The sequence below is a fragment of the Cavia porcellus genome, unplaced genomic scaffold, assembly GCF_034190915.1.
Source record: "Cavia porcellus strain 051 isolate PalLab524CR breed Dunkin Hartley unplaced genomic scaffold, mCavPor4.1 scaffold_7, whole genome shotgun sequence".
Lineage (NCBI taxonomy): Eukaryota > Metazoa > Chordata > Mammalia > Rodentia > Caviidae > Cavia > Cavia porcellus.
This window is the reverse complement of record NW_026947490.1, coordinates 92,496,711-92,626,127: the sequence shown is the minus strand read 5'-3', so window position 1 is coordinate 92,626,127 and position 129,417 is coordinate 92,496,711. Positions and strand designations below refer to the sequence as shown.

The 129,417-nt window shown below is 36.7% G+C and overlaps 1 long non-coding RNA gene across 4 annotated transcripts; it reads left to right on the top strand.

Annotated features, from left to right (window-relative positions):
* Window positions 1-12,644: 12,644 nt before the first annotated feature.
* LOC101787129 (uncharacterized) lies at window positions 12,645-113,363 on the top strand. 4 transcript variants are annotated; one of them, XR_010048958.1, is made up of 7 exons: window positions 12,645-12,756; window positions 12,848-12,988; window positions 72,733-72,979; window positions 97,087-97,287; window positions 99,152-99,291; window positions 101,273-101,341; window positions 113,065-113,363. It is a non-coding gene; the product is annotated as an uncharacterized LOC101787129 (long non-coding RNA). The 4 variants fall into 4 exon arrangements; XR_010048957.1 differs by lacking the exon at window positions 101,273-101,341 and having other exon boundaries at window positions 12,888-12,988; XR_002790241.2 differs by lacking the exon at window positions 101,273-101,341.
* The last annotated feature ends 16,054 nt before the right edge of the window (window positions 113,364-129,417 follow it).

Genomic DNA, 129,417 nt, shown 5'->3' with positions numbered 1-129,417 from the left:
TGAGATGCTGTCCAGGTGGCCATGTCCATCCCTGAGTGTCCAGTTGCAGGCTGTCTATTGCAGTGGGAGCACCCACCCGGCCAGGCTGTTTGTCTTCTGGGTAATCTGGCTGCTCTCTGGCTTTGACCAGCGGGAAGCTCTGGAGAGAGACATGAGGGTGGACAGGAAGAAAAACCCCAGGCTCTCTCTTCCTCCCGTGTTGTGCCTTCAGGACTGTCTCCAGGGGCTGCTGCATCTCTCACGGGACTCCAGCTGCTCTGAGTTGGTCTCAGATGCTGTCTCTGGAGCCTGGCGTTTCCGTGAGTAGAGAGTGTCCTTCTAGGACTGAGGGAGTTAGCCTGAGAAACTTTTCAGAACTTTTACTTCTCTACTTTAGAATAATTTTTCTGATTTTTTTTTTCCTTTTGTATTTCTCTTACGCCTCACTGTTCTGTTCCCTAAATGGACTCGGACTGCCCTCTTTTACTTATCTTTGCTGAAATACTTCATACTGGCCAGCTGCGTCTCCTCCTGACTCCTGCCCTATGTGTGTCCTCCCCGCTGAGACTCCGTGATGTGACCTGCCTTCACTCTCCCTGGTATCTGACCACAGATATTTGCAATACCGTGCATTTTGGAAATAATTTTAGTGACTTTGCCGTCATGCTCGAGCAGAAACAAACAGCAAAGGAAGGTTAGGGAGCCTTGGGTGTGTCTGGCTCTGTCTTTGAACGGATACATGACAAGCACAGATGGGTGGATGGATGAAGATATATTTCAGGAAAAGAAAAATTGTATAAATATTTTAATACTAAATTTATTGAAACATCATGAGATTAATACAAGTTACCTTTAGCCTCCACAATTACATGAGCTGGTGGTGGCCACCGGCTTCCAGACATTTATTAGTATGGCAAACTGCTGGTTGGGTAGTCTTGGTCATTGAGATTGCTGCATGTACGTTATTGATTTATTCTTTTGGGAGGGAGAGAATAATAATAAATGTTATATTTATTGACGGATAATGCCAAGTACAGTTCTAAGTATTTGACGTGAATTCAAATCTATGAAATAAATGCTGTTAAAATTTCTATTTGAAAAAAAATTCTGTGCACGGCGGCACAGAAGGGTTACATTTTTGCCTGCATTGTTCACGTATAGTTAGGAGCGAACTCAGGTGGTCTGACCCAGGTTTCCTACTCTTCACTATTAGGCTAAACACGGAGGGCATAATGAGCTACAGCACAGAATGAAAAAAATCACACTAGAAGATTATAAGAAATTGTATAATTTTTTTTGAGACAGAGTCTTTCTTGTTATGTAGTCCAGGCTGACCTTGAACTCTCTATGTAACCAAAGGTGATCTTGAACTCATGATGATTCTCCTGCCTCAGCCTCCTAAGTGCTGGGTCTTTGATTTATTCTTCAAAGGGCTGGTAGTATGGTGGGTTTTCTAAGGGCTGGCAGTGTAGTGGGTCAACTTTCTCCCCTAGAATTCCCCATATGAGGATAACACCATCTGTTGAAAAAAAAAATTTTACCAATTTTCTTGTCTTGAAGTATATGTACATTTTTGACACGTATATAAAATACACACCCTCCTCTCTCACTGAATTGTTAAGAAGGCCAAAAATTAGGTTAGCAGTATAATCATGCTAATAGCTTCTGGATTTAAAAATATTAAATTGTTGCAAATGATTCTGTGAGGTGGTTGCAATTGTAGGAGAAACGGGCTTGCAAAGGCGGGGTGACTTGTGCAAGCTCTATACAGAATGAGGGAGACAGCTAGAGTTCCGACCCGTTGGCCTGCCTCTGCATGTGAAAGGGTTATTAATCGAAATCCTTTAGGGAAATTTATGTACAAATTCTGGAGCACGGTGTTAGGCATTATCCTTTTTGGGATTAAAGCTGTCACATACCAGAGAGACTAACCAACAGATTAATTGTTCTATCTACCCAGCTGACACACTGAACTATCTGAGCTATTTCCTGAGTGAAAGCATTTTATTTTTTAACATCTATGTACATATCATTGTCTTTGGTGATACAGCCTTTCTTCTTGGATCTTTTGTTATAGACTCTGGTGGCAGCAGGAGTCCATTTGATCTTTTGGGGCTGTGCACAGATCCATAAGGCTGTGAACAAAGAGTGAAATACACACCAAACAGTGTTAGGTGATAGTTCCTGAATATCAAGGTAATTTAGCTGTTGGCTGTTTGCTTTAAGAGTTCAATGAAATGTACTAGCTTAAGTTTTCCTTTGTAATACTACAGAAAGACCCCTTTCAAAGAAATGCTAAAACAGTCATTCAAATATTTTCTCCACATTTTTCCTGCATTTGGAGTGTTCTGAAAATGTGTTATGCTGCGTTTTGCCACATTTTGACTGTCATTCTGGGGCTCCATGCTATGTTTATCACGGCTCATTCAGATTATAGTTCCAGGCTAAAGTGCACCCCAGTGATACAGTGTGTAGACATTTGAAAGAAGGAATGTGGTTCTTCACTGGAATTCTGACATTGTTGAAAATATCACGATTTCATATATCTATTTTTTGAACATGCAGAGATATGAATAAAGATGATCTTTTAATGCAGAATTATGAAGGATGCTCAGTTTATCACGGGCTGTGCACTGCCTAGAAACACCTGCCTTTTCTATGGCAATAAAGAGCAGCTTAGCTGTCAGTGTAGGCTTGATGGGAGGCTGTGCGTACTTCTTCATTTGACAGGGAGGGGAAATAATTGAAACTTCCAGGGATCCCTAGGAAAGCATTACACTGATATCACTGCGGCATTCAATAGCTTACTCAGCCATCAGTGACAAACTTAAAAGTCTCTGGAACACGTTTATTTTGCATTGTTATAATTAGATGGGAAGGTGTTAATGTTATTACCATTTTCCAGCCTTTTGTTTCACTAGGAATTTCATCAAAGACTTGACATAGAAAGTTTGATGTGGAATGAAACAGATTTCAACGTGGACATGGGATACAGCCCATCTTCTAATTCTGCTCTGTCACCCTTTTTGTTTATTGCTTTGTGTCGATTATTTTGTGCGTTATGCTCATAGGTAACCAAAGTATTCCCAGAGGCTGCAACATCCACTGGCCAGTCCTAGCTAACACGTGTGCGGTGATTTCTGAAGCAGTATCTTTCTGCCTGTTTCACTGAAAATGGAGAGATGGAAAACAAAAACAAAAACAAAAACAAAAAAACACTGGAAACCCAGAGGGGCAGAAATAAATTAGCAAGAAATCATGAGACATTTCCAGGGTGCTTGTTCAAGTAGTAACAAAAAAGCCCCACCAGGAAAAGACAGCTGTCAGCCAGCAAACCATTTGAGTAAGAATTGAAGTGTGATCACACCAACTCTGGTGCAGCTATTAAATACCGTCACCATTGTGTGACAGCCACCACAGACAATAAATAAACCAAATGAGGGCTTCCTCAGCAATCAGTAGATGGAAGTTTGTTTATTTTGGAGAAATACTTTATGCAAGGATATAGTCAGAGAATTTTAATTGGTGAGAGTGAAGAACACTGGCTGATTAATATACCAGATTTCCCAAAATATTTGTTTTGACAGGAATCCATCATATTACACCCTAAGTCATGAGTGACCTCGGCTCTTGCAATAGAATGTCGTGAAACTCACAAGTGATATTTTTACAGCACCCTACTTATAATGCATCTAATTATTGATATAAAAATGCTTCCTAAATGATTTTCCTATGTGTATAGCCTTGGTCTTTCTGATGTCTGATATTCTATTTCCAGAGTTTTAGAACTTTTCATATTTTGTCACCCCCTTGTCTTAACCTTTAATATCTCCTCACAGCTTACAGAATAAAAAAATATTTCCTCAGCCTGTCATTCACAGACTTCTGCAATTTGAACTCAACTTGTCTTTCCAGTTTTATCTCTAGCTCTCTCTTATATTTTAAATTCTTGCCATAAAGTTTTATTTGCCACTGCCCTGAGCAGAGTCTGACCTCTTTATCTCTAGGATGTTATCAAATCACTTCTTCTGTGCCTCCTGCTCTATCTACTTTAAAAAAGTCTACCTATATTTCTTAGTCACCAGCGAACATGATCATATCGTGGCACCACGTATGCTTATTACTAACTGCTAAAATATTAGGAAAATTACCTCTTTTGGTAAATATATACATTTTTAGGCTTATATTTAGTAATATAACCAGAAAGCTTCAAATTACAGCAATTTAGAGTGTCAAATTTGGCCCCATTGAGCTCAGAAGGTATAATAAAGATATCATACTGATTTTAGCAAATTGTATAGTTTTTATCTATTAACACCTTCCCAGTGTGAAATCACCTCCTCGTGAGGACTATTAACTCTCCTCTATTAGTAATTCACACTGCAGTATTTCTGTTGATAGCAGTATAAGTAATACTAATAAGCATAATAACTTGGAGATAGCTGCATGGAGTAGCAACAAAACAAAGAGCTGGAAGCATGCAAATCTATTACCAAATAACACTTTATTTCTATACAACAAGCCTGGGTTAATGATAGAATCCGCCTTTTCTCTCATTCCCAAGGAGACTGAACATGCAAACAAGGAATCTTGGACAAAGTGTTAGCACTGAGTTCCAAAATCTTACAACTTAGTGTCATTTTTTAATGTAACTTTTAATCTATAAGTCACTATCAAAATTTCTATTACTGGTCATGCATTTATTTGTGTCACATCCTTACCCATTAAAAGTAGAATGTAGTCCTTGGAATTGGAAGCAGAAAGCAGACTTTATATTTTATCTCAGGTTCTTCTTTTTTAAAGTTTCCTTGGAATAGTTTTATCTTAGACTTTACAATATTGTTTTAAGTATGAAATAAGATTTTTTTTTACAGGAATTGGAATACATTAATACCATTTAGGATATACTCACGATATTATACCAAGAAGTATTTTAACAAAATATATATAGCTATAGTAAAAAAATATAGCTGTTCCTATTTACGCATAAACTAATGAACACAAAAAAGTAAAAACAGCCAACTTTAAAGTCGCATTTTAAGACCGAGGGTCCTACCCTGTGTGCCTGACTTCTAGCAGACTCTGGGGGCTGTACTTAGCAGTCAATGCTCTCAGAGGGTTGGGAATGTTCCCCAACACCTGCCATTCCCATGTGGAGATGAGAGGCCAGGGAAACTGAGACTCTGAAATTTGTAACTGAAATACTCACTGTGACGGTTAGTGTCTGGGTGTCCCCCAAAGCCTCTTGTAATCATGGAGATGGCTGAATGTAGCGTGTGTGATTGGCTCACTGTCTAGCACTGGGATTGGTGGTGTGAGTGCTGTGCCCAGGGGTGAGCCCACATATGATATAGGGGTAGGAAGGAGGCATGGTTTGCCCACCCTCCCTTTGCCATTTTTGCTTTTGTTGCTTTGGCCATCATGAACTGTTGCCCCTAAGCTATGCCACTCTGCCTTGGGGCCAGCTGAGTATGGAGTGAAACCTCCCCAAACTGTAAGGTAAATAAAGCTTTCCTTCCTTCATTTTGGGTATCAAGTGTTTTGTCTCAGCAACAAGAGAAAAGTAACAAAGTCACCCACCTTATATCACTTTTCTGACAGAACTTGAATTAGAGGTAAACAAATTTATTTAAACCAAAGTAAGATTTTTAAGTGAGCCATGCAAGTGTATTATATAATATTATTTTTCTGAACTGTCAAGCAGAAATGCAAGGTGTGGAGACAGTGATACAAGAAGATAGCTAACTCTCTCAGCATGTTAATGAGCATCTGCTCATTAAGGAACATAGTTGAGGGAGGAGAGGAAAGGGTAGAGAGGGCTAAAAAAAAGAACAGGTAAGGCTTGAAATGAGTGAAGCTAGATGAATGGCGGGGTATGTAGGATATTTATTCCATGTACAGACAATCTCTTTGATTCTTAGTGTTAAAGAGGAAAGATGGTCCGCATGTCATGATATAGACCCTATGATTCAGGTTCAGTTTGTGGCCAGTCTTTTACTTATGACTAGTCTGCTTTTGATAGAATACCGAGTGAATTAATGTTGTCAAGATTGTTATACATCCAACCTTGTTTCAGTGGTGGCAATTTTAAACAAAAGAGGTCATTCTGATCTGGGGATCTGCCTTAAAATATCCATGCTATAATTCTGCACATAAGGTAATGACTGGTTCATACTTACCTGGAAGGAGAGGATCTATAACCACAAGACAGTGACTAGTTCATAGAAATAGTTAATAACGTGACTTGCTTTGCAATGATTTTTACATTTTAGAAATGTAAGATACTTGAAAGATCAGAATGAAACTAATGGCTAATATAACATGCCTTCAGTTTAGCCTGTAAGACACTGACTACATAAATAGCTGTTCGCAGTGGTCTCTGGGTTTAAAAGATAAAGCTATGGATGCGTTTTTTAGGGAATGGTATAAACAAATTTGCAAATAACTTCAAGCAGTAGATTGCATGGCAAGAATGATAGAGAAGAAGAATGTTTTAAGAGTTTAGAATTAGTTTCAAAAATCACATCTATTCGGGATCAATCAGAAAAGATTTCATGAATGTGGTGCCATTTGAACTGCAGCATGAAAGATGGTTTGGATGTGAAAACTGAAGATAAAAATGAAAAAAACAAGCAAAAATGACAAAAATTGGAAAAAAGGAAATATTCTAGACAGAACCAAACTGCATGAATAAGGATGTGGACAGGGAAATCTGTGGATATAGGCATGCTTTACTCCGTGACAGAGACGTTGGATCATCGAGGATGGGGACCCCAGCAGTGGACAACAGGCTCCTCTGCAAAGTGTCACTCCACACAGAGACAAAATGGTGGTGCAGCTGGACCCGGGATGACCAGTGGTCCAAAAGGAACAGGAGACCCCGAGGCAGCCAGAATCTCAGTGATTACTGATGACCTTTACACTGATGAAAGCGTAGGGATGATCAGGTGACTGAGAGGGCAGTGGTAGTCTGATGCTCACAGGATCTTTGTGTTGCTGAGGCGGTGGGGACAGAAGGCAGGTCAGTGTGTTTGTGCCTTCTCCAAGGTGGAAACTTTTTGTTGGTTTTACTGCTCAGTTCTCTAGGAGCCAGGATGCCTTGAACTGAAACAATTTTCCCTGGGCCCTCATAGCACCGCAGTACCCTTGAGGCCTCCATTGTCGTGGAAATACACGTTTCTGAACATCTTAGCCAGCTCTCATGGCGAGATACGAGGCCTCGGGCAGGCCCTAATCACAATTTAATCATGAAATGATTCTTCTCCTAATTTTATACAGTGGCTCTTGACGATGTAAGAAAATGTAGGAAAGAATATTTGTTTGCAGGGTTTGGGAAGTATATTGGAAGTCGATGAAAGATTAAGTAAGCAGCCTCGGGACCCCCAGCATCCCCTGTTCCCAGCATCCCCTCGAGGAGGGCACAGTGAGACCAGCAGCCTTGGGACCTGGCCGACACACCGTCTGCCACCCCGTTCCCAGCTGTGTGAGAGGAGATAGACAAGAGCTAGTGCATGTGGAACACAGGAGCCCTGCAAGGGTAAGAGCCCAGCTGTGCATGGCACTGGGGGGAGCCTGGTTTGTCTCGGTCTGAGGGCACCATCGGAACCAGGAGAGCCATGCAGACAAAGAGGATAAGGAGACCTGGGCAGGGGGGCTGTCCAGGGCCATCCAGAAAGCTGCCAGCTTAGACTGGTCCCAGCCCCCACGTCCACTGGCAAAATCAGCCCTGCACCCAGCACTGATCCTACTGTAGACTTGGTGGCGGTATCCAGCGTGGTTCTGAGCTCTACTAGAACACTACCACAGAACTGTGGACATCAGAGGAATTTTATTATTTTTCTTTGTTTATCTATTGCTTTGTTGAAATTTATGTATGACCTTAAATTTTGAATGTGTCTATTTGTCTTTATTTTGACCTTAAGGAATGAAAAATTATACCTCATGAAGGGAGGAGTTGCAGAATGTGTCAGAGAAAACCTGATCGTGCTGGGATTCTAACCTCAGCTAAGCCAGTAAGCAAGCAGACAAAACAATAAATGTTAATAGTAAGTGACAGAGAGGTGATACTATTGTTATAAGCAGCTGAGCTAAACAGAAATATTAAAGGCAGTCAGACAGGGCTGGGTCCTCAAAGGAGCCAGGACAGAAGAACAGATACTTTGCAGCTGTGGGGGAGACAGACACTTCTGCTGTGGGCCAGAACTCAAGACAAAAGGCAAAACAAATGTAACCACAGCCTAAGTATAAACACCAGAGATTGATATTCTAAATAGGTATGGTCACCTTTAGGAAGCCAGGAGCCACCATCCCAAACCCCTCTTTAAGCATGCCACTTTGCCACGTGACTCACTTCCCCATTTGTCCCCTGATTTGGTCAATTTTACCTGAGCAGTTAATCTTACTGGTTGACCATAGCTCTATCCCACTTCATACCCATCGTGGACCTGTCTCACCTCCTGAATTTGCTCTATAAAAGTCCCTGGAAAAGACAGTCTTTGACAATTCACTTGGGATTCCTTTTTCTCTCTCTCCAAGAGAGAAGCTTGCTTTCTCCCAATAAATATATTCTGCTCTTAACCTTTGTTGTCCCTAAAATTCATTCTTCAATTTTAGAGGATGCAGACTCATACCAGACATCTAATAGGTTGGGCGTTTCATTTCCCTATCACTTTTTATAAAGAGTAACTGTTGATACCAGATAACAGATGGTACATCTCCATGAAACGTCTTTAAGAAACTCCAAGTAGCTTATTTTGATGTAGTCTTCTTGGGGGGAGATTTTTGTCATGCTCCATAGGAAGATTACTTTCACATCAATGAAACAGAATATAGCAGTACTCTTTAGGTTAAATATAAAGGTAAAGGTGAAGCAAGCATTTAGCTTGTAATTTTAGTAAGTAAACCCTTTCCAAAAAGAGGCGGAATGCTAGGAACTCTACCTCTCACAGATGGTCTGCATAGGCTGTCATTTCAGAATATCAAGAGTCCTTCAGTTTATCAACAAAAACAATCCTTGACTGATGAAAAGGAATCTTTATCAAAATCAGGATACCACACAGATGTTTTGGCTTAATGCAAAAATAACATCTTAAACTTCTTGTAAATTAAGATGGTATAAAATCAAACATAAGAGGCCGTGTAAATAATGGAAGAGGAGCATTCTGAGAGCTAAGTGCTCTGGAGGCAGAGGAAGATCCCTTGACTTTTCTTTTATGGTTTATGGCAAGAGTGTCCTCCAAATGCCTCACGTGCTCACAAGGGTGCCTTGTGGAAGATGATTGACTAGTGGGAGTGCTGTACCCCGGGAGAATCTTGGACTGGTGAGCTGAATGGGTGGTTGGAAGGTGCTCACGGTCAGAAGAGGCAGGTTACACGGGATGGTACATCATCTCTGGCTCTTCCCTTCTCCTGCTGCTTCCTGAGGGTAATGAAGTGAACACCTTTTCTCCCCCACCAGACTTTTCCGCTATGCCCTCCTTGGTGCTGGCTGACTATGGACTGAAGATGCGAAACAAAACCCAGTGAACCTTTGTTTTGTAATGGCTAATACGTCGCAGCAACCTGGGAAGTTTAGAAGTCTAATGAAGTGATTCAGCTGCGGGCCAGCGTCCTCACTTTGTAAACACCCTCAATCCGTGTGGGAGGAAGGGGTGGAGGCGGTGTGAACGGTGCGTGCTGCGCCCGCCCGGAGGCTGCTGTGTGACAGGATCTGAGGTGGCCCTCCTCCGGGTTGCTCTTGCTGCTTTTGCTGCTTCTGCCACCTTGAAGTCTTGCCCGAGCGCCATGCCACCCTGCTTTGGGGAAATCTCTACAAACTGCGGGCTAGATAAACCTTCCCCTTCCTAATTTTGGGTGTTAGATATTTTGTTACAGCAATGGGAGAAAAGTAACCGAGACACCTTTCCTCCCTTACGTTGTGGGCATTGGGTAGGTATTGTGTCCCAGGAGCCAGAGTGTGACTAAGTTATTGCCCAACAGAGGTGAATAAAAAGAACATTTCTTAGTCACAGTTGGGAATTAGAAGTTAATATTTTCTCTTTATTCTTTCCCAAGTCACGCAACTTAGCAACAGAAATATAGTTTTTATCTTCTATTAAAGGAGATAACTGATGCTCTGGACTATAAACTTGGAGGAAGTGTCACATGAAATCAGCAGTGGGGGAAGGAGAGGGGTCGCAGGTGACTGGCTCATCGCCTGGAGTCCGAAGTCTACAGTTGAGGAATCCAGACAATATTTCCTCTGGTTTACAGTTAAGGAATCCAGATGATTATTTCCTAGATACACCACCTAGAAAAACTCAGTCAGAAAAATGTAATTACTTTAAAGCCATGTGGGGTGTTGCAGCCTGTAATCTCAGTCCTTTGGGAGGCTGAGACAGAAGGATCACAAATTCAGCCCTAACCTGGGCAACTTAGAAATGCAGCAAGATGCTGTCAGGGTGTACTCCACCTCAATGGCTGGAAATCCTGTTCTGTGCAAAGACCCTGGGTTCAGTTTCCAGTAACACACACACACACACACACACACACACACACACACACAAATAATAACCAAAGAATAATTTGCATTATGTCTAACCAATGATGCTCTAAAACAAAGGAGTAAATAGGACAAAACAGCAAGAATATAAAAACACTGCTATTGTAAAATAAGCAATAATTTTTGATATATATGAAAAATTGTTTTAAAAGGCAACAAAGTATTTATTGATATAAAGTACAAATACAAAATTAAGTACTCAGACAAGACAGTGTATAACAATAGAAGATGCACTATGGAACGTTTGAAAAATGAAATAAAAATAAATTATAGAAATAAAGCCAAAATTAGAAGTAGAATAAAAGCCACTTCTACATAGTAGAAAACATTGAAAAGAGTAACTGTTGGAAAAAAATTTGGATTTTGGGCACAGGAAATGAATATAGTGCCTAACAGTGTTTCTAAAAAGCCAACTGAAATTGATTGAATAAATAGATTTAAATATAAAGACCATTAACATTTAAAAATGAGTTTTAAAAAAGTTAAAATTACTTGAAAATCCTCTTGAAATTACATAAAATATCAAGAAAGTGTGGGTTTCAGATCAATTGTTTTGCACATACAAAAAACAAATTTTCCTAAGGGAATGTATTAGCCTGACCTTCCCGGCTTGCAAGGTTCAGCTTTTAAATACAGTGCAGCAGTGTCTACAGTCGCTGACAGGAAACGGTGGAGCCTCAGGAGGGCTGAGAGCAAAGGCTGCTTCGCAGGTAGAAGTTACCAGCCAAGTTTCTACCTGGCAGAAGCTGACCGTGTTGTTCCAGGGAATCTTCATGTCCAGCTGGCCCAGGAGTGCGCTCCCTTCTCCTGCCTCCGTCCTCCTGTGGCTAAGGGTCCTTGCAGATCCCTTGTGTTGATTTGCGGCCAGTTCCCGATTCATTGTGCTTCCCACCCTAGAATCCTGTATCTCCAAAATGGATCCCCAAGAATGTTTTCGCTGGCCTTCTAAGACCTGACTTGCCATCTTTCTGAGTCGCTGCATTTCGCTTTATTTCAGTGGAGACACAGGCTCTTCTGAGGGCTTCACTCCACAGTCATTTTATTTCCCATCTTCATTAACTAACTTCAGATTCCGTCATGTTTGTCCCTGCAACAAGAACTTTTAGCCTTTTTCATCAACCTCCACTATTACGTGGTACCTAAGGATCACGTTATACAAGTATGGCATCACAAAATAAGGTTAAGGTTTGAATACAAAATGTAAAAAAAATTATTACAGTAAAAAAAAACACATTGCCTTTAAGTCCTCTTAAAATATTCCTCCTTACTTTGAAGATAATTATCTCATCATTTTTGCCACTTTCTAAAAAACAAATTCTGAAAGTTCTCTTCCTATTTTTGTGTGGCTGCCTTAATATCCTGAATCAATTCAAAATGTTTATGTTCGAGTGTGTGGGGTGGAAAACCATATTACTGAGCTTTTGTTGGATCATTGAACAGAACTGTCTCCAATTTCACTGTATGAATGTCCACTTTATATGCTTTAATTTTGTAATTTGGACAACTGTTTCTGGGAAGATAATATGTAACCTATTAACTGGTGATTTCTTACTGTATATTTTTTTTCTTGAAATACTGTATTATTTGTACCCTTTTACTGCTTTGTTTTTTTATGTCCTTATTTTCCTCTTTAAATAAAAAAAAACAAAAAAAAACAAAGTGTTTACTGAAATATCTGTTAAGTAGGGACTATACAGTGTGTCCTTATGTGCTTTATGCATTAGATCTGACATCGTGCAACTTCTGCATATTCCCCAAAGTTAAAATGACCATAAAAAGTAAAGTTTTGAATTGATTTATGATATTAAGGCAGCCGTGACAATGCAGCTAAAGGAACAAAAGAGGACTTTAGCACTGCTTCAAAAAGTGGCAGGGAAGGAGGAGTGTGTGTGGGGGAGGAGTTTTGAATAAGATTCTTGGCAATACATCTTTTATTATCATAAATAAAAATTTACTGCATTTTTTTTTATCATACCTCCATATGTTCATGTTCAAAAGTTAACTTGTTCTGGTTTTGCCATGAATCAGAGAGCAACATTTATAAAATTTGGGTAACCAATCACAGTGATTCTGAGGTTTTATCTATGTCTTCATTGGTATATTGTTTTATAAAGAAAGATACAAGTGTTTGCATCATCACAGCTAGATCAGAACCTAAATAATAGAGATGGTTTCTCACAGATTTACTCTGCAGCATTAATCACTGCAGACAGGTCTCAGCTTCACTAAGGAAAAATGTATGTGAGTTTGTGAATACATAGTTTTAATATTTGAAATTGTCTATCAGGATGTTTTAAAAGAAGTTGGATTCATAAATTTATCTTTCAGGGAGAGCACAGCACTGAGGTCTCTGCTTTATTTTGATTAGAGTATGACAAGATGACATAGGACGTGAACTACAGACTAAATGAAGAAGAAGAGACAGAACCTGAAGTCAGGAAGACAGATGGGAGTACAGAGGTACTTCGAGTAAGTAATGCATGTGGATTAAATATTTAAAAAGACATATAAAAAGACATGGAAGAGCAAGCTCTGGATGATACTTGAGTAATTATAAATGGGAAAATAATCTTTAGCATGCTGGTATTCAGGTGAAGTTCAGCTTTGGGTATAGTAAAGAGAAGGTAAAAGAATGGCTTAATAGAAAAAATAGCAGAATTTTGACTATATGCAAAAATTAGGGTAATAATGATACATTGATACAGATGAAAAGATGCCAGGTAGCAGGAAATGTTGTAAGTACTGTCATAAATGTCTGTGAAACACTTTTTAAGAGCCATTCCTAATATATGTAGTATAAAATAAAAGTACTTATGAAACTACGTATGAGAGAAAGAAGGAGATATTTATAAGGTTTGGTTCATAGGAGAATATTAACAGCTCCAGGAAGAATGCAGGGTTAGAATGCTGGCCTCATGCCCACATTCAAGACAGGGGATTCTTCTAAAGAGCAAATGCTGACAGGGCCTTGTGGATCCTACATCCCCTTCTGAGTGACCGTCAGAGCCTGGGCTTAACCCCGGTTTGGGATTTGTGATAAATGTTTTCAGGATTGAGGAGTCACAAGTGAGACTCGGACTTCAGACAGCCTTATTTTAAGCATGATTCTGAAATCAAGGTCTAAGTCAGACATTTCTATATTGTTATTGTGATATAGTGTCTTTTCTGGTAGCTGGAGTCCTACAATATTCCTTTTGAAGTTCTAACTCAGAAATAAACCCAGCCCTTCCTTTTTTCTAGCAGCTGACCACTGCCTTCACCTTGTTATTGTAGGAGTTTTTCGTAACCACTGGGTTTTGTAGTTGAGCCTCAGATACAGAAACCTAAAGTCCAGTGTAAATGTTAGAGCTAGTGAAAGATGGCAAACATAGTGGAAAATCCAAAAGCACTTTCTACACTACGCCTGCTGTGTCAGTGTCACAGGACCTGTGCAAGTATTCTGGGGACTTTGGACTGACCTGGTGTTCCCTGGGCACAGTTTCTTATTACGTCGGTTAACAAGAACAGAAGTGAGTATGGCTAATTATAGTCCATCATGAATCAGTCTGGGTTCCTCTGGGAGCAATACCAGAAACTTGAGCTTGGATCCACATAATTCATATTGGAGCAGGAATGAAAGTGTGAGGCAGTATGACAGAAAATGCATTCATTACTGATGTCACTATCACTTCTAATTTCATAAGATGCTCTGCAAAACAACAACAGCAAAAATGCCTGGCTTTCCAGAAATGTGTGGGTGAAAAACGGGCATGTGAAGATTTTTCTGCAGCTTTTATTCCCAAGGATGAGATGGTCTCACTCCACACATTATCATCTCTACCTTCTCAGGCAATCTTGCATCCTTTGGAGTGATTTTCCCCTTATAATTTTGTTGATGAAGCACTTTTGGGGCCACCCTCTGAGTTATAATGGAGTCTATTCAATAGATCAGTGGTCATATTTAAAGAAGTTTTGATGGTATATTTTAATAGTTTTTATATTTATCCTGTCTGTTTTTATGTATTTTCAGGGCAATTTATGAGGAAGAAGGGAGGTATAATGTGACCCTTTAGGTGCTCACATCCTTGAAGATCTTCCTTCAAACCTCCAAGGCAAAAATAGCTAGCCAGATCCACAATTTTTATTACTATTCCACTTTCTGATATTGTTAAAAATGTTAGAACTACCATCCTAATGAATGTTTTTACCTCCACCGAGATCAGTCTCAGTTACTCTGATGCTATCACTTGCTTGTGGCTATCACAAGTAGCATCTAGTTCCCATTTTTCTGGTTAGTGATCTAGGTTTAGAATCCCATCCCAAGGTTTTGCTCTTTCTGTATATTCCAGAAACCAACAGTCTTAGGTTGAGTTCTCTAAAAAGTCAAACCTCAAATAGGGCTGTTTGCAGGTTATTTCAGGAGACATCACTCAAGGAATCGGGGTGATTAAGTAGAGAAAATTAAGAAGGAACTACTAACAAGTCTGCATTGAGAATAAACTCAACTCTGTAGGTATCTGTGAACCATATTATGCCTATAAAACACTTGAGTTGATTTCTGCTAGGTTTTATTGAAGCTGGATTATGATGAGGAAGTGTTATGGTTTATGTTTGGATGCCCCCCAAGCTTCATGCAGTCATGGAGGTGGCTGAACCTAGCATTGGTAATTGGTTAATTGCCTAGTGCTGAGATTGGAGGTGTGAATGCTGCCCTTACTCTGGGTAGAGAGCAGGCATTCAAGAAAGGGGAGAGAAAGGACATGCTTTTTGCCCTTTTGGGTCTTGTTACTTACAGTCACCATGAATGGCTACCCTTTAGCCACACCATCCTGCCTTGGAGCCAGCTGAAACCTCCAAAACCTGTATGTTAAAAAAACCTTTCCTTCCCTCATTTTGAGCATCAGATATTTTGTCTCAACCATGAGAGAAAAGTAGTCAAGACAGAATTCGGTACCAGCAGAGTGAGGTTGTTATTGTGAGTTTACCATGTGGTTCAGGAGTCTTTGGAAATGGCTTTGGAAAGAGTTTGAAAAGCTTTGGAGCTGTTGCCTGAAGGAGTGGTCCTGGAATGCCTTAGGCTGCTCCACCTGTGAGATTCTGGTCAGAGCTCAGGAGACAGAAGGCTGATAGAAATCCTGACTGTAAAGACCGGAAAGTTAATGCTGGAAAGGACTGCACTGGTTGTTGGACTCCAGTTAATATATGTCATGGCTTGGTAGAAAGTTTGTCTGCATTTTGGTCATATCCAGAGACTTTGCCTGAGTCTAAGATTAAGGGCAGTGGACTGATTAATCTGGCAGAAGAAATTTTAAGACAGTTGAAAGCTGAGACAGTGGCCTGGCTATTGTAGACTTTTAGCTAGATACATGTTGTGAATCAAGAGAAAAGGGTGATTTAAAATGTTGAGTTTGATCAGAAAGCTGTGGACTGTAAAGATAGAGCTTAGAGTGCATCTGCTGAGAAAGAAGAGAAAAATAAAAAAGATGGCTTGCGAGCATCACAGGATGAGGCCATGGGTATCCACCTTCGTCAGCCTCAACACAGTAAAAGTGAAAGACTTTGCTTGGAGGAGAAAGCTGCAGAGTGAAATGCTCCAGAATGGTGCCAGTGGCCACACGAGGTTCCAACATGGTGACAGTCGCACCAGGTCCCAGAATGGTGGTAACATTGAGAAGCTATTCCTCATAATCAGGTTCAGAGTGCTCAATGATCCCAGCACCTAACCCCTACAGCCAAGAGAGGAAAGCCTGGCTACTGCTCCAGCGGGCAGCAGACCTTGGCATCATCCACATGGCACTGGTTTTAGGTGCATGAAGAATGCATGGGTTCTAAGGTTAAGGCAACTTCCACCCTCATTTCAGATGGTCTGGGGGGCCAAGCACTGTACCCCCGAGAGGACAGTATGTGAAGCTGTGAGGGTGAAGCCAAAGGTGCAATGAAAATCCCAGAAGTTTAAAGAAAAACTAGGAGGCTCCCTTTTTTCTTTCCCTGGAAGAAAACTTGTAAATCACTTCATGGCTCTCTTTTTCTGACACAATCATTTTCACTAATACAAACTTTACACATTTTTGTTTACTTTTAGAAGGATTGAGACTACCATAAAAATGTGTAAGAAAAGAGAAAATTGAGAAAAAACATAAATCTCATCATAAAATTAAAAAATGAAAATGTAGGCACACTAAATCAAACTGTTTTACTCACTAATCTTGTTTTACTCACTAATCTTGTTTTACTCACTAATGGCCATCAAAAAGAAAAGAAAAGAAAGAAGAGGAGGGTGGAACTGAAAAATAGCCATCAAAAAGGAACACAAAGTAAAATGATAAATAAAATAATCAGAAATCAAATCATAAAGCTATCAAACAGATTACTTGGGACATCATGAAAAGAAATAGGGATAGGACAGTGAGGAAAACAGCAAAAGCAAAGACAAAAAGTCTACAAAGGCTGGTTCTGCTAAATAAAGTTAGATCTATGTGATAGAGTATTAGCAATTCCATGGGTTCCTCCAAAGGGTGTGAAGAGGACATGGATGGGTGTGATCATCTATGGGAAAGGTGACTTCTCAGTGTTGTATTTGTTTCCTTTAAATCTAGAAAAATATCTCTCAGTTGTACATGGTTTTAACACATCTGAAATTAGTAACTTTTTGTTTACATTACAAATATCATGTGGATAACAGTTTCTTTATAATGAAATCCAAATGAATCATTAAGTAGTTGTATTTTTCTGAAAATATGGCTTCAAAACAGTGGAAAGCTGTATGTATCTACAACAAAAAGCATTGCTTATTTGCATCTCTAAGTAAATGAGTTTACACATTTGATTTAGAATTTGAGTCATCACACTAGGAAAGCAGGGTAGGGTGTCATAGTGGTGGCATCTTGATAGAGGCTATATCCTGAATTTCATTAAATTTTAAATGTGTGATCTAATTTTAATCTTGCTTGGAAAAATTAACTGGAGGCAAATTTAGAAGAAATAAACCACTAGCCATGTGGTTAAATTTTGTATAGCTTCTGTATAGTTATGAAAGTTTATGATGATATTTTTTATCCTAGTTGCATATTAGGCACTAAGTAGACAGAAGATTTCAAATATAACTTTCTCTAGCAGCAAATAGCATATTTTGATATTGTTAATTTTTTATTTAAAAAGTCAAAATAGAAAAAATGATAGAAACAATACAGAATTTCAAAAAAAGGAAATTAACACTAATTAAAACACTGCATATTGTTATGTTAGAAGTAGTTGCTCAGGTTACAAGATTTAAGCATGGAAATGATCAAACAATGAAAGCACAAACTGTTCTTTTGGATGAACTAACAGAGATTAGTAATATAATTATCTATCTTGTGTACATAGATACTTATATGTGTGTGTGTGTGTGTATATATATATATATATATATATATATATATATTATATATAATCTTTCCCTTCTTACTTCTTCCTAATATTGTTAATTTTTAAAATAACATATTGAAAGTCTTTTCCAGATATCTAAACGTACAAAGAGATTATTCCAGGGTTGATTTTTTAAAAAATCAATCAAAATTGATTTTGAAAAGTTATCTTCACAGAAAGTGCAATCATTAAGAAGTTAATTACAAAATAAATGCTGTAAATATGTAGTTTATCCTGAAGTAAATCTGAATACATGTGAAATTTAAATTGTCCGAAGAATAATAAAAATCTCTTCCCTATATCATCTTGTACGGCAGTAGTTTCATGTCTGGCCAGTTACATGTCATCAAAGGAAGTGAAGAGAATTACATGTTTGTGGCAGCAGATAAACTGGTGTCAACTTTTGAAAGAAAATAATTGAGGTCATTTTATCATGCATTATTGAGCAAATCCACAACTGAAATACTAGTCATGTCAAAAGAAGTTTATGAGGAAAAGCAATGTCGATTTGTCTATAATCTGAAAAGGAACGTGCCTGAAAATGTTGGAACCACTCATTGATTTACACCGCAATTCACAGTCTTTGAAAAGGTCAGACATTTGGTGCATTCAAAGCAACAATTAATTATGAGAAAGGTACATAATTTTTAAAATTTAGACAAAGATGTGTGGGTATTCTTAAAACTGAAGCTCAGAAATGAAGCAAGTTCTTAAAAGTTGTTCATGTACTTTATCCCAAAGCACAGGCACAGGAGGAAGCTTCTCATTTGGCTTCCTCTATCCGACTCTTGAGCCGCGGTGTGAGAGCATGATATACCCAAATCACAGAAACCATGGTATATCTAAGATGATATAAAAACTCTCACAACTGTCCTTGCTCCAAGAAAACAACAACAAACAGCTGCACACTCACAAAGGAAAATATGAACTTGTTTCTTTCATATTCTTGACTTTGCCAAAAAATTCAGCCCGTGTGGTTAACCTGTCCATCAGGCTTACCATATAGATTTCTATTTTGTCCAAGTGCTTCTGTGTGTGTATGGCCGTGCACACCACAGAGCCTGCCCTCCCTCCTGGAGCTCTTTCTGGGAACACTGCTGGGAAGGCAGCAGTGACAGACCTGAACTCCGTCAGTGTCTCTGGACCCCCACCTCGGCCTGACTTGCAATGAAGACATGCAGCAAGGGTCTTGGTCTTGTTGCTCTAAGACGTGCTGCCAGCTCTGAAACCTGCCTACCTCACAGAGTTGGTTAAAAAAAAAAAGCCAACTTGGGTAATTGCAGTATTATTATAATAAGTATATTCTTCTCAGAGAAGTTATTTTGAAGGGGCTAATATTCATTTAACAGGGTGATTTCTGATGTATTTGCTAAAAGAAAATCCTCCAAGTCCCTTTTTCAAAGGGACTCATAAAAATTAAATGAGTATACAAATCACCTCGGCTTAAATATGGTTCGAGGGAGGTGAATCTGTCCTATTTTACTCTCTATTTGCATTTCTGGCTTGCATAAAGCGTGTCCTGCACTGGCTGTTTACTTTTCATCTGCATTCCTTGGCCGGCTCCCCTCACCACTAAACAACAAGAGTAGCAGTCATATAATCGTTTTTTAAAAGACTGTTATTATGCTGTCTTTGCACTGCAGCCTCACTCTATATCTTTCCTGTGATTATTATTTCCTCTTCTATATAATTTAGAAATGCTTCAGATATGAATTTTTTCCGTAAATATGTTGTTCTTGACTCTCTGTCTGAACTCTGAGCAGTGCTCAGGGCGTGTCCCCAGGGTTTCTTCTGACCTTGCTCCCACATCTGCAGGCTGTGCTGGGTCGTCTTCCCAGATGTCTTCAGGAAATCCACGGCTCCCATCTCCGTCTCTACCAGCTCTGTCCATCTTTCCATGAGCTTGAATTCTTGGAAAACCTTGTTGCTCATCCTGTTTCCCCCGCTTCCCTCCAGAACTTCCTGACAAAAGCAAGATGCTGCAACTTGGCCCTGAAGTACATTCAGCTCACGTCAGTCCCTGCATGTGATGACCCAGAGTCTTCTCAGGGCACCTGCGTGAGCTTTCTCTGTAGATGCTGCTCTGTTTCTCTGCAAGCTCATCTCAAGCCGTTGTCCACTGAGTTATCGACATGATAGCAGCCACATTCTCTCTAGATTTGGGTAGGTTTGTTCTGGCTGGAAATGCTCTTCCCACTTAATATTTCATGGCTGGCTTTTTCTCATCCGTGAGATACCAGGAATCATCTCTTCACACAGCTCATTTCTGGCTATTTAATGTAAATTAGCCACCTCATTACTCCATCCTATCATCAGGCTTGATTTCCCTGTGATACGGTACTTCTTATTTCCTGATGTTTTTCTTCTCCCTGTCTCTCTCTCTGTCTCTGTGTCTCTGTCTCTGTCTCTGTCTCTGTCTCTCTCTCTCTCTCTCTCTCTCTCTCTCTCTATATATATATATATATATATATATATATATATATATTTCTTGCTTATTGCATATGAACACTAGATCCATGACAGCAGATAAAATGTTTACTCTGACTCCGCACTGACTAGTGAGATTTTGTCACGTGGTTGATATTCAGCCAATTGTGCAGGACGTATGAACGGATGCCACAGATGAGCCTATTGTAACCTCACAATAGTTCCATCTCTGATTTCTCTATTTGCTTTGCTGGCCCTGTTCCATCCTGTTCTGTATCACTGACCTCTCTAAACTTCAGTCCTATGATCTCTGTGACCTTTATGTTACACATTCTTTTGGAGTGGTTAAAAGCAATGGTGTAAATCAGATTGCTCAGATTTAAAATTGTCCATTCTGTGTGACTTCAGAAAAGTAAGTTAATATTTCTTAGTTTCTCTTTCTAGTCTGTGGAATAGGTTATAAATAGTATTTCTTTTCAATATTAAGTGTTTAGAATTGTACCTGGTATATGGTAAGGTGCCAGTACACAATACTTAGGTACTTTTTATTTTAAATATTCCTGTGATGATAATTCTCTATAAACTGTTTCTCCGATATATCCTATCGATTCTAGTATACTTTTATGGACAATACCACCATACTGGAAATTTAGCAGATCTTGCAAGAGAAGCTTGAATTAAAATTAATTAGCTGTAAAAACCCAGAAAAGTCATTTTATTATTTCTGGGATTAAGCTTTTTCTCTATAAAATTAACATGGTTGAATTAATCTCATAAAAGTTTAGAAAAACGTTAGCAAGAAAACCAATTTCCAAATTTATACTGAACTCTAACATTAATAACGTACCAAAGTGGAAATTCCCTAGTCGACTCTGTTCTTCTTTCCCCTGAACTCCCAGCAGCCCCCAAGCAAAGGCCTAGGAGCTGGGCTTTTCCTTTAGCTTGTGAATATTTCCTGTGGATATTGCTTTAGTTCAGTCAACCCTCTGGAATTGTGGTTTCTGCATATTTGGAGACAACCAATAAGAAAATATGCCTAGAAAAATTTTGTGTCTGTATTGAACATGTACAGAATGTTCATTATTTCTTGAACAACATATGACGCCAGTTTACATAGCTTTACATTGTCTCAGGTATTATAAGAAACAGAGAAATGACTTAAAGTAATGAACATGGCAGTGTATACATAGATTACATGGAAATACTGTGATAGTGTATGTGAGCGACTTGAAAATCTACAGATTTTGTTTCCTCAGGATTCTGAACAAAGTCCATATGATTCCTGAAGGTAATTTAATTTTTAATTTAAATTCATTTGTTCATAAACTGCCACCTTGACTGCTATAGCTCACAGTAGTAGGCTCCATAGCTGGTATAAACCTCTAGTACTTACACACAAGAAATTAATTTTTGATTAAGACATTACTCAGTTCTTTTTGGTAAACATTGCTTTGTTCTGATTGTTAAATATTGAATAATAATGGAAGTCCCTAGGAGTACAATTTTCAGTGACTGCCCTTATAATGGAGAAATATTAAATAGTACATAATTTTTTAAAATATATGTTTCATTATATTTATTTCACACAAATTTATTTTATTTTATTAAAAACTTGTGAATACTATAATATCCATGACCTACAAAAATTGAGGAAATATATTTCTAAGTATATTGTCGACACATGAAACAGATATATCTGAGCGATTCTGCAAGGTGTCTCTGTTCAGGGCTTTCCCAAATTCTCCTGTTAAGAATTCATGCTAAGCAGCTTGTCCCTGGAATGTAGCAATGTCCTTGACTTAGTAAGTTTTTATATATTTGGGATAGACACCTACTGAAAATTCTGTGTTTCAAATAAACCTAAAGCAGGTCTTCTGTAGTATTAAATCCTTTTATTGTTCACACAAGAAGTCACTTTGTTATCTAATTTATTAGATTGAGTTTGTGTGTGCAGAGTTTCCTTCAATCAGGCGTACATGGATATTAGGTATTGCTTATCTCTTCCTTTGCTTCTGACCTTAATTCTTTCCCTATGATTGGTAGAAACCGTGACTAATGTGTTCCCATCACTATGCTATTATTTTTCATGCAGTTCAGAATTCTAATTAAAATTTTCTTTGAAAATTTTTACCCTCTAGTTCTACATAGTTTTTAAAGTTTCTTTCATGTGAATTGGCTACAGTTGAAGGTAAACATGTCAGCTTGATTTGATGCTTAAAGTTTGTCTTTACTTCTTTTGCTTGTAAATCTTTGCGTTCTGTACAAGCCCCTTTCCCCCATCACTAACAGTATGATTACTTTTACAGAACACTGTGTTGTATGGGGGGGGGCGTGTCCTGGAATGTCTCGCCTACAAATTCCTTATACTCTAGTCTACCGACTTTCCATCCGACACAGTAGTCCTGCAACACCACTGCACTCATGACGGATTTTCCCTGGTCAGTCAGTGACCCCGCGGTCACTTGAATTCTGCCATAGGTGTAACTGATTCCATCAAAGTGAGTCACATTTCTTATCCGCTGCTTTCTACCACGAGGACTCACTTTTGTTCCTAGTCTGCTAATTTCCCAGCGTACATTTACTCTGTGAACTCCTGTATGTTTTACATCACTTCATCTGTTGTCCTTTTTTGCTCCTGGAATATGGGCCCAATGCAGACTGATTTTGCTAATTTACTTCTCTGTCTCTAGTTTATAGTAAACACATAGCAGGGATTAACATTTGATAAAAAACAAAAATGGATGAATAAATATATCTATTAGGCATTATTTCCCTTTGTAAATAAATATTCCTTTCCCTTTAGTTTCTCTAGATAATGCTTTCTCAGAGAGATTATTCATTAGTTAAGATGAAGCTTGCAGCTACAGTGATAAATGCACTCATCTCAGTAACTTGCCATAAAATTTATTAAGATGCAACATCTGTAAAGGGTCCAAGATGAATGTGCACAACCACCTGAGAGCTGCCGTCCAAACAGTAACTTGGCAACCTTGGCTCCTCCCTTGGTTCCGCTCTGCTCTGCTGAGCACAGGCTTGTAGAACTTCGCAGGTCCAGGACTATTTACAACTAAGCTGTCACTCTCAGACCCAGAGCGTCACAACTATTTGTGAGCTCTGAGAACTAAGTAGAAAATTTACCAAAACTACCCTGAGCTCTTGCAGTGGAGTTCAGTTCCATAGCGATGTCTGCAAGGCGAGCCACAGGGCAGGCTCACTAGTGCACTAAATCTGCTCATGAAACCATCTTCACTAATGCTTTACTGGATCCCTTCTTTCCCTCCCTCTCTCCTCCCTTCCTTCTCTAATCCTCCTAATTTTTTTTTTTAATTCTAGCATGTCATGATCTCAGAATCCAAACTGCAAAATTTCTTTTTTCCCCCATGTCTGACACGCAGACCCACTTTTAGTTTTTGTGATATCACTCGATATGTGGCTAAATAGGACCAAACACTTAATTATGAATTTTGGAAGGCAAGACCGTGCCACATGAAATTAAATTCCAGAATACTTTTCTAGTATGTCCCACCCAGTAACAGATAAAACGAGGTTTGGGAATAGAGGCTGGAGTTTTAAGCTGTCACCTAACACCAAGCCAAAACAATTGATAATTCCTACTTATTTAAAAAGGGTAAGTGGGTAAGCTAGATGCTTCCACATAAGAGGAAGCATTTTTAAATGACAGCTTTTCAAGGACTGTTAAACTATGTGGGCATAAAATGTTATGAGAATATCAATTCAAACAAGTAGTAAAAAATATAATGTATTTTAGGCAGGTTAGTGAAAAAGAAAAGAAATTAAATAAAAAGTCATTAACCAAGCATTAGATAAACATAGCCAGGAAAATAAAAATACCGGTAAGGGACATAAATAGCCCCACTGAAAACCAGGCTTTCCTGCACAGATCTGTAATTTGTACTTTAATTTTACATGAAAAGAATAAAATTAATTTTGTGTTCTCACTGATATTCCCAGTGGTATCAAAGTCCAAAGTGCCTGAGTATAGATGTAGGCAATCCTTTTTAAAGCTCTTTAAACATCTTCGTAGGTTCACACATAATGCACCTTCCTTATCTGACATCATGGTAATCAATGTGATGTATTTCTTCTGATTTGCCTCTGAAACACTTGGTTCAGCAACACTTATGGATGGTAAGGGTCAGAAAGGAATAACATAAAGTCTCACCTATAGCAGCTTAACACATGAGAGGTACACATGGCGGGGGCAGAAATCAGAAAAGAAGCTACAATACTTAGGTTTGCAAGCTTGGTTAGAACAGTAGATTTAAACCAGGCGTTGTGGTGTGCCTGCCTGTAATTGCAGCAGTTGGGAGGCTGAGGCAGGAGGATCGCTGTGAATTTGAGGCCAGTGTGGGCTACATAGTGAGTTCAAGGCTAGCTTGAACTACATAGTAATGTCCTGTCTCAAAATAACAACAAAAGTATATACAGTAGACTTAAACAGGGCTTCTCAATAGTAGAACGATTGACATTTTGGGCTGGAGGGTTCTTCATAGTGAGAAGCCAACCTGTGAATTGTAGGATGATTAGGAGCATTCCTAGTCTCTGTTTACTAGGTGACAATCGTAGCTCTTTGTCCCTTAACTATGATCAAAAAATGTCTCCAGACATGGCTGAATGTCCCTTGGGGTGGGGACAAAATCATCCCGAACTGAGATAATATCACCTAGAAGATTTCTCTTCGGGCTGTTTCTCACTTTCTTCTTACTGATTTAACTTACTCACTATAAGAAACTTTTCCCCTTTAACTTATAAATTTCCAAATTTTCTCACATTAAATATGTGAGAATACACAGCATAGGAGCAGGGACCATATCTGCTTTGCACGTGAGTGTATTGTATAACTGCTATATTCACCGTGCCCACAGCTTCTGAGCGGGTCACAGTAAGAGTTTAATAGTGAGTGAAGGGGGAAGTTGCAGAAATGGCTTGATATTGTTTGCTTCCCTGTGCAACGTGAGTTTGCATTTCTCCGTTAAAGAGGTGGTCTGTGTCTGGTCAAGCTTCATAATTTTCTTTGATTAGAAGGGTAACAGCAAGTGAAACGTAAGAACAGAATTGAGAGTTTCCTTGATATCAGGACTTTCTTTTTGCTTCTTGGGCTCATGGGCACACCTAATAGAGGAGAAAGTGCTCATGACCCTCAGATGTTCCAGTTGAGCGTGTCACAGATTAACAGGATGACTTTTGATGCCCGAGTCTGGATGCACACTGCTGAGCCTAGAAGTGCAGTTGAGCTGAATCCTGCTCAGTTTTCCAATCTGCTAGATCAATGGTTGTTTCTTTAAACCACTAATTTTGGGGGTTGTTTCTTAAAATTAATTGATGAATGTCTTTATTGATTGGACCTTGGACTTTATTCTTGCAGGTAGTTAAGAGTGGTTTACTGTAGGGAGCCGTTGAAGCTGGAGATTGGTTACATGTCTGGGGTGAAAGCTAGGCCAGCCATGAAAACACAAAGAACCCAAAACAAGCCACATAAACAACCTGTTCCAGCTCCAAGAAGGAAAGGGGCTTTTTGGGGCTCATGGGCTCACCTAATAGAGACCAGGCATACCAAGTTGCTAGGCAGTATGTTTCAAATTGACATCTTCCTCTTGAACGTGTAAATAAATGTGCTGCTGTGGTTTCGTTCGGTTCTTCCTCCCATCAGGAGGGGAAGGGCTCCCTCCTCTCATCCTCCAGCCATCCTTCACCCCAAGAACCTCAAGGGCTGCGTGGGTTGTGGCAACTTATTAGTTTGCTGTGTCTTCCACAACAAAGTACAACAAACCGGGTGGCTTAAGAGCGCGGTGTTCTACTCTTACAAATGCAGTGCTTATTAGGAGATTAGAACCCACTTTAATGGCCTCATTGTAATTACATGCATGATGATCTTTTTTCTACAAAGCCACATTCTGAGGTGCTAAAGGTTAGTGATTCAAAATATGGATTTTGGGGGTGCACAGTATAATCCACAATAAATGGGAATTTGGGAGAAATCTAGTAAAATATGATGTCGAAGTGATACTTGCTGTCACATTTTCATTCTTCCTAAGGAATTAAATTTTATTGATTATGCAGCAAATAGGGGGTCATCAAAAGTCTTTGAATGATAGACGTGTTCTCTATTATCTTAAAATGTTTATGGAAAAAAGTAGGATACTGTGACAACTGCAGTGATACATAGTTTAATAAATGGAACAGAATTTCTCTATCATGAGGCCCTGAACTTTGCCATGGTGAAAAGTGATGGGAGGTCTTTCCCACTGCTATACATACGCTGTGCTGTTGGGGAGCACCTGACAGTTTTGCTTATTCTAGGCATCACTTTTTAAGAGAGTGATACACAAAGTGCTTTACACAAGTGAGCAGGAGCAGGAGGGAAAGGGTCTTGATAACATGTCATACAGTTTAAGCTAGGCAAGGGAGAATTCAGTGAGACTGATAACTGGTTTCAGCGCTTTGAGAGACTGTCACTAGGAAAAAGCGATTGAACTTGGTCCTGTGTGGCTCAACAGAACTAGGACCCATGAGTTAAAGCTTCAGCAGACAGCTTACAGCTGTAACGTGTGATGGGACTTTATAGTCAGAACAATCCCGAAAGGGAATAGCCACGGATGTTCCTTCTGCCCCTAAGGTTTCCAGTTTTGTTCTAGCCAATAAGAAGAGGAGTCATTTGTGCCAAGCTCTTTGCAGAATCTGTGATGCTAGATGACATTTATGTAAGCACATCAAAAATTTCTGTTGCTTGATGAAAGACAGAAAGACACAGACAGACCCAGATCGCAGACCCTCTGAATGATAAATCCTTACTCTGTCAAATCATCAAATAACATCAACATCTGTTTTGTGAATTAACTACAACAAAAGGAAACACCCCCGTCCACATGACACTTAAATGCAAACTGTTTTATGTTTAAAGAGCAGCTTTGATCCCTTTTCTGATGTACACCTATCATTTGTCCCATGAAATCAGCCCCTTTTCATGTTACTTTATTTTCTAGTTATGTCAGGGTTATAGTTTATAACTTTAATTCATATTCATATAATGAGCCAAGATATAAAGGGTTTTTTTTAACCTCTAATTACTCTTTCCCTATTTCTTATCTTCTCCACTAGATTTTAAATTGTGTCAGAGTGAAGACCAGGGACCTCATGCTTTTTATTAAAAGGCTTATGAAAAAGTTCTCAAATTAATTTCCTGGTCTAATAAACTGAATAAATAAGGTACAGTTTGAACATGCTGTACCTTTACTCCCAAATTATTTCATGAACAGCAGCAAACAAAGCTTAGGTGCAAAATTTATTTATTAATAATGTAGTAATGCCATCAAAAATAGTCATGAATGATCTACTCTATCTAGTAAAATATGTGATACCGTGGAGGATGGAAATGACCTAAGATCCAATTACCCTCTCTAAGAGCTCAGAATCTGGTTTGGCAAAAAATTCTAAGACACTGTCAACATTAAATTCTTAACTGCTTGTACTATGAAGACAGATGAATGCATTGGTTTTGGGGGGTCTTGTAAAAATTAAGTCAGTTAAACAGGTGAAAAATCACAATGCATAGTGCAGAGGAAATAGAAAATTTTGAGAATGTGGAGACAGTTGGATTGTTTTGTGTATTGAATTGTGTCATCTGCAAAGGACACATTTAGAAAATCACCATTGGAACTGTGAATGTGACCTTATTTAGAAATAGTGTGCAGTGTCTTAGTTATGTTTCTCATTGGGCAGACAAAATACCAGACACCCAAAGTTAAAGGGGGACAGGTTTGTGTGTCTTACAGTGTGTGGAGGTTTCAGTATATAGTTGCTGGCTCCATGGCAGAGTGGCTTGGCAGACGGGTATCTTAGAGAGAAAACAGTTCATCGTGGGCAGAAGATGGCTAAAGCAACAGGCAGGGGTGGGGACAAGCGGCTTTCTGTCCCTTATATTGTGCATGGGATACCTGTCCTAGGATGTGTATAGCACTCACATCCTTAACCCCAGCACTAGAACATGAATCAGCCACAAACTCTAGATTTAGCTTCCTCTGAAAAACCCACCATCCACAACCACATTAGATTTTGGGGGGATATCTAGACATAAACCATAACACGAGGTTTAATTAAAATAAAGTCCTCCAAGATTAAGGAAATCACTGTCTCTAATCTAAGGCTACCTAATTCAGTGTCTGGTCTCCAGACCAAAAAATGGGAAGTTTAGACCCTCAAGTAGGCTGCCCGTACTCTTATTTCAGACTTGTGTCCTCCAGAACTGTGTAACAACACATTTCTGTTGTTTGGGACTGGAGGATATAGGGGCAGAGAGACCTGTGTGAATGCTTGGTTACAGTAAGAATACTGAAATCGCCAAGTGTATCTAACAGTTTTCTAGAGTGCTGACTCCATGTGAGACATCATTATAAATACTTTACATATATTATCACATTTAATTCTCAGAACAACTCTTAGAGGTAGATACTCTACCCAGTTTTGGTGTGATCTTATGAATTTGAAGACAATGTTGCTTCCATTTTTCAGATGAAGGAAAGAGGCAAGATGATTACTGACTTAAAGATGCAAAGCTAGTAACTGACAGAATCAGGATTAGGATCTAAAAAACACGATCTCTTGATTTTGCATTTGAAGTGGGTTGAAAGGCAGGAATAAGGTAATGCATTGGGTATAGACCCAGAGAGGTAAACTGTTTATTTGCCCTTCATTGTAGTCTTCTGTTATTTAAAGAATATTTTGATTAAAGTACGTAAAAGACCTTTTTTGGATGGTATAACAATTTTTTCTTTAACTGTCTATAAATCAGTACTAGTTTCTCTCTTCTCATTATATTTCCTTTTCAAAATATCTAATAATAAGTTGGCTCTTGTGCACCATATTAGATCACCTAGTCAACATAATTTTTCTGATTTCTTTACTCTTTTTGTCCAAAGAGTATGTTAATTGCTTCAGGAGTCAGTCTTTCCCCAGCATGGTTATAATTAATTGAGAAGAGAAGGCCTGGATAACCAAAGCAAAATCGCTTTCTGTCGTAGTAATTCACCCTTAAGGATTTTTTCAGAGTGATTCTAATTAGAAGAAAATGAGCCAGCACATTGGATAGACTCGAACCTGACAGCCAAAAGTTTCTTATAATGACTTTTTACTTCAAGTTTATAAAAAGTTTAGAGATTATTTATTTATATGTGCCTATTAGAATTATATATGACAATAGTTTTGTCTGACCTTATTATTTAAAAAAGAAAATTAACATGAATGCTAAAGTTAATTTAAACATGATGGAACATGAGGTAATTTCCTAAAATTCAATGAAAATATAGCACACATGTATATGAATAAAATATACTTATGGGCATAGTTTCCCTAAAACTAGTGGTGAAAATTTATATTAAAAGTGCTAGAGAAGAGATCTGCATAATGAATAAGGAGACAATGAATTTGTCAAAGAGCAGAATTTCATTTCTTTAATGCATTAGTCTTTTTTAAGAATTACCTATATGCTAATATTAGGATTAATTGCTAAATAGGATTAATCCTAACTAATATTAGGATTAAAATAACATAAATGTAAGCTTTTCTGATATGTTTACCTCATGACTGAGTGCAGTATTTAGGAGCAAATACGCAATGACAGTTTCTAACAGATAATTTTAATGGCTTGTAGAATGCCAGAATTGAGGGAATTATATTAATAAGTGTCTGATACAAAAGTTATCTTGTTTGTTAACCAACTGACTGTCCTTTGAGATGACAGAAAATCCCGTAGAAGCTCAGTCAAAGCTAAGCTTTCTGTATTGACTGACACAGGGGAGTTTTAAGCCTGGCTGTTGACCCATCTTGTCACTTTGCCAAGAGGAGTGACTTTCAGATGCAGCGTTGATGAATTTAACATATATTACCATAAGATCAATTTTTCTGGAATTGATAATAAAAATGATGATAACATTTTTATGAGCTTCAAATAAGAGGCTCTGAGTTATATATGGCAATTTATGGATTTATTGAAGAAAATCACTTACTGCTCATTCATATTTTTTAAACAGCCATACTGTGCATTACCAGCTCATGATTTAGCTGTGGCTTCCAGTTAACTGTAACGGCAGCAAGGATGGAGACTTCAAACCAGCGGGTACATTCTTAATTTTGAAATATGAAACGAATACCCCTGAAGTAAGAGCAAACAGCTTTCTCCTCAATCATAATACATAATTAACGGAATGGCGGGATCATATACACGCGGTTAGATGTGAGGACAGGAAGGTGTACATGTGGAGTATGTTGGAAACCACTGAGAAGAACAAGGAAGTCTGGAATTCATTTCTAACCCTGCCATCAGCTAATTAAAACTGTTCCTTATCATTAGCTTATTAATAATTTTTTATTCAAAGTGGTTTAATTTGGTTGGATTTTCAGCTTCCGACTTTATGAAGTTAGGAAAAAATAGAGGATTAAACTTTATAACTTTCCAAGCATCTTTTGGTGCCAAGATTCTTAGCAACTAGTTCATGCTTCAGTATACAAGATATTTTACATTTTAGTGTGTTTGCATCCAATAGTTTAAAATTCTCTCTCTCTCTCTCTCTCTCTCTATATATATATATATATATATATATATATATATATATATATATATTTTTTTTTTTTTTTAAATCACCTCCTTGCTTCTGATCCCAGAGTGTTGTCTTAAGGCTAGCCATGATTCTAAGATGTAAGATGTCAGCCACACAGCTTAGTAAATAGGGTCTTTACACATGATACTCCAGGAAGAAAAGACTGATGAATTGTAGTCAGAGAATTACTGTGAAAATCACATTTTCCATTGTGTGAAACTTGTCCATTTCCTATAGAAGAGTTTATGGTCTTATTTACTGTAACAGATAGTAAAAAACAGCTCACAACCTCAGCTAGAACCACCAGCATTTTGAGTTTTTTCTTTAATTTCTCTTCTGTTTCACAGAATTCTTCTCCACAGCAGCGAAGTGGTCCCTGTGTTTGTCGGGCTCACTCTTAGCCACATCTTTCTTTCTATGGTTAAGAAAGTGCTTTTGATTCTATCCCACTCTTTCTTCAGTAAGAAAAATTTCCTTTTGTATTATAGTATAATTCCTTCTACATGGACATTTTGTGGACTTATGACTAAGAACTCTCTGGGTACACAGACACAAAATATTGCTATGCTTCTTAGCTCTATGGTGATCACAAACTCAGGAGAAGCATTTCTAATTATTCTAAAGGGTAGCTTCTGAAAAACAGCAGTCCTATAAACAGAGTTTTCCTCTCTCACTTCTAATTACCAGAGAAATCGACAAGATGCATTCCGTCCCATTCATGGCTTCCTTAATGTGGCAATCCTTTGAGAACGGCCTAGGCATGAGCCTCACAGCTAGCACTGCGAGGTCATTAGTACCCTTGGTATCCAAATTAGAACTCATTTATTTTCTCACAAAGGGAATTCATTTTACACTAGTCACAGCTGGTTGGTGTGTTTCTTTTTAAAATTTGAGCTTTAAAACTTAGCATCACATCTATTTCATATGTTATATTTTTCCATTTCTCTTGAGAAAAAATTTAGGAATGTTTTTAGTAATATCTTGGTAATTATTATTTAGTAATATTTTAGAAATACTTAGTAATTCTTTTAGTCTTTTCAAAAAACTTGATTCTACAAGTTAAGAATAAAATGCAAGTTGATGCCCTGATGGAAGAAGGTGATGAAATTTGTTCCCCAAGAGCATTAGTAGCAGTTTGTTTTCTTTTTTTGTAATAAGTCACTGGCCATTAGTTTCCAGCTGGCTTTCCTGCCCACCCTTATTTAAATTCCTTTATGATAGTTTCCCTTCTTTAAACTCCAGGTACACTAAAGTAGAAAGAAATATGCTCCTGTCATCTCAAAGAGGATTTGAGCTGCTGTTTCCCTAGAACATGATATTTAAAACTCTTCCTTATTGTTAGGTCTGCCTCTTTGATTCATCCTCTTTCTCACCTTCAAAGTTCCCGTGTCTTCTGGGCGTCTGCCTCTGGGTCAGCACAGGGCTGGTACTAGAACGTACATCATCATTGTCTTCCCAGTCCGTGTGTCTGGATTGGACCTCTGCTTCCCTCATGTCTTGCTCTTTGTTAAGCATTTCCAGACCAAATTAAATTTCATGACAGAAGCCTTCTGGTATTTAAAGGAAAAAAAAATCTACCCAGGGTATACAGTTTTGAGCAACATTTCAACTTGACGGCAATCTGTGCATGATTTATGTAGCATGTTATTTCACTGTGAAGAAAATAAAATCTCTTTACCGTCATTAAATAGTTACTCCCACTCTCTCTTCACAGAGAAACAGCAGAACCCTGTGCTGAGAGGATTCACTGAAGTCCCCCTTGCTCTGTCCTTCGGCAGGAATTCTTGTCCTTTGGGAGGGATTCCTCTCTTCTGCGGTCCTATCTGGCAGCATCTTCCAGCGTGTCTTGTTATGCTGACCTCTGAAATGCAGGCACCTCCCTCACCTCATTCTGTACTAGTCGTGCGTGCAGGAAGGAGGAATGAAAGGGCTCCCAGACAGCACTCTGTGCTGCGGGTTGGAATGGTTGCTGTACGAGTGACCGTGAAACAGGCCTTGCCTATAATGAAGTGTGTTCCTGTGATTGCACATTTCTCAAGCAAGCAGATGGAAGGTTTGTGTGCAAGGCTGCTGTCTTAGGTAAAATGCAAAGAAAATAAAGGTACCTCAGGGGTGTGACTGTGGTTCCATGCTAGGAAAAGCAGTGTTTCCCCACCCTGACCGCCGTAATTACACCTGGCTCTTGTTCCCCTGCCTCCTCTTGATTGTTTGACATAGTCACACTCTCCTCTTTCTGATACTCTGGGAAAGCTCCAATTTACTCCTCCAAAATTCACCAAAGAAGTTCTGAAACGGTTTTCTTTTTGTGAAGTCTTTTCGTGAACACAGAGCTTTAGTGGGCTCCCTGACTTCTCTCCAGTTTTACAAGCATCACCTTGGCGAGGCCTTTCCTGAGAGTTTACCGCAAGTGGGTTTGCCCTTGCCACGCACCCCCACCAGGTGACTCCCTCTTAATGTTAGTAAGCCGTTCTGAAATATCCTGTGCTCTGTCCGAAAATGTTCTCATAATTAGAAAAAAAAGACCTTAACCCATTATTCACAACTAACTTGTCAACATATAACTAAGAAGTATCAAAACACTTATCTATAAGTAGAAATCTGTTAGATAGGAGTGTACAGCACATGCAAAGATATTTTGTGTGTGTGCTTCAAACAGATGATGTGGTTGTATCATGTAAATGGTTTCCATGTATGCAGGAATGTAACAGAGGCACCACAGCACACTGCCTAATGGACACCATGGTTTTGAGAAGGTTGACACAGGATTCTGATTTTTACAATTCTTTTCACAGTGTAAATTTTGAGACTTTGTGCATAATGTTTAATGAAATATTTGTATTTCAGTTTGGGGAATATATTTTTAAATACTCTTCCTCCGTAAGTATCGATCCTTAAAATATTTTATGGAGGATATTTCCCAAAGAGCTTGAGTATTAAAAGCCATGATAACAGAGAAATACTCTTCAGGGCACTTAGGAGTCTTGTTCACTCCTCCTAAAACGGTAGTTGGCCGCAGTTACAGGCACAATACATGGCTGAGTGACATGAGAACATTTAGTGTTTAGTAGGTTCTGGTCTCCAGACTAAAGGACTACAGTGCAGATCCTAACTGGGGATCCCTCAGGTCCATTTCCCAAAAGGTTGGTGGGCAAGACTGTACCAAGCAGGAAGTGGGCTGTAAAGACTTGAATCAGGTAACCACAGCTTTGTTGATGTGATTCATGGAAAGTCATGATTTTCTTGAATGTGATCCATGAAAAGTGACAGTTTTGTGGAATGCAGTTTCCTACTGTATATAAAATTTTTTATACACAGTGTAAAATTCAGAGGAGCTGAATCTGGGGTTGCACACCTGTACTCTCAGCACTTGGGAGGCTGAGGCAGGAGGATTCTCATAGCCTGTGCTATGTAGTAAGTTCAAAGCTGACCTGAACTGCATAGCAAGACCCTATCTCCAACCAATCAAATCAGACCAGACCAGAACAGAAGGAAGTCTTTAAAATCTTTAGATCCATTCAATTTAAACATGTTACTAACTGTAAACAGAAACCCAAATATTCCTTTAGATAGGGTTTTTGAGTAGTTTAAATGAGAATTACATTTAAATCGCATAGCACAGGATACTGCACCCGTAAGAGTCCCATAATTGGTGGCTGTGGTTTAAGCCATGCATAATAATTTATCTGTTCGAATATTTTCCAGTCTAATTTTAGCAACTAGGGTGTAGTTAAGAGTTAGATTTATAAGTAGTTTTGTAGAACATTTTTGCCAATTGTTTACAAGTTGGATAGATATAAGTATATATATTATTACAATGGAGTAATTAAGTTACTAAGATATGAACCCTCAGACTTCTGAAGCTCCTGTTGGACCATTAGCAGAATGTTAATGGTTTTGGGTTATTTGTTTGAGGTGTCTCCCGCCCTGTATTATTAGTGTGAATAACCAACCAAGAAACTTACAGAATTTTCAATCAAAGAAATTCCTTGATCTTGGACATTTTCTTGATTTCAACCCCTATTCCTTTTATTTTATTTTAAAGGGTGATTTTAAAAACCTCTACTCCCTACTTTTCAAATGTAGAGGATGATTGTCTTGTGTGGAGGGAAGAATTAGTCTAGGTAGGGCTGATGGTGCGTGTGCTTTAATCTTTTCATACTTTATTACGGGAAGAGGCGTAACAGTGACAAGGAACAAGTACACAAGAACAAGAATGAGGAGAATTTTGAGCTTCTTGTAAAACATTATCTGGGAAGTGGCCCAAGGTTTGTGGATTAAGGCAAAGGCTTGAAATTATAAATACCAGTGGCCATATATACTTTATTATCAGAAGAGAGTCTTTTTAGGGTACAAATCACTAAGAGAAACCTTTAAAAGCTTTCTTTATGGAAAAACACAGGAAAATTTTCAAAGGTTTAGTTCTTAAGGCCTTTTTTATCTCCCAGTGTTGTGATCACTAATCAGCTCGTCAACTGATTTTAGAATGTGATGATTTCCTTTGAATTAAAGGTTCTTTTCAGGAGAGTAGGAACAAGAGGCCAACAGGTGATCATATGGAAGGGGACTTTGTCTTTTGCTTGTTGGGACATATGTGTGTTTCTGTGATAACAAAGTCATTCTGTGATGTAACGATTATTGGAGATCATTCTGAAAGGGAGGAGAAACAAAAAACAACTTAATCACAGAAAAACTTGGGGATTGGCAAGGGTATCCTGAAAAGAAGACAGTTACTGATTTTATACATATTGATTAAATATCCATACTGATATTTTAAAAATTACAATACAACATTTTGAAAGGAAAGTCAAAGAATCATGCAAAAGTGGTGTGTACATTATATTTGTTATACTTTTTAAATTATAACAAAATGTGAGGAAGAAATACATGAGTATTAGAAAGGGCCTCATACTTTGAGAGCTTGGCAAATCACTTAGCTGAAGTGTCATGCTTCTTGGTCTACAAATGGATGTGAAAGCCAGAAAAGTCCTTTACAGAGGAGACTACAAATCATTGTGTATGTCATGCAGGAGAGGTTGGCAAACTGTAGGCTGTAGGCCCACTTGGACTGTCACATATTTTTGTATGTCCTGTGAGATGACAATGATTATGTTTCTAAATGACAGGAGGAAAAAATTACCAAAAGGATAATATTCAGGACATCTATAAGTCTTATAAATTCAAACTTCAGTGAAACATATTTTCTTGGAGCCCAGCCCCGTGCTTTTGCTTAGGCATGATCTGTGGATTCTTTCCCAGCACAGCGGCAGTGTTGAGTAGGTGACTAGTAATAGTTGGTTTTATCTATAAACCCCAAAAACGCTTACTGTCTGGGTCTTCATGGATAAACTGTCAGAATTCACAGACATACACAACCTTTGAAATTTGGTTTCAGTGGTGAGCTTTGATGTGTTGAAACTTACACATGAGAATTCCTCAAGCACTGGGTTAGCATTATTCTTAGAAGAATTTAAATGTGACTCAATAAGAATTCAGTCTTTGGAGCTTTGCATTGTTTAGCATAAGGACAGCATAAGGACTGGCACTTACCTTGCTGTTGTGATAAGCTCTCTACCTTTTTACTGCAGTGTAAGTTCTTGGGATTTTGGTTTTATTACAGTGAACTTAAAACCACATCATGTAACCCTCCCATTATTCCATTTGGTACTCTTATCCATCCTATTTCCCCTTTATCTTCCTTTTAGTGATTGGAAGCAGGCCAGCTGCTGTTGGACTATGCTAATGCTGCCTGCTTTCTTACTTTAATTTTGGATGATTGCCTGAGTTTGATTTCCTTTGTTATTTACTTCTTGATTCTGTTCTTTTATCTTCGCTAGGAATTTTCTCCTATGATTTCCCTCATTCCTGTGTATCTGCTTCTTTAACATGGTCATTCATTCTTTGTTTCTGATGACTTTGTGCCATTAGAAGAAACATTCCTTGCTGTGAGCCTTTTGGGAAAGGTGAACCTTATTGATCCTATCATCAAGGTCACAGGGGATGCTAGGAAGTCCGGTTCCCTTTGCCAGTCCTTAGATAAGCAGGTGAAGAGGTGCAGAAGAGCACACACACATAGCAAGAAATTGATAAAACTTCCCTCTTGATGCTGAGCCAATGAAAGTCTGAAACCAGAATTGGAGTATTTTGGATAAACCTCAGTTTGTTGTACTCACACCCATGGAGTTGACCACTGAAAATAAATCGGAGGATATTAGGCTGTTTTATCCAAGTAAGGACATGGCTAATTTTAATTGTTTTATAGCAGAAGAATATATTTGTTGTAAATCTTACCTCTGGGTCATTTCTAGGGCTTTATATGTATGGTTTCACTCTATGTTGTTGGAGGAGGAAGATTTACACACTCCCAAGTTCATACTCTGATTCTGCCTCTGTGAATTTATGTAATTTACTTTCTCCAATTGTCAACTTTCTCATCTGTAAAACTGGACAGTGCCTATTTTACTATGAACATTCGTGGAACAAATATAAACAGACTAACACAGATGGACAAAATAAAATGTTAATTGCTCAGTAAAAGTAGTATTTTATCTCATTTATGGAAATAACAGGTTTTCTGCACCTTGATTACAAAAATAGGACAAGCAATCTTCCTCTAGAAACACTGTAGAAAAATAATAGTGAAAAATTCATAGCAGAGCCTCTTCAAAGGGCTGGGGAAGCTACAATGAATGACAAAGGTGGAGAAGGGGAAGCCCAATGCTTGGCAACTCAAATAGCATTTCTGGTAGCTGAATTCATTTAGGAACCTTGAAAATAAGGGTATTTCCTTTAAGTAAAACAGTGCTAAAAGTCAAGGAAACGTAGCACCAGAAAATATTTATAAAAAGGTGGTTTCTAGCTGGGCACAGTGATGTGCATCTGTAATTTTGATAGAGGGGAATGAAACTCCCAATCTACTGTATGTCTGGTATGAGGTTGTATTCTCTAAAATCAAAGAATGAATTTTAGGAACAATGGAGGTTAAGAGTGGAATGTATTTATTGAGAAAAAGAAAGCTTCTGTCTGAGAGAGAAACAGACGTGGTCCTGAGTAAGGGCCAAAGATTCTGTATATTCTCAGGACTTGATAGAGTAAAATCATGAGGTGAAGCAGGTCAAACTTTGGGGAAGACTGGGAACTCGCAAGGCAGATGGGCATGAGGTGGGACAGAGCTATGGTCAACCAATAAGTTTAATTGTTTAGGTAAAATTGACCAAATCAGGACAAACGGGGAAGCGAGTCATGTCAGTGACTTTGCTAACTGCAAACCTGTCTTCAAGGTCAGAAAGTCTGTCTTTAGTTTCTTTCAATCAGTTTTGCCAGTCTTCAATGGAGTTTTTTATTCCCTGAATATCTCTTTGAATCTGCTTCATGTATTCTCATATTTTCCTATATTGTTCAGTCATGGTTTCCATCATTTTGCTATATTCTACTTCTTTTTTTAAAAATCTGTGTCTTCTTTAGATATGCTCAGCAGTTCTTTGATTTTGATAGTCATTTCTTCTTTTACTTAAAATATTAATTTTTATGTGATTTCTTTTACAACCTCATGAAGTTGTTTCTTTAATTCAGTTGCTATTACTTTAGAAATTTCAGGTGTGTGACTTACAGTTTCTTCTGTGTCTATATCTTTTGAATTTGTTCTCTGTGGGCTGGAGGTCAGAGATTGCATTTTGGTCCTTTGTCTTACCATTTTTCTGGGTTCCCCCAGATGAGTTGGTTGTGGGGTCCCAGGTACTTCCCACATTGGCTACCTGTCCATGCTGTAAGCGAATGGGCCAGGCACCTGAGTTTCTCTGAACCTAGGTTCCCAGGGAGACAACAGGGCAAAGGTCAGGCTTCTCCAGACCTGAATGGCTATACTGAAGCTTCCTCAATTGTTGTAGGAGTACAGGGGCCTGGCTGGCTGTTCTCCTAGCCCACTTCAAGGTTTAAATTAAACTGGGAGATTTACAAGCATATATCAGTCCCACCTCAATGTCTGTCTCAATTGCATGGCCTCTCTATTGCTCTTATTGGGACCCACTGTATTACTCTAAGATTGAAAATCATTATACTGAATGTCTGCAGCTTCAAGGAGCACCTACCTAGCCACAAATCCTAAGACTATAACATTGTGTATCGTGACAGTAAATTTTACATCCAGGATTCTTAAGTAGCTTGAGAAGACAGACTTGATTTACTTGGAATGATGATGTGTGTTCCTTAGTCAGCTGATTCTTTCAAATTTGGCAGGATTGAAACACTTTATGATATAAATTAAGTATGGATTAGTCATACTTCATGTTAAATATAGGAGTAGATTTTGCTCTCATGAGCCAATTTATATATTTAACATTTTATGTGTAATAATATTTTAAAAACATGATACACTAAAAGATGTGGCAATACACTTAATACTGTAATGTAAGACTAGTTTTGAACAGCTGATGTTGACTTTGAAGTTGCAGGAGCCTCTTAAAAGAACTCAGTTTGTAAATATCTTAATGATTATTATATTTGAGTTACAAAATGATTTTGAAGTATTTATAGCAAGAAATAAAATTGGATATATTAATAATTGTGTGTCTTAGTTACTTTTTACTTGTTGCTGAGACAAAATACCTGAAGCCCAAAGGTTGGAAAGGAAAGGTTTATTTCTTATAGCTTTTGGAGGTTTCAGTCCACACTCAGTTGGCTCCCAGGCAGGCAGGCATGGCTGGGCCGCAGTTCATGGCGGCTGCAAACAGCAAGCAGGAACCAGCAAAGAGCAAGACACACCTTCTTCCTGCCATTACATCACATCCTGGCTCCATCCCTATGTGGGTGGAGCACTTACAGCATCAATCCAAGCACTAGACAATGAAGCATCACAAATGCAAATGCAAACTCATGAGGCCTGGGGGCCACAGACATAAACCATGACATTGTGATTTAAATATTTTAAGTCCATATATTAAATTAAATTTACGAGTCAAACATCATCAAAATGAAATTTAGGGGATGGACATTTAGCTCAGTGGCATAAGCACCTGTCTTGCAAGCAGGCAGTCATGAGTTTGATCCCTGGTACTGATAAAAAAATGAAATTTAAATAGCACGAATCCCTTGGCAAATTAATGTCTACTAAGAATCAGGCAATGTTGTAAGATTTGGGTATATAGAGAAGGATCACACAAACCATTGTTTTAAAGGAGCTTAACTTGTAGTGAGTAGAGCTAAAACAAGAAGCAATAGTCACATCAGTGAACATGGGATAGTTAGGCATAGCTAAGTGCAGAAGGCCAGGTGAGAATGGAGAATGAAAGAGGAAGATATGTGGGGAAAGCAGGTCTTTCATTTACACACGTGGTCAGGGAAGGCTTTGATGGCAAAGGGACACTTAGTCTGGTACCTTAAGGACATGAAAGAATGAAACATGGGTGTATCTGGGGAAGAACATTCCAGAAATGGGCTAGCATGTGCAAAGGAGTATTTTCAAGAAGGAAGTAGACAGCAAGAGGTCTGGAGAAGAGCAGGGGGAAATGGGGAGTATTACAATAGCAAGGAACTTTGGAGGTACGTCACCCAGGGGAGAAGTTCTGTGACCTCAAACAATGTGGCAGTCCCACAGACGTGTTCAGATGGGGATACAGTTCTAAATGAAAATGAAAGACTTATGAAGAGGTTAAATGTGAGACGTGAAGGAAGGGGGGAGCTAGCGAGCATCCAAGGTTTTCTGCTCCTGTGTGCAGTGGAATAGGACCCTATAAGATGGTCTGCCCATAGAAAACAACGTAGAACTTGGAGATAATACAGAACAGAACTGTCTGAAGTCACTGGAGAGTTAACAGAGTAGGCAGACTTTAGTGAAGAGTGTTTCTTCTTTCAATAAGAGAAAGGGATGGCTATGCCATTAGCACAGATTTGAAGGTTATGGTCTGGGCTCTTGTATCCTCCAAATGATGGAGCAAACATTGATATTGACACAGTTTTCTACAGACAGTGACAGCAGGAGCACAGGTGGAAAATCCGTCTTTCAGGCTGAGGAACCACAATAGTTAGTGTACAAAACTTTTAATGTTGAAGACTCTGTAAAACCCAGGAAGTAAAACACTGAGACAGTATATTCAAACTCTGTCTACCTATATCTCTGACTTTCCCCTGAATGATGTATGTGTAGGGAAGACTTGAGGTGAAGTAATATACATGTTTTTTTTTTGTTTTTTTTTTTTTTTTTGTACCAGGAATTGAACATTTTCCAATCAGGCACTTGTGTTGCTGAGCTATATTTGTGGCCTGATATAGAAGGGTTATTTGGTTTGTTTGGTTTTTGTTTTGTTTGCTTAAGCAGAAACAAAAGGTCCATCTAGACCAGGTGTATTTCACATGCCTCTAATCCCAGCACTCAAGAGGCTAAAGCAGGATGATGGCCCTGAGTTTGAGGCTGGACTTCATAGAGTTCAAGGCCAACCTGCATAAACACCAAAAACAACAAACAAACAATCAAAAAGTTTATCTAGAAAAATGGATTTTTAAAACAAAGAGCAAGAGTAACTGGAAAAAATAAGAGAATTTAGAATCTCCTCGCTTAACATTCACTATGTTGAAGATGTGATCTAAAATTACTCTAAAATACATCCAAAGTACCAAGAAAGTTAAACATATTCTCAATGAAAACAAAATTAGATCTTGAATCTGACTCAAGAGTAACTAGGAGTTGAAACTACTAAACAAGGATTATGAAAAGCATCTTTTATATAGGAAGTAGAATGGACATGTTTTAATGAAATTTTAATAGAAATAGACACCATGAGACAAGAAGCTGTTGAAAACTGTAGGCTTAAATAATGTTGATCATAAAAGAAAAGTATTAATTGGACAGAGTAAACAGAAAGGACTTCACAGCTGAATGAACATAGCAAAGAAAAGAGTAAATTAAGAAAGATAAATGGAAATTATCCAAGGGGAAAAATAGAATGAAAAAGAAAAAAGTGGAAAAAAAGCCTTAATAAGCCTTGAAGCAATATTAAACAGTCAAATATATGGGAAAAGAGAGACCTTGATGAAAAATTTGAGAAACAATACATATTTTCCCATAATTTATAAAAGACAAATTTTGTATATAGAAGATGTCATAAAAACAGCATGTAGAATGGACGTAAATAAGCCTGTTTTGAGGATTCTATAGTGGTTGAAAAGCAAAGATACAGGGCAAATCTTCGAAGATAAAACTGACGTATTACGTACAGAGAAACAGCAATCTAATTAACAACTGCTTGCTCATAAGAATCCACAGAACCCAGGAAATAATAAAACATCTTTGAAGTACCTGGGCTGGGGAGAAAATCAATCCAGAAGTCTATTTCACTGAAAATGTCCTTTAAGAATGAAGGTTAAATATAGACATTTTCATATAAAACACAGTAAAAAAACATCATTTGCAAACCAGTGTTACAAGAAATGCTGATGTATGTTGTTTATTTTTTAAAAATATGTCATACCTTGTTGTTAAAATTTTATTGTGGTCTGAATACCTAAATTAAGGTTTATTCTCAAAAGTTAAATGAACAATACAATTCTGTGGAGACTACAGATAATGTGTTTTATATTAGATCTCTGGAATAAAATGGAAAATTTTGTTTTGCCTATCTTCCCTATCTTAATAAACAGTATCAAATATTTATAGCAAATACTGTAACATTATAGTGAGGTGTATACAGCGTAGGTAAGTATTGACATCTTAGTTAATTTTCTCTTTGGTGAGTCAAAACACTTGACACGCATAAGTTTAAGGAGAAAAGGTTTATTTTAACCAACTGCTCATAGAGGTTGCATTTCAGTCATCTGGCTTCAAGGCAGAGGGGCACTGCAGACACAAATAGTTCTCAGCAGGCAGGCAGGAGGCAGCAGCAGCCTCCCGTTCCCTTTTGTCCCATCCAGGCTACAAACATTTTGGGGGTTACCACACACACCACACATGGGGCATCTCATTATCCGCGCCAAGAACTATGTTATAGTAATCAGCTAAACACTTTAGTGCTATACACTTTAGTCCTAGTATCACTTTTCCTAGATCCAGCCAGCTCCAAAAAAGCCTCAACTATGAGTGCATGAGCCTTTGGGAGAACATCTACACATAAGCCATAACAATGAATCATATAAAACAACCACTATAACCAAAAGGATAAGGGAATATAAACCAACTTGTACAAAAGTCCTACATTTTATATGAAGTGGTAACACTAGCTTTGAAGATCCATGGATATACATTGTGATTGCCAACCAAGCAGTAAGCATGTAAAGAAATTTTAATAGAGAAAATGAGATAAAATGCAAAAATAATTTAAAACTGCCTCTACATACACATCAAAGGAGGAATACAGAACCTAACACAAAAAGAAGAATCAAGTTGAAAACAAAGATAAAATGGTAAAACATACACCTCAGCATATCAGTAATTATATTAAATGCGAATGGATTGACCACTTCAAATACAAGTTAATACTATTAGAATGAATTAAACAAGGACAAAAATAAAAATAAGACTCAAATTCATACTTTTATAAACTATAACTATATAGATAAATGAAAATAAATAGATGTTAGAGGATATGCCGTGCAAGCAGTAGACATTAGAAAGCTAGATTTATCAATGTCAGATAAAATATACTAGAAAATAAAATATAGTAGCAAAGATAATGAAGTTCCATGATAAAACTCTCAATTCTTTAGAAAGTCGTAAGAGTCTCAAATGTTTATAGGTTCAGTAAGAGATATTGAAAAGAAATGAAGTAAAATTTATCAGATTAAAAGGAGCAACAGGCAACCGGATGCTCACAGTTGTAGAATTTGACAATTTTTCTCTAAAACTGATAGAACAATGAGACAAAACATAAATGGGTAACAATGAAACATTGAGGATACAGTCAGTTTGAATGATACCAATTACTTTAATTTCATTGAAATTCATAGGGCACTACAGCATCAAATGACAATGAAGTATACATGGTCTATTGCACTGTATTCTACATAGGTCTCTATAAATATAAAAATAAAATATTTTTAATATTTCAGCAAGCAACACAATTAAAAAGGAAATCAATCATAATATAAGCAACCCTTCCACAGTACATAGAAACTGAATCAAAGACCTCTATGAAGGAATCATAAATGGAATTATAGTCTGTTTTAAACAGAATCATAACAAATATACAACAAGTGAATTATGGGGGTGCAGTGATTCAAGCCTTCTCCCTGGTAGGCACAGGGGCTGAGGCTTTAATCTATGACCACTGCTTGCAGTGTCTAAGACCCAGTTACCCAGCTCTCCAGAGTTTCCCATAATTCTGCCAAATGAACTGGCAGGCAGCTTGCTTCACACAGCTAGCTTTAGATGGTTGTTGGTGGTGGTAATGGTGGTATTGGGAGAGGCTGAGCAAATTTGGGGACACCGAGGTGCAGCCACTCTCCTGAATGTATCCTGCAGAGAGCTTGCTGGCTTGGCTCAGCAGTCTTTACTGCTAGCTGGAGAGGCAGGACTTGGGGCTTGTTTCTGGAATGCTTACAACTTTTCACCTACTTTGCTCCTGTGGCAGTGTCTTGGGTCCTTTTTTCTTTACCCCAAACTCCACAAAAACGTACACTGCACTGAGTGCATTTTTAGCCCTACAGTGGTTCAGGCTGTGGACATGAAATCTTAGAAAGAATGAAAACTATGGAAAGTGAGTCTGAATCAAAATTTTAGTCCCTTATGGACAGGGGAAGAAGATTCCCTTCCTGTGACATGAGAAGAAGATACACATCATGTAGTACTTAGACCATAGAGAAAGTACCGAGAGACATAGAGAAAGAGACAGGGCTTTGTGAATGTTTAGGTGAGGTGGTTGTTTTCAGTGATACTCAAGGTCATTGGCTGAAAATGGAGAAGGCAAAGAATTTATGTTTTCTTTCTTTGTTTTTTTCTTTCTTTTCTTTTCTTTCTTGCAATGTTATGTTTGTAGAATCAGAAAAAATCCACTTTTGTAAAGATATGTAATAGATGAATGAAATAAGCACTTTTTTTAAGTGGAAGATAAACCCATTACCTACAACATCTATGAAAGAAAGAACATTGTTAGAGATTTACTGTTGAAAGTGAGCAAGATGAGTTTACTTTCAGAATTCAGTGCTTTCCAGTTGCAAAAGTGCCATTTGGATTCCTTAGAGGAAAATGTAAAGATACCTTGAGGTCAAGCCATTTAACTGAGACTCAAAGATTAAAACTATATGCCTGGTTCCGGGTGTCAGATTTAGTAAAACTGAATTAAGGTTGTTTTTCATGCTGTGATCAACAACGGGGCCTCCTTCCTTTCCTCAGTAATGTCTCCCAGCTCCATTTTTGCCTTTAGGATGTCAGGACTCAGTGGCAAGGTGCTTTTTTAGCTTTAGAAGAAATATTGTTTGGCTTAATAGTTGTAAAGAGACCATGTACTAGGTTCTTCTGAATGAGTCCCATAGTTGAACTAGTTTTATAAACAAAGGAATGCCCACAGAAAATAAACCATTATCATTGTATAAAGCATTTGAAGAACCTTAACAAGAAACATTTTATAGATCAAATATGCCTCCTTAAACTGGATGAGAAGTCTCATCTACTTCGTTCCGGTTAGAGAGCATCACGGCTGACGCTCAGCTGCCTCACCTGATGGCCAGTTCTCTTTCCCTTACTGCGGTAACTACCAGGCATCAGGGCAACCAGGCTGCTAGAAAAGTAACAAGAAGCTCACTCATTTTCTTTCTTTTTCTGCTGCTTCTTTGTATTTTATTGAATGCAGAATGTTTTATTGGATGCTTTGATGGTTTAGTAAATTCATTCTGGAGATACTTAAATTTGGAAGTTGCTCTGTTCTTGCTATCTTTAAAGATAGGTAGAACACTGATACATCCCCCAGACTCTTTCCAGTGCTAGTTGAAGGTGCTCCCTGGACACACGGCAAGCAAGCTGTCTTTCCTAGGTCTTCTAGGATTTCAGAGAGAAGGCAGAGAGCCAGCAGAACTGTTTAAAAGTGAAGTTGGCTGCTGTTTGTGGTAATGTGTTAGGGGACTGAGCAATATCCATTACAATGGCTTCTTGAAGGTGTGTAGGAGAGATGAATAAGAAAGTACTGATTAAGGTAGCTTCTAGTTTTACTTCACTGAACTGAGAAAATCTGGACATTTCAAGAGCAGCCATCTGCACGCTCTGGTTTCACAAAACACTATGGATAATTTATATATGATTCAATTTATTGTTAAATTTATAAATATTTTTATATTTACTGCCATGCTGATTAAAACTTTAGTTTCCACATGCATAGGGACACGATAAGGGTACAATCTTAAGTGTGTTCAGTAGTTTTCCAATAACAGAGTACATTTTTATTTTTTTCTAATACCCTTTTCCTTGCCTGCTTGCTTAAAAAGTTTGTTTGAATAAAGCTGCAGTGGTTTGTACTCTCCTGTTTTTTTTTTTTTCTTTCAGTTGCATAAGCATGGTACAGGCTGATAATATCATAGCATAAATGTTATTCAGAAGCATAAATGTTATTCTTAGCATAAATGGTATTCAGAATTTTGCTGTTACAGTTATTTTTAGACTTCTACTTTTTGAGCATTTAGGTAACATAGTCTATGGAATTTATATAATTTAAACTTTTGTCTCAAACTTTATGATGCTCAGGAATTATGTGTCTTATTTAAGACTTATGTTTATAGTAAATATAAATAGTTATTTTTCCTTAAGCACTGTAATTAGAGAAACATATTAGAGGTAATATATTAAAATACATTACATTTGCCTTCTAACATATAATTATTTTAAGACTATTTCAGAAAAGTCTTTATCTTATTCATATAAAGTATGCATTACCTTTTGTTCTACTTTGAAACAACACCTAGTGATTTCTACTTCAGAGCGCTAATAGTTCAAAATAAACAATCTAAGTGCAGAATTATGTCACATGCTATCATTAGGCGTGAAACTCCTTTGAAGAAAGCTGACTTCAAAAACCTTTACAAAATTTTAAAAAATGGTACAAATATTACTTTAAAAGGCTTTTTAACTTTTTAAGATTTGAAAGTGTTTTTAGTAATAAGTATTTTTTAAAATTACATTTGTAAAGCAAGCAGTCTTTAGAAGGCGTATTTATTCTTATTTTATAAAAAAGTTTCATAACAAAATAGAGAATGACAATAGGTAATATGTTGTATACTATTATTTTCAAAGTAACTATTCAGAGACAAAAAGATCCTCTGTTCCAAAGAAGAAATAAATAGATAATAGCACAATACTTCCTTTTAAATGAAATAAAAGAAACTAGTCATATAAATGCAATGAATTAGCATATATATTAAAATTTTTTTCATACAGAGAAATAAGTAACAGGGAACTGTGAGGAATAAAAACTTCAGCAATTATTATTGGACTGCTTTCATAATTTGGTTAAAGGACAAAATAATTCCAGGATTACTCTACTATATTAAGATCTCACTACAACTTTTTTATTCTGAATCATAATTCTTTTGTATATAAATTGTGAACTCTGTATCAATTAAATATTAGGGGAAATTTTGAGAAAAGACCTTAACTTCTAGGATAAAATGGTCTAGTATGTATTTTTCTAGAATCAGAAATTCAATTTTGGGCTGAACATGGTGGCACATGCCTATAATCCCAGGATTTGGCTGAAGAAGCTGAGGTAGGCAGAAATCTGTGAATTCAAGGCCAGCCTGCTCTGCATAGTGAGACTCTGTCTCAAAAAAGGAAAACTTCTCTTTTGGGAATACTGTTTTTATTTCATATTTAGTTTTTAGAATTATCTAGAGAATCAATGTCTTTTAAATCTGTAATAATCATTTCATATATGTTGTATTGTGAAGGTTTTTTTGAGTGAAAAAGAATGCAGAAGCTGTTTGTCTTAACTGTCCAGATTTTTCTCTGTGTCTCTTGGGGCACCATTTCTAGAATATAAGCACAGTGAATTATTTAGATAAATTAATGTTATCGGATGTTTTTTCCCAAAGATGCACATACTAAGCATATGCTCTACCCCTGAGCTACAGGGCAGCTCTTGGATGGTTCTTAAATAAGTTTACATCACTGTTTGCTCAGGGCATAAATATTCCTTAGGTGTTTTAGAAATACTTATGGTTTGGCTTCTTTAAATAACTTTCATCAGTGAATCCTATCTGAGCTTATTAGTAGACTCCCATGGGCATTTCACAGATTTTCTGGGGTGCCAGTATCATCTCAGCTTAGCTCTTTGAGTAGAAGGCAGAGTCTTTTTATTTTCCTTTTTCACATACCTTCAGAACAACTAACATGGAATAAACTATAATCATTCCATAGACAGTTACAGATATGGTGGATGGTTTTCTAAGGTGGATTCAATGGCAATTCAATTATATAGAGCATATTGCAAAACGGATAACATTTATGACTCTCTGATGGCTCGAAAAATGTGCTATGTAAGTGACATTGAGGTAAAGTGGATAATTTTTCAAAGTTAGTCAATAGCTTTCTTCCAGAATGTACTAGATTTGTTAACCTGTTAATAAAATGAAATCCAACAAGATTTTCAAATGACACAAAAGACGAGCAAAAGTTACAGTTTGGCAGTGACAGCTGGCAAACTTGCTTCAAATGCTTTTAAGGACAAAATTGATGACATCCACGATTGGCTACAATTCACGATACCCAATTCCAATGTGCTGTCAACCGTATATTTTTGCTCTTGATTAATACTCTAGCTCCATTCTTTTTCAGACATTTTGATGTGGAAAGGTTCTTTTATTTTAGGACCAGCACCCCTATGTTTTTATTCCAGACCTGTCATATAATATACAGTAAGAAATTAGTATCTTCTCATTGTATGTTAATATTTACATTAATCATATTTTTATGTCTAATGAAGCTGTTTTAGGATAAAAAACCCCAATGATTTTAGTAAAAGCATTTGAAAAGATACACGTACTGCAAGGCTAAATACTTGATGGGTATATCAAAATTATCAGTGACCTTTCAACTAAAACGACACAGTTGGATCATATGTCTGAAGTCAGATAAACTCAGCAGAAATATTGATGTTGATTCCAGAGAACAGACTAGCACTGTGCCTTGGAATGTAGTTTGAGCTTTATCTATCCCTCAAATTTCATATGTGTACAAAGCAGAGCTAAACAAATACAATGACTGTCTCACGTATGTCAGGGATAACACTGCTTTTTTAATTTCACAGATAGTTATCGTACACCTTAGGTATGTCTTATGGTGTCTTGGGGATATACTAGAATGTGGAAGAGACATTTCCCGGTTACCTTGTTTTTATGGGCTTTCCTTGTATAGAGAATGAAAAAAGAAGTACTACCACAGATAAACTAGGGAATAAACAGTCAATATCCATCATTTTTAAAGTATCAGGGGAGAGGAATGGGAAAGGTAAGAAATGGTGTGAGCAGGTAGGCCTTCCTGGGAAGTTATCTCAGTGGAGACCTGAAGAAGTGAAGTGGTTTCACACGGGTCAGAAGGAAGAGTATTTTAGCAGAAAAACTGTCCTGCGGAGAAATCCTGAGGGCCAGGAAGGTGCCAATATAGTTGGTTCAAGTGTACCCATAATAGGAGGATAGCAAGAAATTTTGATAAGAGCTCAACATAAGGTCTAAACCAGCATTATCCAATGGAAGGGTGATATTAATACACTTATGCATATAAAACCTGTGCTTAAGATTTTAAATTTATATTAAAAATTAAAACAGAGGAAATTCTTTTAAATAATGCAATTCTATTTTATCCATTCTATCAAAGTATTGTTTCAGTATCATACCATCAATATAAAATTGTTAATGAGATCATAATTTTTCATATTGCTGTAAAAATCTGAATTCTGGGAATATTTTGCCTTGCAGTGCATCTCTCTTTGAACTAGCCATATTTGAAATGCTTCATATATGCATGTAGCTAGTGGCTCGCATACTGGTAGCAGACTCTACATTTTAAATCCAAAATGTTAGCCAGTATCCACAATTAACTACAGACCATTTGTATTATGGCTGGGCCATGTACTGTATAAAATTTAGTTTGGGGAATGAGATAGAAACATAAGATGAATTAGGAATACAACAATTCCAACAGTTGAGAAAGACTTTATTTTTAATTGGAAGAAGACAGGGTTGAACTAATTTGATACTATATTTACATCTCATGGGGTTGGTATAAAATAAGAAAATGCAAAGCTTGCAACAGTTGAAAGCTTGCAACTCAATAAGAACTTTTTTTTGTTACCATAACGTCTAGAAGTGTGTATGAGCAACATATTTGAAGATGGCTCCAATAGGCTGTTTCACTTACACTAGCTACAGATGCCGAGCCAGCACTAAAACAGTAAATTTCTGATACCTTTTTAAGCTGTAGATCATCATTCACATTTTTAAGGCAGAAAAGCATAGATGATTGCTTTTAAAAATTGGAAGCATTGCTAGTGAAAGATCTTCGGGGCGTTCATCAAGTATACATAATGTTTAGACCCTGCAGTGATTATAGAGATTATTAAAAAGAAATAGAGTCTCATGGTGTTCCGGGTAACACTTGGTAGCTTCTCGGAATTGTTATAGCTCAATGCTTTGGAGATCTCTAATAGTCCTTAGAGCAAAATAGCAAGTTGTCAGTGGTGGTTTGGCAGCCCTTCAGCCTGTAATTGTCAGCATTTTCTCGAGCTCTTTAGGATTGCCTCCATTATATTTGGGACTCTTTCTAAATTACAGTTTGGTGCTCAGCCTGGCCGGTACACGTTTTTGAAACACTCAGGTTTCCTACCACAGAAAATTGGAGATGACACACATATCAGATAGATCTATCTGATTCAGCTTTGGGTTTCTATGGATAGACAGCAGTTTAAATGATCTGAAATTGGGTTGTCATCCAATTTTTTCAGGTTGAGTGCTTCTAAGTCCGTGCTCCTTCTCACCAAAGCTTCTAAGGAAAGATTAGAGCAGTTTGTTTCTCATGATTTCTGTGGGTCTTATATATCTCCCTATGGAACGTGTGGTCTTTCGAGAAAGGTATCTTTAGGTAGTGCGACTCCTATTTATCTTGACATAACTGAACTCAAAAAAAAATTTTCTCTGCCTATATATAACACTTCCTTTAAAGGAGATTAGTTTCAATGTATTTATGATTCCATTCTCTTGCTTCAAAATTTAGTTTTCTATTTGGACTTTTTATAGTTATGAATTGTAGCCATTGGTACATTTCCTTTAAAATTCATATTTATTATTCAATCAGAACAGGCCTTTGGCTTTGAGTGAACAGAAACTTTGGGAGAACATTTTGTTACATTACTGTTAACCTCTTTTTTAAAACATAGGGTCAAATAGTACTTATGTTCATTGACTTATTTAAAAGTGTATTGGATTACACATAAAATCTATGCTCTCATGTGTCTTGCTTGGAGCAGTTTTTCAGGGTAAAATTAATCAGCTTTGACATTTTTGCCCTGGGAAATGAGACATTTATTGGCACTAGGTATGAAGGTAGTCTTAAAGACGTTCAGGAATGAAAAGCAGTTTGTTTTCTGTTGTGTGCACATAAAACCTGGAGCTCCTTTGACATAGAGCTTTCATCAGACATTTTTAAACCCCAAATTTTTCTGTAGTTTAAACTTTAAAAGTATATTTGATGTATTTTTTTCTCATTATGCAACCGTTTTACTGGGAGCAAAATCAGAGCTTTTGAGCAACACATTCCTAGAAATTTCAATTTCTCTTTGTTCTGGGGACATTTTCTTTACAATTATCTTTGTTTCCCTTTTAATTACCTTCATATATTTTGTTCACTTATGTCAGACACATATAGTATAAGCCATATATAAAGAACATAAACCATGTCATTTATATATTATATATTGTACATTTCCCTGTATGTAGGTTATGTGTGTATTATTTGGTTATCACATGTATCTTTTTCTGCTCATAAACTATATAATGTTCTCTGTAAATCTATAAATTTTCAGAAAATGTTCAATTAATTGATATTTCTTAAGAATATAGCTAGTTGCACACTTTGAGTCTTCAGGTATAGCCTAAGAAAAAATGACAGGGAGGTGTAAGAACTTAGCATGTGTAGGATGTGTGTTTCGTGGCAGTGAGTGTGTATATTTTCTTAACCACAGGAAGACTGAGCTCTCTGCTAGGGAATCACTCAGGTAGCCACTGCTTTTCAGATTTTTCTTTTTTCTTTTTTGGACAGGAATAGGATTTCTCGTTGAAATTGTATACAGAAGATTTCAGTTGGTTACATTTGGTGTAGCTCACAGTATTACTAGAGTCTGAAAATTACTCAATTTTTTGTCAACTTCCTATTCAACAAAATTTGATTGGCAACTTTGTACCAGGCACTTGGGTAGAAATGAGAAACATGAATTTAAATTAGAGTTTCCATAACTAGCAAACAGTGTAGACGCAAATAAACCAACTACTATATTTGATACCATCTTTCTTATAATGGGCTCAAACTTGACACCATATTTCTACTATATTAAGAGAAGGTAGAAAGTATTAATCAAGAGTTGCTATGATTAACAACTCATTTGATACTTTAAAACAAAATTATGAGTGGTAGGCCTTGGAGACTGTGTTCAGTCCAATACAACTATTGTCTATCAAATCAGGAATGACATTGAAATGGGTTTGTAACCATTATAAGTAAATGAGTCTCCTTGGAATTATATTTTTAACTCAGATTTTATTTAAAAATCTCTCTTACAGTTAGCTATGCATGTTTAATTTACTGGCTTTACATCTGAATAGCTGTCACTACTTTAAAAATAAAGCTTATGTAATAAAGGAACAATGATTTGCTTTGTTTAAAATTATTAAAAGGTAATTTACGAAAGAATCATCCAAAATATTTTAAGCAACGTGCCAAATAAAATTTCAATAGTATTTTGAAAAAATGAAAAATGAGCAGTCTTTACCAGCAAAGGTAAATTATTTAAATCTCAAATAAAAACTCCAAATTAAAAATTATATAGACTGACAGTGCTTCCAAAGAACCAAATGAAACTTCCTATGAAAATTATTACTTTGAAAAGACAGGCATGCCGAAATCTTTATTTATTTATCTACCTAATTATAGCCCATTATATAAACCAACAGATGACTCAGCTAAAGTATGTTCCTACTGGGGAGATGTGTTTTATTCACCGATGTGTAAATGGACTTAATCCCATAGGAGGTTGGGAGCGGAAGTTGCCATGGCCCAGCATTGACAGTGTTTATTTTTTTCTATGTTTTGCAAAATAACCCAGATTTTTAAAAGGTTATGTATTGCTTTCCTACCTTATTTTTTGAGGTTCTTCCTTTATTTGTTACAGTTTATTTTACCCTGTGCTACATAGGCATTATTATATATTTTACTTTGCAATTTGAACATTATTTTTATGAGTTTATTTATAGATGACATTAATAATCACTGTTACATTTATATTAAGAAATTTATATTATAGTAACTAGAATTCATAGAACAAATGCAAATCACCCATGGTAATGTATTCTGTGGAGATGTTTTTTTGTTTACTAAATGTTCAGTCTTAGGTGTTTGTAGAAACACTATTACTTACACTAAGCTGCCTTTATGGTCCACAATAATGGGGTACACTCAGAAACATGTATTTAGACAGTTGTAAGCTAGGTTTAAACAATCATGTCGAACAGAGACTCATGAAATTTAATGAAATACATACAGTTACTGTCACAGGTTTTTTTCTTTTCTCTATGAACAGCTTTTAGTGTTCTTTGTTGTACCTTAGCATCTTGTGGTTCTCTACTGTGTGTTTCAAAGTACTTACTGGTTTAACCATCAGAGGCACAGGCTGTGTTCTGGGGGGCCAGCAGACTATCTTTTTTCCATCACTCATCTCAGGCACTCATGGATGGATCCCATTTTGAGCCATACGATGCCAACTCCACCCAAGGTGTTTACAGAGCAGCAGGTAGGTAAAGGGTGACCCAAAGGTGAAGTGATATCTGGGTGGTCGTTCCCCTGGATAATTACTGACAAGACTGCTTACTGCTTCAAAAGGTGCCTTTCAACTGTTTCTTTACTGTCACTGGCTCATGGAATCATCTTTTAGTATCAAAATTCGTGCTTGTAATTCAACCTGCTCTATCGATTAAACAAAGGCAATAAGTATATCGTCATAACTTCAGACTTCTGGAACCATTTTAATCTGACAGGCCATTACGTGTCTTTTAAATAATTGCAAATAAATGAGTTCCTTTGATTTTAAACTTTATGTTTTGCTTTTTGAGATGGAAATGGTTTTTTATTTTTCCTGCTGATAGGGATAGAACATTCCTGAATTCTGTTGTTTTATGATATATATACTGAGCTTTGCATTTCCTATGCTGTTAGGAAATTTCAGACTCTAACTGATAACTTCAAGCATCACTGTAAGGATTTGGTCTGACTTACAGGCAAAATCTTGTACTGCAAGTTCTCTCTTACTGAAATGTTCACATTGTAAACTCAGCTGAAGTAAAAGCAATACAAAATACAAGAATTTTATGTTATCTGGTAGTATAAGATTCTTGTAGTCCAGTGGATATAAATATGTGTTATTAGGGTCCTCTTTTTCTTTACTCTTGGTGGGTCCTTTTCAGAGTTAATCTGGGGTTAGGGTGGTTTTATTTCGCTATGAGGATATGTGGTTTGTGGAAACATGCTATTTGGGAAGGTGGAGGACAGAGTAATATTAGTGATTATAAAGTCACTAACATTGCCTAAAGTAAGCTAAGAAAATCTGAGGAGAATATTTCCCTCCAAGTGACAGCGTATGTTCTTTGGGCTACCAATTATGTCATTAGTCATGTATACCTTGCAACCATTTACTTATCAAATGCAATTCGTTTCTGATGTAAACTGGTAAAGAGTAAGATGTATAACTATTATGTGCTTGTTAATCTTGTTGTCAACTTGGATGGATTAAGAAGCTTCTAGAGCAGTGTTGAATGAGGGTGCTGCCATGAACCATGGGGTAACCATTGATGGTTAATGGGCTCTTCACAGGTAGAACCTGCTGAGAGGAGGTGCATCGTGTGAGCATAACCTTGGGGACTATATCTGGTTCCTGGCTTCTTCATGTCAGGCTCTTCCCTGGCATCTTCTTCTCTGAGGCTATGACTTGAGTGACTTTCTTTTGCCATACAGTTTGGCCACAGTGTTTCTGTTTGGAAGCCAGCTGCCATTGGCTGAAATCTCTGAAACGTGACCCAAAACAAACCTATCCTCCTTTTAAATTGCAGGTCAGGAATTTTGTCTAATCAACAAGAAATCTGAGCAATGTACTCTATTCATAAGACAGTATTGCGAATTATGTTGCTTTGAATATGATTCCTTTCAAATGTGAGAAAGTTAGACTATTTTGTTTCATCCTTAAGGGTCAAGCAACTAAGTAGTAATGATAGTAGTTAGATCTTTTCTAAAAATCTCTGTCTGGAAGATACCTGGTAGATAAATATTCATGAATCAGAAAGACAAGTAGTTGAATGCTCTCTAATTCATGTTTATCAGTTACAATAATTACTATATTTTACATATCCATTTTGGGATAATGTATGCATGCATAAAATAAACACATTTCCAGTTCAGTGAATTTTTGTCAGAAGAATGATTTTGAGACTATAAATCAAGCTTTTGTCTATTATTAACTCAACTACTTCATTAAATGATATGGGCTACAGCATTGAAGGTACATTTTGTAAAAAAACACCCACATCACCTCTGTGTACCTCTGGCCCCGGCTGAGGATTTTTAAAATTACCAACAATGGCTTTTCAGTTGTTCAGTGAGAACTAGGAAAATAGCATTGCTTTATACTTACAAGCGTCTGTTCAAAAAACATAAGCTAAGATTTGCAAAATTTGCATTTAAAAGAATTGAAGTGATTAAAGTTTTGATTTTTTTGTGGTACTGTGAACATTATTACATTTTTGATAAGGTTAGGTAAACTTTGCAAGGGTAAGCTTTTTATTTTCCTTACGATTTTTGTCTTGGTTGCTTTTCACTCATTGCTTGGACAAAATATTCAGCATCCAAAATGGAGGAAGGAAAGGCTTATTTAGCTCACTGTTTGTGAAGGTTTCAGTCCACAATCAGCTGGCTCCAAGGCAGGGTGGCATGGTGCTGGGGAAACACTTTAAGGCAGCAGGCATCAAAAGCAGCCCGAACACAAGGGAGAATGACCTCTTCTCCTACCTTATATTGTAAGCAGATTGTCCCCTCCCCAGGGCCAGTTTAGCACTCACACCAACTCTGTGCCCTCTTCATGCACAAGCTGAGGATGTTTACAAAGTAAGGATCCTGGCTCCATGCTGAATCTCTTAGTTAAATTTCTAAACTTCCCAATTTGACACAAATGGATCAGTCATAACAATTTTCAAACTGAAGTCACATCTCTGACTCGAACTTCACATGTAGAGAAAACATGCTCTTTGAAACAATTATTGATGTTTTTTTTCTTGGGAATGATTGATGAAATTACCTCCCGCCCAGACTGGTCTCATATGGTAAAATAAAACACCTACAATTTTACTAATAATTTATTAGTGAAAAATGCATTGCATAAAACATTCTATTAAGAAGCAGATGTATTCTTTCTTACCTAAAGTGATATTTTGCTATGTTTATGATGATTATTCTTAAGACCCAAGCACATGTATTCACAACTTCCAAATCATACAGTATTTCATCAGAGTTTTTCAGCATTTCTCTGGAATTTAACTGTTATGTATATGTGGTGTATATAAGTGGCTATTATTTTTCCTCAGCATTCTTTAGGGTTATAAATGAGTAACAACCTTACACCAGATCTCTCATACACATAGTAGAGAACTTTCTTTTTCTTTTTCTTTTTTTTAAAAAAATAATCTAAAGGATATCCTTAGACATGCTCTTAAATCACAAGTTGGTGAGTTACCATGAATAACTATGGCCTTTCAGCTAACTTTCTGAGTGGTCTGGTTCACTGGTATATGACCTATTCTATTCCCAGTCTCACTTACCTGCTCCAAGTCTCGTGGATGAATTGGTGCTGGCAGGAGATAGCCTAACACGATAGCCCTGGCTGTGAACAGATATCACTGAAACCAAGGAGGTGTAGAGGTGAATGAATGGCGTCCTCACAGTATTAAACTGATCATGAAAGGGGGCAGGGAGGCATGGACCTGAAATGCACAGACCATTTCATTTGTCTTCATAAAGATTAAAAAATAGTTGACAGACAATGACGACATATCTGGCAGAAAACTGCTTTCCAAGTGTGAGCTTTACAAAACCTCTCATCCAGCCTGGCAGAGTTCAGTGAATCAAGGAGGGTAGTTCATTGACAGGAAATGTCAAACTATAAAAACTGACCTGAAAAATCCTTTAGGATGCTTGAGAATAGTGGTGTGGCAGAAGCCAGTGATGACAAGACATTAGAATTGAAGTTAAAGAAATTTACTTTACGTTATTGTGTTAAGGACACATCATAAGATGTGCCCAGTTAACACATTTGTTAAGTATACATCACAAATTAGAAACATTGCACAATATTGGTGGAAATGTAACAATAGCATGGGTGCCATGGAAAACAGTTTAAAAGTTCTTCAAAAGTTAAAGATACAACAATAATGTGACCCATAAATGCCTTTTTTGACCATTAATCCCACTCATGAATTGAAATCAGAATCTTGAAGAGGTGTCTGCACTCCTATGCCCTGTAGTGCTACTCACAATAGCCAAGATGGGAAAGTTAGAACATTTCTAAGGGTTACTGTGATCAGGGTCATGCCACAGATTTATAGGTGGCTCTGAAATAACTGCAGTGTGGCATCAGCTGAATAGTGTGCTGGGAGGAAAGGAGCTGAGTGGGGAGAAGAGGAGTGTGCACAAGAAAAGAGAAGTGATGAGGACTGGATGCCAGGTCAAGGGTGACACCAGAATTTGTGCATTGAGTTTTGATGGAATTATAGCGAAGTCCTACTTAGTCCTAGAGTGAAGTAGATATCCAGGGTCATCCTGGGAGGGCAGGAGCTGGGTAAAGTGAATGGGAACAGGAAGAAATGTTGAAGGCATCAAATATATTGAGGTGTCCTGGGAAGAATGAGGCTGAGAGTTGTGAAAACGTGTCTGTCTCTTGTGAAGCCACATTGGTGGGAATGAGGTAGAGAAATTCGCCTGAGTGAGTTCACTAGGATACTGGGAAAGCAATCAATAGCTAAGTGTCATTGGTGGGAAGTGGCTCTTGTGCCTTCTAGTGCTTCTGGAACACTTGACAGTTTATTGCCTGGAGCGTTGGGGTTGCCTTTCAAGACATCACCCAGTGATAATTTTGCTCATTAAGTGTGGGTAGGCTGAAGAGTTCCCTCATATTCATGGCAAATAATTGAGACAAGTATAGCTTATATTGAAAGACTATAATTTACACAGGCAAAGCTATACCTTATAGATAAACAGGAAAGAATATTCCACTAAAGTTTTCTAAAGTTGAAAGCTTTAGGGTGGACTCTACTGTCTAATTTGTGCTACAGTTGAGACAAAAATATGAAATTAAAACATTTAATTAGATAGGTACTATACTGTGATAATGTATGGTTAAAGATAATCTTTCCCTTATCTTTATTTAGTTCTTTCAGTACTCTCCCAAGTTTTCTTATGGCCAGGTGTTGTGGTTTGCTTAAATGTCCCCCCAAAGCCTCATGCTGTCATGGAGGCTGCTAAATCTAGCATTTGTGATTAGTTTGTTTTCTAGCACTGGGATTGGTTGTTTGAATGCTGCGCCTGCCCAGGAGTACGAACCACAGAAAATATAGGGGTGGAAAAGAGGCACGCTTTGTCCCCACTATCTATATGTTTTTTGGCCTCCTTTTCTCGTGTCGTATATGGCCACCATGAATATTTGCCCCTTAGCCACCCTGACTTGGAGCTGGCTGAATACAGACTGAAACCTCCAAAAACTGTAAGCTAAATAAACCTTTCCTTCCTTCATTTGGTCAGATATTTTGTCTCAACAAAGAGAAAAAAAGTCATGAAGACACTAGGTAAATACCCTTAAAACTGCAAGGATCTAAGAGAATTTATAATGAGGAAACAGAAAAAAAAACCCACAAATCTCTGCTGATTATTAAACAACTTAGAAATGTGGTTAAATAGCATAGCTAAACAAAATAAAACTCTTTAAGTTCGAGTTGTCCCTATGGCATATATAATTTTTCCGTGGGTAAAATACTGGGAGACGAATAATTCTTCCTCAAATCCCTACACACCAGTGAAAGGAACTGTCTTACGTATCACAGAAAAGAAGACAATTTACTGCTGAAGTGTTTGTTCCAAAGAACAAAGAGGAGCACTGTAAAGAACTAGGATGTCAGCACCTGGAAGGCACCTTTGTCTCTAACATGATTAGACAGAGCTTTTCCTTGTCTCTGTGGGTGACGGTTCATTCTTTCTGGATGTCCCAGAGTTAAGTTCGAGGTTCGATATTTACTTCTGAAGGTGGCTTTCAATCTCCCAGCACCAGTGCATTGTTTGCTTTTCCTAAGAAAAGACACAGACTCGTTAATTGTTATCTAGAACAGTGAACTCATTCTTGCTGTGTGTAATTTACAGCCAGCAGAACTGCTTGGTCCCTGGCAGAGTTGTCTAGGAAGCATCCCCTCTCTGGGGGATCTGGTAAAATCAGTCAACCCACACAGAACAGATCCTTCCTATTAAAGTGGATCAACAGACCTCAGCATGCCAGAGGACAGCTGAAAGAAAGTGGAATTCTAAATGGGCCATTTGAATTGATCAGCTGGTTTGAGTACATCCTTAAGGGTTTGCCTTTTGTTTATTTTGAAAATCTAGTTGTAGTTTGTTTGCTCCCAGCTATTTTTCTTAGCTTCGTGTTCTTAACCTGCAGCAAATATATTTTTTTTGCTGATTGCTTTCTTTTAAAACTCTTAACTTCTTACAAATTTAACTTGTCAGGAACCTCATCTTAATGTCTCTGTGATACTCTGTGTGACATTAATTTTTGTGTTCAATATTCTTATTAAGTAAAACATTAAAACAGTAAAAGTTAAGTTTGGAGATATGTTTGCTAATGATATGTTCCATGTGTTATATAAATATATTAGTATTTAAAATGTATCCAATGTATATGAGTCAGAGTACAGAAAAGAAATATGTGCATATGTACATAGGTGAATATTACATCCACAATTTGGGAGAAAGTTTTACAAAGTAAAAGTAATTTGGTGAATGAAAGAAGGGAAGAGAATAATTTTATGATAAAACCCTGCATTGATCACTCCTAAATTCAAAATGAGAAAAAGGTGGGTTAATTTCTATGCATTGTCAGTGATACTGGAAAGGTAACTGGAGTGTACATATTGGATACTGTCCTTCACCAATTTGAGGTTTTGAAAGACATATCAGACTCAACAAACAAATTTTCATTTACAGGCAAGCAGTGCAGCATGTAAAAGTGCACAGACAATACTGGGGTGTCTGAGTGACATGCAGGCGTAAGCTTTGCTGAACCTTCTTTGGCACAGGGCATATTCTGTAAATTCACGTAAGTTCCACCAGGGCTCTATAAGAAAACAAGGCAGAAATTGCTAGCTGGCAATTTATGACTTACCCTGGTCATAGAGTCAAGCTGGACTAACTAGTGACACCAGGCAAAGGTCATCAGTAAACAACTGGCCCTGAGGTCACCAGGGCCTAGGACTAGGACTAGGACTGCCCATCATTGATGCTACTGTACTCTTCACAGCTGAAGAGCTGAAGGTCAAAGCTGACAACCAGAGTGTCCAGATACAGGGACGGGCTTTTCTGTGTCACATTATAAATTAACTGTTTTTTCCTTGTTTTATTTCTCCTACTGGAGGAGAAGACATTTGAATATATAGTTAATATACTTAGGACTAATTATCTCCCAGGGAGAAAGGATGAATGTTTACAAAACTCTGCAGCTAGAAACTGAGCCAGGTAAGAGCTCGAATGTGCTGTATTTAACTTAGATATTTTCTCCAGAATTCTTGACTCTAATTTTTTTCAGTATATGAAACATGTTTTGCTTTTGATCACAAAACTTTTTCGTTGTTAGACGTGTCCATGTTGTAGAAATCAAAAAGAAACCTTCAGACACTATACTTAAAAGATAAAATTTACAAGACAAGCCTACATTATTTTTAAAAAATAATTACAGCATTTACTTTACATTGGAATATATTAATATAAATGTAATATATTAGTAAAATTTATTATTTAGTAAATTTTATTAATGCAATGATTTTATTGTTAATGTAACTCAAATGAAAATTTGAAAGGTAGTCATATATATTTGGAAAGTTGCAAACATAGCAAATGAATGTGAAATAAATAAGTTGCATTTCCATCCATTTCCCCCAACCCACCACTTCAGAAATCATTAAGATCAGAGCAAAGAATGCCTGTAGGTTCTCTTGTTAAGGAGAAAACTAACATGATAGCGGTTTATATAAATGCTGGAGGGTTGGTTTGTTACTGGTCCAGGATATTTGTATTTTATAATAGAGATGAATAGTTGGGGGAACACTCAGCCAGGGATGAACTGACTGTAGAATTGTTGGCAAAGTGACAGGGGTGTTGTGAGGTAGAATCATCTCTGGACTTGTTTCCTGGTTCTCCTAACACGAGCCCAGCAAGGTCATCGTGGTTAGTACTCTGCTTTGCGGTTCTCCTAACACTTAAGCAATTACCTTACCTAATCAATGGTAGGAACTTGAATAACCTGAACTAAAGCGATGGCTTCCTGAGGCTATTCAGCTTGGCCGAGATCAACATCTCATTTTTATCTCCAAATAATTTGTGGACTATTGAATAAAAGATGTGAAAGATAAGCTGTATTTTCTCAACAAATAATGATCAAAGTGTATCTTTGATTTTATTTTATAAAACTGTATCTTTAAATGTGTGAAAATAATAAAGTAGTACGCATTTTTTGAAAATATTACTTTTGAGATAATAAAGTGGTAAAATTATATTTGTTGTACCTATTGTAATAAATTGACTATTTATTTTTGAATAAGACATATATTTAAATACAGAGTTGTTCAAGCATTTCAGCTTTCTCTAGAACTTGAGAAGAAACCAACTCAGCAATTTCATATGATGAGAAACAATACTTCACACAAGCCTGTGATATATTTGAAAAATAGTTGTTTTTTTTTTTTTTTTTTAGTAAGGAGAGGTTTGTCATTGAAGCACAACCTTGAAAAGAAGAAGGGGGAGCAAATACAGCACCCGGAATAGTTATCATCAACATGCATATTTGAGATAATGACATGAGCGTTTTTACTTCTGATTATGTCGCTTTCCCCACCTCCTACTCAGCATTTTCTGGACAAGCAAATAAACGATCAATTTAGAATCACATTACATTCAGAATGAACAAGATTGTGAAATCACGCTTGGACCAGGAGTCCAGTTTAGAGTTTCCAAATTTCTACGAGAAGCCTACCGAAAATATAATAAACACTTCCACAAATGCTTCATTTTCCTAGATTGATCTGGAAAGCAAATTGATATCTCAGAGGAAAGGCACATGGTGAAGACAGGAGGCCAAATTATTGCCTGAAATCCGTGGTGAACACACCTGACAATTGCAAGAGGGCTGAGAGTATTTTCACAACTCTGGTGAGACGGAATCTTCAGCCAAGTGATAATTTTGTGATGAAGGAGAATTGGGGTACTGACAATGAGTCAGCTCGTTATGTGCTAGGGACCTAGCACTTGTATACTTGTGTCTTGGGGCAAAGAAATATATACTTTATCACTTACACCTGTGTAAGGAAAAGGCTGCCATTTCAGGGAATTAGATCATGCACACTCTGGTTCTGTTAATTTATTCAGGCTACTCTAATGATGTTATCAGCTCTAATGTTATTTACTGCCACCGCTCACGAACTCTTTTCTAATTGTATTACCTGGAAGAAATCACAGTTCAGATTATGTTGTGTAATGATCCCAGATCTTTGTAGCATTTTTCAAGTGAGATTTTGTTTGGACTTCTTTTGCCAAAGTCGTATGAATTAAAGCTACAGAATCAGGAATTTACACTATGTCAGACATGAGAGATTCTGAAGAAGTAAATAACATAGGTCTGTTTTAAACTCTGAGTTTTATTTTGTTACCAAAATTTAAACATTGGAAAATATTACTTACAAATATACTTTTCCGATTTCTCTTGAAAATTCAAACAGCTGGGCACTACCATGATTCCATTCCTTGATGGGCAAAACTGATGTTGCTGGACAGCAGTCCTCTCATAGACAGGACAGTAGTATTCTACTTCGCTTTGGATCCTCAGAGAATCTCCTCCCCTTATTGTTCATTTCTGGCCAGGTGCTAACACGGGTGATCTGAAGCCACTCGGTCATCTGTTTCTTGTCATGAAGTTGGTTCATTTTGACTGTATACTCTCAATGTCCAAGTTTCTCCTTATTGTTGCAATATCTCTCTAATGAAAGAGTCTTTGCATCACAATATTTCAGCTCCATTTCAACGTGGACATTTTTTTTCTGAGCCACTGTGCAAAGTGAGAAGAATGTGTTACAAATTTTTTACTATTCATTTGTGCATGGTGAATGTACAGGGTCCCAAGTACTAGCCCTGGGTGTTATGGTTTGCCTTGAGGATTCACAGGACTTGTACATAATTGTACTGTAGTGTTAAGATTTATTACAGAAAATGAATCCAGACAAATCTGTAAGGGGGAGAGGGCAAAGTCTGGAGGAACCCAAATGCAAGCATCCAAGAATTCTGGCCTCCAGGAGTCAAACATGGCATTCTTACCTCCTCCAGCACCAGATTATGAGAGCATAGGTTAAGTGGTGTCATAGAAGTTCATTAGAAACTCAAGTCCTGGGCTTGCTTTACGGTTACATAATCATGCAGATACCCTCTGCTCAGCATGTACCAAAATTCCAAACTCCCAGAAAGAAATGAGGCAGTTTTCAATCAATTCGTGGCTTGAATAAATGGTTCAAACACATAAAAACACCCCTTTAATCAAGTATTTTTGTACCAGGTGAACACCTCTGAAATACATTACCAGATAACAGTTAAGGGCTAACCCTGTAAACAAGTCCTGGTAACAACAAGGCCTGTGTGTTCTTTTCTGCAGTAATTTTTTGTTTTCTTACAAGCATATACGTTCCGCCAAGTTTGTTTCTGAATGTTAGAAACTGTCTGTGAGGAATCTAGACTGTTTGCTAGACAGCAGGTGTATTTGAAGTGAGCCCTGCTAAGGAGAAACATCTTAGAACGAGCTGTTTCTTTGTTCATTACATATTTGGCATAAGTTCCGTGGGAAAAAGATTTTCATTTTCATAGAGATAAAAATCTCGATTAAAAGGTCCTCCAAAGATCTGGGATAATTACACAATGTAACCTTAACAGTAATTTTCTTTCAAGTAATACAATTAGAAAAGAGTTTGTGAGTGACAGCAGCAATAGTGAATTGAAAAATCTCTTAATGTATAAAATATGCAATACTTTGGAAGGTGATAATGGCATTTAAAAAAAAAAAAAAAAACTAGAGCAGTGTAGGTGTCTGCATTGTTTGCACTGATCTGTAGACGTTAAAGTCCAGCTAGGAATCTGAAGGTCTACCAAAATATTCCCATGTCCATCCATTGTGCCTGTGAATATTCTAGCTTACATTAGAGAAAAGATTTTATAGTTGTGATTCACATTAGACACCTTGAAACGGTTGAGTTAGAGAAATTATTACGTGTTATCTAGGTGGACCCAGTCTAATTATGAATCCTTCCAAATGGAAGAAGAGGTATCCAAAAGAGCGCAGATGGATACAGGAGAATTTGCACCAGCATTGGGGACTTTGAAGATGGAGAAGCAGCCACAGGTAGCAGGTGTTAGGAGCTGGGAGTGGCTCGTTGGACAGCCAGGGAGGAAATGGAGCTGTCAGTGCAGGATCTAAAGCTGAGTGGATTTTCCTCTCAATCGGAATGAACAAGGAAGTGACACCTCCCTTAGGAGACTCAGCCAGGAAGACCGGCTTGCCAGCATCCTGATCTTAGGCCACTGAGTGTGTCAGAATCACCCCTGCCCTTACGATTATAAATTTGTGTTGTAAATTGGTACTTGGCAATTTGTTATGGTAGCAAAAGAGAACAAATATGGAGTCCTTTGATATGTCTATTTGAAAACATCTTTCATTATTTATTTTGAGCTTACTCTTTTAAAGTTGTGATTTTAAGAGGTAGTTTTATGAAGACTATATTTAGTGTTTTGTGCTCTAAGAAATCTTCACGTTAATAACAATATTCTATGTATTCTATTATGTGCATTGTTTTAGTTGTTATATTTGATTACCATTTTATTTGGGATTGAATTTCTCTTATAAAATAAAGGTCAGGGTTTTTCTTTTCTCCCTGATGGGTATCTAACGGGAATTTTGCTGGAGAGGTACTTGGGCTGGTAGAGAGCATGGGATCTCTCATAGGTGAGAACTTTAATTGCGAGTTTTCTTTTCAGGTGCTCGTGTATTGTCCTCTTTGTGATGAACTAAATCACAATATGTTTAGTTCTGTTTTTGGACTTTCTCGTCAGTTCTAATGTTTCATTTGTTTATGCTAATCCAAGTATTTCACTTAAAATGCACTGAATATTTTTCTGGTAACTTTAGTCACCCAGGTTTTTTCTTCTTTCTGACATTGTCCTAGGCTTTTTGCCATTTATAGTTTTTTGAAGTTTTATAATTAGTGTATGAATTTCCACAGACAAATTACATGCCTTTTGAATTAACTGAATTAAATCTGAAGACGAGTTTGCAGGCAATTGGTGCCTTTAACAATACTGAGTGATTAAATCCATCAACATTATATACACCTGCACTTATTTAGGTCGCCTTTAATTTCCCTCAAACTTTTGTTGTTTTAATTTTGATCTTCATCAGTTTTTCCCTATTTATGACTTGTTTTCTGGCTATATGTTGAAGATATAAACAGTGACAGAACTGCATTTCTGTGACAGATTAGTTGTGGGCTGTGAGAGGGAGAGAGTAACTGGTGGGGATGCTCAATCTCGTGGCCAGTGAGTTTGATGGTGGACATTGCTATATCTTGAGATAAGGTGCTCTGGGAAGGCAGGTTTGGGGAGGACAAGCGGAAGCTCGGTTCCTAAGTCTGAGATGTCAGCTAGACTTTTAGAAGGGCAGGTAGAGTGAAAGGCTATCTGTACAGGAGACACAAATATGGGAATGACTCTCGCAGAAACTGACAGCAGGAGAATGCATGAATTCTGTAATGGGGTACAGAAGAAGAAGATCACAATCTAGACCTTGTGAAACTCAAAAACTAAAAGGGCTGTGGTTATGGAACAGAAAAAACAAGAAGACAGATGTTTCTGAATCCAATTGAAGTATGTCAGCCAGGTGTGGTGGTAGACACCTCTAATCCCAGCCATTTGGGAGACCGAGGCAGGAGAATCACAAGTTCAAGCTCAACGTGGGGCGTTTAGAGACTGCACAACAAGTTGCTTGAAATTATATATATAAAAAAATTACAAATGGACTGAGGATGTAGAACAATGCAAAGGCCTAGGGTAGCCCCCAGTAGCCCCCAAACAACACCAAAAACAAAACCAAAAGTAAAGCCAAGTATCTGAAGAAGGAAAAGAGAGCAAGCCAAAGGTGGATAGGACTCTGAATGAAACAAGGACTGAGCACCAACTACTGTAGCTAGAAACAGATCGTTCACTAGTCAGCTTATCAGGAACAGACTGGGTGGGGACCTGGGAGAAGAGCCAGGTGGAAGAAAAAAAGGAATTAAAATGTCAAATATAGGCAATTGTAGAGGTGTTTTGCATTCTAATGAAACCAAACAATGAGGGATGGTAGTTAAGAAAGATATTTCTAGGATGGAAGACGTGTCAGTATGTTTGTGCAAGTGTATGATCAGTACAAGAAAAATGATGTAGGAAAGAAAAGAAAATGAAGTAGTTTGTGTTGAGAAGATGGCAGGGAAGGGTGGTCTCTTCTCCTAAATCCATTTATAGTAAACAGTGAAGTCCCTTCTGCCTGAAACACAGATTTGCTTTCAGAATACCATTATGACATGATTAACAGCACTGCCTAGTAGAGACACTATACTGTTTAGTTTTCATTGGAAATTAAAAATCCCTCTTTTGGTCAGTAACAGCAACATTTCGAGTATAGAATAAAGATAAATAAAACAAATACCTGAGCAGTCAGTGAATACCTCTAGGCTCCATGATGGTAGAGACTTGTAATGTCATTACTCAGGTTATTTTCTATAAAGAAACAGATTTACTAGAAAAACATACTAATGGCAGGAAAAGTGATAGAAGTCAACCAAGGAACCAGACAAAACAAATGTTGGAAAATTGAGTTCTAAATTGAATTTTTCTAAAATTGAGATTTAACATGCATTTAAATTGTAGCACATAAAATTTGTCGTATTAGTTTGGGGTTGTATTGTATAAAGGCAAACAGCTCCACACATCTCAAGAATGTCCCTAAATGCAGTACTTTTTCACAGCTCAATAATTCTTCACAATTTGATCAAATTCATTCTATCAATATATGGTGATAGACAACATTTTTCAATACAAATTGGTAATAAAGCTCACGGTATGTTGATTTCTATTATCTTTTGTTTTGAATTCCTGTATCACTGTCATTGTTTGGTTTGGTTTTATTTTATTAGATTTTATTATGTCTGATGGTAGGAGCAGGTGTTTTGAAGATAATAAAAGGTGTTGTGATAGTCATTATTGATTTCCTATTATCCTTGTTTTGAAGTCCTGTATCACTATGACTGTTTTGTTTTGATGGGCTTTATTTTGTTTGGTTTTGTTCTCTTTAAAAAGAAAAAGAAATTTTAAAAAGCCCACAGTATATTTGTGCCTGAAGGGGTTAAGAGTAGTGGTCTTGGCCAGGGATATAGCTCAGTGACATAAGTGCCTGCCTGGCTAGTGTGAAGTCCTGAGTTTGATTCCTGGTACAAAAACAAACAAAAACCAAACAAAGAGTGGTCTGGAAATATGCTTAATTCTTTAGTTGACAAACTTTATTTCCTGACATTCCTTATAAATGAATCATTAATGCTTGCATACAGATAAATATATTAAAAGCTGGCCTTCTCTAACATAAGCAGACAAGCATATTCCAGCATGTGTGTCTTAAAAAATATTGAAAGACAAGCATATTGATCATAGAATAGCAGAATGCTAAAATGGAACACTGGAGTTGATCTAAGCAGCATTTGTATCTGCTCAGATTATTAAAACTCACAATATATGACAATATATATTTATCCTTATACTTCTTAATATCCATCTGTTTTTCTTATTTAAATATTTTACCTATATATTGTGTTTACCAAGTATAAAATAATATTACCAGGACGTCAATTACTTATAGTTAATAAGAAGTTGAGTTTTGAAGTAAAATAATCTTCTGTACTTTTAATATTACAGTCACTGAAAAGAGCTATCCAATAAGCTACCCTCTTATCCTTTTATCCTTTAGAGATAAATGAAATCAAGTTTAGTTGGAACTCCAGAGGATAAAGAGTAAAACAAAATTGTCCTAACATAGCTGAATATCAGCAAACTCACTGAAAGAGAGATTCTGATAGGTCATTTCAGTAGAGAGAAGTGGTTGTACAAATACGTAAAGTTCTTGGTGTGAGCAGATAATGCTGCAGGACTATTTACAGCAGTATTTATAAAGAGGAAAGTTTTAACAGGTTACAATTCTGCTATAAAATTAATGTGGAAATATATATAAATAGAAGTGATACACGTGGATGTAAGCTGGTGTGTGTATGTTCGTGACAATTATAAGAAATATGTAAGGAATAATGTATGCAATGCCTTAGTTTTGGAAGCTCACACATTTTAATACAGTGATAGTGATTATTTTTGGATGCTGACATTTTTAAATTTTACTTTTTGAAACTCCTGTTGTCTGAAACTTTGCAGTATTTAATTTTTAATTTAATTCTCTATTAATTGATAAACTAATACGTTTCACGATAAAAGCTTCTATTCTACTTACTAGGCTGAGGCTGCAAATAGGCTTCTTGCAAGTGATGCCTGGAGACACTTACAGCCCTGACAGCATTTTGAGGGAGTGTATCCAGAGACAGCTCTATTTTGTTGTCTGTTTTCCTTCACAACTTCTGAAGTGAGCAGCAGCCCTGGAGATTAAATTGCTCCAACCTCCATGTTCAAACAGGCTGTCCCTGGGCTCTGCCTCAGCAGCCGGCAGCCTTCACCTTGTACCTTGGTACCCTGCACGGCACCCTAGATTTACAATGCAGGAGCCTTGTTGGTGAGATGGGTTTTGCCTTTGACACTTAGCAGGCAGTTGCTTCACAGTGTCAGCATCTCAAATCTCTGGTTTGAATGATGGCCAAACTCAAAGAACACTGTGCTGTATTTAGCTTGATCCTGAGTATAAGATGTTAAGTCCTTCCCACCCTTTGCCTGAAAAGTCATAGCTAGTGGTTCTCAATTTAGCATTTTCCCTTTTCCTTTGTCAATCATTTTTAAGAATTGAGCATACAATCCACTGAAACTGACTTTTCATCAATCAGGACTTTTGCAATATAACGTGTATTGGTCCCTTTAACCATCCCTTTGGGAATATATATATATATATATATATATACATTCCAATAAATGTGCCATTGTTTAGCGTTCTACAGAAATGACTTGCTAACTACACCAGAAACATTTATTATTTTATAATAAAATAAAAAAGGAGACTTCTTCCCTTCTCTGTATCCTTTATTTCTTGACTCCTCTGTTTTGCTTACATCCCCCCCCTGACACCTCCTTTCATTTAGTTACCTTTAAAATTGGCTCTTGTATTTATACATTCATTCAATAAATAGTTATTAAGTGCCATTCATGGTGGTTCAACTGAATTCTGTGCTCTTGTTTGCTCTTTATTTTTTGAGAAAGGCAACAGAATGAATTGACAGTGATAGTATCCAAGAAATTCCTAGAAGTGGGATTTTGTAGGACCTTTGAAGAAATTCTGTAGCCAGGCATTCCTGGAAGCCACAGTAACTTTTCTTCGGGTGTACTTGGAAATCAGTAATATTTGCTGTATGGAAATGGGCGACTTGAAATGCCCTTGTGAGGTATAGGTTTGTTTGGAGAAATGTTGAAAATTAATACAAGTAAAAATCTAGAGACATCTAGAAAATATCCCAAATCATTCATTATACTTCTGTCATATGTATAAGTCCTTCACATACAAGTTTTGGCATAATCTCCCCCTCGGTCAGTAGCAGCCAACCCCTGCCCATATTTGATACTTTAACCAGCACCGTGTTGGTCTGTGTTTTCATTTTTATATATTTGCCGGCGAATATATATAGTAATGCCTGGAGACATTTTTAGATTTATATAGTATGTATAGTGTGGGGTGTGTATATATTCACTGCAATCCAGCGAATAGAGGCCAAGAATCTTGCACTGCAGAAGACAGTTTCTCCAAAGCACAGCCATCCAGCACCAAATGCTAACAGGTCACACCTAGGCACTAGCTGTGACATGTGCCTTCTTTTCTTTTTTTTTTTTTTTTTTTTTTTTTTTTTTAGTTCCAAAGTTCTAATTAATTGTCTTAAAAATTCAGCTCAGAGGACACTTTCTCTTTAAAATATGATCCCAAATTGATTCCTTTGCCCATTAATATTCTCAAAGAATGTTTCCCATCGCTTCTTTTTCTTTTCCTCTTACACATTAAGTTACAACTTTGTATTTCTGACTCCTGCATTAGGCTGTAAGCCGGTCAAGGAGAAGGCAACTTTGTCTTGTTAACCTTTGTAAATCCAGTTCTTACTGCATGCAAGGTGCTTCATGCATGTTTATAGAAAGAATGAAAAAATAGATGATTAATATTTAAACACAAGTGAACTGCTATCAAAGGTCCCCTTTACTTCAGTAAATGGTAGTTCATAGTATTCTTCGAATAGGAATCTGAAACAACTTCATAATGGATTTCCAAAGAGAAAAACTGAATGTGGTTCAATAGAGTTCCAAGAGAACTGTGTTATCTTTTACTGTGCTACATCACTGTTTTAGTAATATAAAGTACATTACAACAGATCAAACACATCTTCTAGAGCAACCATTTTACCTTAATGTACAATAGTAAATAAATATTTAAGTAAAGGTCAGAATGCCAACCCTTGAGACTGACACCACTGGTGATGCTAAGCCAGGCCTCTTACAAGGGCTAAGCAAGCACATGTCCATTGCGGTGCTTTCAGTAATGGACAGCACTTCTAAACAAACGGCCTTCTAATACAGCTACTGAGGTCACGCTGAAAATACTCATATATTAGGCTTTCCAAGGGAAATAGGATCAATGAAAGATAAATGGGTAGACAGAGATAGATATGAGTCATAGATCAGTGGATGGGTAGATGCAGATAAGCAGATAAAGAGGCAGATGACTGATATATAGGTTTACTATAAAGAATGGTTTTCACAATCTTGCAGGCTGAGGAGCTCTAAGGTCTGAGGTGCACAGCTAGAGGTCAGGAATAGTCATACTGTAATCCTAGTACAAAAGCCCGAGACCCAGGGAAGCCAACAACCCTAGTCCCAGTCAAAGAGGCAGAGACGATGGAGCTCAGACAGGCGGGAAGAAGAAGTGAATCCCTCTTTTGCCTGTGTGTTATTTAGACCTTCAGTGGGGTGAATGATGTCCACCAATGGGGGAAAGTCGGTCATCTTTACTGAGTCCTCTGATTCCAATGCCAGTCTCATCAGGAGACGCCCTCACCAACACCCAGACAGCATCTTCATTCTCCGGCCTGACGCAGCCCATTTGATGTGTAAAGTTAACTGCCGCAGCCTTGATGGATTGTGTTTTAACCATCAGTCAATGTGAGGCTGGAGTGACAGTTTCCTAGAGAGGCTCACAGACAGGGTGCTTCACAGGAGGGCCACGTACACCTCCCTCCCCGTGGAATGGAACATGGCAGGAATTCTTTTCTTGACACATGAAAGTGCTTGAAGCACAATGTGACCCTTCATTTTGTACCTTTTGGGTATGTTTGAAATTTCTAACCACGAGGAAAAATATTTTATCTTTGCTTTCAAAAGGAAACTTGAAGAAAGCATCTGGGACCAGGTAGCGGTAATTATAACAGAGGATAAAAACAAACATGGAATTCAGGGAAGGATTTCTAAGTTAGCACTAAGATAAAAACAGAAGCAGAGGTAACTTTAATTTTGCTAAGCAAGCCTTGGGAAAGTTTTTGCATTTATAGATTAACAAAATTGTACGGCTGTGTTGTTAAAAGTATTATTATATTTTGTTTTTTGTTTGTTTGTTTGTTTTGTTTTCTTGAGGCAGTGTCTCACTAGGTAGCCCAGGCTTGTGGTGATTTTCCTGCCTCAGCCTCCCAAGTGCTGAGATTACAAGTGTGTGTCACCACATTTGGCTAATACATATTTTATCTGAGATGAAGATATAAATGCTTTTCCAAATTTAAACTTATTATTATGTCTCTCATAATTAAGACAGATGTGCATTAAGTCAAAAGAAAAAATGTTTAAAATAAATGAAAACTTACACATAAAATATAAAAATAAAGTGAATTGAGTTATGAAGAATACACATGAAATACATGTAAAAATATACATGATACTTCTGGATTTCTAAAACCAAATATGAAGAGAGTGATTGGATTTGTTACATGTCTCTCAGGACTTCCTAAAGTTTTTATTATATATCTCAGATACCTGCGTCCCCATGAACTAGTGAACTCGTCACTGAGATACCTTGAGATGCTTCACGTCACGACTTCCCTACAGGAACAGCATCACTCATGGTGAACTGCTCAGCATGGCTACTGCTGCTGTTGAGTTCTGTTCCTTGTCTGTGATTTCTTCATTCACCGTGACTCAGACAACCTCTGCAGCAATTGTACTTTATTCCATGGCATTTGGAATTGACTGGAAGGAGCAATATCCTCTTTTCTGAAGGTAAAACTTAAAATAGATATTTAATATGGACGGTGTATCTTTTAGCTAGCAGATAAGAAGGAACCACAAGTCAGGTAGGTGTCCTGACAAGAACTCATATAAGACAGATTTGGATCCATTTCTGTGGCCTGATTGCATCCCTGTTATTGGATTCCAGGACACAATTCTGTTTTCTAAAAGAATTGGAAACAGATGGAGAGTTCTATTACTTAAAATCAAATGGGTTTAAACTATGCAGATTTCCCTAAGCTTGCTTTCTTATTATGTCCTTTGACCACATTTTTCTTGGATTTGTGGACGTGGACTGGGATTGTAGTCACTGGCAAATCCCTGGAGAGCAGGTGAGTGTCAGGCAGTGCTAATGAGTAAACATTAACAATCAGCTGGGTGGGGGACGGGCACAGAGAGTGTTTATAACACTTGAGTTCTTGATGGAGGACTTAAACTTGAATAGAATGCAACCTTGGATATGTTCTAAATACATATAACCCATTGGAATATTATTTTATCTTATTTTAAGTCAGAACTGTGTTTTACTATTCCTACCAAGAGTTTCAGGATCTCAACATGAAAAGATTCTCTCAGGCGAAGTTCAAACAGTCTATCAGCTTTGGTGAAACCCTGGCTTGACTTTCTCCTCTGTCCATTTTCTTATAGCTATTTGTGGAAATGTGTCTTCTGGGTTATGATCTTCCTGAAAGCCGGGCCACATGTTATTTTTCTTTTCATCTTCCATACGTGTTTGTAGGATGTCACACAAAAGAGATGCTTAGTAAGGAACCCTGATGTTTCCCTTTCAAGAAGAGGGACTTTCCAAAAGGACTTGAATTGGCCATAGTTCTCTCAGAGAAGGAGCGTAGAGACTTGATCCTTCCTGTGTGACACTCATCAAGTCTTCCTTGGCTGAAATAGCTTACATTCAGTCACCTTAAACCCACTGCTAAGTGCTCAACACTAAGACACTTTGCTGGGAGTGGAGCAGGGGAAATCCCTTTCTGGCTCCCACTGCCAGGGACACTGTACCCCATCTCTGTGTCAGAGACGTTGTAGCAAAGGCAGGAAGTGGGAGCACAAGTGACCCCTGGCTTTGAGCGGAGCCTTTCTGCACTCCTTGGCTTCTTCACTGTGCGAGCTCATCTGCAAACCTGAGGCACATGTGTGCCCCTTCCCTTATCCACAAAGCTGTTGTTAGATGAAGTTGCTTCTCAGTGAGACACAGCCTGGAAAAGCGCTTATTTTTATGAGTGAATAAAGTGTATAAAATTAAGACAGAAAATTGCCTTCTGAAATCTGTACTCTTCTGTAGGAACCTAGATTGAGAGCCTACAACATTTGCTAGGTTTTTCAAAATTAGCTCAGGCTTTTAAACTGCCAGGCTTTAGGCAGAGTGCCCAGGTAGTCTTCAAATAGGAAAATAAAATACAAAAGTAGTGCATTCTCTTTACCTGCTCAGACCACGTGAAAATTATTTAATAATGACAATATTTCCCACAGCAGAATGTTCCAGAAGGCTTCTGGTATCACTAGCCTTCCCATGTACAACTCTGACTTTAATCTGAAATATGAATGACATATATTTAGACAGGTTTTTCCCGCTATGAGGCAAAACTCATTATGATGCAATCACTTTAAATGAGAGTACATATGGGTTATTAAGTATCAAACTGTGTGTTTATTGCTCATTACTATATTTAGAGGCTTAAATAGCTTTACTGCTCTGAGTGGTAGTTATAAGCTTTCAAATGTTTAAAATCTACACTACTAAACTGTTCATTTATCCAGGTTCATGATTTTGTTTAGACAGTAAAAATGTTTTTCATGTGCAACTTTCCATCAATAAAAAGAAATTCAGAAACAGAAGAAAGAGAAGACATATTCTAAATTAGAATATCATCAGGGAGAGAGGAGCTGTAAAGTTAAAATATTGAAGTTGTTATTTGGACCATCGAGGCTAAAGGTGTTTTTGAGGGACATTGTGAGTTCGGAATTTCCACACAGGGTTGTCTTTGTGGTTGTGTAGTTTGTGCCAGAAAACTGGACCTAGCAAGACAAACTTTCTAAGACTGCTTGTATTTCAGATTTTAGTATCCTATACCAAAGAAGAACATATATGCCAGCCAAAATTGCTTAATAATTGATTCAATTTTTTTGGTTCACAACAATTATTATTGCTTAATAATGGATTCAGTTTTTTGTTCAGTTTTAAAGTAGATAAAATATGGGGGTAGTAGATTTCCAAAAATTAGTTAACATTGAACTTAATTAAAGCCTTTGGAAGATCCATCAAAATACAATATTATCTGAAGACCCCAGTAAAACTGCTGCTGAGAATCATTACTTATGTTTTCAAATATTATTAGGAAAGTGTTGTTTGACAAGTTTTTTCCCCCAGTAATAGAGTAGGATTGTTTACAAAGAGTCACTGAAAGACATGCAAAGTTGTAATAGTGAAAGTTCTAAGATGGAACCAATTAGTATTACTAATAAGCAATACCTTTCTCCTTTTGAAATGATACTCTGGAATATAGCTATTTATAAGTAATTTCTTAAGTAATTAGTCTTAAATAATGAAAGATTCCTGGAAAACAAAAATGTTGATGTGTAATTCTCCAATGAACAGATTGTCTTTAATTAAGTTTCTTCCAATTCCTTTTTATAAGGCTTACAAATGGCTTAGTTATCCATAATAATTCTGACATGTGTTCTAAAGAAAAGGCTCAGCCCGTCCTCCCTCAGTGACTCATAGCTTTGCAGTGAGTAAGCTGTGAAAATCTGGCCAGGTAGTTTTGAATATTGAATTTTAGTATAACAGGTCACATTAGGGAAAGTTTCTCAAGATAGAATTACAAAAGACAACCACTTACCTTCTAGAGCAATCCTCTCAACTACTGGTAAGAGAGGATTGTCACCGATTGGATGTGTCCCTTCTTTAGCAATGTGGAACTTGGCTGAGGGTTATTAAACTTTATTTTTACATGTAATGTGTTGCTACATTGAGAAGATACATAAAATGCATTTGTAACTGTTAGGACCAGTTATATCCTCCCTAAGCAATCCCAGCATCCAAGAAAAGGCTTAAACATATAAATTATACAGGAGGAATTATTTTTAACCTTTATCTGTCCCTCATCTCAAATGTATTTGGTAGTGATGACTTGTTTAATGATGGCCTCTTAATTAAGAGCTGCCTAGCTAATTATTTATATTTCATCATATCTCATTGAACATTAGACCAATATTTATTTAGAAACAAAATTTGACTTGCAGTCTAGTGCCTACAATAAAGAAACTTGATATTAAAGATCTAATACCCACCTTGTTTACATGCCCATGTGACGACTATTTACTGAGTTCTTTTGATATAGAATAAATTATTTTAGTAACATCAAGATAAAAATTTGGGCATCAAAAATCTGATAATATATTAAGAAACATTAAACATATGTGTAACTTGCTATATTATTGAAATAGGACAAAAACAGCCATAATTTGAATTATGGGGAGAGATGTTATATTCACAAATTGGTGGGGAGAACATTACTAATGAAATTTTAATTGTACACTAATTTTACAGTGTACAGAGTCAGTAATATTTATCAAGAGATCCAGAAATACGAGGTTGATCTAGAAATGTTTTAGGAAATGCCTGACATATATCTATACACACACATGAGAGACATGATACATTTGTGAAGACATTCATTGACATATTGTCTTGGTATTCAAAAAGTAATAGAGACAATTTCAGATGCCCATCGGTGAACTTTCATATAATATCAGTTGTTAAAAAGAATCAACCTTCACTGCTATGAGCCACTAGGGGATAATATCACTTTTCAGTTTTTCCTATGAAAAATACATTTAATCTTATACATTTAATCTTATGAAGAGTCAACAGGCAAATCCTAACCAAAGGACATTCTACAAAATACCTAGCCAGTAGTATTTAAAGCATCAATGTCAGAAAGAATGGGGGAAGAATCAGGAAGTGTCATGGATTGAAACTTACTTTGGAGACATAAGAATGAAAGTGTGAAGCACTGGATTGGACCTTGGAATACAAAAAGTGATGAAATTCAAGTAAAATCTACAGTTTGATTACTATGACACACATGATGCTTGCCATCATGTCTGGAACAAATATTTGAAATGTTAACAAATAATTTAGGATAGGAATTAAAGTATTAGCAGGATGGGAGGGAGTAATAATAAGGAGCAGTGAAAGAGTAGGTTTAGGGCTCATTCAACAGAAGACATATGGTTCCTGCTCAGAAGAATCTAGAGACCCTGAAATCAGAAACCATGAAACAATTGTATTAGTCAGGACACCACATATGGGCATGCATGTTGTGCACTGTGCAAACTCTATGACCATATGTGGCAGCCGTGAATATAGGAGAGTATAATGGTATTAGTTGACTATGTGAAAGGCCTGAAATTTTCATGGAGAAGGAATATTTAACCTGCCTTAAAGAGTAATATAAAGGACTGTAGTTTTTATGCCACAGAAAGAAGACAATGCATGAAGAAGTATGCTTATGTGACACACCTGGTAGTTAAAGCTATGGCTTCCTCCTGAATAACAACAGAAGTGGAGCTGGGGAAGTAGCTCAGTGGCACAGCCCCATCTGGCACGTGTGAGGTCCTTACAAAAAAAAAAAAAAAGAAAAGAAAAAAGAAAACTAAGGTGCTCTGGAGACTGTTTAAAGGTTTAGTGATATTTGACAATTTTTCTTACTCTATACTTAACACTGTTAACCCAGGTTCTCTGATGCCAGCTATACCCATGTAGACCATGCAGTCACGCTTTGGAGCCAAGGTTTAGCTCAACATCACAAGCACCTGCCTGGCAAGTACAAGGTTGTAAATTTGATCCCATGTACCAAAAAAAAAATGCATTTGATAGGATGAGGTTAATAGCACATTTAAGATAGAATAAAAAGCATTAAATTTGAGACCAAATAAATAAAAATCATGTATGATGAAAAACAAAAGTACTTTTGAAGAAACATAAATTCATTTACCTGTAGGTAATACTAAGTATTATAAGATATGTTTTATGGGTATTCCAGAGGAAAGAAGAAAGATAATTTAACAAAAAAATAAGCCAGGTTACTAGGGACAAAATTAAGTCACTGAATTTTATGAAAAATATGATCTCATAGCTATAAGAAGCTCCATCACCCTGAAGTAGGATTAATACTCTCAAAAATGTCATATTCAACCTTACAGATCAAAGTGGGAAAATCTTGAAAACAAAGTGAAAACATCTTATACTGGAAAGGAACGTATGTATGACGGCTGACCTCTCAGTAATAGCAGAGGCCAGAAAATAATGGAAGGCCAGCGCCAAAGTGCTGAATTTAAAAAAAAGATGACAAGAGCGGCAACTAACCTGTCAAGCTGTAAGTCTGCATCCAGATGGTGAATATTTCAAATACAAATTAAGCCGCTTTAGGTTAACAGATACCGAGGAAATGTGTGGTCAGCAAACTGCACTACAAGCATTGTTAAAGGGATACTTTGGCGTCAATAAAATGACAAGACATGGAAATTTGAATTTTAGAAAATAAAAAACAAAAGACACAGAACATACAGCTGTGTTTGTTAAAATGGGACACTGTATATTTTCTTTCAATTTTTTTTAATGAAGATGTATTGAATACATACTTTGTACATTTATGAGTACACATGTTATATATATTTAAATCTATACTTGCACAATTCTTGGCATTTTAAATAAAGTAGCATACCATTAACTCTAGGGGACTGTTCTAGATTCAGGACAGATACTATAACTCTAAAAGCAATATTAATAATTAATAATTTAAACAATAAAAGCAATATTAAAATAACTATGTAGTTTACAAAAGGAAAACAAGATGGTGATAGTGTAGAATACTAAAAAATAAAGCAGAATACTAATAAAGTAGAATGCTCATAAATGTTTGGTTCACCACAAGAAAGAAAATAGATAAAAAGAACATGAGACAAAAATGTATGAGGAAGAAAGTCAGGAAAATGGTGCCTCATTTAATATTTACAGAACATCACAGCTGATTGATGGAAGAGTGACAGGCCAACATTATTAGCAACAGATTTGAATAAATTCCTCAAAGAAAAATGACTAAGAAGCACATGAAGCAATGCTCTACATTTCTAAAATAAATGAAATTTAAATTATAAAGAGATAAATATAAATCAAGGAAACAACCCATTTACAATAGCTGCAAAAAATACAGTACCTAGTAATAAATTTCGCCAAATAGGTGAAAAAGTTCTGCAGTGCAAAGTACAAAACACTGATGAAAGAAATTAGAGCATAAAAATGTGGAAAGATACCATTTTTGTTTTCAAGAAACAATAACTGTACTTCGGGTTAAACTACTCATATAACTCTAAGAGATAAACAGAATCAGTGGAATCTCTATCAAAATATCATTGCCATTCTTCATAGAACTAGAAAAATAATCACAATATTTACACAGTACCAAGTAAGTCCCGAATGCTATTGTAAGCAAAAAAGAACAAAATAGGATGAATTATTCTACCTGATTTCAAAACCTAGCATAATGCTGTAGCTATTTGGTATTGGCATAAATTCAAACACGTACACCAGTGGAACAGAATAGAGAGCCCAGAAATAAACCTATACACCAACAATCAAAGACCTTCAACAGAAGAGTCAAGAGCACCTGTAAGAGAAAGGATGGCCCTTTCAGTAAACAGTGCTAGACAAATAATATATCCATGCAGAAGAATTAAACTAGACCTCTGTGTCTCATTGACTGAAAAGGTCAACTAAAAATACATTTAATCAAAATCGATAAAAAAGCTGAATATAAGACTTAAAACTATGAAACTAATATAATAAAGCAGAGGAAATGCCTCAGGATATCAGAGTGCACAAGGCTATTTTGGACAAGAACACAAAAGCACAGGAAACCAAAGGAAACACAGACAAATGGGATTCTATCAAACTAAAACATTTTCCTACATCAAAGAAGAGCACAGACATAATTTGCAGAGTAGAAGAAAATATTTGCAAGCTATAAATCTGAAAAAGTGTTGATATGCAGAATATAAAAGGAACCCTAAAAACTCAGCAGCAAGAAAAAAGGTAACACAGCTAACAGAGAGCAATAGACATAAAAGTCAGTTCTGGAAAAATACAAATGGCCAACAAAATGCAAAAGCATGCAAAAACTCAACATCAGCAAAGAGTGGATGCAAGTCAAAACCACAGTGCGCTGTTGTTTCTCTCCAGGAATGACAGATATTATAGAAAAGACTGAAAATAAAAATATTGATGAGACGTGGAGAAAAAAATAAACCTTGCACATTATTACTGTGAATTAAAATTAGTACAACCACCATGGAAGACAGTATGGAGATTGCTCAAAAATCACCTCAACCACTATGTAGTCCCACTTCCAAAAGAACTAAAATCGGGATATTGAAAATTCCCAGGTCATTGCTGCATTATTCACAATCACCATGAAATAAAAACTAACTGTTCATCAGTTGCTGAGTGATGGGAGAAAATGTGGCACATATGCATACACAGTGGAATGTTCTTCACCCTTCAAAGAATGAAATCCTATCCTTTGTGGTAATGTGGACAGAAATATAGATGGTTCTGTTGCATAAAATAAGACAAGACACAAGAAGTACCATGTGAAGTCACTCCTATGTGGAGTCTGAGAAAATTGATTTCCAAGATGTTGAGAGTGGACAGAGGGGACTGGGCTGAGCAGCTAAGGGGAAGAAAGCAGGAGAGACACGTGTGTATCAGCAGGGACTAAGTGGGACAGTCCGGGGCAGGAAGCCCTGTGTGCTCCTGCCCACTAGGGTGACTATAAGTAAGGTCAGTGTACTGTGAATTCCAGAGGCTAGAATAAAGGATTTAAAAATTTCACCATTGCAAACGATAAATGTTTGAGAAGAAAGTTATTATTAAACTGATTTAGACATTACACCATGCGTACATATGTCAAGACATATGTGGCCCCCTCCTCTGATGTGAATAAATGCTATGCTTCTATGATCAATTAAAATAAATTTAATACAGTCAAAAGGAGACAGTCACTTTACTAATAACGTGGAAGTAGATTTTAAAGAGGCTGGCATTATTAGGCACTGGCGAGGATGTGGAGAATTTGGAATTCTTACACATTGCCAGTGGGAATGCAAAATGCTTAATAATCGGACTGTAGATTTAATTTAGTGGCACTGCACCTGCCTGACAAGTGTGAGGTCCTGAGTTCTAATCCAAATACTGCCCCACTAAAAGCTAACAATCATTCTGGAAAACGCTATGGCAATTTCTCACAAAATGAAACTTACATTTACCTTATTATCTAGTAATATCATTCTCAGCAGTTTAGGAAATCTAAGCATTCTTGTGGTTCCAAAGTTCAAAGTAATATAAATGTTCATTAACTGGTACATGGATAAGTCATAGCATACTTAGGGTTAGGGTTAAAAATAACCCTAACTGTGAAGGCAACTGAGATAGAGACTTTTTTAAACTCTTGGAACTATGGGTATTTCAGTTATAATAGTACTGCCTGTAATTACTGTACTAGAGTTTGTACAATTGCATGCTTTAATGGGTGAATTTTATTGAATGTAAACTTTATGTATATTTGAGACTAGTGTTTCAAGTAGAGGGAAGATATATAGCCTACATTTCTGAATATATGCATCATAATTTGAGCATTACCTTCTTAAATGTCTCAGATTTGATGTTCTTGGAATAACAAAACCCAGTGACTTCCTGTTAAGCACAGAGCGTTTCTCTCTTGAGACTTTTAAAAGTCTGATAGATGCTGCCAACCTCTGTTTCTTCCCCACTAGTCTGAGGCACAGCCAGGTTGATTTGCTTCTAATTTTAGCTTGGACTCGTGATAGCTTTTGTTAGAAATAAACAGCAAGTAACAGGCACATAGTTATCTTAAAATTTCTGAGGAAGTTGTATAGTTTTATAGAAACTTAGAAGAAACATTATAGTACATATTATTTTGTCTTCATTGGCAACAAATTCATCAACTTTGGGACATCATGTATATATATATGATATATGATACATATATAATTTATGTCGTTATCTTCTAAACTAGTTTTCCTTCACTAAAAGACACACTGCTATTAATTTCCCCCAGCTTATTCCATCATTCTTGACAATGTGTCTTTAATATAGTTTTTAAAAAAATAAATATTTGCTTTATTTTAATGAACTCTAAAAACATAAATGTAAGAGGAAAAAAAGACGTTGTTGTCTGGCATACAGTATTCACTGGTTGTATGTTTGCTACACACAAACGACAGTACATAGTTGGTATGTGGACTGACCAGTTTGGGCGGTACTATGAGCACGGTGTTTTCCATGGAGACTCTGTCTCTATGTCTCTTCAGGAAAACCCTCTGTGATCAAAAGCTGCTTTCAGGTTAGAGATTCCTCTTAATTATTTTGCTTGGAGCAGCCTTGTAACCTCGTTGATTCAGATACCTCCAGCCTGAAAATGTACTTTATTTAGTTGGAACAATCTGGATTAGCACAGAGCTTACTGCCAGTACTTAGAAATTTAGAGATTTTGAAATCCGAATTTCCATCCATTTCTGCAGTCTTTTGCTTGTGCTGGGTAGCAGGCACCCTATTTCTGTGTGGACCCATTACTCACACATCCAATTATTCCTAATATCTTTCTGACCCTAAGTTCCTTTACTATTTGGTGCTTGTCATTACGCTTGAGCTGCTGTGTTACTTTAGTAGAGTTAAAGGAGATATAAGATATCTTGTATGATGTTGAAAAAGATCATGGTTCAGTAGATTCCAGCAGGTGTGAGTGCCCACAGAAACACATTTCCCACATTCGCGGTAATTTTTGCTGTGTGGTGCTTGTGCTATCCAAATGTCTACCCCCTGGATGAAACATGATGATTCTTTTCAAGGTTGCTCTTCAACCTCTGATTATACTTTTCTGATCAGTATCCAGAAGGAAGAAACTTCCTGCACAAATCTTTTTTATTTTAAATTTCCAATTATGTGAAATAACGTACTTGTTTTAACTTTAGAGACTAATAAAAACAATACAGAATTTCAAAACAAGATGATAAGAAATTGTCATATTGTATATTGCATATTATTGCCTTCAAAATAGTTGCTCAGATTACGAAATACAGGCATGCAAAATTGATCAAACAGTATAATCACTTTCTTTAAATGAACTAATAGCATGTGTAGTACAATTATGTTAGCTATCTTGTGTATATGTATATATTTTCCCTTCCTTCTTTTCTCCTTTCTCCTGTCCCAATTGTTCTTTCTTTTTAAACAGTTTCTCATTCAATTTTGCACTACATTGACTGAAACTTAACATAAGCATTTGGTACAGGAAACAAAACTACAAATTGTAAGAAAGAAACGAAGATTCAAGAAAAATGAAGTCATTTAAGGATGCAGGTGCTTCTGCCTGCCATCCTACTCAAGAATGCATGACCCTAACCCTGACCTGCACCCCATATTGTAAGACACCACTCAGTGTTCTTTCCAACTTTGCTGGAACTGTGATAGCCATAAATTTCTTTTCTTTTCTTTTCTTTTTTTTTTGTCTTTTTCCTTTTTAAGGGTACCGGGGATCGAACTCACGACTGCCCGCTTTCAAGGCAGGAGCTTATGCTGCTGAGCTAAACCTCCAGCCCCAGCCATAGATTTCTATAGGCTCCTCCTAGCAGCCACGCCAAGACGTGTTCATCTTATGTGGCCTGCTCATAGCCTTTCTTATGAACAAAGCCAGCATTGTCCTCAAGTGTCTTGAGTTTAGTTTGGTTGATTTCTATTTATAAAAATCAAACAGTAGGATACAAGACTGCCATGAATTACTTTTTCTTGAAGGGTGACTTTAACAAAATTTAGGTTCAAATCCTGTTTAGCTATATTTTAACTTTGAAGTGCTCAGTAACGCCTCCTGTTTCTCTCATGGAGACATTCTCAGCCAGGTTCTGTTTTACCCTTTCACTTCTGTCCTAGGTTTTTTCTTTTTGCTCTCTGGTCATGTAGCAGTTTATGACTCATACACTTTTACTTCTCTTTAAACTGCCTTGAAAGCATCTTGAAACAAAGAGAAAATAAAAAGTCTTCCAGCTTTTACTTTTTAATTTAAGAATTTAGAAATATGAAAGTTTAAAGAAAAAGTCAAAATTTTAGAAGCCTATATTTTCACTCGGTGTATCTTAATCTCTTGTTACTTGGCCTTTGAATGTATAAATAAAACATTTGCTTTGGATAATGGTATTTAGAGTCAAAAATTATAAATTATCTCTGGTCATAAATATCAAGTCCATAATCAGTAATATAGCCGTATTCCTTAATTACTCTGCCTTTCCCATATGCCAAGGAATGCATGAAAGCATGCAGGAAACAAAAGCAGCAAGCTGTAGTCTCTGACTGAAATTCTAGTGAGATGCCTGTAGGAGTTTCCTCTTGCGATAAATGACATATTACTGCAGAGTAAGATCTGAGGTAGGGACAGAAGATGTAACTGTCAAAGAAGATGGAAAGCCAAATATGTGATGAGCAGAAGGCAAAAACCACTTTTAAGCTAGCTTAAAATTTAACTCTTAGTTGGGATATTACTATAAAAAAGCATTTGTATGGTAATTTGTTGTATTTTCAAATGGAAGTATTTTTATTCTAGAGAACATAGAAAACTGGGCAAAATTTTAAAGCAGTAAGTATTGAGATTAAAATTTGGAAATACACATTTGCATTTGAAATCCTTTTCTATGCTTGAGCACGATGACGTTTTCCATCAATTTGAAGCACATGATTGTTCAAGCTGGAAGGATTCTCGAAATCATCTAATCCAAGGATTTATTTATAGATGAGCGAGTTAAAATAAAATGGTGAAAAGTATAAAGATGAATCCAGGGCATTTGTTTGATGAGTCGATTGCTTCACGTTACTGCAGCTATTAGAGGATAAGACCAGCTTCCAGCACTTTGCAAAGAAAAACCAAAACTCAAACAATGCAAAACAACTCCTGACAAAAGATGATCATACTCTGAATAAAAAGAGAAAATAATATAAGCTGCATTCATTTAGTTGAAAATTATTTTATCCACGATTGAGATTGAAGTTAGACACAAGCTCAGTTGTTAAAATTGGCAGCAACTTCTCAAAGAGTACTTCTCTATTCGTGGTAAGTCACTAATCATAATGATTTCTGAAGGGCAATTTTAATTGTGCTGGATGGTGTGGTTATTACATCAAGCATCTGAATTTTATTAACCCAGATTTATGTGATAAATGTAAAAAATTTTCAGATATAGATGATGAATCATTCTATTTGCATATTAAGGATTTTGAATCTTAGGAATACTTAGGTTCATCTACTATAATAAATTTAAAAGTTCTTTGTAGATTAGGTAGTGTCAGAAAAATGATCATCACCACAATTGTAATAACTTCTTTATTAATGAAACTTCACATTAAAGAATTTGTGTTAGCATGGTATTCAGCTTTGCTTCTGGTTTATTAAAACTATGTGGGTCAAGCTTCAAATAACTAATTCATTAATAGCATTAACTAACCTTGAATGAATGAAGTATGCATGCTGACAGTAAGATAAAGATGAAATAAGGATTATAGTACATTTTCTATATATCTCAGAAATGCAAAATTTCAAAAATTCTTACAGTAGGATAGTGTGAGACACTTTTCTGAAAAAGAAACACTGTATAAACTAGTACATCATATTCTCTACCAGCCACGTTGAGACATGAATATTTCAAAAAGAAGCGTATAATGAAGTATTCTGAGTTTTTCAGCTCTAAGAATTAATTCAAATTAAAGATCGAAGAGTTTATGTACTTAAGAGTTAGACAAAATTTTGTTACTTGGAATTTTACAAGGTGGTAGTTTTTGTGGTATTTGAGTAAAAAAAAAAAGAATGGCTTTAACAAAATTTAGGTTCAAATCCTGGTTAGCTCTGTTTTAACTTTGTAATAATGGATCCATCACTTGAAAGTTCTGAGTTTCAGTTTCAAGTCTTTTATCTTAATGACGTTTGCAGAAATGTATATAAAGTGTCTAGCTAGTGGTAAGAACGGATCCATAAATATCTCCTTGTTTCATAAGCCTTGGCTGTGAGTGGAAATGCTTGGTATTCTTCAAATACTTAGGACAACACTCTTGTAGAAAACTAAAAGTTAAGTAACGTTGGACATTTTCACAAACAGTGTTAGAGAAAAATGAGGTTAGCAACGTTGAAGAGAAAGAAGCAAAGGGCTGCTGTGAAACCATGAGGTAAATTATCAAGGTTAGATGCCCAAAGAGAACAATTGGGGATGATAAGTGCTGGGGTAAGACTGTCTCTTGTTTACTGTTTAAATTAGGAGGGAATATTCAAGTCACAGTGGAGAGCCAGGAGTCACTTTAAAGTAGTCAAGCTGGTGTTCCAACCTCAAGTGCTCACAGTTGTGAATTTATGCCAGTCAGCCCAAATTTATGAGCCTCTAATGAGGCTCTAATACTGTCTACACTCTACCAGAGATTATATTTTAATGGCAAAAGGATCAGGAAGTCATTTACCCATGAACAAATTATTTCATTAATTTATGACTATTTTGTGAGGAGCACACAATGTATTGAAGGCTCCTTTCCCCCGAGACATGGGCAGTATTTATGGATCTATTGAGAGCATTCTCTTTGAAATATTTTGAATTTCTAGTATATCTTGGGGGCCTGCTTGTATGAAGTAATGCAAGTATTAAGATGTAAATATATGAATAAAACTAACAAAAGAATGAAATACAATCTGATGATTTATATTTATGTATGAGGAACAGGACAGTAATGAACAGCATGGACTAGAATTAGACAACAGTTTGATTTTAGCCAGTATCCTTCCATTTTTGTTACATTATTGTTATTTTATCTAGTTATATTATCTAGTTATTTTATTGTTTCATGCCTGCATTTTCTTTATGTAAAGCGAGGGTAGAATATAACCCATTTGACAAGGAGTGCAAGTAAACTCCTTAGCACAGATCCAAACACAAACCCAACGTAGACACTAGCTCTGACGGACGCTTATGACTGAATAAATACGAGGGATCAGGAGGTGGATGGAAAAATGGGGGGAGTGAAGGAGTGGAGAGAAGAGAAAAAAGATAGAGATGAAAGAAAGGAAGGAAGAAGGGAAGCATAGAAATGGTCAATTTATTAGAACAAAATAATTTGCTTCAATTTGGAATCTCTGAAGATAAGTCATGGACTGCATCAATACATGGCATGGACACTGAATCTGCTTTTTCTTAAGTGGATTTTCTGTTAAAGCACATCACATGAATATTGAAAGAGCTCAGACGTGCATTCCTGAAATTTACAGTGAATATAGAGGTTGGCCCCTGTTACATCCTGTCCATCAGCTTCTTTTTAGAGTGTGTTAAATCAAATTCCCTTGTAAAAGAATCCAAGTCATTTATAATAGCCGACTGAAATGTCAGCTATAGGCTGAAATTAAGATTTATTTCTGTACTAGTGCCAAAGCAGTTGAAATATGGTGTCTCAAAAGTGTGACGTGGGATGTTAATGCTCTCTATGGTGGGTCAGGAAGGATGAAGCAGAAGTGATGCAAAGATGCCTGCTCATCCGTGTTAAAATGGGACTTAGGAAACGTCTGTTTCATTTTGCTAGACACACACTCTGAGTTTACTTCAGTTTTCCTTTTTGTATTTCATTGACAAAATGTGGATTATAAATTTTTTTATTTACATTGTTTAAGGATTGTATTCTTAGGAAAATTTCCTTTTTGAAACAAGTCTAGGAAGCCAGAGAAATTTATATAATCGCAAAAATACTCCTGCTTTGAAATTTATCATAAACTTAAGCAATAGATAAGCAGTAAGTTGTGAAAATATTGGCAACTTACATCACATAAATATAAAAATGCTATTTTTACTAATATAAAAAGAAATTCTCTAAATCACTCAGAAAAATTTAAAGCACAAAAATGAAAAAAAGAAACAAAAAATAAGAAAACAAATGATTCGTTAGTAACAGCTTTACCAATTTAAACTATTACTATTTCTCATTTACGAAGATCAGCATTTTTTGGTAAACTACAGCATCTGTAGTTTAAAAAAAAGAGACATTTTTACAACAATAGTCATTTAACGTGTAATTTATAACAAGCAAAATTGTCACTAAGTGTCAAAATTTTAAAGATGCACTTCATCTTAACTGAGTAATTCTTAGTTCTTTTTTCCTCCCAGCACATAGATCTACTCACTTCCTCCCCCAAAATGAATATTCACAAAAGTATTCATGCAGTTTTTGTAACAGCAAAAGACTAAACATACTCATATGCTTGTAGAAAGTAAATAAATTAATTATTCATATACATAGGCTTTAAGAAATATGAAGTAACTGTAGGTCCCAATAATAAAAATGTTCAAGAAACACTGAACAAAAATTAATATTCAAAAAAATGTATGTAATTTAATTTATAATTTTGTAAAGTTAAAGCATAGATAATCTGTAAGAGGCGACCTTCTCACATTTAGTGATTTTGGTAGAACTCACAGGGTTCTGAAATTGTCCTGTCTATGACTACAATTTATTATAGTAGAAAATACATAACAGAAAGGGAAATCACAAGGACAAGATCTGGTAGAAGTCAGGCAAGTCATGGCAACGTGGATTTTTACAAGACAATAATCCCCGGATGTAGGAAAACATGGAAAGTGCTACATCCTAAGGAAGCTCATTCCTGAATCAGTGTCACGGTTTTCTATTGCAGGATGGTTATATGGTACTCCCAGCCTAGCATGTATCAGAATTACAGATTTCTAAAAAGAATTCATTCAGCCTATACAACACTGGTTGCCCAAATAGTGTAGGTATACTAAAGATGTTCTTATGAATGAGGGTATGGTGAGAATTTCCTCAAAATCTAAGTTGGTCACCAGCTGATGACCAATCATGCAAATATCACTCTAAGGATACAGTTTCAAGTTTCCTACGTTAGTTTTTTTTGCACAGTTTATATATAGAAAATTTCTGGAACAATAAAAAAATAAGTGATAGTAATGTTTTTTGGAAAAGTAATTGAGTGGCTGAAAGATAGATTTCATTAAAAATGTTCAACTTTATCCCTTCTTATTCTTTTTATTTATCAATAAGGCATACGTTATTTAATCCAGATCTCCAAACTTCCCCAAACCCCTGCCAAAGCCAGTTCCAAACATTTCTGAACAACCTGCTCAGGAATCAACTGCTAGTGCTGAAGTCTGTGTTTGCTGCTTTTCTATCACTGGAACGAACACCTGAAACTCACAATTTAAAGGAGGAGAGGTTTATTTGGCTTGCAGGTCCCCGTGGGGTCAGTCCGAAGCTGTCTGGTGCTCAAGGAGCATTGTGGAGGACAGACAGTTACTTATCCCATTGTAGTCAGGAAGCAGACAGAAATAGAAAGCAGCCAGGCACAAGAACACAACACAATGTAGATGAATCCAGGTGGCTTTGTGTTGTGTCATTGTAGCTTCCAAAAATTCCTGCCTCCATGTAACCTGTGTGAGAGTAACGTGTTCACAAAAGGTAACCTCTACATGACTTTTATGAAAGCAGCTATAAACAACGTGCTCTAATTTTCATGGCTTGTAGTCTGCACAGGATACCGGGCATGTGGGGACTCAGTGGCAGCCTCCTTTAAGAGAGTGTCACAGCTCCTTCCTCATCCTCTTCCCTCTCAGGTTCCATCCCTAGACAAGTACGTGTGTAGTTCTACAGTGTATGCAGCCTGATTTCTCTGAAGTTCACCCATGACATGGAGACACAAGGTTCCAATTCAGCCTCCAGCTTCCAGTGTGTCATTCAGATTCAACACTAGGTACAAGGCAGAAGTGCGCTAGATAGCTGTCAGTTTGTTAAAGTTTAGATCCAAAAAGTCCTTCCAAAATCTCACGTGTTCAGAGGAAAGGCTTTTTAAAGGTAGCTGGAACACGGGGGCATTGGGGCATTGTTCTTACCATTGGATTAATCCAGTGATGAGTTCACAGCTGACTGTGCTGTGGGAGGTGGCCCTGCAGGAGGGGTGCACTGGGAGTGAACCCTGAAACAATGGCTTCTCCACGTCTCTTCTTCTTTCCGTGCCTTCTGCCTGCCGTGCACTGCATAACTTTTCTGCCACGCCTTGTGTAACTCTTCTGCTACGACTTGGTGACACTTGCGATGCCTTGTGCTCAGGAGGTTTTACTTTTGGAGCTGGTCAGCTGTGACCCAAAAACTCTGAAACATGAGCTGAAATAAACCACTCGCCCTTTAAGCTAAGGTGTTGGGCATTTTTTCCCAGAGATAGGAAAGTGACTAACATTCACTTTAATTTTTTGCAATGGTAAGATTAAAGGAGTAAATCTTGGATCCCCCTTTTCTGAAACACTCATCATGGTTCTACATCTTTAATCCAACCTTGACAGGTGTAATAACCACCAAATGCTCACCACTTGGACTCAGTAATTGCCTATAATTTGCCATGTTTACTTTGCTGTTTAACTGGCTAAGTGTTATTGTTCTGTATGACACTTCATGTGTAAATATTTTAGCATTGAGTTTTTACCCATCATATTATATTGAAATTACAATACACAGAATAATTACAAATCCTGTACTCCATCTTGTCTCCAAAATATATTTAAATTTTGCTATATCCGTGTATCTTTTATAGCTTTCTACTACCAACCAATGTTCATGGATGGACTGCTTTATTCCTATTGAGTGTCTTTTAATCTAGAACATTCCTCTACATGTTTAATCCCAGAATGGTTCTGGCTTAATTTTTATTAATGCCAATTGTATTACACATTCCTAATTTATTATTTCTTCATGATGTCATTCAATTCCCTCATATTTCAATTTTTAATAGAAAAGTAGACCTAAGTTTTTTTCAGATTAAGCATTAGCCACAAGAATACATTAATACATTGAAGTGAAAACCAAGTTTTTATTTTATATAACATCAGAAGTAACCAAATATGTGATTCCCTGTTAGTGATGCTATGCTCAGCTACTTGTTGAAGGTAGTTTTTCAGTTAAATTGTTTTGAGGCTGATGATTTTACATCTTTTATTTATTGCTTTTTGCATTCATTGATAATCCTTTCTTGACTCAGTTATTTCATGGAGAATCACATATTGATTTTTTAATGTTATCATTCCTCTGTCTTAATTTTCATTCTGAGAAAAAGCTTTCTCTTATTGAAAGACACGTGAATGCTTGAAAATGTCTTTTATTGTTGATTAAAATTAGCCCAAGAGTGAGTAGCAGTGGATTGCTGTTATAGAATCATGAGTTTAATCTTCTCATATACAATAGACTAGGTGTGAAATTTGCAAAAAAAAAAAAACAAAACAGGAATAAATTTTCAGAATTTTTCTCAGCTAGTTGAGTATTCAAGCACTACAGAAAGATTTGTAAGACTTTTTGGATGGTCGACATATTATTGTGTACATTTCCAATGAGATTCTGATCTATAGTTTTCCTTTGATATTTTAAGTCTATTCATCATAATAGATCTGGAGAGATATACTACACAGGCACTGGCTCCTTCTTTTTTGATTATTTTCCAAGGATCTGAAGATTTCTTTTGAGATAGATGGAACACAGCGTATACAGAGTGGTGACAGAATATTTATATTGAACTATTCTTGAGTTCTGAGTAGGTTTCATCATAACAAGAGATATATCAGTGTTACTATCATAAATTCTCTAGTGGAAATCAGTCCAGTGCCAAGGAATATACCTAGTTTTTTTAATAGGAGAAAATAGGACAAAACAGAACAATCCAGGTCCTTTTTGACTCTTAAAAAGGTTGATGGAATTTTTCTTTCTTTGAGACAAGTCATCTTAAAATATTCTAATATTTACTTAAGTAATGTATAAATTGCACAGTAGATAAAAGTTATTATATATACTTTTTTGCAAAAAAAGCCAAGAATCAATAAATATTTCTATCTGTATGTATGAAGTTTTAGGATTATTTGGATATTTTGAAAAATAGCCCAAGTAGGAATTTATTGTCAATAAAAATTGAGTATCTTTGAAGGAGAATTCCATTTAGAAATAGAGTCATAATAACAATTAGAAGAACTCGGTGAATAGAATTATGAGGTAGATCTAAGCTCTTTTTACTGTCAGATTTCTTAACTTTGTTGTCCAGATTTTTCAAAAAAAGCTGAGATACTGCACTGATGCAAAAGGAAAATCATATCATAAAATGGAGAAAACAGATTTGGATGAAACAGAAGATAAGTTTGGGCGGGGATGTGGCTCAGTGGCATAAGCGCCTGCCTTCCAAGTAGGTGATTGTAAGTTTGATCCCTGATACCAATAAAAAAAAAAAAAAAAGATAAATTCGTTACAGTCAGTTTCTAGGAAAGAAAGTGGCTCTCTGTATTAGTTCACTCCTGCTATTATAAAAATCAGAGTAGGTAATTTTTAGTAGAGGTAATTTATTCCTAATTATTTCAGTGGCCAGTGTGTGAAAATCATCACAGATTTTCTGCCTGGTGAGAGCTGCTGTCCACCTCCAAATGGCATCTTGTTATGTCTTCAAATGACAGAAGAGAGAGCGGTATCCTTCTATTAAGGAAATGTTAGGACCAGGTAGCTCTCTGAAGACTCACGTAAGGGCTCTAATCTCCTTTTCCTGTCCCTAATGGTTGCATTAGTTTTCCACTGATGTGACAAAAACTTCACATAAATTCACTTAATGAAGAAAAACTTATTTCAGTTCCTAGTTTTAGAGGTTCCAGACTACTGTCAGCTAACTCCTTTGTTCTAGGCTGTTGCAAGGTATAAAACTCATGGAGAAAAAGGGTCCATTTGAGAAAATCTACCTGCCTCATGGCAACTAGGAAACAGACACAGGGAACAGGGAGCCTGAAAGAAATGAGCTGACAAGATACTCATTTCAAAATCTTGTTCCCTGTGACCCATGTTCTTCAGCTGGCCCTGGCTTTCCCAGACATTCAGCCTAAGAACTTAACAGTGGGTTAACCCGGGGGCTTCACAGCACAAGTCCCTCCCCCAGTGCCAGTCAACTGGCACCAAACGTGGAGCACAGTGATGTTTTGAGGTACATTGTGAATCCCACTCATAAAGGTAGAGCCCTCATCCCCACTCAGCCCTTAAAAACCACACCTTCTAAAATCATCACCTTGGGTTTTAGGTTCCAACATATAAAATTTGGAGGGCCACATATGCTGAAATCAGAGCATAATTTTGAGGTCAACATCAGAGGTCATCTATCTTCAATGTGACCTCCAATTGTGATACACCAAAGTCTGTAACAGACATCTTGTGTGAATGCAGTCTTTAAATTCCTTTGTAGCATTTTGGATAAAGAAGGCAAAAAAAAAAAAAAAAAGTAAAATTAAATTTCCATAAGACCTCTGTGAAAATTATAAAACCAATTACTCCATAGTGAAATATTAGCTACTTATGTTGTGGCAGGACAATGTCTGTGCTCAGCGTATGTGGAATACATTTTATTTTATTTTAAAAGTAGAGTTCAAAGACAGAATTCCACAGAGTAAATTCAATGCCATTGGAAAAATCAGGGGGGAATATCTAGATCAGAAAATTATACCCTAGTAGCAAAATCGGTAAGATAATTCAAAATAAATCTACTTGGATTTTTTTTTTTTTTTTGAGATTCAGTCTTGCTATGCAGTTCTGGCTGACCTTGGGCCCACTTTGTAGCCCAGGCTGGTCTCCAACTTGCAAACAATTCTGCCTCAGCCTCCAAGTGCTGAGATACAGGAGTGTGCCATCATGCCTGGCTTTATATACTTGGATTGTTAAACAACCAAGCAACAGTTCTAGAAACAAAAACAGGTCAGCAAAATTAATCTATGGATTAGACAACTGGCTATACACAGTCAAGAAAATCACCCAGAGTTAACACAGAGAAATATGGGGAAGGAAGATATAAAAATAAAATATGGAGAAAAATGTTAATTATGTGATGTCATGGTTTATGTCTGTGTCCCCCAGGCCTCATGCATTTACACTGTGCATTTGTGATGGTTCATTGTCTAGTACTTAGATTGATGGTGTCAGTGCTACACCCACAAAGGGGTGGAGCCAGGATGTGATGTAATGGCAGGAAGAAGGTGTGTCTTGCTCTTTGCTGGTTCCTGCTTGCTGTTTGCAGCCGCCATGAACTGAGGCCCTGCCACACCAGCCTGTCTTGGAGCTGAGTATGGACTGAAACCTCCAAAAACTGTAAGAAATAAACCTTTCCTTTTCCAACTTGGTGCATCAGGTATTTTGTCTCAGCAACGAGTTAAAAGCAACTAAGACATATGCCTATAGAAATTTGGAGAATAAAAAATCAGGAGATTGGGGAAGCCGAAATATTAAAAAATAAGAAGCCTTGCAATTTTCCAAAATAGAAGAAAAACAAACTGTTTCATGCAAACTGCTTACACAGACTACTTCATTATTTCTTTTCTCTCACATTTGTGATAAAGGAAACATATATTTCATCTTTGTCCTTGGTTTCTTGCTTCTGAAAACTTTGTAATTTCCTGGGTGATAGTGATGAAATCTTTTCTTATTTAAAATACATTTCTTTAAACCTTACTGAGGTTGTGTTAATGAGGTGACTGTCAGATGGGTGAGGAGCACCCTAACAAACCATGTGATTAGATGTTAGAACTGTCAGTCCCAACTTCTTGGGGATTAGGAATCCTGTTCAGTCACCAATGGCCAATGATTTAATCAATCATACTTTCATAATGGAGCCTCCATAAAACCTCTAAACAACCCAAATCCATCCACATGCACAGAGGGTGGCATACCCCAGAATCATGGGAACAAAATCTGCTGTGCCTAGGACTCTTCTAGACCTCACCTATGTCCACTGTATCTTTTATAAGATTTTTTATAAAGTAGTAATAGAAAGTACAATGTTTCTCTGAGTGCTGTGAGCCGTTGTAACAAATTGTCAAACCTGGGGCTTGGATTGTAAGAACTCCTGATCTTTTCCAAGTGTGAGTAATTTAAGACCCATTACTTGCGATTGGCACATGAAGTGTGGGCAGTTTTATGAGACTGAGACCTTCACTTGTGGAGGCAGTGCTAACTCTGGCTAGTGATAAAATCAAACCAAATTACAGGGTACTGTGGTGGTCAGCTTTCCTGTTCCTCAGGCTTGATACTTGACACCCACACTTAAAGGAATAAATGTTTTATTTGACTCAGGGTTACACGTGATTCAGTCCTTGGTCTCTGGCCCTGGATGGGTATGGTGGAGCAAAACTGGTCAGTTCATGTGGTCAGGAGGCAGAGCAGAAGGGCAGCACTTGAGAAGACTGGATCCAGGAGACACGTATTATCCAAGGTCAGGCTTCCATGACTTTATCAGACCAGACACCTAACAATCTGGTTTACTCCCCACTAGGTATCTCTTAATCCAATCAGGTCTGGATAGAGTCATAGACCCCTCATTCATGTCTGCAGAGAAGTGAAAAATTGCTGGAAAACATTCACGTTTGTTGGCAGAAAGAGATCCTAAGTATAAAAACTTTATTCCATTCCATATCTTTCAATGGCAGAGTACTGCTCATAAATATCTTAATTTGCTTATCAAGACAGATGATATCTACGTAAGTTCTTTAGCTTCATTTACTGTCATACCCAGCTTCACAAAATATCTAATATTTAGTCCCCAATCTTTTTGTGTCTTCTCCCCATTATCTGTGTCCACACTGACTAGAATTCCCTCCTCCATTCACCTATCTCTTATCTATTTCCATCTTTCTCATTATCTGCCAGCTCACGCTTTGGTTACTACTACTTGAATATTAGAGACTGTTTTTTGCACACTAGGTATCCCTGTGTTCCCCAAGGCAGAGTATGAATTCTACTCAGATTGCCTTCACCTTTGCTAATTTGTAGTTGGAGGGTGACATTTTCATCTTAAAATTTAAGAGTGAATGGGATGAAGGGAAGTGTCCAGATTTTGTGGCCTTCTGAGGTACTTAAATGAAATGTGGAGAATGCCATTGAATTGGAGGAGATAAGAGACTATAAGGTATTGATTAAATTATATACCTGGTACATTGATATCCCCTAGCACTGTAGCAGGGTGAAGATGACTTTGAATTAGTGTCTAAGTTCCTGGTAAAAGTAAAATAGCGATTAAGTAGAGCCTCTGAAGAAGGTCATATTGGCTTCATTTTTTTGGAAGCGACATGATAACCATTAGTAAATAGATGATTGATTTCTCCCTGTCATCAAGGCCTACATGTGGTATTTATGCAAAGTGGGAAGTCTGCTCTAAAGTCAACTATGAATGAGCAGCTTCAGTGGGGAAAGTTGTATAAGTCAGTGTAAGAAACTTCAGGGGGTATCTATGAAAAATGTGACAGGGACATGCATTGTTATTCATCAGGTGACAAGAACCAAACTGTAATTCTCTATTTCCTTCAAAAGCACTACATAAGTCCAAATACTGTCCAAGTTATTTGATTGACAAGGGTTTGATGATAGCCAATAGATACAGTGAAATCAGAAAACTTGTCAGTTCGGAAGGAAAACTGTCAACACGTTTCCCTCAGGTTGTGGGGCATGTGGGCTTCCTAATTCTTGGGTCTCATTCTTACTATTTGTGAAATCATATGTCAGGATACAGCATCAGAGCTTTGGCTGGTCCTCCCTTTGAGATGACAGAAGATGTATTCTTTACAAATGGTAGCTTGAAATTCTGAACATGTTTTATGCTGTATCTGAGCAGAGAGTGGGTGAGAGACAGATGCCTATATCAAGTGTTTTGGAAGGAAAGCATTCATTTTCTTCAGATGGAATTGGTTCCTGAGCCGTGGCAGTGAAGTCAGGCTTCAGAATTTGCTGAGTTGCAAGTAATTGTTGCTAAGACTTTCTAGCTCTTTGGGTGACAGATATCGACAGGTAGGAAGAGGCTTGTGAAGAGTCTCCTTCCTGATTTACAGCGATCCCACATGGTGCCTGTGCATTCCTGTGTGTGTTCCACAGAGGTGATGCATTTGCACTTCACAGTATGCTTCCCTTGTGTTCACAGTTGTGAGACTTCTTCCCAAAGATCAATACCTCCGACACAATGAGAGAAGACTGATGATTTGCTCGGAGTGGACTCTTCATCACCAGTTCCTCAGAAGCAAAACCCAACACAAATAAGCACCTCTAGAATTCTGTGGATGAGTGATACCTGTGGGGTCTCTTCCTCCAAATCTGTTTTAACTCAAGTCAGAGGAGAACTGAGGTAAGGATCAGTACAAAGAACAGCTGTACTATAAAACAATGCTTTTGCTCTTTCATGACCCAGATAACAGACTCTCTTTCCTAATATTTAGCAGAAAGTCTCATTAGTTTTCACTGAGTATTGTAATGAGACCCAGATAATGTCATGGGATGTATTAAATATATGGGAAAAACCCCAAACTGGATCTATAATTAGTTGCATTTTTCTGAGTCAGACCAAGATTTTAGAACAAGAAGAAGCCATAAGTGCCAGGTAAAAAGTAAAATTAATACCACATGTAGGAATTGGTTTCTAGAATAAGTTTTTAAAACTCCCAATAACGAATGATAAGTTTGTAACAAAATAAGACAAGGTGACATAAAATTCTCTGTCCTATAAATTGCTCAAAAAATACTAAGAAATTTTAAGAAAGTTATGAAAATTTTATTCCTATATTGAGATTGCAAAAAATAAGAAAAAAAGATGGTAAAAGCTAAGAGTTCAGTGTATTTGGACATGCAGATATATCAAGTCAGTGTGGTCTATTTGACCATTTGAGGAAACACATGTAGTTGCATGTCTGTAATTTTTTTTGACTAATACTGCAAGTTGCCTAAATTGTGTCTGACTTTTCAAGTATCCTTAAGTTTATGTAGGCTAAAAACTATGTGTAAATTATGAACTCTGATCACCTTCCTTTGTTTGCTAAAGCCTGTGTCATCAGTAAATACGGTTTCAGGGTCTGAGGTGTTCCTCCATCCTTTGGAGACACCTGCTGATGGCTGCAGCAGTGTGCGGCACACTTTGGGGTGAAGATGGGACACTTTACTCAGCCATAAACTCAGGCAGCGTTTGCCAGCTGAGCAGGTCACTCAGTGTGTCTTAGAGGGGGATTTCCCTATGAACTGCTTGTTGTGCTGAGTCTTCTTTGTTAGCATGCACTCCTCTCCTCATGATTTGTTCCCTATGACATGTTCAATCCTAACCTGGCAGCAGCAATTAGAGTCACTTTGTCCCAGTTAATTTACATAATTGTGAATTTTCTCAAGAAATTGATTGACATCTGATGCTCTGCCCTCAAAAGAGGTCCATTTTTCCATTGTGCTGATTTTCTTACCTATTCTGCACAGAGCCCTCATGAATATGAAACCATACCAAAGTCAGGGGGAGGCAGCGTTCAGTCATTGCAGGCGCTTTCTACTTGCCTCATATTTGCCCTAATGGAGAACGGTGCTATTATAGTGAAACACACTTCTCGGTGTCTTCTGTGTCTTCGTGTGGTGGTCCAGAAGTAGCTGAACTATTGTCTTTGATTTCATTTTATTAGCACTTGGTAGCAAGGCTGAGTCCTTGAGATGTAAACTCCTATTTTGTTCCCACTGCCCTCTCAGTCCTCCCATTTTCTGGCCATCTCAGTTTCTTCCCAGCCCTTTCTGGATCTTTCTTCCCTATTGATTTTAACCTCATTAATTGATGAAAATGGATTCATGTATTTAAATGCTTTTTACGGACTGAAGATAAGCTCTGGCAAAGTGATTTTTGCATAGTTGTAGTTGTGGTAAATATTGATGGATAAATAGAATTTCACTAAATGGAAAAGACTGTAAATGTTTCAAAAAAAGAGTAAGTGCTAGGACACCTTAACGGTTCTTAAGAATTTGGAATTGAGCTTGAGTCATCCTATAGTTTGCTAAGCTAGAGGACACTAGCTTGGCAATAATTAGGCTTCACCTATTGTCACCAGCCACTAGGGAGTGCGTGGAGCTTTCTTGTAAGGAATTTGAGATGCCTTTTATGTATTAAGAATGGAACGTAGGGCCAGCAATACTGAGCTACATCTAAAGGTATTTTTTTGTTTGCCTGTTTTGTTTTCGTTTTGAAACAGGGTCTTGCGAAGTTGCACAGTTGCTAAATTGCCTACACCGGGCTCAAATTCAATCCTCCTGTCTCCATCTTCCGAAGTGCTGGGATTACAGCTGTGCACCACAATACCTGGCTAAAACCACGGGGTTGTTAAGTAGTTGGGTAACTAACCCTATTCATACGTTCATTATTTATTCATCCATTCATATATAGGGTGCTTGTTTTTAAGTGCTACTCTCTGTTTATGGAATTTGATCATAAAAGAATAAGGAAAAGATATCTAAACATAATTAAATGGGTTACAATATTGAGTAGTAGTGGGTTCTAGAAACCAAAATAAAAGGAGTAAAGCACAAGAAATAGAGGTATTTCATTAGGAAGAAGAAAGGGAATTCTCTCTGGAGGAGAACGAGAGAGAAGACAGCAAGTTGTGACATGAGAGCAGGGTAGCCTGGGGCCACAAGGGCAGAGGTCCCGAGGTGAGAGCTGCTTGCCGTGTCCAACACTGAGTTAAAGGGAAGCACAGCGTTAGGGAGCAGGGTAAGAGCTAACTAGTGTGGAGCTCACGGTCCCTGGGAGAGACTGTGTCTTCTCACTGCACTGGGTAATGTCACAGGGCTTTGGACAAGGCTGTGGCCTGCTGAGGTTGATGGCTTTATAAGGTGACCCCAGATGCTGTGAACTCACTGCGGAAGAAGCAAGCCCGGAAGCTGGGGTCCTGATGAGAACAGGCCCAAGAGGAACCGCACAGGAACTCGGGTGTGGATAGGGGCTGGAGGCAGGATTGGGATCGGAGGGGAAAAGCTTTTCTCTAAAACTGCCAAGGAGATTACATTTGATAGTTGCATCCTGTGTGTAGGCAGCAGGAGTCAAGCACCCAGGAGAACAGTAAATTAGACTGCTTTATGGTTCGCTTTTCACCATCAGTGTTTTCACTCAGCGTTCATCCCTGTAACCTGGAAACCCCACCTGGGGATTCAGAGACCCTGATGCAGACTACTGGAGCATGCACGCTGCCCTCCTCGAAAAGAAAGAGGATGCAAGTCCTGTCTGTCTCAGCCGCTGCGTTGGTCAGACGTGTGCTCCGCATTTAGATGAAGCAAAGCCTCTCGTCCTGGGCTGTGCTATCCTGAGCTGTTTTCTGTGACAGCTCTCTCAAGTGTTCGTGGAAATAGCTGTGTTAAAAGACATAAAGAGCAGTGTACAGTGTACTGCAGGGAGCACAATTCTCTCCTCTGTCCTCCTTTTCTCCTTCCACTCTCCTTCCTTTAGCTTTCTTTTTTCCCTTCTCTCTCTCTCTCTTCCTTCCTTCCTTCCTTCCTTCCTTCCTTCCTTCCTTCCTTCCTTTCTTCCTGTGTTAGGAAGGGCCTCTTGCATGCTAAGCCATTGATCTGCTACTGAGATGCAAACACCTCTAGCCCAGGGATTTAAATACTTTCTTTTGTACCAACTTCTGTATTTTTTTTAACATTTAATTTTTCTTAGTACATGAGTGTGTAGATAGTGATTAGATTAATTGTGAGAGGTGGTACATGTACCTAATACTTCTTAACTCTTTTAACTCACCTCTGCTTCCCCTCTTCCCCTCCCTCTACCTCTTTCTTTTTGTAGGATACAGATCTTATCCTTTCAGCTTCGTGGAGGAAAATTTTAAAGAGATGATTTTGGTACACATTGAAACTACGTATCAGCTGAATTCCCATGTATTAATAAGAATGGGTGGCATCATATAGTTCAATGCAAAATAAATTTTAAAGAAAATAGCACATTTTTTACTACTAATAATGTCAGTTCAAAGTTTACACATGTAGCACCGAAGTGGATGATAGTTAGTACAGATACCCAGAAAAATGTCCAAAAACAGAAGAGAAGGTGAGTTAGAAAAGAGAGGTGACTCAGCAGGACCTTCAGGGAGCGTTGGTGAGTCAGAGTGACTATGCAGAGAGCTGAGGAACACGCCAGGGCGTAGCCAGGGGATGTGCACGGGACACAGTCCTTCAGCTCAGGTGGCGGGGTTGGAATCTTGTCAGCAGTGTTCTTAGCTGTGGGGCTTGGTATGGTATTTAAACGTATTCTGCTTGTAACCTGGACAGAAAAAGTGGGTAACAGCATTTATAAGATTATTTTCTTACTTAACCCACAGGAAGCCAGACTATGATGCCCAATATGGATTGACTATTATCTTCTTTTGAAGTCCTGGAAGGTCCTCAGTGTAGGTTTTATTGGTTCTGTACCTTTTTTGATCAATTCTATTATACCTGATGATATAGACAACTCGATTTAAAAATAGCAAGAGGCACAATGGTAACCACTTTTGATCACCTGGTATTCTATTTTTGCATCATGTACTATGCCCATCCTTCTGTTCTAACTGACTCTGTTTTGCTTAGTCACGTTTGGTTTTATTCTCTTCAAAAAAGTAATACGAACTGTGAGAGTAATAAAACCCTAAAAGTCTAATTGCTACTGTAAAAAAGAGAGGAAAGTAAGGTGGACTAAGGGATATAACCGCAGGTATGTTCGAGAGTGTAGGATGGAAAACCATATAACTGAGCTTTTGTTGGATCATTGAACGGAACTGTCTCCAATTTCACTGTATGAATGTCCACTTTATATGCTTTAATTTAGTGATATGGACAACTGTTTCTGGGAAGGTAATATGTAACCTATTAACTGGTGATTTTGTACTGTATATATTTTTTTCTTGAAATACTGTATTATTTGTACCCTTTTACTACATTGTTTTTTTATGTCCTTTCTTTTTTCTTCTCTCTTTAAATAAAAAAAAGATTATTTTCAGCATCAAATTAGATTTGTACCTACAGATCCTAATACATAGAATGGTATATAACTATATTTTACTTGTTCTTCTTTGGGATGGGTTTTGGAAATGATAGGAAATATAAAGATAAAGAGGGAAATAAAAACTATTCTGTTTTCTTAGTTCTTATGGTTAGTGTTTCATCACATATTTATGCCAGGAAAAAAGTTTTAACCATAATGAGGAAACAGTAAACCCTACAGGGCGGAGGGCTTGATTTTAAAAATATCTATCTTGGGGTACAATTCTTGTTGCATACTTCTGGAGTTCTCTTGTTTTTACTGTGGCATGTCATGTTACGGATAAACTACAACACATTTATCAGTTAGATGGGGAGACATTTGGCGTATTCTCATTGTTGTGATATTATAAATACCAATGCTGCAAAGCTTCACACTGCATTTGGGCAGAACGTGTCTGAGGCATTCATCAGGAGTTGTCACATAGCGGCTTTATCACCTCTCTCTCTCTGGCCTTCCCTTCTCTTCCAGTTTTCAAATCTAACGCCTGTGCCTTTTACTAGAAAAACTAAAACTGGAATCACAGGTCAGGGGTCTTCTAGAAAATGGAGTTTTTGGCTGATGCTTTTGTGATGCAGCAGAAATATGAAAAGATGGGGCAGATGGTGCTTAGTGGACAGTAGACAATAAAGCATGAACATTTCTTGGCTCATGGGTGTGTGGACATTGTGCTATGTCTGTGGAATTATCCTATTTCCCCATTGGGAAATTTGTGAAATGCATTTAAATATTCAGAGATGAGCCTTTTGTTAGTGATAGGTTTTGCAAATAGCTTTCACTACTCTGAGCTTTGCCTTTTCTCTCATAATAGTTTTTTTTTGATGACTATAAGTTCTTAACTTTAACTATAAATTTTAGTTAAATATATTTTACTAATTCTTTTCATTATTCTTAGTGTTCGACACCATACTACTTAACAAAATTTTCTTTGCCATTTGGCCAGATTCTAATTTTCTTTTTTATTTTAAAGAGAAAAAAAAAAAAACACAGAAAAGTAAAACAGAAACAAGAGACATGCAGACAACTACAAAAACAAAGCAAAAAACCAAACAATAACAACATAGGCTTTCAAAACAGGATAGGAACTTAACAATACTATAAAGTTCTAATATTGCATGTTGTTATCTTCAAAAGTGTTACTTACATTACCAGATATAGACATGCAAGATTGCTCTGATCGTATGAATATTAACTGTTCTTTTCCAAGACGACAACCGGTAGTATAATCATCTTTACTATTTTGTGTATATATAAACAAATTTATATGTTTCCTTTTCCCTTTCTCTTATCTTCTTTCCTCATCCTAGTTATTTTTTCTCTCTAAGAGCAGTCTCTCACCCATTCACAATATCGATTGTATATTTCCAATCTTATTTACTCTTTCAGTTTCTTACCCTAGGGAGAAAATATGGTATTTACAAGTGAGTCTGATTTATTTCACTTATGAATATGGCCTCAAGTCACACCCATTTACCCATAAAAGCCTCAATGAAATCCTTCTTTATAGCTGAGTATTACTCCATTGTATAAAAACGTCACATCTTTTTTATCCATTCCTCAGTTGATGGGCATTTGGGTTGTTTCTAAGGTTTTGTTATTACAAATTGTTCTCTATAAAAATGGGTACACATATAGCAGTGTGGTATGATGTTTTCAAATCTTCTGGGAAAATGCCCAGAAGAGGGATAACTGGATCAAAGGGGACCTCTAATCCTGGCTTTTTGCGGAACCCCCACACTGATTTCCACAGTGGTTGCACCAGCCTACACTCCCACCAACAGTGGAGAGTTCCTTTTTCCTCCGAGCCCCTCTAGCATTTCTTATTGGTTGATTCCTTGAGCTTGCCCGTTCTTTCTGGAATAAGATGGGATCTCAGCATTGTTTTAATTTGCATTTCTCTAATGACCAATGATAATGAACATTTTTTTCATATAATTATTTTCCATTTGTATTTCTTCATCTGAGAAGTGTGAATTCATCTCAGATGCTCATTTTTGGACTGGGTCTTTGAATTTTGGGGATCTGGTTTCTTTTTAATTCTTTATGTTCGAGATAGAAGTTCTTTGTCGGAGGGACAGTTCACTAAGATTTTTCCCAATTTGTGGGTTTCCTTTTTACTCTGTTGGAGATTTCTTTTGGCATGCAAAAGTGTTCTAATAAGATGAGATCTGTTGTTGATTCTGGGAAGTATTCCCTGTGTAGTTTGATTTTTGTTCATGAATTCTCTGCCTATCGCTATATCTTCAGAATTGCTACCTATTTTGTTTTCTGGAATATTTAGTGTTTCTGTTTTATGGTTAGATCTTTTGATCCATTTATACTTTAGTGCATGGTGATAGACAGGAATTTAGTTTTCGTTTTCAGCATATGGAAAATCAGTTTTTCCAGCACCACTTATTAAAGAGGCTGTCTTTCTTCCAGTGAACTTGTTTGGCTCCTTTGTCAAGGATAAAGTGGCTGAGTGTGTTTGTAGTTGTGGTTGTACCTTCTAATCTATTCCATTGATCTTCGGATCTGTTTTTATTCCAGTACTATGCTGATTTTATCACAGTAGCTTTGTGGTATAATTTTAAGTCAGGGATTGAGATGCCTCCTGCCTTGCCTTTGTTGCCCAGAATTGCCTTTGCTATTCTAGGTCTCTTCTGGTTCCAGATGAATTTTAGGAGTGGTTTCTTTAGATCTGTGAGGTATGCTAATGGTATTTTGATTGGAATTACATTAAAGTTGTATAACAATTTTGGTAGAATGGCCATTTTCACCATGTTTGTTCTTCCTATCCATGAACAAAGAAAGCCTTTTTATTTTCTGAAATCCTCTTTGGTTTCTTTTTTCAGAGAAATGTAATTTTCAATATATAGATCTTTTACGCCCTTTGTTAGATTGATTCCTAAATATTTCATTTTGGGGGGGTGCTGTTGTAAAAGGTGCAGTTTCCCTGATTTTTTCTCTCATTCAGTTTGTTGTTTATGTACAGGTACGCTACTGATTTTTAAGTGTTGACTTTGTATCCAGCTACATTGCTGATTTGTTTATTAGATCTAGAAGTCTTTTAATAGAGTATCATGTCATCTTCAAATAATGATAATTTAACTTCTTGCTTTGCTACCTTTATTCCTTTTATTTTTCTCTCGTGTCTAATTGCTCTGGCTAATATTTCTAGAACTATATTGAATAGGAGTGGTGATAGTGGGCATCCTTGTCTTGTTCCTTATTTTAGAATGAAATCTTTCAGTTCTTGTCCATATAAACTTCTTGATGATTTGCTACATTCTGTTTGCCATTGTCTTATTGAGGATTTCTGCATCTGTGTTCATTAGGGAGGTTGGCATATAGTTCTCTTTTTGGTTGAATCTTTCTCTGTGTTGGTTGGCTGTAGATTTATCATATATGGCTTTTATCAGATTGAGGAAAACACCATCTATTCCAATTATCTGTAGAGTTTTTATGTAGAATGAGTATTAGACTTTATCCAAAGCTTTTTCTTCATCTATTGAGATGGTCATGTGATTCTTGTCTTTGACTCTATTGATATGGTGTATTATGTTTGTTGATTTGCATGTGTTAAACCATTCTTGCATTCCTGGGATAGATTCCACTCAGCCATGGTGTATAAACTTCTTGATGATTTGCTACATTCTGTTTGCTATTGTCTTATTGAGGATTTCTGCATCTATATTCATTAGGAAGGTTGGCCTATAGTTCTCTTTTTGATTGGATCTTTCTCTGTGTTTGGTATTAGGGTAATACTTAATTTCAAGAATGAGTTAGGGAGAGTTATTTCCCTTTCAATTTCATTGAAGAGTTTGAGGAATGTTGACATTAAGTCTTCCCTAAATTCAAAATAGAATTCAGCAGTGAATCCATAGGACTTGGGCTTTTCTTTGTTGGTATGGTTCTAATTTCATTAATTGGAATTGGGTTATTCAGCAGTTTTACATCTTCTTCATCCAGCTTTTGTAATTCCTATGTTTCTAGGAATTTGCTCATTGCTTCTATGATATTGAACCTATGAGATTGAAAGTTTTTGAAGTAGGTATTTTCAACATTTTAGTTGAAAATAAAAAGTTCTATTCTACATCAGGGTTGTCTGTTATAAGCAATATTTTATTTTCTGTTTTTTTCCTTTTTTCCAATTAGTTTGATATTATTATGTGTAATGTGTCACAACTATTATTTTGGTTATCTCACTATGAAATACCTTCTTGACTTATCAATGTCTAATATAAAAGTGCTTTCACCTTTTCCTTGACCGTACAAAGGACTTAAAATATTTTAATATTATTTGGTATCCTGTTCAATTTAAATAGGTGTCATGTACTATGATTATAAGTTTAAACCACACAAAATATTATTTTTACAAATATTATTTATAGTTACACATACACTTTAATCATGTTTTCTTTTGTTCTTGATTTCCAATTACATTTTCTTGTTTCAGCTAATATTATTTTTCTTTTGCCTATAAAACTACCTCTAATTTTTCTTTTATTGTATTTTATTAATAGTAAATTCTTTCAGGATTTCTCTGTCTAGATATATGTTTGTTTCTGATCTTCATTTTAAAGCTCTTTTTGGTATGTAATTAAGGTCTATTTTTACATTCTTTTAGCAACATGAATTTTTCATTTTATTGTCTGAATTCTGCTGTTGAGAAGTCAGCTACAAGTCTTATTTTTTCTCCTTTGAAGGAAATATATCTTTTCTTTACTTGTGTCTGTTTTTAGAATTTCTTTTAAATTTTGCTTTTCAGCCTTTTACTATAGTGTGCCTGAAAGTTTGTGTTATGTGTGTGTATTTGCATTTATACTTCTAGCATTTATGGTGCATATTGATAGCGATAGGTCAAATAAACATCACTGCACTTTCTGGGTGGCTCTGGGAGTCTGCTGAAATCTCAGCTGAGAGTCTCTGGAAAGTTCAGGAATGTTCAAGTATTCAAACAGAAAAGTAGCACCCAAATTGCCTCCTCTAATTGCTCCCCCCCCCCAGTACTGTATCTGCCCATACAGTTCTTCCTTGTTTTGTTATCTCTAAAAAGAATAAAGAATAAAATAATTTCAGTCAATTAAAAATACAGCATCATACTTTGAAATCAGTTGCATTTGCTCTTTTAGAAAGGAGAACATAAATAAATCATAAGCTTTCTTTAAAGCCTCTATAAGTACATATTGTGATATAATACCTTTCTTTAATATGCAGTTTTAAATGTATAAATAGATTGTGACTCAAAAATATTTCCTGAGACTTAATAAATATATCCTTAGGAATTTCTTTCTGCATTATTCCTAAGTGAGTTTGTGTATTAGAGAAATTTTACTGAGTCCCAGGAGTAAATTTTCACAGTAAGCATATTTTTCTTAGTAGCCTATAGAAATGATGTTCATTCTAATTTTGGAATCTAACAAATTCAATTTAATATTCAAACAGTATGCTCTAAGTCATTGGATTAATTTTTGAAAATAATGTTTTGCTAAATTTGCCCTTTTGGTGTTTCTCCAGAAGCTGGTTTCTCACATGTGGCTTGCATTCTGTACACACAAATAACCTTGGTTTATGTTATCTCTATCTCCAGACTAGTAAGTTGTATTTTGAAATAAACCAATAAAGGACTACAGCACTCCACCTCCACAGGATTATGTTGTCTAGAGCTGTAGCTGTCACTGAGTGTCGTTTTTCAGTTCTATTGTGTTTTCTCAACAAATCAGAGTAAAGTGACCCATGATTAAATAGGATTAAAATGTGATCCAAAGGTGAATGTTGTGGGTCTTTGTATTAAATTGGCCAGCAAGAAACACTATATATGCTGAACGGCATCTGGGTGATGCTGTGAGCAGACTCTGCTGTTGACATTTATTCCTCCTGGAGAGTCACTTCACATAAGCCCACAAAATATTAAGTACTTAATAGTGTCTAACATTGTTTTTTTTCTTCAAAGTAAGTAAAACATTTGGTGAATTTATTGAACTGGGGTTTAGCGTGATACCTCAGGGAAACTAAAATGCTTAAACATAAGGACAGTTCCCTCTAGTCTTCAGTGTTTAGTCTTGAATGTAGATCAGGTGAGAATGATGAAAAATAAGCATGGGAATGTGAAGAACAAGGGACTTGGAGAAAGTGGAGTCGAATCAGCAACTGCAGGGTTCTAATTTTGATCTTTATCTGTTAACTTTTTGAATGAAACAGGTGTACGTTTCTTAATTTTGTAAACAGCATAACTAGATAGCTATTTTATAGTTTTATTTTCAATGTTTATGCTTAAATTGTTTGTGGAAAGTCATGAGTAGACTTAGTAGACTTAGTAACTTTACTTTTTATTAATCTTTGCTTACTTTTGACGTTTCATATTAAATTCTCATTGATCTTCATATTAAATTGCATAATTAATTTTCATATATGGTAATGTGCTTTATTTGGAGAGCTAATGCTTATGCCATCAGTTAATATGTTTTTAAATTAGAGTTCTGAACTGGTTTTGGGGGGAGTTAGGTTCCATGTACGTACCTTATATGTATTGCCTTAGTGCTGGGAGTTTCTGGTTTGAGTGGTAGCGTTCTTCTGCCAGAAAACTTGGTACTTCAGGCAATTAATCTTGTTTCTGATGTAATAAATCCTGTTCTTACTTATCTATAGGAATTCTGTACATAAAATTGTTAGTGTTCAATAAATAATGAATAAATTCACTAAAATATGTTGTGGCTGTAGATGAGGCCACAGGAGTCTGTGGAGGTGTGCTGAGTACTCATGACGTTGAGCTTTTGGTCTAGAAAGTGCAAAGCTGTATAACAAAGATGAAAAAGTGAAGCAAGGGAATCCCATCTAGCTTCCTGAGGGTGGTAGCAATATAAATACTTATCTTGAAATATTTGATGCTAATCTTTATAATCACCTGTACCCCTTCTATTTTGTGCCCCAGTACCTGGGTAACATACTGGTAATTCCAATTAAATTTTTCCTGCTACAGCGTTTTGAGACCTTTACTTTGTGTGAAAATTCTGGACTCTGAAGTAACATAGCTTTAATATTTATATGTGATATTCAAGAACATTATAAAATTTATTGTCAGTTATGCTTAAAACAAATTAAGACTCTACAAATGCAAATTTGAATTCAAGCTGCATGAACACTCTTAGATTATAATATATAGGCAATAAATTATAGAGAGAGATTTATTTTTTAAATGCAAATGAATCCATCTGGAAAAATATGATAAAATCCTAATAATTTAATAGGAGAAAAAAAAAACCCTGGAAAGCACTAGTGACTAAGAACTTTCTTGATGAATAATGGTTTGTGCTGAACAGCAAATTAAAAATAAGCTTTCAACTTTGGGCTTGGTAAGTGACATTTTCTGGGACATTTATATACAAACTGGATAAGATAAAACCCCTTTATGGTTTATGCTTTGGATAATTATAGGGGTACGGTTCTGATCTGAGTCACATGTGCTGAAAAGTCTAGGTCACTTGAGGGGGAAAGTGGGAGGAGATACCTGGCATAGTTACACTTCTGGAAGCACCGACTTTGGAGGAAATATTCAGGTAATATAGTTTAAATTACGCAAACTGTTGAGAAATGGTGGCACTCCTTACATCAAGATAAATAATAGAGCTTCAGGACTTTTGAGTCCTGTGAAACACTGAGGCAGGCGTTGTTGACGAGAAATGCTACTTGACATCTTTTACAAATTAAACAAGCAGTTTATTGGTAAAATTGCACACTTGCCTGGAGGCATGGCAGAATTCTGCCTACTGAAACACCTTAATAAACTTCAGTTATAATAGCACTGTGAAATTCTCCGAAAAGACGCATTGTCGTATTTGTCACTTTTCACTTTAATTTATGTTAAATTATCTTGATCCTCTGCAATTTTTGTTATTAATCGATCACTTTAATATTATAGTTCCTTGGGGAATTTTTAAAAATTTTTAAAGTTTTATTTTATGGTTTTTGTTTTTGGAGGCAGAGTATTATTACACAGTTCAGACTGGCGTTCAATTCACACTTGAGTTCACAGTGATTCTTTTGCCCCAGCCTGGGATTAGAAGTGTGTACCATCACACCTGGTTTTTATCATTTTAAGAAAATGACTTTAGAAAGAAAAACCATTACAAGTGATTCCCATTTCCACTGTTAATCTGTCCCCAGAGTTTCCCCTTTTCTTAGTGCATAGATGGAAACTTGTATTAAAAGAATGGCATTCTGTTTGCAGACTACTTCTTTTAAGATCCAAGTGTGCTAAAACTATTACTAAGCATTCTTGGAAGTGTAATCATTTTAAAATCCAGTACAGTCATCAGAATACTAGCTAGCTCAGTCAGTCTCAAAATGTGTACATTCAATCCTCTAATATGTACTTTTTGTTGCATAACTTCCTCATAACACATTTTCTTAAAGTTGTTAAGAGAATGTGTTCCAATAGTAGGTAAACACAATTTTAAAAACTCTTGGAAAATTTCAGCCCACTGGTTTCAAAAAGTCAAATCTGACAAGTCATTTTCCCTGTATCCACTTGGCCCATGTATTTTCCAAAACCCCAGCTCCCCCTCATTCCTGTTACCAAGCTGATGTTTCTAACTCTCCTGTCCTAATAACCCGTAAGTAGGGCTGTCTCTTTCCTCACAAGTGCTGTAATTACTCTAAGGTATTTCTAAATTACTGGAACCCTTTATGTCCTCAACAAGTTCCCGGTGAGAAATGTGTACCAAGGTTAATGTGCCTTTTTTTGCCTTGTTTTTTCTTTTATACTGAAAAAAAAAAATAGGAAACTTTATTATTCAAACAAGAAGGCTTATTAGATTAACAAAGAAAGACTGACATTCTGTGGAGTGCAACATGATAACTCATGATAAAATAGAAACAACTCATTTAATTCTATATGTAATAGTTCTATGAGGAGAGTTACTTTTGTTTTATTGTGATTATGAATTATGTCACACTCCACAAAATGCCACCCTTTCTCTGAGACTCTATTAACCCTTTTTGTTTGAATATTAAGACTTTTTACATTAGTGATCTCAGCTCTTAGACAAGAAAAATGCTTTCTTTATAAGAATAAAACACAGTAAGTTATGCTATTCAACTGTTTTATGGAAAATCTCCCGTTTAAGTTCTGAAAGTTATTATTATATTTTATTCTTGCTATAATTATCAGAAATTATCTATTCAGCATATGTGAAAGGTACTTATTTCAAATAGTCAGCTTCATATTTTGAAATCAAGGAAGAAATACATTCATAGTGAAAACACAAGAAAGCCTTTAATTTTAAAAATTAGTTCATCTTTTATTCATTTCAGTCCTAAAAGAGAAAACTCTAATTTAAGAGAAAAACAGATTTCCTGAAATTGTAGTTAAACACAGTGACTTAATGATTTAGTTATAAGTGCCTTACGAGGCTATTGTAGTTAAAAAATCAGCTGTAATTTTGGCCTGTTACCCACAAGATTTAAGCCATTTGACAAAATGTGGTTCATAATTTGAGTATCCAGGAGTTGGCAAATTGTAGCTAAAGTACCTGAACATCAGAAGTGTTAAATATTTGAAGTTTGTGGTATGTTACTTAAGGCTAGTTCTGCATATATATGAGTAAATTTCAAGATCATGGGTTATGTCCTTATATATACTGTAGACTTAACAATATAGTATAGATTTTACTGCCATTTCCTGAGTTAGAAACATCTTGAAGTCACTGGTTATGTAGTTCAATTTTTTTAACACCCATAGCTTATAGATCTTTGCACATAATATAGGAGGAATAGGTAATACATCAAAAATACCAAGGTTCTTTAAAAAGTAGTGTGGTAAATTCTTAAAGGAAATGTTAGCTGTATAATACTATTTTGAGAAAATGCACTGAGGAAGAGACAGGAGGAAACAAGGGGGTTTAGTGAGATATTTCTTGTCAGCTCTGTACTTTTAGTAGCTATGATGGAAGGACCTTCCATAACCATCCCATTCATCACTGATACAGAGAATGAAAATACGTTCACCAGAGTGGCAATGTTTAAGGCTTGAGTGTTTCAGAACTCGATTGGTCTTTTTATACTGGGAACACAAGTTAGAGATGATTCTGGAGGAGATTAAAAATATTGTCTAGCAACTCATCAAGATTTTCTTAGAGTCACTGAAAGAGAATAATTTTGAACTTGGACTCACACACTGGGATTACTGGCATGCATTTTATATGGCATTGTTGATTAACTTTTTAAGGAACTGCAGCTTTGAGGATTAGGCTTAGCTGGGTTTGTAGAATGGGACCAATAGTACTTTAAAAATTAAACAAATGATGAAATATGTTTCTCCAGAAAAGATCTCATAATACTAACATCTCATAATATGTTAATACTGTGATGTGATAAAATCAGTTTTCCAGAACCCAGCTAGGAGCCTTCCTTTCCATTATGTAAGGAAACTAGGCAGGTGGACCACATCTTGTCTTCCAGTATTAAAGGGAGGGGTGAGAAATGATCATTATCTGAGCCCCTTATGATGGGGATACTTCTGCCACTTCTGTCTATGGCTTTATGTTAGTTCGTTTGAGGCTGTATTTGTGGTGTGCTTCAAGGGGATACTCAGCTTATAAACCAATATTTTTTCCTGACATACAGCTCCCTATTGTTGTAGGTGAACCTCCTTTTCCATTTTTGTACTTTAAGAAGTCTCCACTTTGGTTCACTCCTGCCCTGTTTGCCCAGATTTCCTTGGCGTGTGAGGAGGAGGCATAGTCTCACTCTCCCTTACCCTCTGATACCTAGATGCCAACCAGGAGAACGACGTGTGATGTGTTTTTGTCCATGAGACAAACGTGGCACCATACTCCTGACTTTTCTGCTACTCCAGATTTGCTGTGACCCCTTTTGGAAACATGCTCGTTCAGAGGTCACTAGGAACCTGAAGTTTCACTAAAGCATGCCTTTTTCAGTGATCTTCATCAGTAATAAGGCTAACGTCTTGATTAATTCAGGTATTGGGTAGAAAAATCAGAAGGCTTATAAAATTAATGCTCTAAAATCCTAACGTGAATTAACTGTTGATAATGTAGACTTGAGTTAAGTAAAAAAAAATCTAAACATTAACCCTTTGTGTTTATATTTCAGTGTGAAGCCACAGAACCGATAGGAGACACACACAGTCTGCTGTCCCCAGCTTGAGAAGCAGGAGAGCTGGGTCAAAGGCCTCAGACGTAAGACAGGCTGCATGCACACCCATGTTCATAGCCGTACAACTCCTAATGTCTAAATCTTGGAAATAGCCTCTGTGTCTACTAACAGATGGATAAAGAAAATATATTATGTATACATGTGACTCGGCCATAAAGAAGGCTACGTTTGAGTCATTTGTAGGAAAATGGATGTACCTAGAGACTACGATGCTAATGAATTAAATCAGACCAAAAGTTAAACATTGCACGTTTTTTGTATATTTAAGTGTATAAGATAGAAAATGATATCACAGAGTTTTATTGGATCATTGAACAGAACTGTTTGCAGTATCATTGTTGGAATGTCCACTTTACAAGCTTGTGACTTGAACAATTATTTCTAAGATGGCAATATGTAATCCATTAACTAGTTATTTCCCACTGTTCATTTTTTTCTTCTGTAACTCTGTATAACTTGTACCCTTGCACTGTTTTTTTTCTTTTCTCCTTAAATAAAAAAAATAAATAAAAAATAAATAAACATTGCATGTTTTCTTTTCTGTAAGAAGCCTAAATAAGGCAGATTGTAGGGAATGGGGAAGTAGAGCTCTTGTAAATAGAAAGAGGATCTTGGAGTGAAGAAAAAGAGGAACAGGGGAGGAGGAAATAAAAAGTATGAAGATACAACATAGTATGTGTACCAACACCCAGCGATGAGTGTATTCCATATATATCACCACTACACACTGAAATATTAAACACTGAAAAGCTACCTGTGATGACTATAAACACACACATGCTCACACACACACACACACACACACACACACACAAGCACATATACTCACAAATATGCAGAGCCAGTGGTGGAGATCCCAGTCTCAACTCTCCAGGTCCGAGACCAGAGCTTTGAAGATAGAAGAAAGGAATACAATCCTTCCTCTCTCAAATTTGCCTTCTAAGGAGGCTCTTGAAGGAATGTCTGATGGTCACACTCGTCAGCGGGCACCTTCTCGGCTTCCTGTAGACTGAGACATCCACCGTACTTAGTGTCAGTCAGCGCCCTCTGGAGAAACACAGTCTCAGTGTTATGTGTGTACTAAGCAGCCACTCCGGGCTGTGTTAAGTTTAAATCCTACTAATCACCGTTTCTATAATCAACTGATCACAACTATTTTTTTATTTTTATTTTTTTTTTAGTTACAAACTTCTTTCAGACTTCAGGCTTTGGCATTCAAAACTTAGTGTTACCACAAGCTAACGTCCCCAACACATTAGCCACTTTGTTCTTTTTTAAAAAGTTTTACCAGTACCTGTTTGCCTTAAGAAATGTTTACATTGCTTGTGGAGAGTTGGCACACGCATGTAATATTTTAATTCATTAACTATTTCCAAGATGATAATATGTAATGTATTAACAGGTGATTTCTTACTGTTATGTTTTTTTTTGTAGTTCTGTATTATGTGTAAACTTACACTGCTTTGTTTTGTTTTGTGTTTTTCTCTTTTTCCTCTTAAATAAAAAAAAATTTAATTCATTTTTGTCCACTTTCACCTCCCCCATCCATCTCTTGATCCCTTCATTTTTATACGTGTTTGCAATACATAATGTGTACTTGTGTAAAGCTGGTACACATACATAAAACATTTTAATTCCTTTTTCTCATCTTCTTCCCTTCTCGTCATCCTCTCAGTTTCTTTATTCTTTTTGCCCTTCGAGAGAGATCTGCATCTCTCTCTTATTGTCTTTTATTTTGCTGTTTATTTATACTTTGCCCACAAATGACTCAAGTTTATCTTACTTTATGGCAGAGTAGCACTCCACTGTGTGTAATAACACATTTTATATATCCACTGGTCTGTTGATGGACTTTTCAGCAGCTTCTAAGATTCAGCTATCAGGAAGTGGGCTGCTGCAAACATGGATATGCCCATATCACTACAATATGATGTCTTTAACCCAATGGGAAGATACACACAAGAGGACTAGCTGGGTCAAATGAATTTCTAGATTCATTTCTTGGAGGAATCTCTTTCTAAAGTGGTTGTACTAGTTTGTAGCCCTACCAACAATATAAAGGATTTCTTTTCCCTTTCAACATCTCTAGATTTGTAATTTGATTTACTGATGGTAGCCATTTCTTCTTGAGTAAGATGGAATCTCAGTGTTGCTTTAATTTGCATTTATTAATATATTTATTGATAACTTGTATTTCTTTTACAAAATGTCTATTCATTTAACTTTCCCCATTTTTTCATTGAGTCTTTTATTTTGAGGGTCTAATTTTTAAATAATTCTTAATATATTTTAGATGTTAGTCCTCTATCCAAGGAATAATAGCAATTTTTACATGCTATTGGTTGTCTGTTTACTGTGTTGGTTGTTTCCTTTGCTGTGCAGATGGCTTTCAGTTTTGTCTAATGTTTGTTGGTTTGTGGTGCTATTTATTGTGCCACTGAGGTGCTGCTCAGAAAGTCCTTTCCTATGCTGAGATTTCAAAAGTTTTGCCTATTTTATTGTCTAGCACAAACAGTATTTCTGCTTTAACATTGAGATCTTTGATCCACTTAATTTTGATCCCCTGGATGGTAAGCAGTAGGGTGGAGATTCCATCTTCCGCAGGCAGACAGCCAGTATTCCCAGCACCATTTATCAAAGCATCTGCCGTTCCTCCAGTGGACAGTTTTGGAACTTTTGTCAAAGATCAGTTGGATGTGATAGGGCTGGTTTTACACCCTGTATTCTGTTCCATTCGTCCAGATCTATTTTGTGGCAATACCATACTGTTTTTTTCCACTTTTGTAATATAACTTCTGGGCAGCATTGTGATGCCCCCCACTTTGTTCCTTTTTTCCAGAATGCTTTCCCCGTTCTGGGTGTTTTCTGATCCTATAAGAATTTTAGGATTGTTTTCTCCAGTTCTGTAAAGAATGTGGTTGAGGTGGCACAGAATCTGTGTGCCAGTTGTGGAAGTATGGTTGATTTTTACTATGCTGATTCTGCTTAATCAAAGCTTGTACTTTTAATCCCTTATTTCAGAGTACTATAGTTTTCAGAGTGGTCTTTTATAGATGTCTTAACCTTAGGTTAATACTCAGGTGCTTATTTTTCTTTATGTTTTTATGAATGGTATTGTCTTCCTAATTTCTTCTTCAGTGTGTTCACTAGTAATGTACAGAAATGCTACTAATTTCTTGTGTTGATTTTGTATCCTGCTATATTACTGAATTTGATTATTCTCAGATTCTTTTAGTGGAAGTTTGTGAGACCTCAATATAGAGGATTATGTTATCTGCAAATAGTAATTTTAGTTCTTCTTCCTTTTCTCTAAATTTCCCTTTTCTTTTTGCTTAATTGCATTTGCTAATGTTTCATGTATTACGTTGAAAGGAATGGAAACAGTGGACATGATTGTCTAATTCCTGATATCAGAGGGAAAGCTTTCAGTCTTTATCCATTTAGTGTATTTGTCATAAATGACTTCCATCAGGTGCAGGTAAGGTCGTTGTGTGTGTTATGGATTACGAACTGGTGGTCAATTTAACTCCAGCTGGATTACATCAGCATGGCATTGAGCGAAGATGCTCCACCTGAGGAAAGTTGCCAGGATAAATAGGTGGAAAAGAAGGGGGGTGTTGAGGGTTGAGGCTTTAAGGAGACATTGTGGGTTCTCCTACGAGTTGCTGTCTGAGATGTTGGTTCTCCTGGAGGAGCTCTGGTCCTCACATCGAGCATTGCTTCCTGGCTCCGGAGGGAAGACGTGCTGCTCGGTCTCCAGGATGAACTCCTCACGCTGCTTCCTGGTACGTACCCGACTGTGCTTGTCATCAGAGGAGCTCGGGGCCTCTGTGTCGCTGAGGATGGCTGTGGTGCCTTTCAGGACAGCCCTGGTCTTTGTTGTGAGTGTGACGTCTCGGCTTCAGAGTAGAACCCTCATCCCACCAGCACAGCTCCTGCATCCTGCTGGCATGGACTTTCTGGCTTCCACCACCGACCCTTGGGTCTTCCCGGCACAGATTTGTAAAAGAGACTGGTGTGAGTCCTTCTTGTGGACTCTGGACCTTCAGTTGGACTCGTGGGAGGCATTGTCCTGAGCTCTGGATTTTTATCTGTACTCAGGTGGGACATTGCTGTGGAGTTTAGGCTCTTGACTAAATAATCTAGGTGTTGCGGATAGATTTCCTGCATTTTTCTATGTTAACTCCCGGTGACCATTATAAAAATAATATTATAAACTCCATGTCCTAATCCTAATTGTTCTCTGTCAGTGTGCCTATTTTCTTCAGTGTTTTTATCATGAAATAATATTGAATTTCAGCGAAGGCTTTTTCTGTGTTTGTTGAGATGATCATGTGATTGTTGTCTCTATTTCTGTGATGTGTATGTTCTGTGATTTGCATATGTTGAATCATCATTGCATCCCTGGGATGAAACCTACTTGGTTATGATGTGTGATCTATCTAATGACTGATCTTTCTAATGGTTTGTGGTAGTCTCTTTGTAAAAACCTTGTTGAGGATTGTGTGCCTATGCTCATTAAGAAATTGGTCTGTACTTCTCTCTTTTGGCAGGATCCTAGTCTGTTTTTGGAACCAGGGATGACTTTGGGAGTATGCCTTCCCTTAAATTTCATTAAAAAGTTTGCAAAGTATTGGTGTCAGAACTTCCCTGACATTTTCAAAAATTCAGGAGTGAACTCCTTCAAAGCTGGGGTTTTCTTATTGGCAGGATTTTTCTAATTAGATAAGATTTTTCTTAACTAATTATTCTTATTTATTTCTAAAACTTTCTTCAGTTTTATTGCTTGTTTTTGGATGATTCAGGATTTTAAAATCTTGGTTCGCTTTTGTTAAATCATATGTATCCAGGAATTTGTCTATTCCAATTTATCAATGTACAGGTTTGAAAAATAATTGTTAATAATCATTTATTACTTAGATAATGACAGTTGTAATCTTACTTTTTTCATCTCTAATTGCATTGATTTGTGTATTTTATCTCCTTTTTTATGAAGGGTGGCTCAGGTTTTGCCTATTTTGTTTACTCTTTTTCTTACTTTCCTTATTACTGAGACAAAATATCTCACACAGAAAGTTAAAAGATGAAAGGTTTATTTAGCTGACAGTTTGTAGAGGTTTCAGACCATAGCTGGCTGGCTCTAGGACTAGGTGACTGAACAGAAGGACACTGTAGAGGACAAACAGTTAATGATGAGCAAAAGGAAGCAAAGCTGTGACAGAAGCCGCCTTCCTGTCCCTTGCTGTCCCCACTTCGGGTGAACAGTACGAATGCCCAGGGTGGGGCCCCCATTAATTCCTGCATCACTCAATTAGTCAATCCAGCATCATACACTCTAGATCCAGCCACTTCTGAAAATCCCCACCTGTGACTGATGAGGATGTGGGGAACATCTAGACACAAGCCATAACATTCATGCCAAGAACCAACTGTTTGATTCATTAAACCTCTGACATTTGGTTTCAATTTCATTAATTTCTTCTCTGATCCATAAGATTTCATTCCCCGTACTAGCTTTGGGTTTGATTCGTTTTTGTTTTTCTAGGACACTGAGGAACATCACTGGATTATTTATTTGGGCTCACTCTGGTTTTGTGGAGATTCCCAGCTATAAACTTCCATTTAATAATAATTTCACTGCATCTCATAAGTTCTGCTTTGTTGCACTGGTATTATTATTTAGTTCTAGAAACTGTCATTTCTTCTACAACCCATTATTAATTTCTTCAGTTTTTATGCATTTTGTTATGATCTGATAATATATAAAGCATAATTTCAATTCTTTTAAATTTCTTTAAGTTTGTTTTATTGGCTAATATGTGACATATTTTGGAGAAAGTACCATGTACTGCAGAAAAGAACGTGTGTGTGTGTGTGTGTGTGTGTGTGTGTGCGTATTTTTGAGGTAGAGTCTTGCTGTGTAGTTTAGGCTGGCCTTGAACCCACTTACGTAGCTCATATTGGCATCAAATTCACAGCTATTCTCCTGCCTCAGCTTCTCAAGTACTGGGATCACAGGTATGGGCCACCACTCCTGGCTATTGTATGTTCTTTTGTTGGGTACAACAATCTTGATTTCCATTAAGTATATTTGTTTGAAGGTTTTTTAAAAGGCTGATGTAACTTGTTGACTTTTTGTATAGTTAATCCATTTTTGGTAGTGGGGTACTGAGATTTCTCATTAAAATTGTTTTTGCTTATCTACGTTTTTATATCCAGTAGTATTTTATTTATAAAGTTTGGTACACTGTTGTTTTCTTCATATATGTTAATCTTTGTTACTATTCCTGGTAGATTACTCCCTAAACCAGTATATAGTGAACTTCTTTGCCTCTTTTGATCAGTTTTGGCTTGAAGTCCAATTTTTTCTGAGTATAGGATAGATATATCTTATTTTTTGTGGTTCTCTTTGTATAGAATATTGTTTTCTATCTTTTGATTTTTTGGCTTATGACTTCCTTTTTGGGTGAACACCTTTATGAAACAGGGCCATCATTTGGATGTCTCATTGCTTGGTGGCTCTGATTTGAATTCCATTGTCTAATGTTAAGCTAGTTTAACCTTAATTAGGTGGTTTATGCCATCCAATGGGGACCATTATGCATACACCATGCATGGCTTGAGTTGGTGTGAACCTGTTAACTATTTTTGGCATACAAAAAAATTTGATTTTGTTTCTTGGTTCATTGTTTCAGTCTGTGCATTTTCATTGTGCAATTGAGACCACTCACATGGAGCATTATTACTGACCTTTTCCTGTCATTGTCTATTTTTGAGGTGCTGAACCCCTCGGTCCCTTCTCTTTAACTGATCTCCCTGCCTGAGGTATTTTTGTCATTGTTAGCTTCACCATCTCTTTCTAAGGTGTCTTAATTCCTTACTTTATTGCAGAGACAAAATATCTGACACTCAAAGTTAAAGGAGGGAAGATTTATTTGGCTCACAGTTTGTGGAGGTTTCTGTCCTTAGTTGGCTGGCCTTTAGGCAGGGGGACACTGCTGAGGTAGAAACCATCTATGGCAAAGCAGGAGTGGCAGGAAGTCCAAGCAAATTTAGCAGTTTCTTTCTGCTCCTTTTATATTCTATCTAGGCTACTGAGCTTAGGGTATATGTTAAAGCAGTAAGTGGAGTGATTTAGTAATCACAGAACCTTGATCTAGCACTGCACACTCTAGATCTAGCCTCCTCTGACTGCTCCCCACCATGGCATGAGGCTTTGCAGGAGATCTACAAGCTAGAATATATAGTATCCTTGGAAAAATTTTGAAGTGCTGGCTTGGTGTTAATGAATTTCTTGATGTGCTCTTGATCATCAAATGTCTAATTTCTCAATCAATTCTGAAAGATCACTTTGTGGGACATATTAGCCTGAGTTGAACATTGTTTTCTTTAAGAGTTTGTATCACTTCACTCTAGGCTCTCCTGGACTTTAAAGCTTGTGTTGAGTCTGCTATAATTCTATTGGGTTTACTCTATAAGTGAGCTCTAACCTCTTTTAAGTTTCTATTCTAGTATTGGATTTTGAAGATTTTGACTATCGTGCCTTGTGAAGAGGTTCTTTTCTGGATGTGGTATTTTGGGTTCTCCATGCATCACTTATCAGTATGTTACATTCTATTTCCTCTCTTTGGAAAGATTTTTTTACTATTTTTCAGTAAATAGTGACTTTTACATGCCATCTGTGCTGTCTTCTGAAATTTTATTTATTCCAGTTAATCTCAGTTTTCTTTGCATCATCTAGATGTTGGACTAATGTTTCATGTTTCATTTTTAATGTATCTCTCATTATTTGGCCCACCGACATTAGCCATGTTTTTCTGTTCTGGTTCTCTAACCTCACATTATTCACTTCTGCTACACATATTTTCAATGATATTTTTAATGTCCTGATTTTCTGTTTATTGCCTTTTTATGGATTCTTCTATTTTTATGCTGGTCATGTTTTTGTTTAGCTCTTCTAGCTTTTTATTGGTGTCTTCGGTAGACCTGTTTATCTGGCAATATCTTATTATTTATACATTTTGTGAGCTTGTCAAATGCCTTAATGATCTATTTTATTGTGTCCTATGACATAATTCTGGTGCTATAATTGAGTGTTTTCTTCTCCTTTGATATTTCATGGATCAGTTTTGTAGAATTGGGACTTTTGGCATTTTGTTGGCTTGTCTTCTCATGTTTCTATTTTTTGTTTGTTTTGATTTGGTGTTGAGCATAGTGGGCTGATTGTTGTGGAAAGCTTTGTTTCCAGTATGGAAGTTTTTGGTTAATTTCTAGTGGTATCCTCTGGACTTGGCAAACTACTTGACTTTGCCTCTGTGTGCAACTACTTTGTACATGAGATGCACAGTTACAGCATCTCTGATCCAGTAACAGTTTTCTAGGAATGTATTACAATGTTGTTAATGACCTCAAGGTAATCCAGATATTACATCTCAAGACAACAAATTATAAGTACTAGCCATGTCACGTGTCTATAGTAATAATACCAGCATTTTACAGCATCAAATACAAACTGAATGTAAATACTAAGGGCCAATAAAATGCCATTATCAAGCATGGGAATGAGATATTTAGCAATAGTATGAACACTCTGATAAACCTAACACTTACTACTGATCTACAGTAAATGTCTACTAAATGGAACAACTATATCTCTACTAACAGTAGTCCAGAGTTCAGTAGATATGGCATTAAATTAGCTGTCTAGAATTCTTAAACATCCTATTTATACTAGTAAAGGTGGTAGGTAGGGAACTGGAAATGAAAAAAACAAAATTTGAAAAATTCATGGACTGTGAGAAGGTGCGATGAGGGCTTTCAGGTGTTAAAGGAAATGAATAGTGATAGAGAACAGATGCAGGAAAAATGACCAAGGAAAACAACAGAAAAGATAAACAGAGAAAGCAGGAAATGAAAGATAAGAAAGAGAAAACAGGAAAAAAGAGGAAATGAAAAGGCGGGGGTAAAGAGCAAAAAAGCCCCCCGAAACCCAATGAACAAAAGATAAATAAAAAATAGAAAAGTAAAACAAACATTCAGTCAAAGAGAAACTTCAGGCATTATTGAATGAGTGTGCTACTTACAAGATTATCAGTCTGGGTATCCAGCCAGTCTTGATTTTTCTATGCACAGATTTAGGAACTATGAGTTTTTTAGGTCCCCTCCCTGCACATTCCCCCTAAGTTTGTTACCCTCTAAACTAAGACATGCTCTTGCCCCCGTTAGTAGGTGTGAAGTGCAGTCAACTCTCTGGCCTTTGCTGGAGGTAGGCACAGGGTAGGGGTAATAGTGGACTTTTTGGACCTAATGTCCGCAGCTGTAGGGGTTGACTGTGCATTGTCCTCACCCAGGGTCAGCTTTGTTTGTTAGTCTTCACTTCTGCACCCTGTGCCATGGGGAATTAGACAGTAGAGCCAGCTTGGAGTTGGCAGTCATGGCCCTGTGTAGGAGCCACTGCACATCTGAGGGTCTGCTTGTGTATGTGTCACTCATTAGGTGTGGGTCTGTTTGCTTAGTAAAGTAAACTTAGTTGATTACTTACTTCCAAATAGACACAACCTCTCAATGGCTTCCTCTGGCTTCTTATGAAGCTGAAATTTTGCTTTAAAAGTTAAGAAAGTCTATTTTAAATTTAATTAAAGAAAGTAATAGATACATTTGTAAAAAGTAAGTAAATTTGTAAAAAGTGTGTTTTGTAAACATAGCATATAGCCAAATGCCCGTGAATGACTATTGCATTAGACTGTGAGCTGGAGGACACACTGTTCCCCACCTACTGCTAGGTCTGTCCCCTCGCTCCTGATCTTCTCACCAGTTCCTCCCATGAGGCTCACTGAACTGGTCTCCTGTTCTTAGTCTCTCAGGTGTACTCATTTATACAGAGTTATTCATTTTGTGATATTGTGACTTGACCCAGGGCTAATGTATATTAGGTAAATGCTCCACCACTGACATCCTCACCCTTGGAAAACTTTTCAATTTTAGTTCATCTAAATGGTGGTTTCTGTTTTTACACATCGTTAAAATCTATAGTTTGCTTTTTTTGTATCAGAACTCAATTTCAGTCATGTAATCTTGTCACAATTGTCTGGATGATTGTTAGTCATATCATTATCATAAATGCCATACAGAGTCTAGCGTAAGGAGGTGGAATAAAATTTTACCATTCAGTAGCATTAAAAATGCAGGTACCATTAAAACAAATAATAGAACTTTTCCTTTTTAATTAAAACACATACACTTTTGTGTAGTGAATGCAACACATAATTATTATAGTTTTATATTCACAATATAGAAAATATGAAACTGTTTTACTTTAGTAAATACTGTATAAGATGATTAAAAGAATTAATTTAGTTGTAGCCCGAGTAACTCCATAAAAGCTAGAAAAATCAGTGTAATATACTCTAACACAATGTTGATTATGTTTCTCACATGTTAGTTAAATCTCTATATTTAGCAGAAGAATGAAGACAAAATAAAATGATTTATGCTTTGGGGTCAAAACTAATGCTAAAAGTGCTGCTACAAAGGAGAAGTATAGTCAGATACAAAGGAAAGAGTATAATCGGATAGTTTTCTGTGCATAATTTGACTTTAAAATTGTGCAAACATCATTTTGTGCTCAAAAGATAATAGTAGCATCCCACATTCCCAGGAGTACCTGTTTTATATTCCCTGATATTTAGGTGTACAATAAAACCAATTCTTTTCCATAAACGTGGTTACAAAAGTCCTCAGACAAGCATGAAACCACAGTGTGCAAAATCAGCAAGCACAAAACTAATGGAGTGGAATTCGTGGATTGTTTTTGTACTTCTTGACTGATACTCTTGTGCAGGAAGTCTTCTTCAAAAATTTATCATTGCTATAGCCAAGAGCACATACACTTACTGCACAGCTGTGTAGTGTGATCTTAGAAATGGATTCGCATCACAGACTGAAGTTTTCGAAAATATTTCTTCCACTATGGAACACCCTCATAACAACCACTTTTAAAATAGGTGTTTATATAACATTGAAGTTTCATAGAACATAGATTTTAGAGGAAGAAAAGAAGCACAATTGTAGTCCACTCTTACATTTATCTGTGCAATTCAAGGTAACAAATATGTTTGCCTTGATTTGGTTTGGGGGTTCCGTGGTTTTTCAGCATTAGAATAAAGCTAATTTGGAGACAGGAGAGTGTATCCATACCCTTTATTAGTCCTCTTTGGACCATCAATATCTCCTCGAATTTAATTCATTAGTATAATATAAATAGAAAAACAAATGGCCCTGAAAATGTCCGTCATGTTACAGACGGGTAGGACCGATAACTGCTGCCATGTGGCAGTCCGATGATTAAAATGATCACAGAACAGGTGGCCTTCAGCATGACTAGAGAGACCACACATCAGTCATTTAGGAACAGGAGTCAGTTAAGCTTGCCTATTAAAATTCAGAGCTGCTGCAATCTTTAGCGACTTCTTAAGTACAATTTAAAGGCTACCTATTCTCTGGTGCTTTAAGGAGTAAAAAAACAAAGTAATCCTGAAGTGTAATATGTGCTTTTTCTCCATGCACATAATTAAAATAACAACTAATGTCACTCTAGCCATTAAGATTTTAAGTCAACATAATACAGTGAAATGACAGCCATCAGCCTGATTTAGATCAGAGTTCAAAATATTTTTTGAAGTTGCCTTTATTGTGGAAGACCCGTCCATTAGTTTCCTTATTTAATGGGATTTGTGTGCTTTTAAAATAAATTGTACATAATCATTCTTAACACTTAAAAATATTTTTGGATGTAGTTGTTAGCTGCTTCAAAATCACGACAACGTTCTGACTCTGTCATTGCGTTTCTGGGTTGCTAACGTTTTAGCTGCATCTTGGTAATAAAATTCCACAGAAGACATTATACCTCAAAATTTCCACTTTCGAAATTTAATTCTATATTTCTCTCCCAGATCTTATTTTCCTATATCATTCTTGTTGGGACTTGTCTTTTGCCATTCAGGCTGAAAACTCTGGGGTCAGCCTTGACTAAAACTTTTTTTTGGGTAAAATTTCAAAGTTTTACATAATCTTGCAAGAAGATTATTTTTGCTAAAACTCCCAGAGTCACAATTTTTTATATATTGCCTCATTTTATTTTATCTCCCCTTCTGATTCTTTACATGTAATTTTTGAAACATTTGTAAGTTGGAGACCAGAGACATTATTCAACAGTATCACAAATTATTATGCTAGATAGATGTAATATAATTAATGGCAAAAGTATCAGAAATATATCAACAGAATACCATTATGTGCTTTAGTTTTTTCCCTATCCCAAGATAAGTCTAAGTTCATGGACTACATTTAGTTTTTATCTCTCTGGTCTCCCTTATTCTGATGTCATTGCTACTATTGGAAATGTAAGACAGAAAATTTCTGGTACTTGAGTACTCTTCAAGCCGAACACCTGCCTCAAATTCTGTTAGAACAAAAGGAAGAAGAAAAAGCACTTAGATGCCCAGTTGAGGATTTTGTAAATGATCAGCTGTGTGTGGCAGAACACCACAGCGAGGATTCGGGCAGTGGCCAGCGATGCCAGCCTGAGGAGGGCTTGTACAGAGCGAGGTGGGACCGGGGGCTGCGGGAGCCACAGGAGAAAAGAGTTGATGAGGGAAGCAGGGCGCGTTTGTGGAGAAACGGTCATTGTCGGGAGCATGTAGTCTCTGGAATTTCTGAAAGGTTCTAACAAGGAGAATGGAGGTGATCAAATGCGTGATCTCCCTGTTATCTCTCAAGAGAAACGCAGACATGTTAAACGTATTTACCATTCCTTCTGGCAATTCTAGTAAAAAATGAACAAAAGTGAAAAAACTTTTAAAGTTTTATTATGAATGTACTTCTATTTTTTATTTCAAAGTATAGTAGTAGATACTTAAAAACATTCACTAGGCATATTCCCAGAAGAACTGAAAGCATCATACCTTTATGTACCCATGTTTATAGGAGCACAATTGGTAATCGCCAGATCTTGGAAACAACCTAAGTGTCCATCAACTGAGGAATGGATAAAAAAGTTGTGGTATTTTTATACAATGGAGTATTACTCAGCTATAAAGAAGGATCACATTTAGATATTTATAAATAAATGGATGCAGCCTGAGACCATACTCATAAGCAAAATAAATCAAAATCACATGTATGAATACTGAATAGTTTCCCTATTGTAAAAAATGATTCAAATATATAAAAGTAGGTGGTAATCATGATTCCCCATTATGTGGCTTTGAAGCCTTATAAAGTTTTGACTCATTAATTGGAATGGCTTTATTCTGGGCTGTTTGATATTATTGCCTGTGATGATATGAACAGCTATTTTGAAGAAAACAAGACATCATAGTAGCTAGTGCTGATTTAGTATCATCTTGTTTTGAAGTCCCACCAAACTGTTGTTCTTCTGTCTCCATTGGTTTTATCAAGTTGTATCTTACTGGATTTTATTATATGTGATAGTATAAAAAAGATTTTTATAGACAAAGAGATAATATAGAAATCATTGTTCATTTTCTGTTAGCCAGTTCTAAATACCCTGTAATACTTTCATCCTCTTGAATGGTTTCACACTGCCTTGATACGTTTGAAGCCATAGTATATGAAGTTATACTCAAATATTACAAGGAAAGAAGCACTATGGTAACTACTATTAAGTCAGGTTATCTTGTGGTGAAGCACTAGGTTGCTGAAATTGTTATGCTTTGACCTGTATTGTTATGTAGTTACGTCCTCTTTTATCTCAATCTCCCCCCTTTTTAAAAAAAATATTTATTTTTTAATTAGAGAAAAAATTTAAAAAAGCAAGATATATGATAGTAACTTTTTGATTTGCTATTAACTCTATTTGAAGCCCTGTGTTGCTCTCACCATCTTGTTTTGACTGATTTTACTCTATTCTGTTCTGTTTGATAGTATCAAGTTTGAGGGTATAGGAAACTACTTTGAAAGGCAATAAGATTCACTATGATGCCCATTCTGGTTTGACTATTACCTTCTTTTGAAGTCCTGTAATGTCTCCAATGTTTAGGTTTTATTCTGTACTGTTTTGTTCAATTTTATTATACCTGGTGATATAGGCAATTCTTTTTAAGGTAGCAAGAGGTGTTATGGTAACCATTGTTGATCACCTTGTATTCTGTTTTTACATTATGCACTATGTCCATCCTTTGTTTTGACTGACTGCTTTGTTTTGTCATGTTTCGTTTTATTCTCTTCCAAAAAAAAAAAAAGTAATAAGAACTATGGGGGTAATAAAACCCAAAAGGTGTAAATGTTGTTGTAAAAAAGAGAGGGAAAAAAGTGCTCTAAAGGATACAACTGCAAGTGTGTTTAGGTGTGTTAAGATAGATGACCATATTACTAAGTTTTTGTTGGATCACTGAACACAACTGTTTGCAGTCTCACTGTTTGAATGTCCACTTTGTATGCTTTAATCCTGTAACTTGAACAACTATTTCTAAGATGACAATATGTAATCTATTAACTAGTGATTTCTTACTGTTTTTTTTTTGAAATTCTGTATTACTTGTACCCTTATACTGTTTTGGATTTTTTTCCTTTAAATAAAAAAAAATTCACATATACCCAATAAATAATTCCTGTTAATATTGGCTAATAAAAATCCATCTAACACTGAAAACTAAAACTATTTTCTCAAAACATGTTAGTTGAGAAAACTTCACTACTCTTTTTGTTTAAATGTAAAAAGGTCTTTTTTATTTTTAAAAAAGATTAAGATAAAAGAGGACATAACAACACAGGTCAGAACTGAACAATTTAAGCCACATAGTGTTGCACCACAAGACCGCCTGACACAACAGTAGTTACCATAGTGTCTCTTTCCTTGAAATATTTGAGTATACCGTGATATACTATTATATCAAACATAACAAGACAGTGTAAATCCATTCAAGAGAATGAAAGTATTACAGGGTGTTCAGAACCAAGTAACAGAAAACAAACAATGGTTATTATATTATCTCCTTCTCTATAAAAATTTTTGTTTATATTATCACATACAATAAAATCCAACATGATAAAACTGATGGAGACAGAAGAACCAAAGCTTGGTGGGACCTCAAAACAAGATGATATTAAATCATCACTAGCTATTATAATGTCTTGTTTTCTTCAAAATAGCTGTTCATACCATCACAGACAATAAAATCAAACAACCCAGAGTAAAACCATTCCAATTAATGAATGAAAATATTATAAGGCTACAAAGCAATATATTGAAGAATCATGATTACCACATACTTTTATGTATTCTTACCATTGCTTACATTAGGGAAACTATTCAGTGTTTATATATGTGAGTTTGATTTATTTCACTTATGAGTATGGTCTCAAGCTGCGTCCATTTATTTATAAATGTCTCAATGTGATCATTCTTTATAGCCGAGTAGTACTCCATTGTATAAAAATACCACAACTTTTTATCCATTCCTCAGTTGATGGACACTTAGGTTGTTTGTAAAAAGGTCTTTATGACTAAGAACATAAATTTTGTAATAGGAAAGTAAAAGATTTTAGCATATTTCAAGGGAAAACTGGTGATTTTTATCAGAAATGCATTAACATCAGAACGGTTAAATGAATATTTTCATTAAATGACAGGACTGGTGCAGGGAAGAAATTAAGAGCTAAAGAGGAAAAAACATGATGTACATCTTACTCAATTTATATGATTAAATCTTCTCATTTTTCTTTTTGAGAAACCACAAATTCTCCTTACTTATATGTAAGTCAGAAGGTTGCAAGATTGTACCATGTGTGTGCTATTGGGGGTGCTCTGGATGGGATATGCTCTGAGTGTCCCCTAGGGGCCCAGTGTTGGGAGACTGTTCCTTCCAACGGCAGTGATGACAGCTGTAGGACCATCCAGAGGCAGCAATCAGGACAGGTCTTTAGGTCACTTTGAAGTGTGACCGTGGATGACACTGGGGGACCCCGGGCTCTTAGCTTTCCCATTGGACCGTGCACTGTTTGTCTCTTTGTGTGTCCCTGTTGCTGTGATGTCATTTGCCTCAACGTCAACTTGAAAGTGACGTCAATGCCAACGCCCTTGATACAGCGGTGAGACAAAAAAGTCTTTTTAAATAAAATTACCTAGTGTAGCTATTTTGTCATAGTAACAAAAACAGACAAATTCAAATGTAGACAAGCGACCAAAGAAAATTACTTTTATGTTACATATTTTCCTCTGTAGTTTTATTACCATATTTATATATTACTTATTCAACAAGAAAACAAAAT